The 132,500-nt window shown below is 42.8% G+C and overlaps 1 protein-coding gene and 3 long non-coding RNA genes across 29 annotated transcripts; 1 reads left to right on the forward strand and 3 right to left on the reverse strand.

Annotated features, from left to right (window-relative positions):
• The first annotated feature begins 27,539 nt into the window (after nt 1–27,539).
• On the forward strand, nt 27,540–36,975 carry LOC127915702 (uncharacterized). 5 transcript variants are annotated; one of them, XR_008091690.1, is made up of 5 exons: nt 27,540–28,767; nt 29,298–29,340; nt 29,902–30,166; nt 31,988–32,073; nt 33,805–34,042. It is a non-coding gene; the product is annotated as an uncharacterized LOC127915702 (long non-coding RNA). The 5 variants fall into 5 exon arrangements; XR_008091693.1 differs by lacking the exon at nt 33,805–34,042 and adding an exon at nt 32,822–32,886; XR_008091692.1 differs by lacking the exon at nt 27,540–28,767 and adding an exon at nt 28,839–28,996.
• A 1,646-nt stretch (nt 36,976–38,621) lies between these two features.
• Nucleotides 38,622–79,273, reverse strand: LOC118380461 (BTB/POZ domain-containing protein 3). 15 transcript variants are annotated; one of them, XM_052495765.1, is made up of 6 exons: nt 78,172–79,273; nt 62,752–62,842; nt 46,214–46,332; nt 42,342–42,543; nt 41,395–41,589; nt 38,622–41,268 (listed from the first exon to the last, which is right to left on the reverse strand). In XM_052495765.1, exons 1-6 carry the CDS (start codon nt 78,510–78,512, stop codon nt 40,633–40,635), a joined length of 1,584 nt encoding a protein of 527 aa, XP_052351725.1. In that variant the 5' UTR covers nt 78,513–79,273; the 3' UTR covers nt 38,622–40,632. The 15 variants fall into 15 exon arrangements, with proteins under 15 accessions (XP_052351725.1, XP_052351785.1, XP_052351780.1 ...); XM_052495825.1 differs by lacking the exons at nt 62,752–62,842; nt 78,172–79,273 and adding an exon at nt 62,663–62,696; XM_052495820.1 differs by lacking the exons at nt 62,752–62,842; nt 78,172–79,273 and adding an exon at nt 62,485–62,518.
• Nucleotides 65,444–66,805, reverse strand: LOC127915710 (uncharacterized). Of its 2 annotated transcripts, none has more exons than XR_008091748.1 (3): nt 66,788–66,805; nt 66,434–66,510; nt 65,444–65,592 (listed from the first exon to the last, which is right to left on the reverse strand). It is a non-coding gene; the product is annotated as an uncharacterized LOC127915710 (long non-coding RNA). The 2 variants fall into 2 exon arrangements; XR_008091743.1 differs by lacking the exon at nt 66,788–66,805 and adding an exon at nt 66,746–66,763.
• Nucleotides 79,274–80,578: 1,305 nt separating the features above from the next.
• Nucleotides 80,579–91,197, reverse strand: LOC127915672 (uncharacterized). 7 transcript variants are annotated; one of them, XR_008091589.1, is made up of 5 exons: nt 88,580–88,732; nt 86,273–86,368; nt 83,013–83,108; nt 81,512–81,575; nt 80,579–80,839 (listed from the first exon to the last, which is right to left on the reverse strand). It is a non-coding gene; the product is annotated as an uncharacterized LOC127915672 (long non-coding RNA). The 7 variants fall into 7 exon arrangements; XR_008091587.1 differs by lacking the exon at nt 80,579–80,839 and adding an exon at nt 91,177–91,197 and having other exon boundaries at nt 81,122–81,575; nt 88,580–88,611; XR_008091577.1 differs by lacking the exon at nt 80,579–80,839 and having other exon boundaries at nt 81,122–81,575; nt 83,013–83,076; nt 86,273–86,336.
• Between the last annotated feature and the right edge of the window lie 41,303 nt (nt 91,198–132,500).

A 132,500-nucleotide genomic window follows, 5' to 3' on the forward strand; every position in this document is an offset into this window, starting at 1 on the left:
CACCCTGTCGTTCTCAACTAACATCAAGGCGGTGGCCCGTTCCTGTAGGTTCATGCTCTACAACATCCACAGAGTACGACCCTGCCTCACACAGGAAGCGGCGCAGGTCCTAATCCAGGCACTTTTCATCTCCGTCTGGATTACTGCAACTCGCTGTTGGCTGGGCTCCCTGCCTGTGCCATTAAACCCCTACAACTCATCCAGAACGCTGCAGCCCGTCTGGTGTTCAACCTTCCCAAGTTCTCTCACGTCACCCCCCGCTCCTCCGCTCTCTCCACTGGCTTCCAGTTGAAGCTCGCATCCGCTACAAGACCATGGTGCTTGCCTACGGAGCTGTGAGGGGAACGGCACCTCAGTACCTCCAGGCTCTGATCAGGCCCTACACCCAAACAAGGGCACTGCGTCATCCACCTCTGGCCTGCTCAGCCTCCTACCACTGAGGAAGTACAGTACGCTCAGCCCAGTCAAAACTGTTCGCTGCTCTGGCCCCCCAATGGTGGAACAAACTCCCTCACGACGCCAGGACTGCGGAGTCAATCACCACCTTCCGGAGACACCTGAAACCCCACCTCTTTAAGGAATACCTAGGATAGGATAAAGTAATCCTTCTCACCCCCCCTTAAAAGATTTAGATGCACTATTGTAAAGTGGCTGTTCCACTGGATGTCATAAGGTGAATGCACCAATTTGTAAGTCGCTCTGGATAAGAGCGTCTGCTAAATGACTGTCACTACAGACCCTGGTTCGATTCCGGGCTGTATCACAGCGGTCTAAGGCACTACATCTCAGTGCTCGAGACGTAACTACAGACACCCTGGTTTGATTCCGGGCTGTATCACAGCGGTTTAAGGCGCTTCATCTCAGTGCTCGAGACGTCACTACAGACCCTGGTTCGATTCCAGGCTGTATCACAACTGGCCGTGATTGGGAGTCCCATAGTCCCATAGGGAGTTGCACATTTGGCCCAGCGTTGGCCGGGTCTGGTTGGGGTAGGCCGTCATTGGGAGTCCCGTAGGGAGTTGCACATTTGGCCCAGCGTTGGCCGGGTCTGGTTGGGGTAGGCCGTCATTGGGAGTCCCGTAGGGGAGTTGCACATTTGGCCCAGCGTTGGCCGGGGTCTGGTTAGGGTAGGCCGTCATTGGGAGTCCCGTATGGGAGTTGCACATTTGGCCCAGCGTTGGCCGGGTCTGGTTGGGGTAGGCCGTCATTGTAAATAAGAATTTATTCTTAACTGACTTGGCTACTTGAATAAGGGTTAAATACATATAAATATATATTGTAAAGTTTCCAAATGTTTTTGGGTCCGGGGACCCCTTTTTGACAGCAAATTCATCAGCAACCTCCTCAAAATCAAAACTCCTCCACACAAAATTCATCAGCAACCTCCTCAAAATCAAAACTCCTACTTCAGAATGCGATGAAAATAGCATACCATAAATTAATTAAATTAAAATTAAAATAAAAACCTCTTCGCATCAGAGCATAAATATTGCAGTTTTAAAGGTAATTTCCTCCAATTCTACAAATGTTCACAAAGGGCAGAGAGACAATTTAGCAGCTGTAACGTTTACATTACATCGATGTGTAAAACAGCAGACCCTGGACAAAAGTAATGCACCGTATAGGGACAGCCATTAGCCTAGTGGTAGGGTAGCCTAGTGGTTAGAGTGTAGAGGTGGCAGGGTAGCCTAGTGGTTAGAGTGTAGAGGTGGTAGGGTAGCCTAGTGGTTAGAGTGTAGAGGTGGTAGGGTAGCCTAGTGGTTAGAGTGTAGAGGTGGCAGGGTAGCCTAGTGGTTAGAGTGTAGAGGTGGTAGGGTAGCCTAGTGGTTAGAGTGTAGAGGTGGTAGGGTAGCCTAGTGGTTAGAGCGTAGAGGTGGCAGGGTAGCCTAGTGGTTATAGTGTAGTGGTTAGAGTGTAGAGGTGGCAGGGTAGCCTAGTGGTTAGAGTGTAGAGGTGGTAGGGTAGCCTAGTGGTTAGAGTGTAGAGGTGGCAGGTAGCCTAGTGGTTATAGTGTAGTGGTTAGAGTGTAGAGGTGGCAGGGTAGCCTAGTGGTTAGAGTGTAGAGGTGGTAGGGTAGCATAGTGGTTAGAGTGTAGAGGTGGTAGGGTAGCCAGAACAAATCTGTCGTTCTGCCCCTGAACAGGCAGTTAACCCACTGTTCCTAGGCCGTCATTGAAACTAAGAATTTGTTCTTAACTGACTTGCCTAGTTAAATAAATAAATAAAAAATTAGGCACAGAACCATGTGTTTCTACAAAGCAGCGCTAAATCGTTTCAACTGGCTGGGGGCTGTGGAGAGGGTTTGGACTTTTACGTAAGATTAGCTTGGTTATAACTGTGCCACTCAATGCCAAAATATATTAATTTAGCAGGCGGGGGACTTGAGGAGGTAAGCAGCTCTATAATTTCAATTATATTATTATCTTTTGGGGAGATTGAATTTTGGTGGATGGAATCGCACTACAGAATCAAACTGCGTGGTTATATAGAGAGAGAAACGTAGCCCGAGATGAAATCAGTCACATACTGGAAAACTCAGTCACGTCACTCAAGATCCAAGGCGAAATTTAATGTCAGCGAAATGTAATGCCTGAAACCAGGATATATCGGGAGATTACTTAAAAACCAGCCACTAGGGGTGAGCGCTATTACCATGGGTGTTGTTGATGGGGATGGCGGGTAGTTGGAAGATGCTCTGGTTCTGAGGGTCGTGTGTTCAATCCCAGTACTCGGGACTTTTTATTTCATTTTGTTATCTTTTTTATTTTTTTTTATCCTATTCCAAACCTTAACCTTTACCTCAACCATTCAGAATTCATCCCTAAACGTAATGGTTTAACCCAAACCAAACCGTAAAGATGTGATATTTGGAGGAACTTCCAAATGGTACATTTGGACAAACGTCGTAATATGAAGTCAAAATAGGTAAAACCGTTAGATCTTTTGAGGGGGAAAACTTGATATGATCTAGTACGTGAGAGTTATTGGAAAAAATGTGATCGTGATCTTATTACCTTGCTACATTTTAGATTACATTCTTATCTTGTTATATTCTTGAGACAAAACTATTTTCACACAATGATGTGTTTGTCCTATGAAATATATTCAGACTGTGTTAGAATGGATGTGAGCGTAAATGTTACTTGCACCCTGAGGGAAACAGCTGGGGATTTGAAAGATTTATCTGTTAGTGATGCATTACGCTAATCACACTTGCTATTTATCCCCCGTAGCGTAGCCTGGTATACCTGTCATAGCCTGTCATAGCCTGTCACAGTCTGGTGTAGCAGCATGGCCTGATTAAAAGCCTGGGTGTTGGCAACCTCTCACTGAGAGACGAGAGAGAGGGAACAGGGCTGAGCATAGCACTTTGTAGAAGTACTCTGATATGGAGGTACATACAAAAGCAATCAGGCAGGCAGACAGGCAGGCAAACAGGCAGGCAGGCAAACAGACAGACAGACAGACAGACAGACAGACAGACAGACAGACAGACAGGCAGACAGACAGGCAGACAGACAGACAGACAGACAGACAGACAGACAGGCAGGCAGGCAGGCAAGGCAGACAGACAGACAGACAGACAGACAGACAGACAGACAGACAGGCAGGCAGACAGACAGACAGACAGACAGACAGACAGACAGACAGACAGACAGACAGACAGACAGACAGACAGGCAGGCAGGCAGGCAGGCAGGCAGGCATGAGCAGCCTGTCCTCCCAACTCCAAGGCAGGCAGCTCTGCATCTTTCACAGTTGATAGTATGAAGTAAGAGAGCCCCTCTCTCCCCTCCTCCTCTCTCTCCCTCTTCTCTCTCCCTGACCCCAGGGTCTGATATAATGTTACTAAACATGATCGTTAGCTGTCCTCACATATAAGCATCTAGAAACAGAGCCTGAAACACAGCTGGCTAGTTCCAGAAACAGGGCCTGAAACACAGCTGGCTAGTTCCAGAAACAGGGCCTGAAACACAGCTGGCTCGTTCCGGAAACAGGGACTGAAACACAGCTGGCTCGTTCCGGAAACAGGGCCTGAAACACAGCTGGCTCGTTCTGGAAGCAGGGCGTGAAACACAGCTGGCTCGTTCCGGAAACAGGGCCTGAAACACAGCTGGCTCGTTCCGGAAACAGGGCCTGAAACACAGCTGGCTCGTTCTGGAAACAGGGCCTGAAACACAGCTGGCTCGTTCCGGAAACAGGGCCTGAAACACAGCTGGCTCATTCTGGAAACAGGGGCTGAAACACAGCTGGCTCGTTCTGGAAACAGGGCCTGAAACACAGCTGGCTCGTTCCGGAAACAGGGCCTGAAACACAGCTGGCTCGTTTCGGAAACAGGGCCTGAAACACAGCTGGCTCGTTCTGGAAACAGGGCCTGAAACACAGCTGGCTCGTTCCGGAAACAGGGCCTGAAACACAGCTGGCTGTTCCAGAAACAGAGCCTGAAACACAGCTGGCTCGTTCTGGAAACAGGGCCTGAAACACAGCTGGCTCGTTCCGGAAACAGGGCCTGAAACACAGCTGGCTCGTTTCAGAAACAGGGCCTGAAACACAGCTTGCTCGTTCCGGAAACAGGGCCTGAAACACAGCTGGCTCGTTTCAGAAACAGGGCCTGAAACACAGCTGGCTCGTTCCGGAAACAGGGTCTGAAACACAGCTGGCTCGTTCCAGAAACAGGGCCTGAAACACAGCTGGCTCGTTCCAGAAACAGGGCCTGAAACACAGCTGGCTCGTTCCGGAAACAGGGCCTGAAACACAAACACCTCCATAGGGAGGGTTTGGCCGGTAGGGATATCCTTGTCTCATTGTGCACCAGCGACTCCTGTGGCGGGCCGGGTGCAGTGCGCGCTAACCAAGGTTGCGAGGTGCAGGGTGTTTCCTCCGACACATTGGTGCGGCTGGCTTCCAGGTTGGATGCGCGCTGTGTTAAGAAGCAGTGCGGCTTGGTTGGGTCGTGTATCGGAGGACGCATTTCAAGCCTGTGACAAACAGATAGACAGGCTAGAAATGTTGTAACAATGGCATTGCCACTGATGCAAACACAACACGCTTCCATTCCCCACTGTCACAATGGGATTTATGGCTGATTTAGGATGAAATGGTCAACCCTGTTACAGTCAACCCTGTTAAGGTCAGCCCTGTTGTGGTCAACCCTGTTGTAGTCAACCCTGTTATGGTCAACCCTGTTATGGTCAACCCTGTTATGGTCAACCCTGTTAAGGTCAACCCTGTTGTGGTCAATCCTGTTATGGTCAACCCTGTTACAGTCAACCCTGTTAAGGTCAGCCCTGTTGTGGTCAACCCTGTTGTAGTCAACCCTGTTATGGTCAACCCTGTTATGGTCAACCCTGTTATGGTCAACCCTGTTAAGGTCAACCCTGTTGTGGTCAATCCTGTTATGGTCAACCCTGTTAAGGTCAACCCTGTTGTGGTCAACCCTGTTATGGTCAACCCTGTTAAGGTCAACCCTGTTAAGGTCAACCCTGATTTAGTGGTTTATTATAACAGACATGGTTTATTATAACAGACATGGTTTATGGTTTATTATAACAGACGTGGTTTATTATAACAGACATGGTTTATTATAACAGACATGGTTTATTATAACAGACATGGTTTATTATAACAGACATGGTTTATGGTTTATTATAACAGACATGGTTTATTATAACAGACATGGTTTATGGTTTATTATAACAGACATGGTTTATTATAACAGACATGGTTTATTATAACAGACATGGTTTATTATAACAGACATGGTTTATGGTTTATTATAACAGACATGGTTTATTATAACAGACATGGTTTATTATAACAGACGTGGTTTATTATAACAGACATGGTTTATTATAACAGACATGGTTTATTATAACAGACATGGTTTACTATAACAGACATGGTTTATTATAACAGACATGGTTTATTATAACAGACATGGTTTATTATAACAGACATGGTTTATTATAACAGACATGGTTTATTATAACAGACATGGTTTATGGTTTATTATAACAGACATGGTTTATTATAACAGACATGGTTTATTATAACAGACGTGGTTTATTATAACAGACATGGTTTATTATAACAGACATGGTTTATTATAACAGACATGGTTTATTATAACAGACATGGTTTATGGTTTATTATAACAGACATGGTTTATTATAACAGACATGGTTTATTATAACAGACGTGGTTTATTATAACAGACATGGTTTATTATAACAGACATGGTTTATGGTTTATTATAACAGACATGGTTTATTATAACAGACATGGTTTATTATAACAGACATGGTTTATTATAACAGACATGGTTTATGGTTTATTATAACAGACATGGTTTATTATAACAGACATGGTTTATTATAACAGACGTGGTTTATTATAACAGACATGGTTTATTATAACAGACATGGTTTATTATAACAGACATGGTTTACTATAAAAGACATGGTTTACTATAACAGACATGGTTTATTATAACAGACATGGTTTATTATAACAGACATGGTTTATTATAACAGACATGGTTTATTATAACAGACATGGTTTATTATAACAGACATGGTTTATTATAACAGACATGGTTTACTATAACAGACATGGTTTATTATAACAGACATGGTTTATTATAACAGACATGGTTTATTATAACAGACATGGTTTATTATAACAGACATGGTTTACTATAACAGACATGGTTTATTATAACAGACATGGTTTACTATAACAGACATGGTTTATTATAACAGACATGGTTTATTATAACAGACATGGTTTATTATAACAGACATGGTTTACTATAACAGACATGGTTTATTATAACAGACATGGTTTACTATAACAGACATGGTTTATTATAACAGACATGGTTTATTATAACAGACATGGTTTATTATAACAGACATGGTTTACTATAACAGACATGGTTTATTATAACAGACATGGTTTATTATAACAGACATGGTTTATTATAACAGACATGGTTTATTATAACAGACATGGTTTATTATAACAGACATGGTTTACTATAACAGACATGGTTTATTATAACAGACATGGTTTATTATAACAGACATGGTTTATTATAACAGACATGGTTTATTATAACAGACATGGTTTACTATAACAGACATGGTTTATTATAACAGACATGGTTTATTATAACAGACGTGGTTTATTATAACAGACATGGTTTATTATAACAGACATGGTTTATTATAACAGACATGGTTTATTATAACAGACATGGTTTATTATAACAGACATGGTTTATTATAACAGACATGGTTTACTATAAAAGACGTGGTTTATTATAACAGACATGGTTTATTATAACAGACATGGTTTATTATAACAGACATGGTTTACTATAACAGACATGGTTTATTATAACAGACATGGTTTATTATAACAGACATGGTTTATTATAACAGACATGGTTTATTATAACAGACATGGTTTATTATAACAGACATGGTTTATGGTTTATTATAACAGACATGGTTTATTATAACAGACATGGTTTATTATAACAGACATGGTTTATTATAACAGACATGGTTTATTATAACAGACATGGTTTATTATAACAGACATGGTTTATTATAACAGACATGGTTTATTATAACAGACATGGTTTATTATAACAGACATGGTTTATTATAACAGACATGGTTTATTATAACAGACATGGTTTATTATAACAGACATGGTTTATGGTTTATTATAACAGACATGGTTTATTATAACAGACATGGTTTATTATAACAGACGTGGTTTATTATAACAGACATGGTTTATTATAACAGACATGGTTTATTATAACAGACATGGTTTACTATAACAGACATGGTTTATTATAACAGACATGGTTTATTATAACAGACATGGTTTATGGTTTATTATAACAGACATGGTTTATTATAACAGACGTGGTTTATTATAACAGACATGGTTTATTATAACAGACATGGTTTATTATAACAGACATGGTTTACTATAACAGACATGGTTTATTATAACAGACATGGTTTATTATAACAGACATGGTTTATTATAACAGACATGGTTTATTATAACAGACATGGTTTATTATAACAGACATGGTTTATTATAACAGACATGGTTTATTATAACAGACATGGTTTATTATAACAGACATGGTTTATTATAACAGACATGGTTTATTATAACAGACATGGTTTATTATAACAGACATGGTTTATTATAACAGACATGGTTTATGGTTTATTATAACAGACATGGTTTATGGTTTATTATAACAGACATGGTTTATTATAACAGACATGGTTTATTATAACAGACATGGTTTATGGTTTATTATAACAGACATGGTTTATGGTTTATTATAACAGACATGGTTTACTATAACAGACATGGTTTATTATAACAGACATGGTTTATTATAACAGACATGGTTTATTATAACAGACATGGTTTATTATAACAGACATGGTTTATGGTTTATTATAACAGACATGGTTTATGGTTTATTATAACAGACATGGTTTACTATAACAGACATGGTTTATTATAACAGACATGGTTTATTATAACAGACATGGTTTACTATAACAGACATGGTTTATTATAACAGACATGGTTTACTATAACAGACATGGTTTATTATAACAGACATGGTTTACTATAACAGACATGGTTTATTATAACAGACATGGTTTATTATTATTATTATTATTATATTTATTACCATATGGTTTATGGTTTAGCGTTTAACTTCATAGTTCCCTCCAACTAATCACTATGCTAAGGACCCTGGGACACCTCCCTTTGTTACTGGATCCTGGACTTCCTGACGGGCCGCCCCCAGGTGTTAAGGGTAGGTAACAACACATCCACCACGCTGATCCTCAACACAGTGGCTCCTCAGGGTTGCGTGCTCAGTCCCCTCCTGTACTCCCTTTTCACCCATGACTGAATGGCCAAGCATGACTCCAACACAATCATTGTTTGCTGACGACACAACAGTGGTAGGCCTGATCACAGAGAACGATGAGACAGCCTATAAGAAAGGAGGTCAGAGACCTGGCAGTGTGGTGCCAGGATAACAACCTCTCCCTCAACGTGATGCAGACAAAGCAGATTATTGTGGTCTACAGGAAATGGAGGACCGAGCATGCCCCCATTCACATAGACGGGGGTTGTGGTGGATCAGGTTGAGAACTTCAAGTTCCTTGGTGTCCACATTACCCACAAACTATCATCCAAACCCACCAAGACATTTGTGAAGAGGGCACAACAACACATATTCCACCTCAGGAGACTGAAAATATTTGGCATGTGTTCTCAGATCCTCATAACGTTCTACAGCTGCATCATCAATAGCATCCTGACTGGTTGCATCACCACCTGGTATGGCAGAGCGTTATGCATACGGCCCAGAACATCACTGGGGCCAAGCTTCCTGCCATCCAGGACCTCTATACCAGGCGGTGTCAGAGGAAGGCCTAGTACATCACTGGGGTCAAGCTTCCTGCCATCCAGGACCTCTATACCAGGCGGTGTCAGAGGAAGGCCCAGAACATCATTGGGGTCAAGCTTCCTGCCATCCAGGACCTCTATACCAGGCGGTGTCAGAGGAAGGCCCAGAACATCACTGGGGTCGAGCTTCCTGCCATCCAGGACCTCTATACCAGGCGGTGTCAGAGGAAGGCCCAGAACATCACTGGGGTCGAGCTTCCTTCCATCCAGGACCTCTATACCAGGCGGTGTCAGAGGGAGGCCCAGAACATCACTGGGGTCGCGCTTCCTTCCATCCAGGACCTCTATACCAGGCGGTGTCAGAGGAAGTCTCAAAAGACCCCAGCCATCCTAGTCATGGACTGTTCTCTCTGCTACCGCGTGGCAAGCGGTACCGGAGCGCCAAGTCTAGGTCCAATAGGCTTCTTAACAGCTTCTACCCCGAAACCATTAGACTCCTAAACAGCTAATCAAATAGCTACCCGGACTATTTGCATTATCCCCACCAACCATTTTTACGCTGCTGCTACTCACTGCTTAATATCTATGCATAGTCACTTTACTTCTACCTATACCTATGTACAAAGTACTTCAAAAACCTCAACTAACCTGCACCCCCCGCACATTGACTCTGTACCGGTAACCCCTGTATATAGCCTCCACATTGACTCTGTACCGGTAACCCCTGTATATAGCCTCCACATTGACTCTGTACCGTAACACCCTGTATATAGCCTCCACATTGACTCTGTACCGGTACCCCCTGTATATAGCCTCCACATTGACTCTGTATCAGTGCCCCCTGTATATAGCCTCCACATTGACTCTGTACCGGTACCCCCTGTATATAGCCTCCACATTGACTCTGTATCAGTGCCCCCTGTATATAGCCTCCACATTGACTCTGTACCGTAATACCCTGCATATAGCCTCCACATTGACTCTGTACCGTAACACCCTGTATATAGCCTCCACATTGACTCTGTACCGGTACCCCCTGTATATAGCCTCCACATTGACTCTGTACCGTAATACCCTGTATATAGCCTCCATATTGACTCTGTACCGTAATACCCTGTATATAGCCTCCACATTGACTCAGTACCGGTACAACCTGTATATAGCCTCCACATTGACTCTGTACCGGTACCCCCTGTATATAGCCTCCACATTGACTCTGTACCGGTACCCCCTGTATATAGCCTCCACATTGACTCTGTACCGTAATACCCTGTATATAGCCTCCATATTGACTCTGTACCGTAATACCCTGTATATAGCCTCCACATTGACTCTGTACCGGTACCCCCTGTATATAGACTCCACATTGACTCTATACTGATACCCCCTGTATATAGCCTTCACATTGACTCTATACTGATACCCCCTGTATATAGCCTCCACATTGACTCTGTACCGGTACCCCCTGTATATAGCCTCCACATTGACTCTGTACCGTAACACCCTGTATATAGCCTCCACATTGACTCTATACCGGTGGCCCCTGTATATAGCCTCCACATTGACTCTGTACCGGTACCCCCTGTATATAGCCTCCACATTGACTGTGTACCGGTACCCCCTATATATAGCCTCCACATTGACTCTATACCGGTACCCCCTGTATATAGCCTCCACATTGACTCTGTACCGTAACACCCTGTATATAGCCTCCGCATTGACTCAGTACCGGTACCCCCTGTATATAGCCTCCACATTGACTCTGTACCGTAACACCCTGTATATAGTCTCCACATTGACTCTATGCCGGTGCCCCCTGTATATAGCCTCCACATTGACTCTGTACCGTAATACCCTGTATATAGCCTCTACATTGACTCTGTACCGGTACCCCCTGTATATAGCCTCCAAATTGACTCTGTACCGTAACACCCTGTATATAGCCTCCACATTGACTCTGTACCGGTACCCCCTGTATATAGCCTCCACATTGACTCAGTACCGGTACCCCCTGTATATAGCCTCCACATTAACTCTGTACTGGTACCCCCTGTATATAGCCTCCACATTGACTCTGTACCGGTACCCCCTGTATATAGCCTCCACATTGACTCAGTACCGGTACCCCCTGTATATAGCCTCCACAGAGACGCTGTACCGGTGACCCATGTATATAGCCTCCACATTGACTCTGTACCAGTACCCCCTGTATATAGCCTCCACATTAACTCTGTACCGGTACCCCCTGTATATAGCCTCCACATTGACTCTGTACCGGTACCCCCTGTATATAGCCTCCACATTGACTCTGTACCGTAATACCCTGTATATAGCCTCCACATTGACTCTGTACCGGTACACCCTGTATATAGCCTCCACATTGACTCTGTACCGTAATACCCTGTATATAGCCTCCACATTGACTCTGTACCGGTACCCCCTGTATATAGCCTCCACATTGACTCTGTACTGGTGGCCCCTGTATATAGCCTCCACATTGACTCTGTATCGGTACCCCCTGTATATAGCCTCCACATTGACTCTATACTGATACCCCCTGTATATAGCCTCCACATTGACTCTATACTGATACCCCCTGTATATAGCCTCCACATTGACTCTATACCGGTGCCCCCTGTATATAGCCTCCACATTGACTCTGTACCGGTACCCCCTGTATATAGCCTCCACAGAGATGCTGTACCGGTACCCCCTGTATATAGCCTCCACATTGACTCTGTACCAGTACCCCCTGTATATAGCCTCCACATTAACTCTGTACCGGTACCCCCTGTATATAGCCTCCACATTGACTCTGTACCGGTACCCCCTGTATATAGCCTCCACATTGACTCTGTACCAGTACCCCCTGTATATAGCCTCCACATTAACTCTGTACCGGTACCCCCTGTATATAGCCTCCACATTGACTCTGTACCGGTACCCCCTGTATATAGCCTCCACATTAACTCAGTACCGGTACACCCTGTATATAGCCTCCACATTGACTCTATACCGGTGGCCCCTGTATATAGCCTCCACATTGACTCTGTACCGGTACCCCCTGTATATAGCCTCCACATTGACTGTGTACCGGTACCCCCTGTATATAGCCTCCACATTGACTCTATACCGGTACCCCCTGTATATAGCCTCCACATTGACTCTGTACCGTAACACCCTGTATATAGCCTCCGCATTGACTCAGTACCGGTACCCCCTGTATATAGCCTCCACATTGACTCTGTACCGTAACACCCTGTATATAGCCTCCACATTGACTCTGTACCGTAACACCCTGTATATAGTCTCCACATTGACTCTATACCGGTGCCCCCTGTATATAGCCTCCACATTGACTCTGTACCGTAACACCCTGTATATAGCCTCTACATTGACTCTATACCGGTACCCCCTGTATATAGCCTCCAAATTGACTCTGTACCGTAACACCCTGTATATAGCCTCCACATTGACTCTGTACCGGTACACCCTGTATATAGCCTCCACATTGACTCTGTACCGGTACCCCCTGTATATAGCCTCCACATTGACTCAGTACCGGTACCCCCTGTATATAGCCTCCACATTAACTCTGTACTGGTACCCCCTGTATATAGCCTCCACATTGACTCTGTACCGGTACCCCCTGTATATAGCCTCCACATTGACTCAGTACCGGTACCCCCTGTATATAGCCTCCACAGAGACGCTGTACCGGTGACCCATGTATATAGCCTCCACATTGACTCTGTACCAGTACCCCTGTATATAGCCTCCACATTAACTCTGTACCGGTACCCCCTGTATATAGCCTCCACATTGACTCTGTACCGGTGCCCCCTGTATATAGCCTCCACATTGACTCTGTACCGTAATACCCTGTATATAGCCTCCACATTGACTATGTACCGTAATACCCCTGCATATAGCCTCCACATTGACTCTGTACCGTAACAACCCTGTATATAGCCTCCACATTGACTCTGTACCGGTACCCCCTGTATATAGCCTCCACATTGACTCTGTACTGGTGCCCCCTGTATATAGCCTCCACATTGACTCTGTATCGGTACCCCCTGTATATAGCCTCCACATTGACTCTATACTGATACCCCTGTATATAGCCTCCACATTGACTCTATACTGATACCCCCTGTATATAGCCTCCACATTGACTCTATACCGGTGCCCCCTGTATATAGCCTCCACATTGACTCTGTACCAGTACCCCCTGTATATAGCCTCCACATTAACTCTGTACCGGTACCCCCTGTATATAGCCTCCACATTGACTCTGTACCGGTACCCCCTGTATATAGCCTCCACATTGACTCTGTACCGTAATACCCTGTATATAGCCTCCACATTGACTCTGTACCGGTACACCCTGTATATAGCCTCCACATTGACTCAGTACCGGTACCCCCTGTATATAGCCTCCACAGAGACGCTGTACCGGTGACCCATGTATATAGCCTCCACATTGACTCTGTACCAGTACCCCCTGTATATAGCCTCCACATGAACTCTGTACCGGTACCCCCTGTATATAGCCTCCACATTGACTCTGTACCGGTACCCCCTGTATATAGCCTCCACATTGACTCTGTACCGTAATACCCTGTATATAGCCTCCACATTGACTCTGTACCGGTACACCCTGTATATAGCCTCCACATTGACTCTGTACCGGTACCCCCTGTATATAGCCTCCACATTGACTCTGTACTGGTGGCCCCTGTATATAGCCTCCACATTGACTCTGTATCGGTACCCCCTGTATATAGCCTCCACATTGACTCTATACTGATACCCCCTGTGTATAGCCTCCACATTGACTCTATACTGATACCCCCTGTATATAGCCTCCACATTGACTCTATACCGGTGCCCCCTGTATATAGCCTCCACATTGACTCTGTACCGGTACCCCCTGTATATAGCCTCCACATTGACTCTGTACCGTATTACCCTGTATATAGCCTCCACATTGACTCTGTACCGGTACACCCTGTATATAGCCTCCACATTGACTCTGTACCGGTAGACCCTGTATATAGCCTCCACATTGACTCTGTACCGGTACACCCTGTATATAGCCTCCACATTGACTCTGTGCCCGGTGCCCCTGTATATAGCCTCCACATTGACTCTGTACCGGTACCCCCTGTATATAGCCTCCACATTGACTCTGTACCGTAATACCCTGTATATAGCCTCCAAATTGACTCTGTACCGGTACCCCCTGTATATAGCCTCCACATTGACTCTATACCGGTGCCCCCTGTATATAGCCTCCACATTGACTCTGTACCGGTACCCCCTGTATATAGCCTCCACATTGACTCTGTACCGTAATACCCTGTATATAGCCTCCACATTGACTCTGTACCGGTACACCCTGTATATAGCCTCCACATTGACTCTGTACCGTAATACCCTGTATATAGCCTCCACATTGACTCTGTACCGGTACACCCTGTATATAGCCTCCACATTGACTCTGTACCGGTACACCCTGTATATAGCCTCCACATTGACTCTGTACCGTACCCCCTGTATATAGCCTCCACATTGACTCTGTACCGGTACACCCTGTATATAGCCTCCACATTGACTCTGTACCGGTACCCCCTGTATATAGCCTCCACATTGACTCTGTACCGTAATACCCTGTATATAGCCTCCACATTGACTCTGTACCGGTACACCCTGTATATAGCCTCCACATTGACTCTGTACCGTAATACCCTGTATATAGCCTCCACATTGACTCTGTACCGTAACACCCTGTATATAGCCTCCACATTGACTCTGTACCGGTACCCCCTGTATATAGCCTCCACATTGACTCTGTACCGTAATACCCTGTATATAGCCTCCACATTGACTCTGTACCGTAACACCCTGTATATAGTCTCCACATTGACTCTGTACCGTAACACCCTGTATATAGTCTCCACATTGACTCTGTACCGTAACACCCTGTATATAGTCTCCACATTGACTCTGTACCGTAACACCCTGTATATAGCCTCCACATTGACTCTGTACCGGTACCCCTGTATATAGCCTCCACATTGACTCTGTACCGTAATACCCTGTATATAGCCTCCACATTGACTCTGTACTGGTACCCCTGTATATAGCCTCCACATTGACTCTGTACCGTAATACCCTGTATATAGCCTCCACATTGACTCTGTACCGTAATACCCTGTATATAGCCTCCACATTGACTCTGTACCGTAATACCCTGTATATAGCCTCCAAATTGACTCTGTACCGTAACAACCTGTATATAACCTCCACATTGACTCTGTACCGGTATCCCCTGTATATAGCCTCCACATTGACTCTGTACCGTAACACCCTGTATATAGTCTCCACATTGACTCTGTACCGTAACACCCTGTATATAGCCTCCACATTGACTCTATACTGATACCCCCTGTATATAGCCTCCACATTGACTCTATACTGATACCCCCTGTATATAGCCTCCACATTGACTCTATACCGGTGCCCCCTGTATATAGCCTCCACATTGACTCTGTACCGTAACACCCTGTATATAGTCTCCACATTGACTCTGTACCGTAACACCCTGTATATAGCCTCCACATTGACTCTGTACCGTAACACCCTGTATATAGTCTCCACATTGACTCTGTACCGTAATACCCTGTATATAGTCTCGCTACTGTTATTTTATTGTTGCTCCTTAATCTATTTGTCTTATTTTTAATTTTATTTAAAAATTTTTATAAAAATGTTTATCTATTTTTTTTTACTTCATTTTATTTGAGTAAAGACTTAACACTTATTTTCTTAAAACTGCATTATTGGTTAACAGTTAACATTTCACAGTCTGTTGTATTCGTAAAACTTGATTTGATTTAATTTAATCAGTCCATAAAAGAAGGCAGCCATCTCCTCCGGCGCCATTATTATTATATAATTATCTCCATTATTATTATATCATTATCTCCATTATTATTATATCATTATCTCAATATTTATTATGTCATTATCTCAATATTTATTATGTCATTATCTCCATAATTATAATATCATTTATCGCCATTATTATTATAGAATTATCTCCATTATTATTATATCATTATCACCATTATTATATCATTATCGCCATTAGTATATCATTATATTGTTATTATATCATTATCGCCATTATTATTATAGCATTATCTCCATTATTATTATATAATTATCTCCATTATTATTATAGCATTATCTCCATTATTATTATATCATTATCTCCATTATTATTATATCATTATCTCCATTATTATTATATCATTATCTCAATATTTATTATGTCATTATCCATTATTATTATAGCATTATCATAATTATAATAGATTATCTCCATTATTATTATATCATTATCTCCATTATTATTATATCATTATCTCCATTATTATTATATCATTATCTCCATTATTATTATATCATTATCTCCATTATTATTATATCATTATCTCCATTATTATTATATCATTATCTCCATTATTATTATATCATTATCTCCATTATTATTATATCATTATCTCCATTATTATTATATCATTATCTCCATTATTATTATATCATTATCTCCATTATTATTATATCATTATCATCATTATTATTATATCATTATCTCCATTATTATTATATCATTATCTCCATTATTATTATATCATTATCATCATTATTATTATATCATTATCTCCATTATTATTATATCATTATCTCCATTATTATTATATCATTATCACCATTATTATTATATCATTATCTCCATTATTATTATATCATTATCTCCATTATTATTATAGCATTATCTCCATTATTATTATATAATTATCTCCATTATTATTATATCATTATCTCCATTATTATTATATCATTATCTCCATTATTATTATAGCATTATCTCCATTATTATTATAGCATTAACTCCATTATTATTATAGCATTATCTCCATTATTATTATATCATTATCGCCATGTTTCTATGATCTGAAGGTAGAGGGAATGTCTGCTGTTCAATCAAGATGAATTCGGACTAAAACGGTGCAGCCGCTGATTTGAAGCCTGACTGGCTATCGATCCACTAACAGTTTATCAGGAATGTGGTCTAAGCTGAGCTTGGAGATTTGTTCCATGTTGAAACCCTTCTCCCACTCAGTTGTAGACCTATTATTGGCTGACTTTAGAGTGGGTCTCTTCTGATTCTAACCAGTAAGACGTTCTAATTTAGAGTTAAATATTGACCAGTGGTTATATGTAAATGCCGATATTGAGGAGAGTCTTGAAAGACACCTTAGTGTACACTGCAATGAAACTCTGCAAATCAGCTATTGGAATAATAAAAAGGTAATGAGACAGAACCTTTAAAAACGTTATCTCGCTTACTTAGATAAATCTTTAGGCTTTTTCTTTACTATTTTTGCCAGCCAAGTGAATGGTATGGTCACTTCTGGGGCCAGCAGAGCAGCTGTGGCTGCAGTGGACAGTCAGGGATCAAGCTTTGCTACAGTACTCGTACTCAACCAGCAGCCATACCGTTACTACAGTCCGAGTATCCAACCAGCAGCCATACCGTTACTACAGTCCTCGTACTCAGCCAGCAGCCATACCGTTACTACAGTCCGAGTATCCAACCAGCGGCCATATAATTACTACAGTCCTCGTACTCAACCAGCAGCCATACCATTACTACAGTCCTCGTACTCAACCAGCAGCCATATCATTACTACAGTCCTCGTACTCAACCAGCAGCTATATCATTACTACAGAACTCGTACTCAACAGCAGCTATATCATTAATACAGTACTCATACTCAACCAGCAGCTATATCATTACTACAGAACTCGTACTCAACCAGCAGCCATATCATTACTACAGTCCTCGTACTCAACCAGCAGCTATATCATTACTACAGTCCTCGTACTCAACCAGCAGCCATACCGTTACTACAGTCCTCGTACTCAACCAGCAGCCATATCATTACTACAGTCCTCATACTCAACCAGCAGCTATATCATTACTACAGTCCTCGTACTCAACCAGCAGCTATATCATTACTACAGTCCTCGTACTCAACCAGCAGCCATATCATTACTACAGTCCTCATACTCAACCAGCAGCTATACCGTTACTACAGTCCTCGTACTCAACCAGCAGCCATATCATTACTACAGTCCTCATACTCAACCAGCAGCTATATCATTACTACAGTCCTCGTACTCAACCAGCAGCCATATCATTACTACAGTCTCGTACTCAACCAGCAGCTATATCATTACTACAGTCCTCGTACTCAACCAGCAGCCATACCGTTACTACAGTCCTCGTACTCAACCAGCAGCTATATCATTACTACAGAACTCATACTCAACCAGCAGCTATATCATTACTACAGTCCTCATACTCAACCAGCAGCTATATCATTACTACAGTCCTCGTACTCAACCAGCAGCTATATCATTACTACAGTCCTCATACTCAACCAGCAGCTATATCATTACTACAGTCCTCGTACTCAACCAGCAGCTATATCATTACTACAGTCCTCGTACTCAACCAGCAGCCATATCATTACTACAGTCCTCGTACTCAACCAGTAGCCATATCATTACTACAGTCCTCGTACTCAACCAGCAGCTATATCATTACTACAGTCCTCGTACTCAACCAGCAGCTATATCATTACTACAGTCCTCGTACTCAACCAGCAGCCATATCATTACTACAGTCCTCGTACTCAACCAGCAGCTATATCATTACTACAGAACTCATACTCAACCAGCAGCCATATCATTACTACAGTCCTCGTACTCAACCAGCAGCCATACCGTTACTACAGTCCTCGTACTCAACCAGCAGCCATAACATTACTACAGTCCTCGTACTCAACCAGCAGCCATATCATTACTACAGTCCTCGTACTCAACCAGCAGCCATATCATTACTACAGTCCTCGTACTCAACCAGCAGCCATACCATTACTACAGTCCTCGTACTCAACCAGCAGCCATATCATTACTACAGTCCTCGTACTCAACCAGCAGCCATATCATTACTACAGTCCTCGTACTCAACCAGCAGCCATATCATTACTACAGTCCTCGTACTCAACCAGCAGCCATACCGTTACTACAGTCCTCGTACTCAACCAGCAGCCATATCATTACTTCAGTCCTCGTACTCAACCAGCAGCCATATCATTACTACAGTCCTCATACTCAACCAGCAGCCATATCATTACTTCAAGTCCTCGTACTCAACCAGCAGCTACACTGTCTCAGGAGGTATTACCATCATCATGTTGTTATAGAGTTTACAGTACTGAACCCAGGTACACATAGTATTGTGTCAAGGGTTTGGAAAGGTCTCTCGTTTACGTGTTTGAGTCGTTAGAACCATGGTTTTGATCCAACAGACAACTGGTATGCATCTTTACATCGTAAACCTACTCACACAAAAAATCTGTCTCGAAGCACCGTGTACAAAAGTACCAATTTAGATTGTTTTAATACAACAGTATTGAAGATTGTATTTGTTGGCCCAATCTGTATCATTGTAACTTTCTAACCCAATACAGAAACACACAAATCACCCTACTATTACTAGTTAATGACCTGTATGTTTGAATTCTCCTCAGGCAGTAAGACAATCACTCCCCAGAGAGAACCCGTTTTTATCTCCACTTTCTGCTCATCTCTGAAGTATATACTATACCCCTGCTGTTTCTCATGCAAGGGAAGTGGTTTTCAAGAGTGTCTCTCACCCTAAACTGTTTCTGAGTCCAGAACGGCACCCTATTCCCCGCAGTGCACTACTTTTGACCGGATCCCTATGTAGGGGATAGGGTGCATTTTGGGACACTGCCTTTCAGTCAGTTCCCAGTGGGTCTGCCGTCTATTGCGATAACAGAGACACGTCAGAACGAAACGGAAGGGGTCAAATAGTGAACCAGTCAGAGTGAAACCGAATCCACTGGGGAAAGTATTGAGGGGAATACTGATTACTTCTGCTACTGAGATTTCACTGGCTGGAGATGTTTCTGTCATTGTAGATCTATGAGATCTGTTCACGTTTAAAGCTACAATCTGTGTTTTTCAGTCAAATTTCAACAGCACCACTTGTTTTGTTGTATAGATAAAGTTACCACTGGATAGACAAGCAGATCCCAGATTGCAGATTTACATTAGCATAAAACAAAGCAATGTACCACCTGAATAGTAGAAAACCCCATCAATTGTCATATTATTAAACAACAAGGATGATTACACAACCAACACATTATCTAAAGAACCACTTGTTTGGTTTATTTCACAATCAAACACATGCATACATCTCTCAGCACTGTAGTAAAGCATGAACAACAAACACAAGCATTCAAATAGAAGAGAATCTCTGTCTCTCTGCCATCTTCATCATCATCATCACCATCACCATCACCATCACCATCATCATCATCATCACCACCACCATCACCACCACCACCACCATCATCACCATCATCATCATCATCATCACCACCATCATCACCATCACCATCACCATCATCATCACCATCACCATCATCACCATCACCATCATCATCATCATCACCATCATCATCATCACCACCATCACCATCATCATCATCATCATCACCATCACCATCACCATCATCACCACCATCATCACCATCATCACCATCATCATCACCATCATCATCATCACCATCACCGTCTCATCATCGTCATCATCATCATCACCATCATCATCATCATCATCATCATCATCATCATCATCATCATCATCATCATCATCATCATCGCCATCATCATCGTCGTCATCATCATCATCGTCTTCATCGTCATCATCATCACCACCATCACCAACATCATCATCATCATCATCATCATCATCATCGCCATCATCATCGTCGTCATCGTCATCGTCATCATCATCATCGTCTTCATCGTCATCATCATCATCATCTTCATCATCATCATCATCATCGTCACCGTCATCGTCATCGTCATCATCACCGTCATCATCATCATCATCATCATCATCATCATCATCATCATCATCATCGCCTTCATCATCATCATCATCATCATCATCATCATCATCATCATCATCATCGTCATCATCATCATCATCATCATCTTCATCGTCATCATCATCATCTTCATCGCCATCATCATCATCATCATCATCATCATCATCATCATCATCATCATCATCATCGTCTTCATCATCATCATCGTCATCATCATCATCGTCTTCATCGTCATTGTCATCATCGTCATCGTCATCGTCATCATCATCATATCAAATTTTATTTGTCACATACACATGGTTAGCAGATGTTAATGTGAATGTAGCGAAATGCTTGTGCTTCTGGTTCCGACCATGCATAATCCAGTAATCTAACCTAACAATTTCACAACTACTCCCTATATACACACACGTTTAAAGGAATCAATAAGAATATGTACATAAAAATACATGAATGAGCGATGGCCGAACGGCATAGGCAAGATGCAGTAGATGGTATAGAGTACAGTATATACATATGAGATGAGTAATGTAGGCTATGTAAACATTATATAAAGTGGCATTGTTTAAAGTGGCTAGTGATACATTTATTACATACATTTTTTCATTATTAAAGTGACTGGAGATTTGAGTCAGTGTGTTGGCAGCAGCCGCTCAATGTTAGTGGTGGCTGTTTAACAGTCTGATGGCCTTGAGTTAGAAGCTGTTTTTCAGTCTCTCTGTCCAAGCTTTGATGCACCTGTACTGACCTCGCCTTCTGGATGATAGCGGGGAAGATCTTCCTCTCTGTTTGTAATCCCAAAAGTCTCAGTTACACAATGAATGTTCGTTCTGTTCGATAAAGTCCTTCTTTATAACCCAAAAATGTTGGCCCACTTGATTCAGTAATCTACTCGTTCAACATCCATACTAACAAATCCAAACCGTTTCCCAGTAAAGTTCGTCCAAACAAGTCAAACGATGTTTCTATTTAATCCTCAGGTATTCTAATTTCTAAATAAATTATAATATTTAATACGGAGAATAGTACGTTCAATAGGGAAGACAAAATAACGAAGCGCAAAAAGAAAAAAAAAAGAAAAAAAAAAGCGATTAATATCAAGTTGCCTCCTGTTTTTTCTCCCGCATCCCAGTAAAACAGTCATGTAAAAGTGTGGTGATTCGTCTGTGCAATCATCCTTATCCTTCCACACTGATTTCAGATCTGTTCTCTTAGTAGTACATTAGTGTCACCTTAATTCCTTTATTATGTCTTTGTGTTAGTTTGGTCAGGGCGTGAGTTGGGGTGGGTAGTCTATGTTCTTTTTTCTATGTTGTAATTCTGTGTTTGGCCTGGTATGGTTCTCAATCAGAGGCAGCTGTCGATCGTTGTCTCTGATTGAGAATCATACTTAGGAAGCCTGTTTTCCCCAGTTTGGTTGTGATTGTTTTCTGTGTCTGTGTTTTCCATACCGAACTGTTCCGTTTTCATTTTGTGTAGTGTTCAGTTTTAATTAAAAAGATGGCTAACACTTAACACACTGTTTTTTTGGTCCGATCCTTCCTACTCCTCCTCTGAAGAGAAGGACGAAAACCGTTACAGAATCACCCACCCAAACCGGACCAAGCAGCATGGTAACCAGGAGCAGAGGGTTCTGGACTCCTAGACATGGGAGGAGATTTTGGACGGAAAGGGACCCTGGGTACAGGATGGGGAATATCACCGCCCCAGGGAAGAGCTGGGAAGAGAGCTGAGGAGTTAGCAGCCAAAGCAGAGAGGCAGCCAAAGCAGAGGAGTTATGAGCACGGTAGCGCAACAGGCACGAGAGGCAGCCCCAACAAACAATTGGGGGAGGCACACAGGGGGTGTAGCAGAGTCAGGTTGGAGTCCTGAGCCAACTCCCCGTGCTTACAGTGGTGGGTGTCATACTGGTCAGGCACCGTGTTATGCGGTCAAGCGCACGGTGTCTCCAGTGCGCGTTCTTAGCCCGGTGCGCTACATCCCAGCCCCCCCCCCCGTAAGTGCCATGCGAGAGAGAGTGGGCATCCAGCCAGGGCGTATTTTGCCGGCCCAGCGAGTTTGTTCTCCGGTACGTCGTTTTGGCCCAGGGTATCCTGCGCCGGCACCGTGTGCTGTGTCTTCGGGGAGCTGGGATGCAGTGCGCCCTATGCCTGCGCTCCGCCCGTGTCGGGCGAATGTGGGCATTGAGCCTATGGGAGAGGTCCGAGTGGTATGCACCAAAGCTCCAGTGCTTACCCATAGCACGGTTCAAACTGTGCCTGCACTCTGGAGGGTCCAGGCTAATGTGGTCATCCAGCCTGGAGGAGTGGTGCCAAGGATGCACACCAGAGCAGGTGTGGTGCCCAGAGCAGGTGCAAGACCAGGCAAATTTATATCCCCTGGCTTGTCAAGCAACATTTAAAGATGAGCTATCCAACATGCAGAAATGTAGGGAATTTGGGCCTGGAAAATACTGGAAGGATGAAACTAGCCAAAGAGTGGGTAGAATATATAGTAAAATCCTCTGCCTCCAACATTTAAAAAAAAAGAGACAAAGAGCCCTCAGATAAAAGGTTTTTGAACATGACCAAACCAAGGCCCATTTAGCAGCAACAAGCATTGTAGACAAGGCTAAAGAGGACACCTAAACACAGGTTTTAGTTAACGCTCAAAATAAAAAAGCATTAGACACTACAGCCAGACTCTTCCGAACCTTGCAAGGAAGCTAAACGTCACAGACCCGCTCACGGTTTTGTCAGGAGTTAAATGGATTTGACTTGGGGAGTATTCTCCATTTCAATGTTGCTTGCTCCAACATACAGATACAAATGTAATCCGAAATGGAGCGAAAACTATTTAAAAGAATAGTACAGTGTTCTCCCAAAATCAGCCAGACATTCAGCTGTGCAAAATCGGCAGGATCTGTAGAGTGTGTGGAAAAATGACCCGACTCTTCACTAGCATTTCACCACAGCAGCTGGGGATGCCTTAAGAGACAGCGAGACCCATCAGAGTTATAGTGGCCTGGGCCATGAACACATCCTCGCCATGAGCATATCCTCGCCATGAGCATATCCTCGCATGCATTTGTTAACAATCTAGACCCTAGATTGTTAGGGGCGGCAGCGTAGCCTGGTGGTTAGAGCGTTGGACTAATAACCGGAAGGTTGCGAGTTCAAACCCCCGAGCTGACAAGGTACAAATCTGTCGTTCTGCCCCTGAACAGGCAGTTAACCCACTGTTCCCAGGCCGGCAGTGAAAATAAGAATATGTTCTTAACTGACTTGCCTGGTTAAATAAAGGTACAATAAAAATAAAATAAAAACAATCTAGACCCTGCAGTGCCTTGACGTTTTCGTATTTTGTTGCATCGCAACCTGTAATTTAAATATATTTTTATTTGGGTTTCATGATACGGACATACACAGAATACCCCAAATTGGTGAAATTAAAAAAATAAAAAAACATAAAAAAGGGGAAAGTGGTGTGTGCCCTCTGAAGCCCGTAAACAAGATATGGTGCAACCAATTACCTTCAAAGGTCACATAATTAGTTATTTTAAATAAATTAGTTAAATAAAGTCCACCTGGGTGCAATCTAAGTGTCACATGATCTGTCACATCATCTCAGTATATATACACCTGTTCTGTAAGGCCCCCAGAGTCTGCAACACCACTAAGCAAGGGGCACCATGAAGACCAAGGAACTCTCCAAACAGGTCAGGGACAAAGTTTTGGAGAAGTACAGATCAGGGTTGGGTTATAATAAAATATCAAACTTTGAACATCCCACGGAGCACCATTAAATCCGTTATTTAAAAATGGAAAGAATATGACACCACGACAAACCTGCCAAGTGAGGGCCACCCACAAAAACTCACAGACCACACAAGGAGGGCTTTATAATCAGAGAGTCAACAAAGAGACCAAAGATAACCCTGAAAGAGCTGCAAAGCTCCATAGCGAAGATTGGAGTATCTGTTCATAGGACCACTTTAAGCCGTACCCTCCACAGAGATGGGCTTTACAGAAGAATGGTCAGAAAAAAAGCTACTTAAATGACTTTAATAAAAAATAAGAAAACAGGTTTGGTGTTTGCCAAAAGGCATGTGGGAGACTCCCCAAACATATGGTATAAGGTACTCTGGTCAGATGAGACTAAAATTGAGCTTTTTGGCCATCAAGGAAAATGCTGGCGATCAAGGAAAATCTCTGGCACAAACACAAGACCTCTCATCACCCGAGAACACCATCCCCACAGTGAAGCATGGTGGTGGCAGCATCATGCTGTGAGGATGTTTTTCATCGGCAGGGACTGGGAAACTAGTCAGATATTGAAGGAATGATGGATGGTGCTAAATACAGGGAAATTCTTGAGGGAAACCTGTTTCAGTCTTCCAGAGATTTGAGACTGGGTAGGAGGTTCACCTTCCAGCAGGACAATGACCCTAAGCATACTACTAAAGCAACACTCGAGTGGTTTAAGAGGAAACATTTAAATGTATTGGAATGGCCTGGTCAGACCTCAATCCAATTGAGATGAACCCATCCAACTTGAAGGAGCTGGAGCAATTTTGCCTTGAAGAATGGGCAAAAATCCCAGTGGGTAGATGTCCCAAGCATATGGAGACATTCCCCAAGAGACTTGCAGCTGTAATTGCTGCAAAGGGTGGCTCTACAAAATATTGACTTTGGAGGGGATGTATAGTTATGCACGTTCAAGTTCTGATTCTTTTTCTTATTTCTTATTTTTTTCCACAATAAGAATATTTTTTGCAATTTTAAAGTGTAAATCAAATGATACAAACCCCCAAATCTATTTTAATTCCAGACAAAATAGGAAACATGCCAAAAGGTGACTACTCTCTCAAGCCACTGTTTGTGTTCAGCAACTATCTGAACTGTCACTCAAGCTTCAAAAGTGAAACTGCACAATTTTTTCTACACACAGGGCATTCACCAAGGAAGGGTGTTCAGTGCCGTGTCAGAGCAGCCAGGCCGACACACACACACAACTCAGCCAGAGAGGGATTCAGGAGAACCTTTTCCAGGGCGTCAAACTGAATGGTGGAAGACCCCGAGACAGAGTCCTCATTCAGAAGGGTTTTTTCGATAGCTTGTCGAGAAACATGGAGGCGAGAATGTTCTCTCAAGGAGGTCGGGCAGAGGTCAATACAGGATACAACCAGTTCATAGAGGAGCTGAAGGTGCTTTAGGCACAATAGGAGGAGCACTCTACGGAGAAACAGAGATAGAATCTGTCTGGTTTGGATTGACTGTCCAAATACGGTCATACAGATCTACAGACAGTACAGGAACACTGAAGGTAAAGATAAAGGAGAGATTCCAGACGGACTTAAAGATCTGGCGGTCAGCACCTTCCCCATCTCCAGTGCATAATGTCAGCAGGATTTTTCTAAAATGAATCTGATTGGCTCCTGAACCTGCTCCTCAATACCTCCACCATATCAGGGCTACTCTTTCTGATCCTTGTTGACTCAACCCCGGACCAAATTCATCCTCGTACTCTACGTGAAGTTTGTTAAAGGACACAGACGTGTCACAGACATCGGGAGCAAAAAATGAGAAATAGGGAGGATAAGACTCACAAGAAAATGGCTGTTTGTGCGGGAGGATTTGGAAAACTAAAGTAGGGATATCTCTTTCCTTTACAAACTTGTTCTGTGAAGTTAATCTGAAAATGGACTTCATATTATCATAGACAGGAGGCCTGTACATTATCATAGACAGGAGGCCTGTACATTATCATTAACATTATCATAGACAGGAGGCCTGTACATTATCATAGACAGGAGGCCTGTACATTATCATAGACAGGAGGCCTGTACATTATCATAGACAGGAGGCCTGTACATTATCATAGACAGGAGGCCTGTACATTATCATTAACATTATCAATCCGCAGTAGCCTACATTGACACATTGTTTTGGAAGTATATGATACATATGTTTATGATATTGTGATATAAAATCAAATGATTGTGATATGGTCCTTCTGTAGCTCAGTTGGTAGAGCATGGCGCTTGTAACGCCAGGGTAGTGGGTTTGATTCCCGGGACCACCCATACGTAGAATGTATGCACACATGACTGTAAGTCGCTTTGGATAAAAGCGTCTACTAAATGGCATATATTATTATATTATTATTATTATTGATATGATTTGTTCTACTGCTCCATTGATGTCTTTAAAAAGTATATGAAATTCGGGTCTTGTAAGCCCCACTGCTTGAGTATCCATGCATATGGTGGGTGTTGCTGTACATTGATGTCTTTAAAATTAGGTTTATAAGAAATTCAGATTTGTAAGCCCCACAGCTATACTAGATTATGTGGGCACAGTATATGTTTGAGACCAACGGCGTCACGTGACGGTGGCTGTGTGAGAAGCGTGCCAGTATCTCTCGCATAAATAGAATGAGATTCACTTTCTATGATCTCTCTCCCTCTCTGCTCCGAAAGACATATGCCTGAACTCTCATCTCGCAAGCGTTACACTTAATACTTAGACTCTATGCTGTAGGCACCCAAAATATTTGATCAACTTCCAAATTGTGTTTTACAAAAAAAAAAAAAAAAAGAGAGAGAAATAGGCTTTTGGCAGGAGTGCATCGTTCATCGTCAGTGAGTGAACTCCCTGTCGTTGGGAGAATCAGTGAAACACGTTTAGCGCTATAATATCCTCCTCGTATTGTAGCTGTTTGATAGATTCAAGACAAGGTTATTTTTATTGATCTCAGGTTCTCAGTTTGTCAGTGTCAAAGTAGCTTGTCATTTCCATAATTTGTGTGGTATTACCAACGATTCTGTCAACATCTCCAGTCATGTAAAAATGTCGAAGAATTGCGTTATAAGTGTTTATTTAATAAAAAGGCCTTTCCCGGACATTATTCTGCAACTTCTGTAACTGCTCCGATACCGATACGCAAAAACCACGATATGAATCAACTGCTTTTCAATAAAAAGGGGGAGAAATTATGCATTCCTTCACAACACCCCAGGAACTTTACAACACCCCAGGTTAAGCCCTTCACGTGCTCACTGTTTGATCCGGCAACTGCCGATCTACAACTGATGCACAGAGAAAGATGAATCTGTAGCAGTTGTAAGGACAGTAACCAGTCCCAGTATGGTGAATCTATACCAGTTAGTGGTTAGTAGACAGTAACCAGTCCCAGTAAGGTGAATCTATACCAGTTAGTAGACAGTAACCAGTCCCAGTATGGTGAATCTATACCAGTTAGTAGACAGTAACCAGTCCCAGTAAGGTGAATCTATACCAGTTAGTGGTTAGTAGACAGTAACCAGTCCCAGTAAGGTGAATCTATACCAGTTAGTAGATAGTAACCAGTCCCAGTATGGTGAATCTATACCAGTTAGTGGTTAGTAGACAGTAACCAGTCCCAGTAAGGTGAATCTATACCAGTTAGTAGACAGTAACCAGTCCCAGTATGGTGAATCTATACCAGTTAGTAGACAGTAACCAGTCCCAGTAAGGTGAATCTATACCAGTTAGTAGATAGTAACCAGTCCCAGTAAGGTGAATCTATACCAGTTAGTAGACAGTAACCAGTCCCAGTATGGTGAATCTATACCAGTTAGTAGACAGTAACCAGTCCCAGTAAGGTGAATCTATACCAGTTAGTAGACAGTAACCAGTCCCAGTAAGGTGAATCTATACCAGTTAGTAGACAGTAACCAGTCCCAGTAAGGTGAATCTATACCAGTTAGTAGACAGTAACCAGTCCCAGTAAGGTGAATCTATACCAGTTAGTAGATAGTAACCAGTCCCAGTATGGTGAATCTATACCAGTTAGTAGACAGTAACCAGTCCCAGTAAGGTGAATCTATACCAGTTAGTAGACAGTAACCAGTCCCAGTAAGGTGAATCTATACCAGTTAGTAGACAGTAACCAGTCCCAGTAAGGTGAATCTATACCAGTTAGTAGACAGTAACCAGTCCCAGTAAGGTGAATCTATACCAGTTAGTAGACAGTAACCAGTCCCAGTAAGGTGAATCTATACCAGTTAGTAGATAGTAACCAGTCCCAGTAAGGTGAATCTATACCAGTTAGTAGACAGTAACCAGTCCCAGTAAGGTGAATCTATACCAGTTAGTAGACAGTAACCAGTCCCAGTAAGGTGAATCTATACCAGTTAGTAGACAGTAACCAGTCCCAGTAAGGTGAATCTATACCAGTTAGTAGAGACAGTAACCAGTCCCAGTAAGGTGAATCTATACCAGTTAGTAGACAGTAACCAGTCCCAGTAAGGTGAATCTATACCAGTTAGTAGACAGTAACCAGTCCCAGTAAGGTGAATCTATACCAGTTAGTAGACAGTAACCAGTCCCAGTAAGGTGAATCTATACCAGTTAGTAGACAGTAACCAGTCCCAGTAAGGTGAATCTATACCAGTTAGTAGATAGTAACCAGTCCCAGTATGGTGAATCTATACCAGTTAGTAGACAGTAACCAGTCCCAGTAAGGTGAATCTATACCAGTTAGTGGTTAGTAGACAGTAACCAGTCCCAGTAAGGTGAATCTATACCAGTTAGTAGACAGTAACCAGTCCCAGTATGGTGAATCTATACCAGTTAGTAGACAGTAACCAGTCCCAGTAAGGTGAATCTATACCAGTTAGTAGACAGTAACCAGTCCCAGTAAGGTGAATCTATACCAGTTAGTAGACAGTAACCAGTCCCAGTAAGGTGAATCTATACCAGTTAGTGGTTAGTAGACAGTAACCAGTCCCAGTATGGTGAATCTATACCAGTTAGTAGATAGTAACCAGTCCCAGTAAGGTGAATCTATACCAGTTAGTAGACAGTAACCAGTCCCAGTAAGGTGAATCTATACCAGTTAGTAGACAGTAACCAGTCCCAGTAAGGTGAATCTATACCAGTTAGTAGACAGTAACCAGTCCCAGTAAGGTGAATCTATACCAGTTAGTAGACAGTAACCAGTCCCAGTATGGTGAATCTATACCAGTTAGTAGATAGTAACCAGTCCCAGTAAGGTGAATCTATACCAGTTAATAGATAGTAACCAGTCCCAGTAAGGTGAATCTATACCAGTTAGTAGATAGTAACCAGTCCCAGTAAGGTGAATCTATACCAGTTAGTAGACAGTAACCAGTCCCAGTATGGTGAATCTATACCAGTTAGTAGACAGTAACCAGTTCAGTAAGGTGAATTATACCAGTTAGTAGACAGTAACCAGTCCCAGTAAGGTGAATCTATACCAGTTAGTAGATAGTAACCAGTCCCAGTAAGGTGAATCTATACCAGTTAGTAGACAGTAACCAGTCACAGTAAGGTGAATCTATACCAGTTAGTAGACAGTAACCAGTCCCAGTAAGGTGAATCTATACCAGTTAGTAGACAGTAACCAGTCCCAGTAAGGTGAATCTATACACTTTGACAGACCAGTGGAACAGTCCCAGTATGGTGAATCTAAATCTTGTTGGTAGACAGTAACCAGTCCCAGTAAGGTGAATCTATACCAGTTAGTAGATAGTAACCAGTCCCAGTAAGGTGAATCTATACCAGTTAGTAGACAGTAACCAGTCCCAGTAAGGTGAATCTATACCAGTTAGTAGACAGTAACCAGTCCCAGTAAGGTGAATCTATACCAGTTAGTAGATAGTAACCAGTCCCAGTAAGGTGAATCTATACCAGTTAGTAGATAGTAACCAGTCCCAGTAAGGTGAATCTATACCAGTTAGTAGACAGTAACCAGTCCCAGTATGGTGAATCTATACCAGTTAGGTACTGAGTAACCAGTCCCAGTAAGGTGAATCTATACCAGTTAGTAGACAGTAACCAGTCCCAGTAAGGTGAATCTATACCAGTTAGTAGATAGTAACCAGTCCCAGTAAGGTGAATCTATACCAGTTAGTAGACAGTAACCAGTCCCAGTAAGGTGAATCTATACCAGTTAGTAGACGTAACCAGTCCCAGTAAGGTGAATCTATACCAGTTAGTAGACAGTAACCAGTCCCAGTAAGGTGAATCTATACCAGTTAGTAGACAGTAACCAGTCCCAGTAAGGTGAATCTATACCAGTTAGTAGACAGTAACCAGTCCCAGTAAGGTGAATCTATACCAGTTAGTAGATAGTAACCAGTCCCAGTAAGGTGAATCTATACCAGTTAGTAGACAGTAACCAGTCCCAGTATGGTGAATCTATACCAGTTAGTAGACAGTAACCAGTCCCAGTAAGGTGAATCTATACCAGTTAGTAGATAGTAACCAGTCCCAGTAAGGTGAATCTATACCAGTTAGTAGACAGTAACCAGTCCCAGTAAGGTGAATCTATACCAGTTAGTGGTTAGTAGACAGTAACCAGTCCCAGTATGGTGAATCTATACCAGTTAGTAGACAGTAACCAGTCCCAGTATGGTGAATCTATACCAGTTAGTAGACAGTAACCAGTCCCAGTAAGGTGAATCTATACCAGTTAGTAGATAGTAACCAGTCCCAGTATGGTGAATCTATACCAGTTAGTAGACAGTAACCAGTCCCAGTAAGGTGAATCTATACCAGTTAGTAGACAGTAACCAGTCCCAGTAAGGTGAATCTATACCAGTTAGTAGACAGTAACCAGTCCCAGTATGGTGAATCTATACCAGTTAGTAGACAGTAACCAGTCCCAGTAAGGTGAATCTATACCAGTTAGTAGACAGTAACCAGTCCCAGTATGGTGAATCTATACCAGTTAGTAGATAGTAACCAGTCCCAGTAAGGTGAATCTATACCAGTTAGTAGTAGACAGTAACCAGTCCCAGTATGGTGAATCTATACCAGTTAGTAGATAGTAACCAGTCCCAGTATGGTGAATCTATACCAGTTAGTAGACAGTAACCAGTCCCAGTAAGGTGAATCTATACCAGTTAGTAGACAGTAACCAGTCCCAGTAAGGTGAATCTATACCAGTTAGTAGATAGTAACCAGTCCCAGTAAGGTGAATCTATACCAGTTAGTAGATAGTAACCAGTCCCAGTAAGGTGAATCTATACCAGTTAGTGGTTAGTAGACAGTAACCAGTCCCAGTATGGTGAATCTATACCAGTTAGTAGACAGTAACCAGTCCCAGTAAGGTGAATCTATACCAGTTAGTAGACAGTAACCAGTCCCAGTAAGGTGAATCTATACCAGTTAGTGGTTAGTAGACAGTAACCAGTCCCAGTAAGGTGAATCTATACCAGTTAGTAGACAGTAACCAGTCCCAGTATGGTGAATCTATACCAGTTAGTAGACAGTAACCAGTCCCAGTAAGGTGAATCTATACCAGTTAGTGGTTAGTAGACAGTAACCAGTCCCAGTAAGGTGAATCTATACCAGTTAGTAGACAGTAACCAGTCCCATTAAGGTGAATCTATACCAGTTAGTAGACAGTAACCAGTCCCAGTAAGGTGAATCTATACCAGTTAGTAGACAGTAACCAGTCCCAGTAAGGTGAATCTATACCAGTTAGTAGACAGTAACCAGTCCCAGTAAATCTATACCAGTTAGTGAATCCCAGTATAATCTATACAGTTAGTAGACAGTAACCAGTCCCAGTATGGTGAATCTATACCAGTTAGTAGACAGTAACCAGTCCCAGTATGGTGAATCTATACCAGTTAGTAGATAGTAACCAGTCCCAGTATGGTGAATCTATACCAGTTAGTAGACAGTAACCAGTCCCAGTAAGGTGAATCTATACCAGTTAGTAGACAGTAACCAGTCCCAGTAAGGTGAATCTATACCAGTTAGTAGATAGTAACCAGTCCCAGTAAGGTGAATCTATACCAGTTAGTAGATAGTAACCAGTCCCAGTAAGGTGAATCTATACCAGTTAATAGACAGTAACCAGTCCCAGTAAGGTGAATCTATACCAGTTAGTAGATAGTAACCAGTCCCAGTAAAGTGAATCTATACCAGTTAGTAGACAGTAACCAGTCCCAGTAAGGTGAATCTATACCAGTTAGTAGACAGTAACCAGTCCCAGTATGGTGAATCTATACCAGTTAGTAGATAGTAACCAGTCCCAGTATGGTGAATCTATACCAGTTAGTAGATAGTAACCAGTCCCAGTAAGGTGAATCTATACCAGTTAGTAGACAGTAACCAGTCCCAGTAAGGTGAATCTATACCAGTTAGTAGACAGTAACCAGTCCCAGTAAGGTGAATCTATACCAGTTAGTGGTTAGTAGACAGTAACCAGTCCCAGTATGGTGAATCTATACCAGTTAGTAGACAGTAACCAGTCCCAGTAAGGTGAATCTATACCAGTTAGTGGTTAGTAGACAGTAACCAGTCCCAGTAAGGTGAATCTATACCAGTTAGTAGACAGTAACCAGTCCCAGTATGGTGAATCTATACCAGTTAGTAGACAGTAACCAGTCCCAGTAAGGTGAATCTATACCAGTTAGTAGACAGTAACCAGTCCCAGTATGGTGAATCTATACCAGTTAGTAGACAGTAACCAGTCCCAGTAAGGTGAATCTATACCAGTTAGTAGATAGTAACCAGTCCCAGTAAGGTGAATCTATACCAGTTAGTGGTTAGTAGACAGTAACCAGTCCCAGTAAGGTGAATCTATACCAGTTAGTAGACAGTAACCAGTCCCAGTAAGGTGAATCTATACCAGTTAGTAGACAGTAACCAGTCCCAGTAAGGTGAATCTATACCAGTTAGTAGAGACAGTAACCAGTCCCAGTAAGGTGAATCTATACCAGTTAGTAGACAGTAACCAGTCCCAGTATGGTGAATCTATACCAGTTAGAAGACAGTAACCAGTCCCAGTATGGTGAATCTATACCAGTTAGTAGATAGTAACCAGTCCCAGTAAGGTGAATCTATACCAGTTAGTAGACAGTAACCAGTCCCAGTAAGGTGAATCTATACCAGTTAGTAGACAGTAACCAGTCCCAGTAAGGTGAATCTATACCAGTTAGTAGATAGTAACCAGTCCCAGTAAGGTGAATCTATACCAGTTAGTAGACAGTAACCAGTCCCAGTATGGTGAATCTATACCAGTTAGTGGTTAGTAGACAGTAACCAGTCCCAGTATGGTGAATCTATACCAGTTAGTGGTTAATAGACAGTAACCAGTCCCAGTATGGTGAATCTATACCAGTTAGTAGACAGTAACCAGTCCCAGTATGGTGAATCTATACCAGTTAGTAGATAGTAACCAGTCCCAGTATGGTGAATCTATACCAGTTAGTGGTTAGTAGACAGTAACCAGTCCCAGTAAGGTGAATCTATACCAGTTAGTAGACAGTAACCAGTCCCAGTAAGGTGAATCTATACCAGTTAGTAGACAGTAACCAGTCCCAGTATGGTGAATCTATACCAGTTAGTAGATAGTAACCAGTCCCAGTATGGTGAATCTATACCAGTTAGTAGACAGTAACCAGTCCCAGTAAGGTGAATCTATACCAGTTAGTAGACAGTAACCAGTCCCAGTAAGGTGAATCTATACCAGTTAGTAGACAGTAACCAGTCCCAGTAAGGTGAATCTATACCAGTTAGTAGACAGTAACCAGTCCCAGTATGGTGAATCTATACCAGTTAGTAGACAGTAACCAGTCCCAGTATGGTGAATCTATACCAGTTAGTAGATAGTAACCAGTCCCAGTATGGTGAATCTATACCAGTTAGTAGATAGTAACCAGTCCCAGTAAGGTGAATCTATACCAGTTAGTAGACAGTAACCAGTCCCAGTATGGTGAATCTATACCAGTTAGTAGATAGTAACCAGTCCCAGTATGGTGAATCTATACCAGTTAGTAGACAGTAACCAGTCCCAGTAAGGTGAATCTATACCAGTTAGTAGACAGTAACCAGTCCCAGTAAGGTGAATCTATACCAGTTAGTAGACAGTAACCAGTCCCAGTATGGTGAATCTATACCAGTTAGTAGACAGTAACCAGTCCCAGTATGGTGAATCTATACCAGTTAGTAGATAGTAACCAGTCCCAGTATGGTGAATCTATACCAGTTAGTAGATAGTAACCAGTCCCAGTATGGTGAATCTATACCAGTTAGTAGATAGTAACCAGTCCCAGTATGGTGAATCTATACCAGTTAGTAGATAGTAACCAGTCCCAGTATGGTGAATCTATACCAGTTAGTAGATAGTAACCAGTCCCAGTAAAGTGAATCTATACCAGTTAGTAGACAGTAACCAGTCCCAGTAAGGTGAATCTATACCAGTTAGTAGACAGTAACCAGTCCCAGTATGGTGAATCTATACCAGTTAGTAGATAGTAACCAGTCCCAGTATGGTGAATCTATACCAGTTAGTAGATAGTAACCAGTCCCAGTAAGGTGAATCTATACCAGTTAGTAGACAGTAACCAGTCCCAGTAAGGTGAATCTATACCAGTTAGTAGATAGTAACCAGTCCCAGTATGGTGAATCTATACCAGTTAGTAGATAGTAACCAGTCCCAGTATGGTGAATCTATACCAGTTAGTAGATAGTAACCAGTCCCAGTAAGGTGAATCTATACCAGTTAGTAGACAGTAACCAGTCCCAGTATGGTGAATCTATACCAGTTAGTAGATAGTAACCAGTCCCAGTATGGTGAATCTATACCAGTTAGTAGACAGTAACCAGTCCCAGTAAGGTGAATCTATACCAGTTAGTAGACAGTAACCAGTCCCAGTAAGGTGAATCTATACCAGTTAGTAGACAGTAACCAGTCCCAGTAAGGTGAATCTATACCAGTTAGTGGTTAGTAGACAGTAACCAGTCCCAGTAAGGTGAATCTATACCAGTTAGTAGACAGTAACCAGTCCCAGTATGGTGAATCTATACCAGTTAGTGGTTAGTAGACAGTAACCAGTCCCAGTAAGGTGAATCTATACCAGTTAGTAGACAGTAACCAGTCCCAGTAAGGTGAATCTATACCAGTTAGTAGACAGTAACCAGTCCCAGTAAGGTGAATCTATACCAGTTAGTAGACAGTAACCAGTCCCAGTAAGGTGAATCTATACCAGTTAGTAGATAGTAACCAGTCCCAGTAAGGTGAATCTATACCAGTTAGTAGACAGTAACCAGTCCCAGTAAGGTGAATCTATACCAGTTAGTAGACAGTAACCAGTCCCAGTATGGTGAATCTATACCAGTTAGTAGATAGTAACCAGTCCCAGTAAGGTGAATCTATACCAGTTAGTGGTAGACAGTAACCAGTCCCAGTATGGTGAATCTATACCAGTTAGTAGACAGTAACCAGTCCCAGTATGGTGAATCTATACCAGTTAGTAGACAGTAACCAGTCCCAGTAAGGTGAATCTATACCAGTTAGTAGACAGTAACCAGTCCCAGTAAGGTGAATCTATACCAGTTAGTGGTTAGTAGACAGTAACCAGTCCCAGTAAGGTGAATCTATACCAGTTAGTAGACAGTAACCAGTCCCAGTAAGGTGAATCTATACCAGTTAGTAGACAGTAACCAGTCCCAGTAAGGTGAATCTATACCAGTTAGTAGACAGTAACCAGTCCCAGTAAGGTGAATCTATACCAGTTAGTAGACAGTAACCAGTCCCAGTAAGGTGAATCTATACCAGTTAGTAGACAGTAACCAGTCCCAGTAAGGTGAATCTATACCAGTTAGTAGACAGTAACCAGTCCCAGTATGGTGAATCTATACCAGTTAGTAGACAGTAACCAGTCCCAGTAAGGTGAATCTATACCAGTTAGTAGACAGTAACCAGTCCCAGTAAGGTGAATCTATACCAGTTAGTAGACAGTAACCAGTCCCAGTAAGGTGAATCTATACCAGTTAGTAGACAGTAACCAGTCCCAGTATGGTGAATCTATACCAGTTAGGAGATAATAGACAGTAACCAGTCCCAGTATGGTGAATCTATACCAGTTAGTAGACAGTAACCAGTCCCAGTAAGGTGAATCTATACCAGTTAGTAGACAGTAACCAGTCCCAGTATGGTGAATCTATACCAGTTAGTAGACAGTAACCAGTCCCAGTATGGTGAATCTATACCAGTTAGTAGACAGTAACCAGTCCCAGTAAGGTGAATCTATACCAGTTAGAAGACAGTAACCAGTCCCAGTATGGTGAATCTATACCAGTTAGTAGACAGTAACCAGTCCCAGTAAGGTGAATCTATACCAGTTAGTAGACAGTAACCAGTCCCAGTAAGGTGAATCTATACCAGTTAGTAGACAGTAACCAGTCCCAGTAAGGTGAATCTATACCAGTTAGTAGACAGTAACCAGTCCCAGTATGGTGAATCTATACCAGTTAGTAGACAGTAACCAGTCCCAGTAAGGTGAATCTATACCAGTTAGAAGACAGTAACCAGTCCCAGTATGGTGAATCTATACCAGTTAGTAGACAGTAACCAGTCCCAGTAAGGTGAATCTATACCAGTTAGTAGACAGTAACCAGTCCCAGTAAGGTGAATCTATACCAGTTAGTAGACAGTAACCAGTCCCAGTAAGGTGAATCTATACCAGTTAGTAGACAGTAACCAGTCCCAGTAAGGTGAATCTATACCAGTTAGTAGACAGTAACCAGTCCCAGTATGGTGAATCTATACCAGTTAGTAGACAGTAACCAGTCCCAGTAAGGTGAATCTATACCAGTTAGTAGATAGTAACCAGTCCCAGTATGGTGAATCTATACCAGTTAGTAGATAGTAACCAGTCCCAGTAAGGTGAATCTATACCAGTTAGTAGATAGTAACCAGTCCCAGTAAGGTGAATCTATACCAGTTAGTAGACAGTAACCAGTCAAAGTAACAAAAGAAAAGGCTGCCTCATATCAAAGTAACCAAAATACCAATAATAATCAACAACGGCTCTTACAATGGTAACTCTTTTGTTTTTTTTAACTGATATTTTTAATATGTTGATAACTTGTCAAAATAGTGACATTGAACTGTTCTTCTGTATGTCTCTTCTTGTGACATATCTTCTTTACAAATACATTATTCCTCACATACCTGTAACCGTAGGGCTACACGAGTAAGTGTTCGGTGTTTAAATATCAACATTGTCTCTTAATAATCTTAATAATTGTCACCAGTTCTAAAATATAAATATTGATGTGTGTGTGGGGGGGGGTGCTTTGTGAAGTGCAATTCATTGGCTGAAACAGAGAGCGATCAATCAATTGAGTCGTAGCAGGGTGTTGCGTTCCGTCTTCGCACAGGCGTGCGCGACGTCAATCAATCAATTCACAGAATATATTAGGCAGTGAAGTATTGCTGTTCTGTAGATATCATGTGCATCATGTGCAAGCATCAAAATAGGAAACATATAGCATATTAGTCATAAGATACCCTCTGAGCTATATATTACACTATATACAGTGCATACACACATTGGGGCTGGGAGTTGATTAAAAAAAAAAATAATAGATTCACGATTCCTAACAGTGGAAGTGAAATTGAGTCAATTTCACACGGAGTCAATTCCTTTTTTAATCGGAATTCCTGTTATCCAATGCTGATCCGTTCCAGTGAGATGTCTGTTGTTGAGTTATTTGAGGTTAAGGAGTCCGTTTGAGGCGAAGAACTCGTCGAAGTGCTGACCATCCACAGTACCAAAAGTAAAGCCGGCAAACAAAATTAGGTTCTTAGGACGTCCTCAGGACGTCTTGAAATGGTCCCCATAAAGTGGTCAGGACTTTGTGTCATGGTCCCCTGGAGGTTTTGTCTAGTTCCCGGCTTGTTCATGATTGGTCAGAAAGAGACAGTCCCCCCATTACACATCAACCCGTGTTTCTTTTGTCCTGGTTGGTGATCAACTGATCCATTTATAACTAATGCATTTTTTTGGAAATGTTTAGGGAAACTTGCACAAAAAGGTACGTTCCAACGTACGTTGTTTCAACTTCCATACCTGACACACTTTGACGTAGATTTCATTCGTTGTGTACGTTTATTCACGCAGAAATGATTATTCCTCACCTGGGATTTTAACATTCCAATCTTCCTGCTACGTCACCATGTCTGTGCCAATGATTGATTATACCTGTATTCCTACACTTTGCTCTTCAAAGCATATTTCATCTCTGTAAAAAAAAAAATACACTCAAGAAAAAAATTATTATTTTTATCATAGTGAGGAGTAACAGAATAATTCAGCACGCCTCACCAACATTAGACAACTATACTGAAAACCTTCACATTGCTGAAATAAGTAAAGGAAATCAAGGATAAGAGAAGAATCAGATTAACTGCTAGCTAAAATAGCAGGGCGATTGGCACTCTTTTTTTCTAAGCGCAGACAAGATGTATTATAGGTAACGAATGTGTAAGGGACTTGTGCCAATCTACAGACTTTTTGGCACAGCAGTGGTTGTGAGTTCAAATTCTAGGTGGGGTGAAAAGTCTGTACGATCATGTCAATCCATCACGTGACAAAAAAAAAACTAGAGGGGACCATGACACAACGTCCTAGGAATGTCCTTAAAATATCCTCGGGGACGTCCCCGTGACCAGTACCATGACACAACGTCATAAAAACGTCCCCCGGGACCAACTGGGAACTAGAAAAAGGTCCCCCAGTGAACGTTCCACTGGGACCATCATGCGATGTTCTTAGAATGTTCTCAGAGCGTCTGTGAGATAACGTTGTGCAGAAACCCTTTTAAGGGACCTAATGGAAATGTCCGCAGGATGTCCCCTGTTTGCTGGGAATCCTCAATCATGAATTGTCAAATTCCAAAATTCTGCATATAAAGAAAGAGAGACAACAACAAATATTTATAGAGCGTACAGAGTCAGCAGTGGAATAATGTGTCATCACAATGGTGACAGCCACCACGCGCAAAGTGTCATTTAGATCAATCCATTATCAATCAGTCCTCGCAATGGACATGTTTCACCCATCAAACCAAAGTCAGTAATAAGTACTATAAAAACAAGCACATCTCCATGGGCATCAAATTCACTCTGTGATGACGTTTCATCTAGGTACAGATCTTGGATCAGTTTCCCCTACCTTAATCCTAACCTTAACTACTAGTGGGGCAAATGTAAAACTGACCCAACATCAGCGACTTGGGGCAACTTTTACCCAACTTCACTAAAATCAGTAATGGTAATATCCATTTCATTGTGTTCCTTTAGGCGTAGAAAATGAGTTCAGGTATCTGACCGCCCTGTACTCCTGTCCCATTGGTGCTGTCTGACGAACATTGGAACTGGTACGTCACCTTCCCACACTGCACCTCTGTCATTCCTTCCTGACCAAAGTAACTCAACTCGTTCCCATCCAAAACTACAGAAGCCGTGTAGAACGTATCGGGTTCTATCTGCACGGGGTACTCAAACCACACGGGGAACGTGTTACTAGAACCGTCAGAGAAGTATTTACTCAGGTTATGTCCGAGGAGAATGCCTTGGCGCTTGAGCTCGATCTTAGCCGAGTACTCTGCCGAGCCGCAGCTGGAGCCGTAGAGTCCGAACCCGGCGATGAAGACGCGTTTGTCCACGGCGAACTGGATGCTGTCGCACCGCCCTCGGTAGCGCCATTGGTTGCTGCGGTAGGCGCAGGATTGGAACCGGTGGCAGCGTTGCGGAGATAACCCTTTCCGTGGCTGGCTGGCGAACAGGAGGTCCGGTTTCCTGGCAGCGGTGTACCACAGGAAGATGTCGTTTGTCTCATTCAGGGTCAGGACGCCCGATTGGGCGGCACCATTGGCGAAGTCGTCCAATGCCATGGTGGGGATACGGATCAGGAACACGGCCTTGCCGAGAACCTTGAATAGAATATAGTACACATTGGAACCATATAAACGTTGCTTTGCTACAAGAGCATTTCTTATGTAACAAGTAGTATGTTTACTCCACAGATACATTTCATCAAAATCTACCATCAGAAATACCTTTCTCTTGTTGTCTATGGAGGATGTGAGGTCCTGTCTCTGACATTCTGCCTCGGCCCAGCTCAGAGCTGCCTCAAACACCACCTCCTCCTTGGCGTTGAGGGTCTCTCTCTGGAGGATACTCTCTAGTGTCTGGGAGTCGATGTCAGTGAAACCCTCCGACCGCAGGGCCAGCTCTGCCTGAGCGTCAATAACCTGGTGGGATGGAGGTGGACAGCAGAATGTAGCTAGTCTGGAATGATTCATTGAATTTTCTACACAGAGATCGTTTTGGCCATAACTAAAGGGCCAAGTTTCCTCTTTTAGCCAAATGACTCGTCACTGAACTAGGACTCAAGTATAAAGGACTTAGACTTGGGCTTGGAATCGAATGTGATGGAATTAACCCTAACCCTTATTCTAATCCTAACCCTAACCCTTATTCTAATACTAAATTTAACCCTTATTCAAAACATAACCCTAACCCTTATTCTAACCCTAACCTTTACCCTAACCCTAACCCTAACCACTTATCCTAACCCTAACCCTTATTCTAACCCTTACCCTAACCCTTATTCTAACCCTTATCCTAACCCTAACCCTAGCCCTAAACCCTTATCCTTATCCTATCCTATTCCTAACCCTAACCCCTTATCCCAACCCTAAACACAATCCTTATCCTAACCCTTAACTTAAACCCTTATTCTAACTCTAACCATAAACTTAACCCTTATTCTAAACCTAGCCCTAACCCTTATTCTAACCCTAAACTCTTATTCTAACCCTAAACCCTTATTCTAACCATAAACTTAACCCTTTTTCTAACACTAACCCTAAACCTTATTCTAACCCTAACCCTTATTCTAAACCTAACCCTAACCCTTATCCTAACCCTAACCCTTATTCTAACGCTAACCTTAGTAACAGATCCGGAGTAACCAAATAAAGTGTGACCACGTATCACTCACCTCCCAGCAGCGTTGTGTGAGTTCGGGTTCTTCGAACAGACAGCTCTGTGACAGCAGGACGCAGGCATTCTTAGCTGACAGGCTCGTCTCTAGGAAGTTAACACAGGCTCTGGCCAGGTGAGGCACGATGTACTTCTTAGCAGCGTAGAGCGTGGCCAGCACTGTGTCAGCACTCAGGTCTATCTCGTCACAATAGATGTACCTGGGGGACAGGTAGAGGAGTTGGTTTAGTCGACAGGTCGTCAACAAAACACATTACCAATAAGGGCAGTGGATGTATATAAAGTGGCATTCCGACCCCATTTTGTTAACTTACAGCCTTGTTCCAATACCCCCATAAGGACAAAGTGAAAACAGGTTTTAAGACATTTTGGCAAATGTATTAAAAACTAAAATAGAAATACGTAATTTACATCCGTATTCAGACCTTTTGCTATGAGACTCAAAATTGAGCTCAGGTGTATCCTGTTTCCATTGATCATCCTTGAGATGTTTCTACAACTTCATTGGAGTCCACCTGTCATAAATTCAATGGATTGGACATGATTTGTAATGGCATAGTTGACAGTGCATGTAAGAGCAAAACCAAGCCATGAGGTTGAAGGAATTGTCCTTAGAGCTCCCAGACAGGATTGTGTCGAGGCACAGATTTGGGGAAGGGTACCAAAACATTTCTGCAGCATTGAAGGTCCCCGAGAACACAGTGGCCTCCATCATTCTTAAATGGAAGAAGTTTGGAACCACCAAGACTCTTCCTAGAGCTGCCCTGTCAACTGAGCAATCGGGGAGAAAGGCCTCGGGGAGGTGACCAAGAACCCGATGGTCACTCTGACAGGACTCCAGAGTTCATCAGCGGAGATGGGAGAACCTTCCAGAAGGACAACCATCTCTGCAGCACTCCACCAATCAGACCTTTATGGTGGAGTGGTAAAAGGCACATGACAGCCCACTTGGAGTTTACCAAAAGGCACCTAAAGACTCTCAGACCATGAGAAACAAGATTCTTCGGTCTGATGAAACCAAGATTCAAATCTTTTGCCTGAATGCCAAGCGTCAAGTCTGAAGGAAACCTGGCACCATCCATACGGTGAAGCATGGTGGTGGCAACATCATGCTGTGGGGATGTTTTTCAGTGGCAGAGACTGGGAGAATAGTCAGGATCAAGGGAAAGATCAACTGATTAAAGGACAGAGAGATCCTTGATGAAAAACTGCTCAAGACTTCAGACAAAGGTTCACCTTCCAACAGGACAATGACTCTAAGCACTCAACCAAGACAAGGCAGGAGTGGCTTTGGTACAAGCCTCTGAACGCCCGGACTTGAACTCGATCTAACATCTCGTTAGAGACCTGAAAATAGCTGTGCAGCGACGTTCCCCATCCAACACGACAGAGCTTGAGAGGATCTTCAGAAAAGAATGGGAGAAACTCCCCAAATACAGGTGTGCCAAGCTTGTAGCGTCATACCCAAGAAGAGTCGAGGCTGTAATCGCTGCCAAAGGTGCTTCAACAAAGTACTGAGTAAAGGGTCTGAATAAAGGGTCTGAAAACTTTCTGTTTTAACAATTAACCACCTGTTTTTTGCTTTGTCATTATGGGGTATTGTGATGTCATTATAGGGTATTGTGATGTCATTATGGGGTCTGTGATGTCATTATGGGGTATTGTAATGTCATTACAGGGTATTGTGATGTCATTATGGGGTATTGTGATGTCATTATGGGGTATTGTGTGTAGATTGATGAGAATATATATGTTTTAATCCATTTTAGAATAGGTTTGTAACGTAGCAACATTTTGAATAAGTAAAGGGGTCTGAATATTTTCCAGATGCAGTGTATAAAGAACGTGACCAACTGTTGACAGTATGTATTAGGTAGAGGTTGCTAAAGTACAGATTAATTTACCAAATTTATATTCATGAGAGGACAACACAGACTGCACTGAGGGTCAAACACATAACAACGTCAGCAACTCAAATTTCACCCTATTCGCTGCATAAGACCCTGGTCAAAAGTAGTGCACTACATAGGGAATAGGGTGCAATTTGGCGAGCAAACAGCACTGGATGTATTATTCAGGCAGCCTGGAGGACACCATTTGTTTTCATATTTCAGATGTATCCCGTAAAGCACAACAACAATGTATTTTCTGACACTGGTGTGAGGACTGGGAATATGTGAAAGGTAAAAATAGATATTAACTACAGTGAAGAGATATAGGGCTGGAGGCAGGAACACAGAGTTTAATCCATTTTGCAGTAACACAGCAGCTGGTATACTCCTACACACTTATGCCTCCCAAATGGCCCCCACTGTCTCCTACATAGTGAAACACCCTACATGGTGCACTACTTTCGACCGGAGCCCCTATGAAGGCCTATTGGACGCTGGTCTAAAGCAGTGCACTACATAGGGAATAGGGCACCATTTGGGAGTTAGACACTGAGCTTATATACCACTCAGTACCCACACAGGGGCAGGAACAACACGACTCACACAGGAGAGAAAACAGCAGAGAGAGAGAAAGGGAACAATGTTTATATATCTGTACATTTTTATAGCGCTGTATATAACCATAATATTACATTTGAAATGTCTCTATAACTAACGTAACTTTTGCAAGTGTAATATTTATTGTTTATTTTTGATTGTTTATTATCTATTTCACTTGCTTTGACAATGTTAATTAAAACATATGTTTCCCATGCCAATAAAGCTATTTGAATTTAATTGAGAGAGAGAGAGAGAGAGAGAGAGAGAGAGAGAGAGAGAGAGAGAGAGAGAGAGAGAGACAGAGAGAGAGAGAGAGAGAGAGAGAGAGAGAGAGAGAGAGAGAGAGAGAGACAGAGAGAGAGAGAGAGAGAGAGAGAGAGAGAGAGAGAGAGAGAGAGAGAGAGAGAGAGAGAGAGAGAGAGAGAGAGAGAGAGAGAGACAGAGAGACAGAGAGAGAGAGAGAGAGAGAGAGAGAGAGAGAGAGAGAGAGAGACAGAGAGAGAGAGAGAGAGAGAGAGAGACAGAGAGAGAGAGAGAGAGAGAGACAGAGAGAGAGACAGAGACAGAGACAGAGAGAGAGAGAGAGAGAGACAGAGAGAGAGACAGAGAGAGAGAGAGAGAGAGAGAGAGACAGAGAGGGAGAGAGAGAGAGAGAGAGAGAGAGAGAGAGAGAGAGAGAGAGAGAGAGAGAGAGAGAGAGAGAGACAGAGAGAGAGACAGAGAGAGAGAGACAGAGAGGAGAGAGAGAGAGAGAGAGAGAGAGAGAGAGAGAGAGAGAGAGAGAGAGAGAGAGAGAGAGAGAGAGAGAGAGAGAGAGAGAGAGAGAGAGAGAGAGAGAGAGATTGACTGGGTGGCTGTGTGAAAATGTGACCATATTGCTTCAATTTATCCAATTTTCTCATCTTCACAAGTGTCTATGTGTTAGTAGGGGGGTATATAGTGTCTATGTGTTAGTATATATATATATATATATATATAGTGCCTATGTGTTAGTAGGAGGTTTATTTGTGCTACAGAGATACAGGAGAACAATGGGGGAGAGGGAACAATGGGAGAGTAGAATAGAGGAGAGGAGAGGGGAGAGGAGAGGAGAGGAGAGGAGAGGAGGAGAGGGAGGTGAAAGACGAAGAGAGGAGGAAAGAGCAGAGGGAGAAAGGAAGTGAGAGGAAGAGTGAGGTGAAAGAGGAGAGAAGAGAGGAAGAGGGAGTTGAAAGAGGAGAAGAAGAGAGGGGAGGTGAAAGAGGAGAAGAGGAGAGGAGAGAGGAAGAGGGAGGTGAAAGAGGAGAGAAGAGAGGAGAGAGGAAGAGGGAGGTGAAAGAGGAGAAGAGGAGAGGCGAGAGGAAGAGGGAGGTGAAAGCGGAGTAGAATCCTTCCTTACTTCAACATGGCCAGGAATGCTGCAGGCTCCACGTCCGGAATTCGGATTTCATCCTTGTTTTCCGCCAGCTCTCCATAAAACATGGCATGGAACACAGAACTACCAACAGCCAGAACATACTGTTGGACAGAGACAAAATAATTTAAGGAGAGAGAAAGAGAGAGAGGGAGAGAGAGGGAGAGAGAGAGAGAGAGAGAGAGAGAGAGAGAGAGAGAGAGACTCGTTCTGCCCCAGAACAGGCAGTTAACTCACTCCTAGGCCGTCATTGAAAATAAGAGTTTGTTCTTAACTGACTTGCCTAGTTAAATAAAGGTAAAAAGAGAAAGAGAGAGAGATTTGGAAAACACTAAACAAACAACAACACAAATAGTTATCTATCCAAAACAGAGATGTAAGAATAAACCACTTCTCCAATCTTTTTGGTTCAATAACACAGAACAAACATTAAAACCATGATCAAATACAAATCTTGGAATCAACTATTAGAGACCACCAGAAGCCACTGGATTCTCCAATTACATTGAATGAACTACAGGACAAAATACAAAACCTCCAACCCAAAAAGCCCTGTGGGGTTGATGGTATCCCAAATTAAATTATAAATATACAGATCACAAATTCCAATGGCCTATTCTTAAACTCTTAACATAATCCTTAGCTCTGGCATTTCCCCCAATATTTGGAACCAAGGACTGATCACCCCAATCCAGAAAGGTGGAGACAAATTTGACCCCAATAACTACGGTGGGATATTGGTCAACAGCAACCTTGAGGAAAAAATCCTCTGCGTTATCATTAACATCAGACTAGTACATTTCCTCAGTGAAAACAATGTACTGAGAAAATGTCAAATTTACTCTTTACCAAATTACCGTATGACAGACCACGTATTCACCCTGCACACCCTAATTGACAATCAAACAAACCAAAACAAAGGCAAAGTCTTCTCATGCTTTGTTGATTTCAAAAAGCCGGGGAAGTTGGGGGAAAAACGACAATAATATGAAAAAACGGAAAAACATTAAACACAAACAAAAAGTGTGCGGTTAAAACTTTTAAATATTTTTTTTTAAAGCCCCACCTTCTTCTACATGAAGAAAATTGGTGAGGGCACTAGAACATTCTGCAGCAGCCGGCCTCACCCTGCTAGAATCTGAAGTCAAATGTCTGCTGTTTGCTGATGATCTGGTGCTTCTTCTTCTTCACCAACCAAGGAGGACCTACAGCAGCACCGAGAGATTCCGTCTGACCTGGGCCCTGACAGACCTGGGCCCTGACAGACCTGGGCCCTGACAGACCTGGTCCCTGACAGTAAATCTCAGTAAGACAAAAATAACGGTGTTCCAAAAAAGGTCCAGTCGCCAGGACCACAAATACAAATTCTTTCTGGACACCGTTGCCCCGGAGCACACAAAAAACGATACATACCTCGGCCTAAACATCAGCGCCACAGGTAACTTCCACAAAGCTGTGAACGAGCTGAGAGACAAGGCAAGAAGGGCCTTCTGTGCCATCAAAAGGAACATCAAATTTGACATCCCAATTAGGATCAGGCTAAAAATACTTGAAACAGTTATAGAAACCATTGGCCTGAGAGGTCCAATAATTCACAAAATGGGACAAATTGAAACTCTGTTTGAAGAAGAAGAAGATAGGAAGAGGGGAGAGATACGTTAGGGAGAAGAACCAGAGAGGAGAGGGAGAGGAGAGAGACATTAGGGAGAAGAGAGGGAGAAGATAGGAGAAGATAGGAAGAGGGGAGAGATACGTTAGGGAGAAGAACCAGAGAGGAGAGGGAGAGGAGAATAGAAATGAAATTGAAACTCTGTTTGCAGAATTCTGCTGAAATATCCTTCATGTGCAATGTAAAACACCAATTCGGGCAGAATTAGGCCGATACCCACTAATTATCCAAATATGATAAAGAGACGTTAAATTCTACGACCACCTAAAAGGAAGCGATTCACAAACCTTCCATAACAAAGCCATCACCTACAGAGAGATGAACCTGGAGAAGAGACCCTAAGCAAGCTGGTCCTGGGGCTCTGTTCACAAACACAAACACACCCTACAGAGCCCCAGGACAACAGCACAATTAGACCCAATCAAATCATGTGAAAACAAAAAGATAATTACTTAACACATTGGAAAGAATTAACAACAAAAAAGATCAAACTATAATGTTATTTGGTCCTAAACAGAGAGTACACAGCGGCAGAATACCTGACCACTGTGACTGACCCTAAACAGAGAGTACACAGTGGCAGAATACCTGACCACTGTGACTGATCAAAATTAAGGAAAGCTTTGACTATGTACAGACTCAGTGAGCATTGCCTTGCTATTGAGAAAGGCCGCCGTAGGCAGACATGGCTCTCAAGAGAAGACAGTCTATGTGCTCACTGCCCACAAAATGAGGTGGAAACTGAGCTGCACTTCCTAACCTCCTGCCCAATGTATGACCATATTAGAGAGACATATTTCCCCCAGATTACACAGATCCACAAAGAATTCGAAAACAAACCCAATTTTAATCAACTCTCATATCTACTGGGTGAAATACCACAGTGTGCCATCACAGCAGCAAGATTTGTGACCTGTTGCCACAAGAACAGGGTAACCAGTGAGAAACAAATACCATTGTAAACCCATATTTATGTTTATTTATTATCCCTTTTTTACTTTAACTAGTTGCACATAATATGACATTTGAAATATATTTTTTCTTTTGGAGCATTTGTGAGTGTAACTGTCTATTTTGTTATTGTTCATCTCATTTCTGTTCATCCATTTCACTTGTCAACATGTTTCCCATTGAATTGAAAGAGAGAGAGAAAGAGAGAGAGATAGTTGAACTGTACTAGTACATTTAGATAGAGAAAGAGATAGAGGCTATGCTGATTCATGCAATCACTCCAATGTTTTCAGTCTATACAGTACATCCATATGAATCATTGTCTTGTACAGCTTCATCCCTCTCTCCTCTCTGCTCTCTCTTCTCTCTTCTCTCCCCTCTCCCCTCTCCACTCTCTCCTCTCCTCTCCACTCTTCTCTCTCCTCTCTCCACTCTCTCCTCCACTCTCTCCTCTCTCCTCTCTCCTCTCTCCACTCCACTCTACTCTCTCCACTCTCCTCTCTCCTCTCTCCTCTCTCCTCTCTCCTCTCTCCTCTCCCTCTCTCTCTCTCTCTCCTCTCTCCTCTCTCCACTCTCCTCTCTAATCTCTCCACTCTCCTCTCTTCTCTCTCCTCTCTCTAGAGTTTATTTGACCGTGCAATATGCTGGAGCACACACAACGATTCCCCACAATCAGCAGCAATGGTTAACTACAGTTGTAAGAATCATAATTGCCCCCCGGGGGGCCAGAAGGATACACACTCTGAGTCCCAAATGGCAAAGTAGTGCACTATAAAGGGAATAGGGCTCTGGTCAACAGTAGTGCACTATAAAGGCAATAGGGTGTCCTTTTGGACATACCCCCTGTTCTATTAATAATGTACCTACCTGCCTCTTCTCTCACTCTGGAGAAGAACCTGAGTGACACCCTATTCCCGTTAGAGTGCATTAGAGCCCTAAGTAGTGTGCTATGTAGACAATAGGGTGCCATTTTACACATCCAGTGTTTTATAATGAGAAGAGAAGAGTGTGAAGAGGGTGCTGAAGACTCTTTTCTATGTTGCTAATGAACTATCTCTGGTAATGATCACCACACCGCAGATGATACGCAGATAGAGAGGACAAACAGAGGAACAGAGAAGAAAGAGAAGATAGAGAGGGAAGTAAAATGAAATGTGTCTTTCACACTTAACCCAGCCCCTCTGAATCAGAGAGGTGTGGAGGGCTACCTTAATCGACATCCACAGCGCCCGGGGAACAGTAGGTTAACTGCTTTGGTCAGGGGCAGAAGGACAGATTTTAAATGGTCAGCTTGGGGATTTGATCCAGCTACCTTTTGGTTACTGGCCAAACGCTTTAACTACTAGGCTACTTCCCGAGAGGAGAGACATTAGGGAGAAGAGAGGGAGAAGAGAGGGAGAGGAAAGGGAGAGACGTTAAGGAGAAGAGAGGAAGAGGAGAGAGAGAGACGTTTGGGAGAAGAGAGGAAGAGGGGAGAGAAACATTAGGGAGAAGAGAGAGAGAGAGAGAGAGAGGTTAGGGAGAAGAGAGGGAGAGGAGAGAGAGACATTAGGGAGAAGAGAGGGAGAGGAGAGAGAGGAGAGAGACATTAGGGAGAAGAGAGGGAGAAGAGAGGAAGAGGAGAGGGAGAGACGTTAAGGAGAAGAGAGGAAGAGGAGAGAGAGATGTTTGGGAGAAGAGAGGAAGAGGGGAGAGAAACATTAGGGAGAAGAGAGAGAGAGAGAGAGAGAGAGAGAGAGGAGAGGAAGAGGGGAGAGACAGACGTGAGGGAGAAGAGAGGAAGACGAGAGAGAGACATTAGGAAGAAGAGAGGAGAGAGGGAGAAGTTAGGGAGAAGAGAGGAAGAGGAGAGAGGAGAGGAAGAGGAGAAAGAGAGGTGTTGGGGAGAGAGAGGAAGTGGAGAGAGAGAGAGAGAGAGAGAGAGAGAGAGAGAGAGAGAGAGAGAGAGAGAGAGAGAGAGAGAGAGAGAGAGAGAGAGAGAGAGAGGGAGAAGAGAGGAGGGAGAGAGAGAGAGAGAGAGAGAGAGAGAGAGAGAGAGAGAGAGAGAGAGAGAGAGAGAGAGAGAGAGGTTAGGGAGAAGAGAGGAGAGGGAGAGGAGAGAGAGACATTAGGGAGAAGAGGGGGAGGGGAGAGAGAGAGGAGAGAGAGACATTAGGGAGAAGAGAGGGAGAAGATAGGAAGAGGAGAGAGATACGTTAGGGAGAAGAACCAGAGAGGAGAGGGAGAGGAGAATAGAAATGCATGACTCAAGTGGAATCAATTTTAAGTAGGGGACAGTTGATGTGTTAAAAAAAACATCTTAAAAAGGACTAATCGGTCAGCAAATATCAGAAATGTGACGTCTAACTGACCCTGTTAAATATGACCCAGTGTTTACAGTAATATGACCCAGTGTTTACAGTAATATGACCCAGAGTCTACAGTAATATGGCCCAGTGTCTACAGTAATATGACCCTGTGTCTACAGTAATATGACCCAGTGTCTACAGTAATATGGCCCAGTGTCTACAGTAATATGACCCTGTGTCTACAGTAATATGACCCAGTGTTTACAGTAATATGACCCAGAGTTTACAGTAATATGACTCAATGTCTACAGTAATATGGCCCAGTGTCTACAGTAATATGACCCAGTGTCTACAGTAATATGACCCAGTGTCTACAGTAATATGACCCAGTGTCTACAGTAATATGACCCAGTGTCTACAGTAATATGACCCAGTGTCTACAGTAATATGGCCCAGTGTCTACAGTAATATAACCCAGTGTCTACAGTAATATGACCCTGTGTTTACAGTAATATGACCCAGAGTCTACAGTAATATGACCCAGAGTCTACAGTAATATGGCCCAGTGTCTACAGTAATATGGCCCAGAGTCTACAGTAATATGACCCAGAGTCTACAGTAATATGGCCCAGTGTCTACAGTAATATGGCCCAGTGTCTACAGTAATATGACCCAGAGTCTACAGTAATATGACCCAGAGTCTACAGTAATATGGCCCAGAGTCTACAGTAATATGACTCAATGTCTACAGTAATATGACCCTGTGTCTACAGTAATATGACCCTGTGTCTACAATAATATGACCCAGTGTTTACAGTAATATGACCCAGTGTCTACAGTAATATGACTCAATGTCTACAGTAATATGGCCCAGTGTCTACAGTAATATGACCCTGTGTCTACAGTAATATGACACTGTGTCTACAGTAATATGACCCTGTGTCTACAATAATATGACCCAGTGTTTACAGTAATATGACCCAGTGTCTACAGTAATATGACTCAATGTCTACAGTAATATGGCCCAGTGTCTACAGTAATATGACCCTGTGTCTACAGTAATATGACCCTGTGTCTACAGTAATATGACCCTGTGTCTACAATAATATGACCCAGTGTTTACAGTAATATGACCCAGTGTCTACAGTAATATGACTCAATGTCTACAGTAATATGGCCCAGTATCTACAGTAATATGACCCTGTGTCTACAGTAATATGACCCTGTGTCTACAGTAATATGACCCTGTGTCTACAATAATATGACCCAGTGTTTACAGTAATATGACCCAGAGTCTACAGTAATATGACTCAATGTCTACAGTAATATGGCCCAGTGTCTACAGTAATATGACCCAGTGTCTACAGTAATATAACCCAGTGTCTACAGTAATATGACCCTGTGTTTTTCAGTAATATGACCCAGTGTCTACAGTAATATGACCCAGTGTTTACAGTAATATGATCCAGTGTCTACAGTAATATGACCCAGTGTCTACAGTAATATGACCCACTGTCTACAGTAATATGACCCAGTGTCTACAGTAATATGACCCAGTGTTTACAGTAATATGTCCCAGTGTTTACAGTAATATGACCCAGTGTCTACAGTAATATGACACAGTGTCTACAGTAATATGACCCTGTGTTTACAGTAATATGACACAGTGTCTACAGTAATATGACCCTGTGTTTACAGTAATATGACCCAGTGTCTACATTAATATGACCCAGTGTTTACAGTAATATGACCCAGTGTCTACAGTAATATGGCCCAGTGTCTACAGTAATATGGCCCAGTGTCTACAGTAATATGACCCAGTGTCTACAGTAATATGACCCAGTGTCTACAGTAATATGACCCAGTGTTTACAGTAATATGACCCAGTGTCTACAGTAATATGGCCCAGTGTTTACAGTAATATGACCCTGTGTTTACAGTAATATAACCCAGTGTATACAGTACTATGACCCTGTGTTTACAGTAATATGGCCCAGTGTTTACAGTAATATGACCCTGTGTTTACAGTAATATGACCCAGTGTCTACATTAATATGACCCAGTGTTTACAGTAATATGACCCAGTGTCTACAGTAATATGACCCAGTGTTTACAGTAATATGGCCCAGTGTCTACAGTAATATGACCTAGTGTTTAAAGTAATACGGCCCAGTGTTTACAGTAATATGGCCCAGTGTTTACAGTAATATGACCCAGTGTTTACAGTAAAAAACAAAACAAAAAAAAACACTTTGAGTAAGATCTTATTCTGATAAAAGTGGACATCCATCAGGGTTGGTCAAGCTGGGATCGGTAGAGATGGGTATTATTGTTATGTTCTTTAGATAGAGGCCAATTGAAATTCAGCTGGACACAGATTTCAGAGCACGGTATCGTACTATTGTAAATCATTAACGTTGCCAGTACAGTTACTGCTGCTCACCCCATCATAACTTGGTCAATGAAATCACAATGCATATCTGAACGCCTGCGAAATGGACATCAGACACACACACACACACACACACACACACACACACACACACACACACACACACACACACACACACACACACACACACACACACACACACACACACACACACACACACACACACACACGTCATAAAGTCCTGCTCTACAGATCGTCATAATCGCATGCTCCATTTGCAGACTGTACTGGCTCTGAATGGTTTTGTAATGGTATCCTTTTCCCGATGTAGTGCACTACTTTCAATCAGGGCCTTTATGGGCTCCAATGAAAAGTAGTGCACTATGTAGGGTTATAGGAGGCTATTCGAGATGTAGACTCAGCCAATTATCCACAATGCCTTTCCATAACTGCATTCCATTAAAATGAGCAAAGTGCATCCCTGCCAACCAATCACAGGCCAATATATTTCACCCTAAAATGAACAGAGCGATGACTCATGCTTGGCTCAGCTCTTGTATGTATTCTGGGAATGAATATAGGCAGAAGGCTGTAGTCAGAGTCAATTTTAAAAGCACAACCCTTAATTCAGGAGTCAATTGGTATACCGTATATCCTTCAAACTCAACTCCGGACATCGAAACCAGTTCCAATGCATTTAAAATATATATATATATATATATAGTTCCCGTCTAATCAGGGACTTCTGCCTGGGACACCAATATATATGCCATTTAGCAGACGCTTTTATCCACCAGGTGGGTGCAATTCTTTATCAGGTAAAACAGGTAAAACAGAAAACTAGCAGACTACGGACCTCGTAGGGTATGAGGTGAATATATATATATATATGTATTTATTTAATCTTTATTTAACCAGGCAAGTCAGTTAATTAAGAACAAATTCCTTATTTACAATGACGGCCTACCCCGGCCAAACCCGGACGACCCTGGGGCCAATTGATGCAGCCTGGTACACCTCTGCACTATTATCATAAGTCATATGTACATTGAACAGCTAGTAAATATTGCAGCCCATTACCACCTACATCGACTCTATGGGTCTTTTTCCCTGACCTCCATGAAGCCTAGTTTCGGGACTAACAAACCACCCAATTAGCACATTTGGTTCTTTGGAATTTGTGGGAACGTACGTTTTCAATTTCCCATTGGTTTCCCATTGGTTTCCCATTGGGTCTGGGAACAAAGCCATACGTTTCCTGACTGGTAAAACTGAACTTTTTTTTTTTTTTAACATGCTGAGAACGGAACTATAAATGTTGCATGTTCTGGGAACGTTTTTTGTTTGCAGAGATGTTTCAAGATTATTTTAATACGGTTCCCTGGAAGTTTTCCCGGGAGCTTTTATGAACGTTTCGAGAACGTAATTTCTAGGTTATTATTTGAAGGTTGTGTTAACGTTCTGATAACATGTTTCAATACGACTGTAACAGTTTTGAACTCCAAGCACAATTAAGCCTCAAGGGAATTAAATTTGCTTAGGCATTACTCTTGTAAACACATGTATTTGTAAGGTGGTGCGGCATCAGTGAGATCCCAACCTACGATCATCTGTTCTCTATCCATGGATTTAGTCCACTGCACCACCAGAATGGAGATAGAATGATATGTTTTTTATTAACTCATACGAAGTTGTTCATTTTTTGTCTATTCAAACAGACCCCATTTCAAAGGAAACAAGGACTCATTAAGATCAGCTGTGGACAATTAGTGGGTTACGGCCAACACCCCTGAACACACTTAATTAACGAAATAGAGGATAGAGAGAGAGTTTGTTGTTAACGCTGAGAACGGAATGTACGTGTTTTAAAATTAACATTCTTAGAATGTTCTTTGAACGTTTTACTAAAGTTGTCTTGTGTTTTTTTATGGAACGTTTTCTTAATGTTCTGAGAACAGTGATGATAATGTTCTTAAATAGAACCATGAGGAAACAGGCAGAAAAAAAAACGTTATGTTCAAGTACTAAAAATCCAACAGAAGAACGTTGTTTCTTAACGTTCTCTGAACATTCTGAGAACATGACTTTAAATAGAACCATGAGGAAACCTGGTGGTAACGTTATGCTGAAGTACTGACGTTTCCATAGAAGAAAGTTGTTTCTTAACGTTCTCTGAACATTCTGTGAGTACATGGCTTAAAATAGAATCATGAGGAAACCTGCCTAAAATGTGATGCTGCATTCCCACCTACGACACACATGGTTCTCAGAACGTTATGTGCTCACTGGGTAAACACATTTGATCAATCTCCGTTGATAATGTTTTTGATTCCAGCACTATAGGCTTAATATGTGTCTCGGAAACTGGCCATGTGTGGAGATTCTCCATTGAGCGTCCTTTAAACCCAGCACCAGGTATAATCTGGGTCAGGGAAAACTGGCCTTATGTGTTTTAGCAGAGTATGTTGTCGCTAGCTAGTCATATGTGATGATAATGTTCTGTTCATAGTGAAGCATGGGTCCATGAAAATGTTATGAACTGGGGGAGTGAGTAATAATTAATGCAAACATCTGGTAAACACAATGATGTCAGGCAGAGAAGGTAGGGGTAACACAGCACGTAGAAATATAATTACTAGAACGGTAATAGCCCTTCAGTATAGTCATGACCTTTCTATTTAATCTATTTCTATGATCTGCAGAAATAAGACTTGGCGTCTAAGAAAATCGTAGAGATCCTTTTATATGTGATTCTATGGTCACGGGGCCGGACTACCGCACTTGGGTTCCTGGGGGAGACAGCAATATATGTCACAATGTCCTAAAATAATAAAACACAGTGTGGTCCCAGATCTGTCTGAGCAGCTATACTCTAATGCACATAAATGGAAGGTAATTCCCTTTTCATGCACTTTTCTCTCTATGCGTATTCTGACCTTGAATTTAAGCAGGAGAATAGCATGCTATTCATCCACTATTTGTAGGCGGTAGTGATCAAAGATAAGGTGTGGTGGAGGTGTGTCTACAGACATACCGTATTCCAGTCTATCTATCCATCCTCCTCCTCCTCCACCTCCACTACACTCCCTTCATCTCTCCATCCTCCTCCACCTCCTCCTCCACTACACTCCCTTCATCTCTCCATCTTCCTCCTCCTCCTCCTCCTCCTCCTCCTCCTCCTCCTCCTCCTCCTCCTCCTCCACTACACTCCCTTCATCTCTCCATCCTCCTCCACCTCCACCTCCTCCTCCACTACACTCCCTTCATCTCTCCATCCTCCTCCTCCTCCACCTCCTCCTCCACTACACTCCCTTCATCTCTCCATCCTCCTCCTCCTCCTCCTCCTCCTCCTCCTCCTCCTCCTCCACTACACTCCCTTCATCTCTCCATCCTCCTCCTCCTCCACCTCCTCCTCCACTACACTCCCTTCATCGTGGACCTTCTGTGGCTCAGTTGGTAGAGCATGGTGCTTGTAGCGCCAGGGTAGTGGGTTCGATTCCCGGGACCACCCATACGTAGAATGTATGCACACATGACTGTAAGTCGCTTTGGATAAAAGCGTCAGCTAAATGGCATATATTATTATTATTATTATATTATCATCTCTCCATCCTCCTCTACCTCCTCCTCCACTACACTCCCTTCATCTCTCCATCCTCCTCCACCTCCTCCTCCACTACACTCCCTTCATCTCTCTATCCTCCTCCTCCTCCTCCACTACACTCCCTTCATCTCTCCATCCTCCTCCTCCACCTCCTCCTCCACTACACTCCCTCCCTTCATCTCTCCATCCTCCTCCTCCATCTTCTCCTTCACTACACTCCCTTCATCTCTCCATCCTCCTCCTTCACTACACTCCCTCTCTTCATCTCTCTATCCTCCTCCTCCACCTCCTCCTCCACTTCACTACACCCCCTTCATCTCTTCATCTCTCCATCCTCCTCCTCCACCTCCACCTTCACTTTGGGGTGGCAGGATAGGCTAGTGGTTAGAGCTTTGGACTAGTAACTGAAAAGTTTCATGTTCAAATCCCTAAGCTGACAAGGTACAAATCTGTCGTTCTGCCCCTGAACAGGCAGTTAACCCCCTGTTCCTAGACCAGTTAACCCCCTGTTCCTAGACCAGTTAACCCACTGTTCCTAGACCAGTTAACCCACTGTTCCTAGACCAGTTAACCCACTGTTCCTAGGCCGTCATTGAAAATAAGAATTTGTTCTTAACTGACTTGCCTAGTTAAATAAAGGTAAAAATGTAAAAAAAATATATAATCATTTTAAACTACACTCCCTCCCTCCATCTCTCCATCCTTCAACTCCACCACACTCCCCCCCCTTCATCTCTCCATCCTCCACCTCCACCACACTCCCTCCCTCCATCTCTCCATCTCTCCATCCTCCACCTCCACCACACTCCCTCCCTCCATCTCTCCATCCTCCATCCTCCACCTCCACCACACTCCCTCCCTCCATCTCTCCATCCTCCACCTCCACCTTCACTACACTCCCTCCCTCCATCTCTCCATCCTCCACCTCCACCACACTCCCTCCCTCCATCTCTCCATCCTCCACCTCCACCACACTCCCTCCCTCCATCTCTCCATCCTCCACCTCCACCTCCACCACACTCCCTCCCTCCATCTCTCCATCCTCCACCTCCACCACACTCCCCCCCTTCATCTCACCATCCCCCTCCTCCTCCACTCCCTCTCTCCATCTCTCCATCCTCCACCTCCACCTTCACTACACTCCCCTACTTCATCTCACCATCCCCCTCCTCCTCCACTCCCTCTCTCCATCTCTCCTCCTCTTCCTCTTCCTCCTCCTTCACTCAACTGTCTGTCTCAGTCTCTCTGTCCTTCCCCTCCTTCTCCTCCTCCTCCACTCCACTCCCTCTCTCCATCTCTCCTCCTCTTCCTCTTCCTCCTCCTCCTCCTCGTTCACTCAACCGTCTTTCTCAGTCTCCCCGTCCTTCTCCTCCCGTCCTCCACTCCACTCCCTCTCTCTATCTCTCCTCCATCTTTCCTCCTCTTCCTCCTTCTCCTCCTTCACTCAACTGTCTGTCTCAGTCTCTCCATCCTTCCCCTCCCCCTCATCCTCCTCCTCCTCCTTGACTCCTATCTCCCTCCCTTCATCCTTTAGCCTCATGTAGTTAAATAATTGAGTGGCGTCTGAAAGACACATGACGAAGGAAGTGAGAGAGGAACACAAAGGATTCCTCCTTCTAAACCTACAGTGTTGTCTGCTATGAAGCGACGAAGCAGAGTCTATGTGATGATAGTAACGGTACCGATACTGACAGATGATGATGATGTAATGATACTAACAGTAATGATATTAACAGTAATGATATTAACAGTAATGATACTAACACTAATGATACTAACACTAATGATACTAACACTAATGATACTAACACTAATGATACTAACACTAATGATATTAACAGTAATGATATTAATGATACTAACACTAATGATATTAATGATACTAACAGTAATGATACTAACAGTAATGATACTAACACTAATGATATTAATGATACTAACACTAATGATATTAATGATACTAACAGTAATGATACTAACACTAATGATATTAATGATACTACCACTAATGATATTAATGATACTAACACTAATGATATTAATGATACTAACACTAATGATACTAACACTAATGATATTAATGATACTAACACTAATGATATTAATGATACTAACAGTAATGATACTAACAGTAATGATACTAACAGTAATGATACTGACAGTAATGATACTAACAGTAATGATATTAATGATACTAACAGTAATGATATTAATGATACTAACAGTAATGATACTAACAGTAATGATATTAATGATACTAACAGTAATGATACTAACAGTAATGGTATGAATGCTACGAACAGTAATGATACTAACAGTAATGATATTAATGATACTAATAGTAATGCTACTAAGAGTAATGATATTAATGATACTAACAGTAATGATACTAACACGAATGATACTAACGGCAATGATACTAACACTAATGATACTAACACTAATGATATTAATGATACTAACAGTAATGATACTAACAGTAATGGTACTAACAGAAATTATATTAATGATACTAACAGTAATGATACTAACACGAATGATACTAACGGCAATGATACTAACAGTAATGATATTAATGATACTAACAGTAATGATATTAATGATACTAACAGTAATGATACTAACAGTAATGGTATGAATGCTACGAACAGTAATGATACTAACAGTAATGATATTAATGATAATAACAGTAATGATACTAACAGTAATGATATTAATGATACTAACAGTAATGATATTAATGATACTAACAGTAATAATACTAACACTAATGATATTAATGATACTAACAGTAATGATATTAATGATACTAACAGTAATGATACTGACAGTAATGAAACTAACAGTAATGATACTAACAGTAATGCTACTAACAGTAATGGTACTAACAGTAATTATATTAATGATACTAACAGTAATGATACTAACAGTAATGATTTTAATGGTACTAACACTAATGATATTAACACTAATGATATTAACAGTAATGATACTAACAGTAATGATCCTAACACTAATGATATTGACACTAATGATACTAACAGGAATGATACTAACAGTAATGATACTAACAGGAATGATACTAACAGTAATGATATTGACACTAATGATACTAACAGTAATGATACTAACACTAATGATATTGACACTAATGATACTAACAGTAATGATACTAACACTAATGATACTAACAGTAATGATATTAATGATACTAACAGTAATGATACTAACAGTAATGATATTAATGATACTAACAGTAATGATACTAACAGTAATGGTATGAATGCTACGAACAGTAATGATACTAACAGTAATGATATTAATGATACTAACAGTAATGATACTAACAGTAATGATATTAATGATACTAACAGTAATGATACTAACAGAAATTATATTAATGATACTAACTGTAATGATACTAACACGAATGATACTAACGGCAATGATACTAACAGTAATGATATTAATGATACTAACAGTAATGATATTAATGATACTAACAGTAATGATACTAACAGTAATGGTATGAATGCTACGAACAGTAATGATACTAACAGTAATGATATTAATGATACTAACAGTAATGATACTAACAGTAATGATATTAATGATACTAACAGTAATGATATTAATGATACTAACAGTAATAATACTAACACTAATGATATTAATGATACTAACAGTAATGATATTAATGATACTAACAGTAATGACACTGACAGTAATGATACTAACAGTAATGATACTAACAGTAATGATATTAATGATACTAACAGTAATGGTACTAACAGTAATTATATTAATGATACTAACAGTAATGATACTAACAGTAATGATTTTAATGGTACTAACACTAATGATATTAACACTAATGATATTAACAGTAATGATACTAACAGTAATGATACTAACACTAATGATATTAACAGTAATGATATTAACACTAATGATATTAACACTAATGATACTAACACAAATGATACTAACACTAATGATACTAACAGTAATGGTACTAACACTAATGATACTAACAGTAATGGTACTAACACTAATGATACTAACAGGAATGATACTAACAGTAATGATACTAACACTAATGATACTAACAGTAATGATACTAACACTAATGATACTAACAGTAATGATATTAATGATACTAACAGTAATGATACTAACACTAATGATATTAACACTAATGATACTAACAGGAATGATACTAACAGTAATGATATTAACAGTAAGGATCCTGACAGTAATGATACTGAGGATAGTGGCCCTTACCCTGTGTCCTGGTAGTCTCTGCGTCCCTCCTGTTTGTCCAACCACAAAGTGATCCTGACAGTAATGATACTGAGGATAGTGGCCCTTACCCTGTGTCCTGGTAGTCTCTGCGTCCCTCCTGTTTGTCCAACCACAAAGTGATACTGACAGTAATGATACTGAGGATAGTGGCCCTTACCCTGTGTCCTGGTAGTCTCTGCGTCCCTCCTGTTTGTCCAACCACAAAGTGATACTGACAGTAATGATACTGAGGATAGTGGCCCTTACCCTGTGTCCTGGTAGTCTCTGCGTCCCTCCTGTTTGTCCAACCACAAAGTGATACTGACAGTAATGATACTGAGGATAGTGGCCCTTACCCTGTGTCCTGGTAGTCTCTGCGTCCCTCCTGTTTGTCCAACCACAAAGTGATACTGACAGTAATGATACTGAGGATAGTGGCCCTTACCCTGTGTCCTGGTAGTCTCTGCGTCCCTCCTGTTTGTCCAACCACAAAGTGATACTGACAGTAATGATACTGAGGATAGTGGCCCTTACCCTGTGTCCTGGTAGTCTCTGCGTCCCTCCTGTTTGTCCAACCACAAAGTGATACTGACAGTAATGATACTGAGGATAGTGGCCCTTACCCTGTGTCCTGGTAGTCTCTGCGTCCCTCCTGTTTGTCCAACCACAAAGTGATACTGACAGTAATGATACTGAGGATAGTGGCCCTTACCCTGTGTCCTGGTAGTCTCTGCGTCCCTCCTGTTTGTCCAACCACAAAGTGATACTGACAGTAATGATACTGAGGATAGTGGCCCTTACCCTGTGTCCTGGTAGTCTCTGCGTCCCTCCTGTTTGTCCAACCACAAAGTGATACTGACAGTAATGATACTGAGGATAGTGGCCCTTACCCTGTGTCCTGGTAGTCTCTGCGTCCCTCCTGTTTGTCCAACCACAAAGTGATACTGACAGTAATGATACTGAGGATAGTGGCCCTTACCCTGTGTCCTGGTAGTCTCTGCGTCCCTCCTGTTTGTCCAACCACAAAGTGATACTGACAGTAATGATACTGAGGATAGTGGCCCTTACCCTGTGTCCTGGTAGTCTCTGCGTCCCTCCTGTTTGTCCAACCACAAAGTGATCCTGACAGTAATGATACTGAGGATAGTGGCCCTTACCCTGTGTCCTGGTAGTCTCTGCGTCTCTCCTGTTTGTCCAACCACAAAGTGATCCTGACAGTAATGATACTGAGGATAGTGGCCCTTACCCTGTGTCCTGGTAGTCTCTGCGTCCCTCCTGTTTGTCCAACCACAAAGTGATCCTGACAGTAATGATACTGAGGATAGTGGCCCTTACCCTGTGTCCTGGTAGTCTCTGCGTCCCTCCTGTTTGTCCAACCACAAAGTGAACGTCTGCCATCAACTCATTGTTGAACATCACTGAGTTCCTGAGAAACAGATCAGAGTGAATGGTTGAAGGACTTCATTGGACAGAGTAGTAACCTGTTCCGTAATTTTATGTATCGACCCCTAATATATTACTGGTCGACAGAGAGAAAGGTTGTGTCAGGGGATCTTTGATCGTACTGTCACTGTTTTGATCGTATCTCTCACATTGAGTACTATCTAGATTGAGAGAGAGAGGGAAAGAGAAAGGGAGAGAGAGAGAGAGAGAGAGAGAGAGAGAGACGAAGAGAGAGAGAGAGGTGGAGAGAGAGAGAGAGAGAGAGGGAGAGAGAGAGACGAAGACAGAGAGAGGTGGAGAGAGAGAGAGAGAGAGAGAGAGAGAGGAAGAGAGAGAGAGAGAGAGAGAGGAGAGAGAGAGAGAGAGAGAGAGAGAGAGAGAGAGAGAGAGAGAGAGATCTCAAGAGGGGGATTGACAAGGACAATTAAAAATGGAATTAAAAATAAATCAAGGAGAATCAATATGAAAAAGGTAACTCCTACTACTACACGGATATATAGCCACAGGCAATCGCATTCAATCTCACACAATTTAATTTCAGAAACTGAATTGACAACATGGCCTCTACTCTGTTCTGTTGCTCAGGAGAAAACAGAAGACCTCTGGATGCAGCTGTTAAATGGTCTGCTAGCTTTTGGCAAGAATTCAATACTCGGTTAATTACAACTCTTTAGCTTACAGAGATGGGAATCAATTTCCTCACATTAACACCCCTTAATGCAGAATTCAGCACATTGGAAAGAATATTACGAATGTCATTAGCCGATTGTTAACTTGAGTGTATCAGAGTATGATCGCTGATCCAAGATCAGTTTTGCCTTATAAATCATAATGAATAAGAGAGCGGATCTGATCCTAGATCAGCACTCCTACTGAGACTCTTTATGACCTGATCCTAGATCGGCACTCCTACTGAGACTCTTTATGACCTGATCCTAGATCAGCACTCCTACTGAGACTCTTTATGACCTGATCCTAGATCAGCACTCCTACTGAGACTCTTTATGACCGGATCCTAGATCACAACTCCTACTGAGACTCTATGACCTGATCCTAGATCAGCACTCCTACTGGAACTCTTTATGACCTGATCCTAGATCAGCACTCCTACTGAGACTCTTTATGACCTGATCCTAGATCACAACTCCTACTGAGACTCTTTATGACCTGATCCTAGATCAGCACTCCTACTGAGACTCTTTATGACCTGATCCTAGATCAGCACTCCTACTGAGACTCTTTATGACCTGATCCTAGATCAGCACTCCTACTGAGACTCTTTATGACCTGATCCTAGATCAGCACTCCTACTGAGACTCTTTATGACCTGATCCTAGATCACCACTCCTACTGAGACTCTTTATGACCTGATCCTAGATCAGCACTCCTACTGAGACTCTTTATGACCGGATCCTAGATCACAACTCCTACTGAGACTCTATGACCTGATCCTAGATCAGCACTCCTACTGGAACTCTTTATGACCTGATCCTAGATCAGCACTCCTACTGAGACTCTTTATGACCTGATCCTAGATCAGCACTCCTACTGAGACTCTTTATGACCTGATCCTAGATCAGCACTCCTACTGAGACTCTTTATGACCTGATCCTAGATCAGCACTCCTACTGAGACTATTTATGACCTGATCCTAGATCAGCACTCCTACTGAGACTCTTTATGACCTGATCCTAGATCAGCACTCCTACTGAGACTCTATGACCTGATCCTAGATCAGCACTCCTACTGAGACTCTTTATGACCTGATCCTAGATCAGCACTCCTACTGAGACTCTTTATGACCTGATCCTAGATCACCCTTCCTACTGAGACTCTTTATGACCTGATCCTAGATCACCTACTCTGAGACTCTTTATGACCTGATCCTAGATCAGCACTCCTACTGAGACTCTTTATGACCTGATCCTAGATCACCATTCCTACTGAGACTCTTTATGACCTGATCCTAGATCACCTACTCTGAGACTCTTTATGACCTGATCCTAGATCAACTACTCCGAGAATCTTTATGACCTGATCCTAGATCACAATTCCTACTGAGACTCTTTATGACCTGATCCTAAATCACCTACTCTGAGACACTTTATGACTGGATACTAGATCACCTACTCTGAGACACTTTATGACCTGATCCTAGATTACCATTCCTACTGAGAATCTTTATGACCTGATCCTAGATCAACTACTCCGAGAATCTTTATGACGTGATCCTAGATCACCTACTCTGAGACAATGTATGACCTGATCCTAGATCAGTTACTCTGAGACGCTTTATGACCTGATCCTAGATCACCACTCCTACTGAGACTCTTTATGACCTGATCCTAGATCAACTACTCCGAGACTCTTTATGACCTGATCCTAGATCAGCACTCCTACTGGAACTCTTTATGACCTGATCCTAGATCAGCACTCCTACTGAGAATCTTTATGACCTGATCCTAGATCACCACTCCTACTGAGACTCTTTATGACCTGATCCTAGATCAACTACTCCGAGACTCTTTATGACCTGATCCTAGATCAGCACTCCTACTGGAACTCTTTATGACCTGATCCTAGATCAGCACTCCTACTGAGACTCTTTATGACCTGATCCTAGATCACCACTCCTACTGGAACTCTTTATGACCTGATCCTAGATCAGCACTCCTACTGAGACTCTTTATGACCTGATCCTAGATCACCACTCCTACTGAGACTCTTTATGACCTGATCCTAGATCACCACTCCTACTGAGACTCTTTATGACCTGATCCTAGATCACCATTCCTACTGAGACTCTTTATGACCTGATCCTAGATCACCTACTCTGAGACTCTTTATGACCTGATCCTAGATCAGCACTCCTACTGAGACTCTTTATGACCTGATCCTAGATCACCATTCCTACTGAGACTCTTTATGACCTGATCCTAGATCACCTACTCTGAGACTCTTTATGACCTGATCCTAGATCAACTACTCCGAGAATCTTTATGACCTGATCCTAGATCACAATTCCTACTGAGACTCTTTATGACCTGATCCTAAATCACCTACTCTGAGACACTTTATGACTGGATACTAGATCACCTACTCTGAGACACTTTATGACCTGATCCTAGATTACCATTCCTACTGAGAATCTTTATGACCTGATCCTAGATCAACTACTCCGAGAATCTTTATGACGTGATCCTAGATCACCTACTCTGAGACAATGTATGACCTGATCCTAGATCAGTTACTCTGAGACGCTTTATGACCTGATCCTAGATCACCACTCCTACTGAGACTCTTTATGACCTGATCCTAGATCAACTACTCCGAGAATCTTTATGACCTGATCCTAGATCACCTACTCTGAGACAATGTATGACCTGATCCTAGATCAGTTACTCTGAGACGCTTTATGACCTGATCCTAGATCACCTACTCTGAGACACTTTATGACTGGATACTAGATCACCTACTCTGAGACACTTTATGACCTGATCCTAGATCACCATTCCTACTGAGAATCTTTATGACCTGATCCTAGATCACAACTCCTACTGAGACTCTTTATGACCTGATCCAAGATCACCACTCCTACTGAGAATCTTTATGACCTGATTCTAGATCACCACCACTGAGACTCTTTATGACCTGATTCTAGATCACCACTCCTACTGAGACTATGACCTGATTCTAGATCACAACTCCTACTGAGAATCTTTATGACCTGATCCTAGATCACCATTCCTACTGAGAATCTTTATGACCTGATTCTAGATCACCACTCCTACTGAGAATCTTTATGACCTGATCCTAAATCACCACTCCTACTGAGAGACTCTTTATGACCTGATCCTAAATCACCTACTCTGAGATTCTTTATGACCTGATCCTAGATCACCACTCCTACTGAGAGACTCTTTATGACCTGATCCTAGATCACCACTCCTACTCTGATACTGACCCTGGTCCTCACCGTCCATATACAATAGTTGTGTTCGTTGTGATCTACAGGTTAAACTAATCCTATATCTGCACTCCTACTAAAAGGGTTTCTGGAAAACCAGGGAGTTTGGGGAACGTTACTGTAATGTTTTAACCCTACTCAATACCCGGATAACCTGCTCTGTGTCCTGGCTCTAGAGGAGAATAACCTGCTCTGTGTCCTGGCTCTAGAGGAGAATAACCTGCTCTGTGTCCTGGCTCTAGAGGAGAGTACCCAGGCTGGTCCTGGCTCTAGAGGAGAATAACCTGGTCAGTGTTCTGGCTCTAGAGGAGAGTACCCAGGCTGGTCCTGGCTCTAGAGGAGAATAACCTGCTCTGTGTCCTGGCTCTAGAGGAGAGTACCCAGGCTGGTCCTGGCTCTAGAGGAGAGTACCCAGGCTGGTCCAGGCTCTAGAGGAGAATAACCAGGCTGGTCCTGGCTCTAGAGGAGAATAACAAGGCTGGTCCTGGCTCTAGAGGAGAATAACCTGGTCAGTGTCCTGGCTCTAGAGGAGAGTACCAAGGCTGGTCCTGGATCTATAGTAGATGCTTTCTCAATGCTCAGGCCAAGTTACAATATGATTGCCTGTGCAGTGGTCTACAAGATGATGATTCCTGTTCAGCCTGTGGTACACAGTTACTGTACCTATCTCACTCATATAGTAGTGTACAAACCTGTTCTGGGTTGAGAGCCTCCAAACTGAGTTCTGGACCTTGTAGTCAGATCCATTATGTTTTTCATTCTTCCTCTCATATAAGGGACTGATTAAGACCACCACTACTACATACTTTGTGGGGTAAGATATGAATACACCTGCTCTACCAAGTGCTGAGGTAACATTACAGTTTGATTCCCTGGTCTGTGTTCTAGAAGATGCTGAGGTAACATTACAGTATGATTCCCTGGTCTGTGTTCTAGAAGATGTTGAGGTAACATTACAGTATGATTCCCTGGTCTGTGTTCTAGAAGATGCTGAGGTAACATTACAGTATGATTCCCTGGTCTGTGTTCTAGAAGATGTTGAGGTTACATTACAGTATGATTCCCTGGTCTGTGTTCTAGAATATATTGACGTAACATTACAGTATGATTCCCTGGTCTGTGTTCTAGAATATATTGACGTAACATTACAGTATGAATCCCTGGTCTGTGTTCTTGAAGATGCTGAGGTTACATTACAGTATGATTCCCTGGTCTGTGTTCTAGAAGATGCTGAGGTTACATTACAGTATGATTCCCTGGTCTGTGTTCTAGAACATGTTGAGATTCTGTTATAGTATGATTCCCTGGTCTCTGTTCTAGAAGATGTTGAGGTTACATTACAGTATGATTCCCTGGTCTGTGTTCTAGAATATTTTGATGTAACATTACAGTATGATTCCCTGGTCTGTGTTCTTGAAGATGCTGAGGTTACATTACAGTATGATTCCCTGGTCTGTGTTCTAGAACATGTTGAGATTCTGTTATAGTATGATTCCCTGGTCTCTGTCCTAGAATATGTTGAGATTACATTACAGTATGATTCCCTGGTCTCTGTTCTAGAAGATGTTGAGATTCTGTTACAGTATGATTCCCTGGTCTCTGTTCTAGAAGATGTTGAGATTCTGTTACTGTATGATTCCCTGGTCTCTGTCCTAGAAGATGTTGAGATTCTGTTACTGTATGATTCCCTGGTCTCTGTTCTAGAAGATGTTGAGATTCTGTTACTGTATGATTCCCTGGTCTGTGTCCTAGAAGATGTTGAGATTCTGTTACAGTATGATTCCCTGGTCTCTGTTCTAGAATATGTTGAGATTCTGTTACTGTATGATTCCCTGGTCTCTGTTCTAGAAGATGTTGAGATTCTGTTACTGTATGATTGATTCCCTGGTCTGTGTCCTAGAAGATGTTGAGATTCTGTTACAGTATGATTCCCTGGTCTCTGTTCTAGAAGATGTTGAGATTCTGTTACTGTATGATACCCTGGTCTGTGTTCTAGAATATGTTGAGATTCTGTTATAGTATGATTCCCTGGTCTCTGTTCTAGAAGATGTTGAGCTTACATTACAGTATGATTCCCTGGTCTCTGTTCTAGAAGATGTTGAGCTTACATTACAGTATGATACCCTGGTCTGTGTCCTAGAAGATGTTGAGGTTACATTACAGTATGATTCCCTGGTCTGTGTCCTAGAAGATGTTGAGGTTACATTACAGTATGATTCCCTGGTCTCTGTCCTAGAAGATGTTGAGGTAACATTACAGTATGATTCCCTGATCTCTGCTCACTGTCCAGCCTGGGACCTGACCCAGAACAGCAAAGTGTAAATATCCAAAAGGAGCTAGTGAACATGAGTAAGTTAGTGTCACCTACTTCTGCAGCATGAGTTAGTTAGTTAGTTAGTTAGTTAGTTAGTTAGTGTCACCTACTCTCCTAGTATATGAGTTAGTTAGTGTCATCTACCTGTCTAGTATATACGTTAGTTGGTTAGTTAGTTAGTTAGTTAGTTAGTTAGTTAGTTAGTTAGTTAGTTAGTGTCACCTATCTGTCTAGTATATGAGTTAGTTAGTCAGTGTCACCTACCTGTCTAGTATATGAGTTAGTTAGTTAGTTAGTGTCACCTACTCTCCTAGTATATGAGTTAGTTAGTGTCATCTACCTGTCTAGTATATAAGTTAGTTAGTTAGTTAGTGTCACCTACCTGTCTAGTGTATGAGTTAGTTAGTTAGTGTCACCTACCTGTCTAGTATATGAGTTAGTTAGTTAGTTAGTGTCACCTTCCTGTCTAGTATATGAGTTAGTTACTTTGTGTCACCTACCTGTCTAGTATATGAGTTAGTTAGTTAGTGTCATCTACCTGTCTAGTATATGAGTTAGTTAGTTAGTTAGTTAGTGTCACCTACCTGTCTAGAATATGAGTTAGTTAGTGTCACCTACCTGTCTAGTATAGGGGTTAGTTAGTTAGTTTGTTAGTGTCACCTACCGCTCTAGTATATGTATAGTTAGTTACTGTGTTAGTGTAACCTACCTCTCTAGAATAGGAGTTAGTTAGTTAGTTAGTTAGTTAGTTAGTGTCACCTACCTATCTAGTATATGAGTTAGTTAGTTAGTTATTTAGTGTCACCTACCTGTCTAGTATATGAGTTTGTTAGTTAGTGTCACCTACCTCTCTAGAATAGGGGTTAGTTAGTTAGTTACTTAGTTAGTTAGTTAGTTAGTTAGTTAGTTAGTTAGTTTGTGTCACCTACCTGTCTAGTATATGAGTTTGTTAGTTTGTTAGTGTCACCTACCTCTCTAGAATAGGGGTTAGTTAGTTAGTTTGTTAGTGTCACCTACCTCTCTAGTATATGTATAGTTAGTTACTGTGTTAGTGTAACCTACCTCTCTAGAATAGGGGTTAGTTAGTTAGTTAGTTAGTTAGTTAGTTAGTTAGATAGTTAGTTAGTGTCACCTTCCTGTCTAGTATATGAGTTAGTTAGTTAGTGTCACCTACCTGTGTAGTATATGAGTTTGTTAGTTAGTGTCACCTACCTCTCTAGAATAGGGGTTAGTTAGTTAGCTAGTTACTTAGTTAGTTAGTTAGTGTCACCTACCTGTCTAGTATATGCGTTTGTTAGTTAGTTAGTGGCACCTACCTCTCTAGAATATGGGTTAGTTAGTTAGTTAGTTAGTTAGTTAGTTAGTTAGTTAGTTAGTGTCACCTACCGCTCTAGTATATGTATAGTCAGTTACTGTGTTAGTGTAACCTACCTCTCTAGTATATGAGTTTATTAGTTTGTGTCACCTACCTCTCTAGTTAATGATTTAGCTAGTTAGTGTCACCTACCTATTAGGTATATGGGTTAGTTAGTTAGTTCCAAAGTTAGTGCCACCTACCTCTCTAGTACATGAGGTAGTTATTGAGTTAGTTAGTACATGCATTAGATAGTTAGTGTCACCAAACTCTCTAGTTGATGACTTCGTTAGTTAGTGTTCCCAACTGTCTAGTGTATGAGTGTGCTAGTTAGTCAGTTAATTGTTCAGTTAGTTAGATAGTTTGTTAGTTAGTGTCACCTACCTCTCTAGTATATGAGTTAGTTAGTTAGTTAGTGTCACCAACCTCTCTAGTATATGAGTTAGTTAGTTAGTTAGTGTCACCAAACTCTCTAGTTGATGACTTCGTTAGTTAGTGTTCCCAACTGTCTAGTGTATGAGTGTGCTAGTTAGTCAGTTAATTGTTCAGTTAGTTAGATAGTTTGTTAGTTAGTGTCACCTACCTCTCTAGAATAGGGGTTAGTTAGTTAGTTAGTTAGTTAGTTAGTTACTTAGTTAGTTAGTTAGTTAGTTAGTTAGTTAGTTAGTTAGTTAGTTAGTTAGTTAGTTAGTTAGTTTTTGTGTCACCTACCTGTCTAGTATATGAGTTTGTTAGTTTGTTAGTGTCACCTACCTCTCTAGAATAGGGGTTAGTTAGTTAGTTTGTTAGTGTCACCTACCTCTCTAGCATATGTATAGTTAGTTACTGTGTTAGTGTAACCTACCTCTCTAGAATAGGGGTTAGTTAGTTAGTTAGTTAGTTAGTTAGTTAGTTAGTTAGTTAGTTAGTGTTACCTTCCTGTCTAGTATATGAGTTAGTTAGTTAGTGTCACCTACCTGTGTAGTATATGAGTTTGTTAGTTAGTGTCACCTACCTCTAGAATAGGGGTTAGTTAGTTAGTTAGTTACTTAGTTAGTTAGTTAGTTAGTGTCACCTACCTCTCTAGAATAGGGGTTAGTTAGTTAGTTAGTTACTTAGTTAGTTAGTTAGTTAGTTAGTTAGTTAGTTAGTTAGTTTGTGTCACCTACCTGTCTAGTATATGAGTTTGTTAGTTTGTTAGTGTCACCTACCTCTCTAGAATAGGGGTTAGTTAGTTAGTTTGTTAGTGTCACCTACCTCTCTAGTATATGTATAGTTAGTTACTGTGTTAGTGTAACCTACCTCTCTAGAATAGGGGTTAGTTAGTTAGTTAGTTAGTTAGTTAGTTAGATAGTTAGTTAGTGTCACCTTCCTGTCTAGTATATGAGTTAGTTAGTTAGTGTCACCTACCTGTGTAGTATATGAGTTTGTTAGTTAGTGTCACCTACCTCTCTAGAATAGGGGTTAGTTAGTTAGTTAGTTACTTAGTTAGTTAGTGTCACCTACCTGTCTAGTATATGCGTTTGTTAGTTAGTTAGTGGCACCTACCTCTCTAGAATAGGGGTTAGTTAGTTAGTTAGTTAGTTAGTTAGTTAGTGTCACCTACCGCTCTAGTATATGTATAGTCAGTTACTGTGTTAGTGTAACCTACCTCTCTAGTATATGAGTTTATTAGTTTGTGTCACCTACCTCTCTAGTTAATGATTTAGCTAGTTAGTGTCACCTACCTATTAGGTATATGGGTTAGTTAGTTAGTTCCAAAGTTAGTGCCACCTACCTCTCTAGTACATGAGGTAGTTATTGAGTTAGTTAGTACATGCATTAGATAGTTAGTGTCACCAACCTCTCTAGTTGATGACTTCGTTAGTTAGTGTTCCCAACTGTCTAGTGTATGAGTGTGCTAGTTAGTCAGTTAATTGTTCAGTTAGTTAGATAGTTTGTTAGTTAGTGTCACCTACCTCTCTAGTATATGAGTTAGTTAGTTAGTTAGTGTCACCAACCTCTCTAGTATATGAGTTAGTTAGTTAGTTAGTGTCACCAAACTCTCTAGTTGATGACTTCGTTAGTTAGTGTTCCCAACTGTCTAGTGTATGAGTGTGCTAGTTAGTCAGTTAATTGTTTAGTTTGTTAGTTAGTGTCACCTACCTCTCTAGAATAGGGGTTAGTTAGTTAGTTAGTTAGTTAGTTACTTAGTTAGTTAGTTAGTTAGTTAGTTAGTTAGTTTGTGTCACCTACCTGTCTAGTATATGAGTTTGTTAGTTTGTTAGTGTCACCTACCTCTCTAGAATAGGGGTTAGTTAGTTAGTTTGTTAGTGTCACCTACCTCTCTAGCATATGTATAGTTAGTTACTGTGTTAGTGTAACCTACCTCTCTAGAATAGGGGTTAGTTAGTTAGTTAGTTAGTTAGTTAGTTAGTTAGTTAGTTAGTTAGTTAGTGTTACCTTCCTGTCTAGTATATGAGTTAGTTAGTTAGTGTCACCTACCTGTGTAGTATATGAGTTTGTTAGTTAGTGTCACCTACCTCTCTAGAATAGGGGTTAGTTAGTTAGTTAGTTACTTAGTTAGTTTGTTAGTTAGTGTCACCTACCTCTCTAGAATAGGGGTTAGTTAGTTAGTTAGTTAGTTAGTTACTTAGTTAGTTAGTTAGTTAGTTAGTTAGTTAGTTTGTGTCACCTACCTGTCTAGTATATGAGTTTGTTAGTTTGTTAGTGTCACCTACCTCTCTAGAATAGGGGTTAGTTAGTTAGTTTGTTAGTGTCACCTACCTCTCTAGCATATGTATAGTTAGTTACTGTGTTAGTGTAACCTACCTCTCTAGAATAGGGGTTAGTTAGTTAGTTAGTTAGTTAGTTAGTTAGATAGTTAGTTAGTGTCACCTTCCTGTCTAGTATATGAGTTAGTTAGTTAGTGTCACCTACCTGTGTAGTATATGAGTTTGTTAGTTAGTGTCACCTACCTCTCTAGAATAGGGGTTAGTTAGTTAGCTAGTTACTTAGTTAGTTAGTTAGTGTCACCTACCTGTCTAGTATATGCGTTTGTTAGTTAGTTAGTGGCACCTACCTCTCTAGAATATGGGTTAGTTAGTTAGTTAGTTAGTTAGTTAGTTAGTTAGTTAGTTAGTTAGTTAGTTAGTGTCACCTACCGCTCTAGTATATGTATAGTCAGTTACTGTGTTAGTGTAACCTACCTCTCTAGTATATGAGTTTATTAGTTTGTGTCACCTACCTCTCTAGTTAATGATTTAGCTAGTTAGTGTCACCTACCTATTAGGTATATGGGTTAGTTAGTTAGTTCCAAAGTTAGTGCCACCTACCTCTCTAGTACATGAGGTAGTTATTGAGTTAGTTAGTACATGCATTAGATAGTTAGTGTCACCAAACTCTCTAGTTGATGACTTCGTTAGTTAGTGTTCCCAACTGTCTAGTGTATGAGTGTGCTAGTTAGTCAGTTAATTGTTCAGTTAGTTAGATAGTTTGTTAGTTAGTGTCACCTACCTCTCTAGTATATGAGTTAGTTAGTTAGTTAGTGTCACCAACCTCTCTAGTATATGAGTTAGTTAGTTAGTTAGTGTCACCAAACTCTCTAGTTGATGACTTCGTTAGTTAGTGTTCCCAACTGTCTAGTGTATGAGTGTGCTAGTTAGTCAGTTAATTGTTCAGTTAGTTAGATAGTTTGTTAGTTAGTGTCACCTACCTCTCTAGAATAGGGGTTAGTTAGTTAGTTAGTTAGTTAGTTAGTTAGTTACTTAGTTAGTTAGTTAGTTAGTTAGTTAGTTAGTTAGTTAGTTAGTTAGTTAGTTTGTGTCACCTACCTGTCTAGTATATGAGTTTGTTAGTTTGTTAGTGTCACCTACCTCTCTAGAATAGGGGTTAGTTAGTTAGTTTGTTAGTGTCACCTACCTCTCTAGCATATGTATAGTTAGTTACTGTGTTAGTGTAACCTACCTCTAGAATAGGGGTTAGTTAGTTAGTTAGTTAGTTAGTTAGTTAGTTAGTGTTACCTTCCTGTCTAGTATATGAGTTAGTTAGTTAGTGTCACCTACCTGTGTAGTATATGAGTTTGTTAGTTAGTGTCACCTACCTCTCTAGAATAGGGGTTAGTTAGTTAGTTACTTAGTTAGTTAGTGTCACCTACCTGTCTAGTATATGCTTTGTTAGTTAGTTAGTGGCACCTACCTCTCTAGAATAGGGGTTAGTTAGTTAGTTAGTTAGTTAGTTAGTTAGTTAGTTAGTTAGTTAGTGTCACCTACCGCTCTAGTATATGTATAGTCAGTTACTGTGTTAGTGTAACCTACCTCTCTAGTATATGAGTTTATTAGTTTGTGTCACCTACCTCTCTAGTTAATGATTTAGCTAGTTAGTGTCACCTACCTATTAGGTATATGGGTTAGTTAGTTAGTTCCAAAGTTAGTGCCACCTACCTCTCTAGTACATGAGGTAGTTATTGAGTTAGTTAGTACATGCATTAGATAGTTAGTGTCACCAAACTCTCTAGTTGATGACTTCGTTAGTTAGTGTTCCCAACTGTCTAGTGTATGAGTGTGCTAGTTAGTCAGTTAATTGTTCAGTTAGTTAGATAGTTTGTTAGTTAGTGTCACCTACCTCTCTAGTATATGAGTTAGTTAGTTAGTTAGTGTCACCAACCTCTCTAGTATATGAGTTAGTTAGTTAGTTAGTGTCACCAAACTCTCTAGTTGATGACTTCGTTAGTTAGTGTTCCCAACTGTCTAGTGTATGAGTGTGCTAGTTAGTCAGTTAATTGTTTAGTTTGTTAGTTAGTGTCACCTACCTCTCTAGAATAGGGGTTAGTTAGTTAGTTAGTTAGTTAGTTAGTTACTTAGTTAGTTAGTTAGTTAGTTAGTTAGTTAGTTAGTTAGTTAGTTAGTTAGTTAGTTAGTTTGTGTCACCTACCTGTCTAGTATATGAGTTTGTTAGTTTGTTAGTGTCACCTACCTCTCTAGAATAGGGGTTAGTTAGTTAGTTTGTTAGTGTCACCTACCTCTCTAGCATATGTATAGTTAGTTACTGTGTTAGTGTAACCTACCTCTCTAGAATAGGGGTTAGTTAGTTAGTTAGTTAGTTAGTTAGTTAGTGTTACCTTCCTGTCTAGTATATGAGTTAGTTAGTTAGTGTCACCTACCTGTGTAGTATATGAGTTTGTTAGTTAGTGTCACCTACCTCTCTAGAATAGGGGTTAGTTAGTTAGTTAGTTACTTAGTTAGTTAGTGTCACCTACCTGTCTAGTATATGCGTTTGTTAGTTAGTTAGTGGCACCTACCTCTCTAGAATAGGGGTTAGTTAGTTAGTTAGTTAGTTAGTTAGTTAGTTAGTTAGTTAGTTAGTGTCACCTACCGCTCTAGTATATGTATAGTCAGTTACTGTGTTAGTGTAACCTACCTCTAGTATATGAGTTTATTAGTTTGTGTCACCTACCTCTCTAGTTAATGATTTAGCTAGTTAGTGTCACCTACCTATTAGGTATATGGGTTAGTTAGTTAGTTCCAAAGTTAGTGCCACCTACCTCTCTAGTACATGAGGTAGTTATTGAGTTAGTTAGTACATGCATTAGATAGTTAGTGTCACCAACCTCTCTAGTTGATGACTTCGTTAGTTAGTGTTCCCAACTGTCTAGTGTATGAGTGTGCTAGTTAGTCAGTTAATTGTTCAGTTAGTTAGATAGTTTGTTAGTTAGTGTCACCTACCTCTCTAGTATATGAGTTAGTTAGTTAGTTAGTGTCACCAACCTCTCTAGTATATGAGTTAGTTAGTTAGTTAGTGTCACCAACCTCTCTAGTATATGAGTTAGTTAGTTAGTTAGTCAGTTAATTGTTCAGTTAGTTAGATAGTTTGTTATTTAGTGTCACCTACCTCTCTAGTTAATTTCTTACTTAATGACTTACTTACTTAGTTAGTTAGTGTTACCTACCTCTCTAGTATATGAGTTAGTTAGTTTGTGTTACCTACCTATCTGGTATATAAGTTAGTTAGTTAGTGTCACCTACCACTCTAGTTAATGAGTTAGTTAGTTAGTCTTACCTACCTCTTTAGTTAATGAGTTAGTTAGTTAGTGTTACCTACCTATCTAGTGTATGAGTGTTCTAGTTAGTCAGTTAGTTGTTCAGTTCGTTAGATAGTTAGTTAGTGTCACCTACCTCTCTAGTTAATTACTTAGTTAGTTAGTTCCTTTGTTAGTGCCACCTCCCTTTCTATTATATGGGTTAGATATTCAGTTAGTTAGTTAGTTAGTAATTTAGTTAATGTCACCTACATCTCTAGTATTTGATTTAGTTAGTTAGCGTCACCTACCTTTCTAGTATATGGTTTAGTTAGTTAATTTCTTAGTTAGTTAGTTAGTGTCTAGTATACAAGTTAGTTAGTTCGTGTAACTTACCTCTCTACTATATTAGTTAGTTAGTTATTGCCATCTACCTCTCTGGTATATGAGTTAGTTAGTTAGTGTCACCTACTTCTCTGGTATATGAGTTAGATAGTTAGTGTCACCTACCTCTCTGATATATGAGTTAGTTAGTTAGTTAGTTTCACCTACCTATTTAGTATATGAGTTAGTTAGTTAGTGTCTAGTATGAAGTTAGTGTAACTTACCTCTCTACTATATTAGTTAGTGAGTTAGTGTCACCTACTTCTCTGGTATATGAGTTAGTTAGTTAGTGTCACCTACCTCTCTGATATATGAGTTAGTTAGTTAGTTTCACCTACCTATTTAGTATATGAGTTAGTTAGTTAGTTAGTTAGCTAGTTAGTTAGTTAGTGTCACCTTCCTCTCTCATATATTAGGGTAGTTAGTTAGTTAGTGTCACCTATCTATCTAGTATATGAGTTAGTTAGTTATCTAGTTAGTGTCACCTACCTCTATGGTATATTATATATAGTCCTTATATATGCCATTTAGCAGACGCTTTTATCCAAAGCGACTTACAGTCATGTGTGCATACATTCTACGTATGGGTGGTCCCGGGGATCGAACCCACTACCCTGGTGTTACAAGTGCCATGCTCTACCAACTGAGCTACAGGACCACTTATATATGGACCACGTATATGAGTTAGTTAGTTAGTTAGTTAGTTAGTTGGTTGGTTAGTTAGTTAGTTAGTTAGTTAGTTAGTTAGTTAGTGTGACCTACTTCTCTAGTATATGAGTGAGTTAGTTCGTGTCACCTACCTCTCTTGTATATGAGTTAGTTAGTTAGTTAGTTAGTTAGTCAGTTAGTTATTTAGTTAATTAGTTAGTTAGGTAGTCAGTCAGTTAGCTAGTTAGTTAGTTAGTTCACCTTCCTCTCTAATATATTACCTACCTCTTTAGTATATGAGTTAGTTAGTTAGTTAGTGTGACCTACCTCTCTTGTATATGAGTTAGTTAGTTAGTTAGTTAGTTAGTTAGTTAGTTAGTTAGTGTGACCTACCTCTCTTGTATATGAGTTAGTTAGTTTGTTGGTTAGTTAGTTAGTCAGTCAGTTAGCTAGTTAGCTAGTTAGTTAGTTCACCTTCCTTTCTCATATATTAGTGTAGTTAGTTAGTGTCACCTCTCTATCTAGTATATGAGTTAGTTAGTTATCTAGTTAGTGTCACCTACCTCTCTAGTATGTGTATTAGTTAGTTTGTTTCAACTATATATCTATTATATGGGTTAGTTAGTTTGTTAGTTAGTAACTTGGTTAGTTAGTTAGTTAGTGTCACCTACCTCTCTCGTATAGTAGAGTACAGCCCCTGCCAGTTACAGTTCTGAATGGTATTGTTATTATTCAGGTTCTGTTGTTGGTACTCCTGCACTGTGGCCGACGACCCTCCACCCTGCTTCTTAGCACTGGGGAATATATCTGCTGCCATCTTCTTCTTCTTCTTCAGGGTAATGATCTCGTAGCACACCGGCGGTAGCTTGGACCCGGTACTACCCCCGGAAGCGCCTCCGACGTTAACTGTCTTTTTGGTGCTCTTCGAGCTCGCCGACTTGCTCTTAACTGACTCTGGGAGCATCAAGAGGAATGTCAGACATTTCATTTTACGGTCCTTGGCATCGACCATGAGTGTGTTGTTCTGCAGAGCAGTGGGAGACTATGCAGAGAAAAGACATCAACTGGCAGAGTAGAAGTGGAAGAGGAGGACAGAGGTGCCGAGGAGGGGGAGAAGGAGGATGCTCAGACAGGACAGTGGTATCAGAGAGATGTGCAGTAGCAGAAAAACAGCAGCAACAACGCGCAACGAGCTCAGTTCATCAGTCAGTCAAACATAAATACTTGAGTAGGAAATCAGTCAGTAAGAATGTGTCAGACATTGAGAAATCCTCTCCTACTCCAAATGTGTCTTCAGTAGCAGAATGAGAGAGTAGTGCAGAGAAACCAGCTCAGAAACACCCCTGTACTCCTACTGTATGATTGACTCAGCTTTTAGGGAGCAAACAGTCCCAGTACAGGTTATCCTTCTCTCGCCTTGACTTTTTTCTGAATATAGACAGAATCCGATGTTTTTTTCTGAAGAGAAACAGGAACAATCTGACAATCCAATGGATGATCCGAAGGGACGTTTCCTTTCACCTAGTTTTCCTTTTTTAAGTTTGATCTTTGTGACAGACGATGTTTTTCCCAGATAACGTACCAATGATGTCCTTATTGAAATCACTCTTCGCCGCTCTCTCCTCCTCTCCTCTGCTGTGCGCTGGTGTGACAGCCTAGAGATTTAGTGGAGATGCAGTGGTCCTGAGGCAGACAGCCTGTTTTCTTTCTCTCTCTCTCTCTCTCTCTCTCTCTCTCTCTCTCTCTCTCTCTCTCTCTCTCTCCGTTTCTCAGCTCCTGTCTCTCCGGTCTCTGGCTCCTCTCCCCACCTCCTGTATTATGCTGACTACAGCGGATGAATGGATGAGCACAGAAAAGAGGAGAGAAGAGAGAGAAAACTAGAGAACCCCCCCCCCCATCAAACGGCATAAGGCATCCTCCGCAGCCTCGGCCAATAGGCACGCTCAGGCCTCCTGATTGGCCGCAGCTGAGTGCGGTACCTACTAGGATATGCTAAGTGAACTCCTTCTATTAAAGTGACAGCCATGGCCCCTAATAGTGATGCACTATTTGGCTGCACCCTATTCCCTATTTAGAGCTCTGGTCCTATCTAATGTAGTTTATGTAGTGAATAGGGTGACATTTTGGACGAGAACACATACAACATATTCATATACTGTTTCATTTACATACTCTTACATACTCTGTAATTTACATACTCTTACATACTCTGTAATTTACATACTCTTACATACTCTGTAATTTACATACTCTTACATACTCTGTAATTTACATACTCTTACATACTCTGTAATTTACATACTCTTACATACTCTGTAATTTACATACTCTTACATACTCTGTAATTTACATACTCTTACATACTCTGTAATTTACATACTCTTACATACTCTGTAATTTACATACTCTTACATACTCTGTAATTTACATACTCTTACATACTCTGTAATTTACATACTCTGTAATTTACATACTCTGTAATTTACATACTCTTACATACTCTGTAATTTAGATACTCTTCAAGCATTCTGCCTCTCCCACATATGTGTTTGATATTGTAAATATTGTAAATACAAATGCTAATTTCTAAGCGTCTTTGTAAGGGGTGGAATTAGCTTTTTTTTCTACATTCTATATTCATACAGTTGAATTCCACACGGGGATTCAGTCACAGAAATGTTAATGCAGTATATTTACATAGTTAGGGACTTTCGAAGAAAGGTCGTTTAATTGTAGGATTATTCGTTTGTAGGATATAATAATCAGTTATTTACTACTATAATTATTATATCTGTATTTATAAGGGAGCTGCAGGTAATTCTTCCTCCTTTATTTAACCTTTATTTAACCTTTATTTAACCTTTATTTAACCTTTATTTAACCTTTATTTAACCTTTATTTAACGAGGCAAGTCAGTTAAGAACAAATTCTTATTTTCAATGACGGCCTGGGAACAGTGGGTTAACTGCCTGTTCAGGGGCAGAACGACAGATTTGTACTTTGTCAGCTCGGGGGTTTGAACTGACCAATGCTCTAACCACAAGGCTACCTGCCGTCCCTACACTCTACCCACTAGGCTACCTGCCGTCCCTATACTCTAACCAATAGGCTACCTGCCGTCCCTACACTCTAACCACTAGGCTACCTACCGTCCCTACACTCTACCCACTAGGCTACCTACCGTCCCTACACTCTAACCACAAGGCTACCTGCCGTCCCTACACTCTAACCACTAGGCTACCCTGCCGTCCCTACACTCTAACCACTAGACTACCCTGCCGTCCCTACACTCTAACCACTAGACTACCTGCCGTCCCTACACTCTAACCACTAGGCTACCTGCCGTCCCTACACTCTAACCACTAGGCTACCTGCCGTCCCTACACTCTAACCACTAGGCTACCTGCCGTCCCTACACTCTAACCACTAGGCTACCTGCCGTCCCTACACTCTAACCACTAGGCTACCTGCCGTCCCTACACTCTAACCACTAGGCTACCTGCCGTCCCTACACTCTAACCACTAGGCTACCTGCCGTCCCTACACTCTAACCACTAGGCTACCTGCCGTCCCTACACTCTAACCACTAGGCTATCTGCCGTCCCTACACTCTACCCACTAGGCTACCTGCCGTCCATACACTCTAACCACTAGGCTACCTGCCGTCCCTACACTCTAACCACTAGGCTACCTACTGTCCCTACACTCTAACCACTAGGCTACCTACCGTCCCTACACTCTAACCACTACGCTACCTGCCGTCCTTACACTCTAACCACTAGGCTACCTACCGTCCCTACACTCTAACCACTAGGCTACCTGCCGTCCTTACACTCTAACCACTAGGCTACCTGCCGTCCCTACACTCTAACCACTAGGCTACCTGCCGTCCCTACACTCTAACCACTAGGCTACCTGCCGTCCCTACACTCTAACCACTAGGCTGCCTGCCGTCCCTACACTCTAACCACTAGGCTACCTACCGTCCCTACACTCTAACCACTAGGCTACCTACCGTCCCTACACTCTAACCACTAGACTACCTGCCGTCCCTACACTCTAACCACTAGGCTACCTGCCGTCCCTACACTCTAACCACTAGGCTACCTACCGTCCCTACACTCTAACCACTAGGCTACCTACCGTCCCTACACTCTAACCACTAGGCTACCCTGCCGTCCCTACACTCTACCCACTAGGCTACCTGCCGTCCCTACACTCTAACCACTAGGCTACCTGCCTCCCCCTCTAACCACTAGGCTACCCTGCCGTCCCTACACTCTACCCACTAGACTACCTGCCGTCCCTACACTCTACCCACTAGGCTACCTGCCGTCCCTACACTCTACCCACTAGGCTACCTGCCGTCCCTACACTCTACCCACTAGGCTACCTGCCGTCCCTACACTCTACCCACTAGGCTACCTGCCGTCCCTACACTCTAACCACTAGGCTACCTGCCGTCCCTACACTCTACCCACTAGGCTACCTGCCGTCCCTACACTCTAACCACTAGGCTACCTGCCGCCCCTACACTCTAACCACTAGGCTACCTGCCGCCCCTACACTCTAACCACTAGGCTACCTGCCGCCCCTACACTCTAACCACTAGGCTATCTGCCGTCCCTACACTCTACCCACTAGGCTACCTGCCGTCCCTACACTCTAACCACTAGGCTACCTGCCGTCCATACACTCTAACCACTAGGCTACCTGCCGTCCCTACACTCTAACCACTAGGCTATCTGCCGTCCCTACACTCTAACCACTAGGCTACCTGCCGTCCCTACACTCTAACCAATAGGCTACCTACCGTCCCTACACTCTAACCACTGGCTACCTGCCGTCCCTACACTCTAACCACTAGGCTACCTGCCGTCCCTACACTCTAACCACTAGGCTACCTGCCGCCCCTACACTCTAACCAATAGGCTACCTGCCGTCCCTACACTCTAACCACTAGGCTACCTGCCGTCCCTACACTCTAACCAATAGGCTACCTGCCGTCCCTACACTCTAACCACGAGGCTACCTGCCGTCCCTACACTCTAACCACTAGGCTACCTGCCGTCCCTACACTCTAACCACTAGGCTACCTGCCGTCCCTACACTCTAACCACTAGGCTACCTACTGTCCCTACACTCTAACCACTAGGCTACCTGCCGTCCCTACACTCTAACCACTAGGCTACCTACTGTCCCTACACTCTAACCACTAGGCTACCTACCATCCCTACACTCTAACCACTAGGCTACCTGCCGTCCTTACACTCTGACCACTAGGCTACCTACCGTCCCTACACTCTAACCACTAGGCTACCTGCCGTCCTTACACTCTAACCACTAGGCTACCTGCCGTCCCTACACTCTAACCACTAGGCTACCTGCCGTCCCTACACTCTAACCACTAGGCTACCTGCCGTCCCTACACTCTAACCACTAGGCTGCCTGCCGTCCCTACACTCTAACCACTAGGCTACCTACCGTCCCTACACTCTAACCACTAGGCTACCTACCGTCCCTACACTCTAACCACTAGACTACCTGCCGTCCCTACACTCTAACCACTAGGCTACCTGCCGTCCCTACACTCTAACCACTAGGCTACCTACCGTCCCTACACTCTAACCACTAGGCTACCTACCATCCCTACACTCTAACCACTAGGCTACCTGCCGTCCTTACACTCTGACCACTAGGCTACCTACCGTCCCTACACTCTAACCACTAGGCTACCTGCCGTCCTTACACTCTAACCACTAGGCTACCTGCCGTCCCTACACTCTAACCACTAGGCTACCTGCCGTCCCTACACTCTAACCACTAGGCTACCTGCCGTCCCTACACTCTAACCACTAGGCTGCCTGCCGTCCCTACACTCTAACCACTAGGCTACCTACCGTCCCTACACTCTAACCACTAGGCTACCCTGCCGTCCCTACACTCTACCCACTATACTACCTGCCGTCCCTACACTCTACCCACTAGGCTACCTGCCGTCCCTACACTCTACCCACTAGGCTACCTGCCGTCCCTACACTCTACCCACTAGGCTACCTGCCGTGCCTACACTCTACCCACTAGGCTACCTGCCGTCCCTACACTCTAACCACTAGGCTACCTGCCGTCCCTACACTCTACCCACTAGGCTACCTGCCGTCCCTACACTCTAACCACTAGGCTACCTGCCGTCCCTACACTCTAACCACTAGGCTACCTGCCGCCCCTACACTCTAACCACTAGGCTACCTGCCGCCCCTACACTCTAACCACTAGGCTATCTGCCGTCCCTACACTCTACCCACTAGGCTACCTGCCGTCCCTACACTCTAACCACTAGGCTACCTGCCGTCCATACACTCTAACCACTAGGCTACCTGCCGTCCCTACACTCTAACCACTAGGCTATCTGCCGTCCCTACACTCTAACCACTAGGCTACCTGCCGTCCCTACACTCTAACCAATAGGCTACATTCCGTCCCTACACTCTAACCACTCGGCTACCTGCCGTCCCTACACTCTAACCACTAGGCTACCTGCCGTCCCTACACTCTAACCACTAGGCTACCTGCCGCCCCTACACTCTAACCAATAGGCTACCTGCCGTCCCTACACTCTAACCACTAGGCTACCTGCCGTCCCTACACTCTAACCAATAGGCTACCTGCCGTCCCTGCACTCTAACCACGAGGCTACCTGCCGTCCCTACACTCTAACCACTAGGCTACCTGCCGTCCCTACACTCTAACCACTAGGCTACCTACCGTCCCTACACTCTAACCACTAGGCTACCTACCGTCCCTACACTCTAACCACTAGGCTACCCTGCCGTCCCTACACTCTACCCACTAGGCTACCTGCCGTCCCTACACTCTAACCACTAGGCTACCTGCCTCCCCTCTAACCACTAGGCTACCCTGCCGTCCCTACACTCTACCCACTAGACTACCTGCCGTCCCTACACTCTACCCACTAGGCTACCTGCCGTCCCTACACTCTACCCACTAGGCTACCTGCCGTCCCTACACTCTACCCACTAGGCTACCTGCCGTGCCTACACTCTACCCACTAGGCTACCTGCCGTCCCTACACTCTAACCACTAGGCTACCTGCCGTCCCTACACTCTACCCACTAGGCTACCTGCCGTCCCTACACTCTAACCACTAGGCTACCTGCCGTCCCTACACTCTAACCACTAGGCTACCTGCCGCCCCTACACTCTAACCACTAGGCTACCTGCCGCCCTACACTCTAACCACTAGGCTATCTGCCGTCCCTACACTCTACCCACTAGGCTACCTGCCGTCCCTACACTCTAACCACTAGGCTACCTGCCGTCCATACACTCTAACCACTAGGCTACCTGCTGTCCCTACACTCTAACCACTAGGCTATCTGCCGTCCCTACACTCTAACCACTAGGCTACCTGCCTTCCCTACACTCTAACCAATAGGCTACCTACCGTCCCTACACTCTAACCACTGGCTACCTGCCGTCCCTACACTCTAACCACTAGGCTACCTGCCGTCCCTACACTCTAACCACTAGGCTACCTGCCGCCCTACACTCTAACCAATAGGCTACCTGCCGTCCCTACACTCTAACCACTAGGCTACCTGCCGTCCCTACACTCTAACCACTAGGCTACCTGCCGTCCCTACACTCTAACCACGAGGCTACCTGCCGTCCCTACACTCTAACCACTAGGCTACCCTGCCTCCCCTACACTCTAACCACTAGGCTACCTGCCGTCCCTACACTCTAACCACTAGGCTACCTGCCGTCCCTACACTCTACCCACTAGGCTACCTGCCGTCCCTACACTCTAACCACTAGGCTACCTGCCGTCCCTACACTCTAACCACTAGGCTACCTGCCGCCCTACACTCTAACCACTACGCTACCTGCCGCCCCTACACTCTAACCACTAGGCTATCTGCCGTCCCTACACTCTACCCACTAGGCTACCTGCCGTCCCTACACTCTAACCACTAGGCTACCTGCCGTCCATACACTCTAACCACTAGGCTACCTGCCGTCCCTACACTCTAACCACTAGGCTATCTGCCGTCCCTACACTCTAACCACTAGGCTACCTGCCGTCCCTACACTCTAACCAATAGGCTACCTACCGTCCCTACACTCTAACCACTCGGCTACCTGCCGTCCCTACACTCTAACCACTAGGCTACCTGCCGTCCCTACACTCTAACCACTAGGCTACCTGCCGCCCCTACACTCTAACCAATAGGCTACCTGCCGTCCCTACACTCTAACCACTAGGCTACCTGCCGTCCCTACACTCTAACCAATAGGCTACCTGCCGTCCCTACACTCTAACCACTAGGCTACCTGCCGTCCCTACACTCTAACCACTAGGCTACCTACTGTCCCTACACTCTAACCACTAGGCTACCTGCCGTCCCTACACTCTAACCACTAGGCTACCTACTGTCCCTACACTCTAACCACTAGGCTACCTACCATCCCTACACTCTAACCACTAGGCTACCTGCCGTCCTTACACTCTGACCACTAGGCTACCTACCGTCCCTACACTCTAACCACTAGGCTACCTGCCGTCCTTACACTCTAACCACTAGGCTACCTGCCGTCCCTACACTCTAACCACTAGGCTACCTGCCGTCCCTACACTCTAACCACTAGGCTACCTGCCGTCCCTACACTCTAACCACTAGGCTGCCTGTCGTCCCCTACACTCTAACCACTAGGCTACCTACCGTCCCTACACTCTAACCACTAGGCTACCTACCGTCCCTACACTCTAACCACTAGACTACCTGCCGTCCCTACACTCTAACCACTAGGCTACCTGCCGTCCCTACACTCTAACCACTAGGCTACCTACCGTCCCTACACTCTAACCACTAGGCTACCTACCGTCCCTACACTCTAACCACTAGGCTACCCTGCCGTCCCTACACTCTACCCACTAGGCTACCTGCCGTCCCTACACTCTAACCACTAGGCTACCTGCCTCCCCCTCTAACCACTAGGCTACCCTGCCGTCCCTACACTCTACCCACTAGACTACCTGCCGTCCCTACACTCTACCCACTAGGCTACCTGCCGTCCCTACACTCTACCCACTAGGCTACCTGCCGTCCCTACACTCTACCCACTAGGCTACCTGCCGTGCCTACACTCTACCCACTAGGCTACCTGCCGTCCCTACACTCTAACCACTAGGCTACCTGCCGTCCCTACACTCTAACCACTAGGCTACCTGCCGTCCCAACACTCTAACCACTAGGCTACCTGCCGTCCCTACACTCTAACCACTAGGCTACCTGCCGCCCCTACACTCTAACCACTAGGCTACCTGCCGCCCCTACACTCTAACCACTAGGCTACCTGCCGTCCCTACACTCTAACCACTAGGCTACCTGCCGTCCCTACACTCTAACCACTAGGCTACCTGCCGTCCCTACACTCTAACCACTAGGCTACCTGCCGTCCATACACTCTAACCACTAGGCTACCTGCCGTCCCTACACTCTAACCACTAGGCTATCTGCCGTCCCTACACTCTAACCACTAGGCTACCTGCCGTCCCTACACTCTAACCAATAGGCTACCTACCGTCCCTACACTCTAACCACTGGCTACCTGCCGTCCCTACACTCTAACCACTAGGCTACCTGCCGTCCCTACACTCTAACCACTAGGCTACCTGCCGCCCCTACACTCTAACCAATAGGCTACCTGCCGTCCCTAGACTCTAACCACTAGGCTACCTGCCGTCCCTACACTCTAACCAATACGCTACCTGCCGTCCCTACACTCTAACCGCGAGGCTACCTGCCGTCCCTACACTCTAACCACTAGTCTACCTACCATCCCTACACTCTAACCACTAGGCTACCCTGCCACCTCTACACTCTAACCACTAGGCTACCTGCCGTCCCTACACTCTAACCACTAGAGTACCTGCCGTCCCTACACTCTAACCACTAGGCTACCTGCCGTCCCTACACTCTAACCACTAGGCTACCTGCCGTCCCTACACTCTAACCACTAGGCTACCTGCCGTCCCTACACTCTAACCACTAGGCTACCTGCCGTCCCTACACTCTAACCACTAGGCTACCTGCCGTCCCTACACTCTAACCACTAGAGTACCTGCCGTCCCTACACTCTAACCACTAGGCTACCTGCCGTCCCTACACTCTAACCACTAGGCTACCTGCCGTCCCTACACTCTAACCACTAGAGTACCTGCCGTCCCTACACTCTAACCACTAGGCTACCTGCCGTCCCTACACTCTAACCACTAGGCTACCTGCCGTCCCTACACTCTAACCACTAGGCTACCTGCCGTCCCTACACTCTAACCACTAGGCTACCTGCCGTCCCTACACTCTAACCACTAGAGTACCTGCCGTCCCTACACTCTAACCACTAGGCTACCTGCCATCCCTACACTCTAACCACTAGGCTACCCTGCCACCTCTACACTCTAACCACTAGGCTACCTGCCGTCCCTACACTCTAACCACTAGGCTACCCTACCGTCCCTGCACTCTAACCACTAGGCTACCTACCGTCCCTACACTCTAACCACTAGGCTACCCTGCCGCCCCTACACTCTAACCACTAGGCTACCTACCGTCCCTACACTCTAACCACTAAACTACCCTGCCGTCCCTACACTCTAACCACTAGGCTGCCCTGCCGCCCCTACACTCTAACCACTAGGCTACCTGCCGTCCCTACACTCTAACCACTAGGCTACCTGCCGTCCCTACACTCTAACCACTAGAGTACCTGCCGTCCCTACACTCTAACCACTAGGCTACCTACCGTCCCTACACTCTAACCACTAGGCTACCTACCGTCCCTACACTCTAACCACTAGGCTACCTGCCGTCCTTACACTCTAACCACTAGGCTACCTGCCGTCCCTACACTCTAACCACTAGGCTACCTGCCGTCCCTACACTCTAACCACTAGGCTACCTGCCGTCCCTACACTCTAACCACTAGGCTGCCTGCCGTCCCTACACTCTAACCACTAGGCTACCTACCGTCCCTACACTCTAACCACTAGGCTACCTACCGTCCCTACACTCTAACCACTAGACTACCTGCCGTCCCTACACTCTAACCACTAGGCTACCTGCCGTCCCTACACTCTAACCACTAGGCTACCTACCGTCCCTACACTCTAACCACTAGGCTACCTACCGTCCCTACACTCTAACCACTAGGCTACCCTGCCGTCCCTACACTCTACCCACTAGGCTACCTGCCGTCCCTACACTCTAACCACTAGGCTACCTGCCTCCCCTCTAACCACTAGGCTACCCTGCCGTCCCTACACTCTACCCACTAGACTACCTGCCGTCCCTACACTCTACCCACTAGGCTACCTGCCGTCCCTACACTCTACCCACTAGGCTACCTGCCGTCCCTACACTCTACCCACTAGGCTACCTGCCGTGCCTACACTCTACCCACTAGGCTACCTGCCGTCCCTACACTCTAACCACTAGGCTACCTGCCGTCCCTACACTCTACCCACTAGGCTACCTGCCGTCCCTACACTCTAACCACTAGGCTACCTGCCGTCCCTACACTCTAACCACTAGGCTACCTGCCGCCCCTACACTCTAACCACTAGGCTACCTGCCGCCCCTACACTCTAACCACTAGGCTACCTGCCGTCCCTACACTCTAACCACTAGGCTACCTGCCGTCCCTACACTCTAACCACTAGGCTACCTGCCGTCCCTACACTCTAACCACTAGGCTACCTGCCGTCCCTACACTCTAACCACTAGGCTACCTGCCGTCCCTACACTCTAACCACTAGGCTATCTGCCGTCCCTACACTCTAACCACTAGGCTACCTGCCGTCCCTACACTCTAACCAATAGGCTACCTACCGTCCCTACACTCTAACCACTGGCTACCTGCCGTCCCTACACTCTAACCACTAGGCTACCTGCCGTCCCCTACACTCTAACCACTAGGCTACCTGCCGCCCCTACACTCTAACCAATAGGCTACCTGCCGTCCCTACACTCTAACCACTAGGCTACCTGCCGTCCCTACACTCTAACCAATACGCTACCTGCCGTCCCTACACTCTAACCACGAGGCTACCTGCCGTCCCTACACTCTAACCACTAGGCTACCTGCCATCCCTACACTCTAACCACTAGGCTACCCTGCCTCCCCTACACTCTAACCACTAGGCTACCTGCCGTCCCTACACTCTAACCACTAGAGTACCTGCCGCCCTACACTCTAACCACTAGGCTACCTGCCGTCCCTACCCTCTAACCACGAGGCTACCTGCCGTCCCTACACTCTAACCACTAGGCTACCTGCCGTCCCTACACTCTAACCACTAGGCTACCTGCCGTCCCTACACTCTAACCACTAGGCTACCTGCCGTCCCTACACTCTAACCACTAGAGTACCTGCCGTCCCTACACTCTAACCACTAGGCTACCTGCCGTCCCTACACTCTAACCACTAGGCTACCTGCCGTCCCTACACTCTAACCACTAGAGTACCTGCCGTCCCTACACTCTAACCACTAGGCTACCTGCCGTCCCTACACTCTAACCACTAGGCTACCTGCCGTCCCTACACTCTAACCACTAGGCTACCTGCCGTCCCTACACTCTAACCACTAGGCTACCTGCCGTCCCTACACTCTAACCACTAGAGTACCTGCCGTCCCTACACTCTAACCACTAGGCTACCTGCCATCCCTACACTCTAACCACTAGGCTACCCTGCCACCTCTACACTCTAACCACTAGGCTACCTGCCGTCCCTACACTCTAACCACTAGGCTACCCTACCGTCCCTGCACTCTAACCACTAGGCTACCTACCGTCCCTACACTCTAACCACTAGGCTACCCTGCCGCCTCTACACTCTAACCACTAGGCTACCTGCCGTCCCTACACTCTAACCACTAGACTACCCTGCCGTCCCTACACTCTAACCACTAGGCTGCCCTGCCGCCTCTACACTCTAACCACTAGGCTACCTGCCGTCCCTACACTCTAACCACTAGAGTACCTGCCGTCCCTACACTCTAACCACTAGAGTACCTGCCGTCCCTACACTCTAACCACTAGAGTACCTGCCGTCCCTACACTCTAACCACTAGGCTACCTACCGTCCCTACACTCTAACCACTAGAGTACCTGCCGTCCCTACACTCTAACCACTAGTCTACCTACCGTCCCTACACTCTAACCACTAGGCTACCTGCCGTCCCTACACTCTAACCACTAGAGTACCTGCCGTCCCTACACTCTAACCACTAGTCTACCTGCCGTCCCTACACTCTAACCACTAGGCTACCCTACCGTCCCTGCACTCTAACCACTAGGCTGCCCTGCCGTCCCTACACTCTAACCACTAGGCTACCCTACCGTCCCTACACTCTAACCACTAGGCTGCCCTGCCGCCCTACACTCTAACCACTAGGCTACCTGCCGTCCCTACACTCTAACCACTAGGCTACCTGCCGTCCCTACACTCTAACCACTAGAGTACCTGCCGTCCCTACACTCTAACCACTAGAGTACCTGCCGTCCCTACACTCTAACCACTAGTCTACCTACCGTCCCTACACTCTAACCACTAGAGTACCTGCCGTCCCTACACTCTAACCACTAGACTACCTACCGTCCCTACACTCTAACCACTAGGCTACCTGCCGTCCCTACACTCTAACCACTAGAGTACCTGCCGTCCCTACACTCTAACCACTAGTCTACCTGCCGTCCCTACACTCTAACCACTAGAGTACCTGCCGTCCCTACACTCTAACCACTAGAGTACCTGCCGTCCCTACACTCTAACCACTAGTCTACCTACCGTCCCTACACTCTAACCACTAGAGTACCTGCCGTCCCTACACTCTAACCACTAGTCTACCTACCGTCCCTACACTCTAACCACTAGAGTACCTGCCGTCCCTACACTCTAACCACTAGAGTACCTGCCGTCCCTACACTCTAACCACTAGTCTACCTACCGTTCCCGGCCAGAACGTGCTGCCGTCTTTGCCCTGCCTTGGTCTCTTTCTCTCTATACATCCAAGCCACTCTATGTGTAACACATTGAAGCAACTATTTCTAAGTAAGACTGTTCTCATTCAGCAGTACCGTTCAACGGGCAAGACGGTTTGGTGTTGCATCGATTTTCTAACGTGAAGTTTTGAAGTTAAGTGAGATTTTACACGTGATGACCAAAAAAAAAAGTTACTCTCATTAGATGAATCGTAGCACCTTTAACACCGGCTGCTAAAGGACAATGTGCACAACACTGTAATATTTTCGTATGTTTTTAAATCTGACTGTAGCACACTGTAAGTAGTCTACAGTTATGTGCTTCCTTATCACTGCGAAGAGGTATTTGGTCATGTTTGTGAAGTTAACTGAAAAGAAAAGAAAAGCCAGTATCATTGCTGTTTACTCTTACTCTTCAAAATAATAACCAACCCTATGCCAACATATAACTCCTCTAGAAGATACCAGGTTGACTGGTGCCAATATATCACTCCTATAGAAGATACCAGGTTGACTAGTGCCAATATATCACTCCTATAGAAGATACCAGGTTGACCAGTGCCAATATATCACTCCTCTAGAAGATACCAGGTTGACTAGTGCCAATATATAACTCCTTAGGTCCTTCTGTAGCTCAGTTGGTAGAGCATGGCGCTTGTAACGCCAGGGTAGTGGGTTCGATCCCCGGGACCACCCATACGTAGAATGTATGCACACATGACTGTAAGTCGCTTTGGATAAAAGCGTCTGCTAAATGGCGTATATTATATTATTATATCAGGCTGCCCAGTGCCAATATATCACTCCTCTAGAAGATATCAGGCTGCCTAGTGCCAATATATCACTCCTCTGGAAGATATCAGGCTGCCTAGTGCCAATATATCACTCCTCTGGAAGATATCAGGCTGCCTAGTGCCAATATATCACTCCTCTAGAAGATATCAGGCTGCCTAGTGCCAATATATCACTCCTCTGGAAGATATCAGGCTGCCTAGTGCCAATATATCACTCCTCTGGAAGATATCAGGCTGCCTAGTGCCAATATATCACTCCTCTGGAAGATATCAGGCTGCCTAGTACCAATATATCACTCCTCTGGAAGATATCAGGCTGCCTAGTGCCAATATATCACTCCTCTGGAAGATATCAGGCTGCCTAGTGCCAATATATCACTCCTCTGGAAGATATCAGGCTGCCTAGTGCCAATATATCACTCCTCTAGAAGATATCAGGCTGCCTAGTGCCAATATATCACTCCTCTGGAAGATATCAGGCTGCCTAGTGCCAATATATCACTCCTCTAGAAGATATCAGGCTGCCCAGTGCCAATATATCACTCCTCTAGAAGATATCAGGCTGCCTAGTACCAATATATCACTCCTCTGGAAGATATCAGGCTGCCTAGTGCCAATATATCACTCCTCTAGAAGATATCAGGCTGCCTAGTGCCAATATATCACTCCTCTGGAAGATATCAGGCTGCCAGTGCCAATATATCACTCCTCTGGAAGATATCAGGCTGCCTAGTGCCAAAATATCACTCCTCTAGAAGATATCAGGCTGCCTAGTGCCAAAATAGCACTCCTCTGGAAGGTATCAGGCTGCCTAGTGCCAATATATCATTCCTCTGGAAGATATCAGGCTGCCTAGTGTCAATATATCACTCCTCTGGAAGATATCAGGCTGCCTAGTGCCAATATATCACTCCTCTAGAAGATATCAGGCTGCCTAGTGCCAATATATCACTCCTCTGGAAGATATCAGGCTGCCTAGTGCCAATATATCACTCCTCTAGAAGATATCAGTCTGCCCAGTGCCAATATATCACTCCTCTGGAAGATATCAGGCTGCCTAGTGCCAATATATCACTCCTCTAGAAGATATCAGGCTGCCTAGTGCCAATATATCACTCCTCTAGAAGATATCAGGCTGCCTAGTGCCAATATATCACTCCTCTGGAAGATATCAGGCTGCCTAGTGCCAATATATCACTCCTCTGGAAGATATCAGGCTGCCTAGTACCAATATATCACTCCTCTGGAAGATATCAGGCTGCCTAGTACCAATATATCACTCCTCTAGAAGATATCAGGCTGCCTAGTGCCAATATATCACTCCTCTGGAAGATATCAGGCTGCCTAGTGCCAATATATCACTCCTCTGGAAGATATCAGGCTGCCTAGTACCAATATATCACTCCTCTGGAAGATATCAGGCTGCCTAGTACCAATATATCACTCCTCTGGAAGATATCAGGCTGCCTAGTACCAATATATCACTCCTCTAGAAGATATCAGGCTGCCTAGTGCCAATATATCACTCCTCTGGAAGATATCAGGCTGCCTAGTACCAATATATCACTCCTCTAGAAGATATCAGGCTGCCTAGTGCCAATGTTCCACTCCTCCTTGCAGCAATGCTGTATAATACTGTACCCTGTGTGTGTGTGTTCTCCCATCATGCAACAACATTATAAACTACTGTAACCTGAAAGCCACTGGAGACGTTACCTTGGTAACCATATCCACAGCAGCATCAAGACTGGCAGAAAAAGGTGGCGGTAGACATGGGGGGATGTGGACTTAATGATAAGGGGGAGGAATGGGACCTCATGGTATAGGAATGTAATGGTAAGGGGGAGGAATGGGACCTAATGGTATAGGAATGTAATGGTTAGGGGGACCTAATGGTATAGGAATGTAATGGTTAGGGGGAGGAATGGGACCTAATGGTATAGGAATGTAATGGTTAGGGGGACCTAATGGTATAGGAATGTAATGGTTAGGGGGAGGAATGGGACCTCATGGTATAGGAATGTAATGGTAAGGGGGAGGAATGGGACCTAATGGTATAGGAATGTAATGGTTAGGGGGACCTAATGGTATAGGAATGTAATGGTTAGGGGGAGGAATGGGACCTAATGGTATAGGAATGTAATGGTTAGGGGGAGGAATGGGACCTAATGGTATAGGAATGTAATGGTTAGGGGGAGGAATGGGACCTAATGGTATAGGAATGTAATGGTTAGGGGGACCTAATGGTATAGGAATGTAATGGTAAGGGGGAGGAATGGGACCTGATGGTATAGGAATGTAATGGTAAGGGGGAGGAATGGGACCTAATGGTATAGGAATGTAATGGTTAGGGGGAGGAATGGGACCTAATGGTATAGGAATGTAATGGTTAGGGGGACCTAATGGTATAGGAATGTAATGGTAAGGGGGACCTAATGGTATAGGAATGTAATGGTAAGGGGGACCTAATGGTATAGGAATGTAATGGTTAGGGGGAGGAATGGGAGCTAATGGTATAGGAATGTAATGGTAAGGGGGACCTAATGGTATAGGAATGTAATGGTAAGGGGGAGGAATGAGACCTAATGGTATAGGAATGTAATGGTAAGGGGGAGGAATGGGACCTAATGGTATAGGAATGTAATGGTTAGGGGGACCTAATGGTATAGGAATGTAATGGTAAGGGGGAGGAATGAGACCTAATGGTATAGGAATGTAATGGTAAGGGGGAGGAATGGGACCTAATGGTATAGGAATGTAATGGTTAGGGGGACCTACTGGTATAGGAATGTAATGGTAAGGGGGAGGAATGGGACCTAATGGCATAGGAATGTAATGGTAAGGGGGAGGAATGGGACCTAATGGTATAGGAATGTAATGGTTAGGGGGAGGAATGGGACCTAATGGTATAGGAATGTAATGGTTAGGGGGAGGAATGGGAGCTAATGGTATAGGAATGTAATGGTTAGGGGGAGGAATGGGACCTAATGGTATAGGAATGTAATGGTAAGGGGGACCTAATGGTATAGGAATGTAATGGTAAGGGGGAGGAATGGGACCTAATGGTATAGGAATGTAATGGTAAGGGGGAGGAATGGGACCTAATGGTATAGGAATGTAATGGTAAGGGGGAGGAATGGGACCTAATGGTATAGGAATGTAATGGTAAGGGGGAGGAATGGGACCTAATGGTATAGGAATGTAATGGTTAGGGGAGGAATGGGACCTAATGGTATAGGAATGTAATGGTAAGGGGAGGAATGGGACCTAATGGTATAGGAATGTAATGGTAAGGGGAGGAATGGGACCTAATGGTATAGGAATGTAATGGTTAGGGGGAGGAATGGGACCTAATGGTATAGGAATGTAATGGTAAGGGGGAGGAATGGGACCTAATGGTATAGGAATGTAATGGTAAGGGGGACCTAATGGTATAGGAATGTAATGGTAAGGGGGAGGAATGGGACCTAATGGTATAGGAATGTAATGGTAAGGGGGAGGAATGGGACCTAATGGTATAGGAATGTAATGGTTAGGGGGAGGAATGGGAGCTAATGGTATAGGAATGTAATGGTAAGGGGGACCTAATGGTATAGGAATGTAATGGTAAGGGGGAGGAATGAGACCTAATGGTATAGGAATGTAATGGTAAGGGGCAGGAATGGGACCTAATGGTATAGGAATGTAATGGTTAGGGGGACCTAATGGTATAGGAATGTAATGGTAAGGGGGAGGAATGAGACCTAATGGCATAGGAATGTAATGGTTAGGGGGACCTAATGGTATAGGAATGTAATGGTTAGGGGGAGGAATGAGACCTAATGGTATAGGAATGTAATGGTAAGGGGGAGGAATGAGACCTAATGGTATAGGAATGTAATGGTTAGGGGAGGAATGAGACCTAATGGTATAGGAATGTAATGGTAAGGGGGAGGAATGAGACCTAATGGTATAGGAATGTAATGGTTAGGGGGACCTAATGGTATAGGAATGTAATGGTAAGGGGGAGGAATGAGACCTAATGGTATAGGAATGTAATGGTAAGGGGGAGGAATGGGACCTAATGGTATAGGAATGTAATGGTAAGGGGGAGGAATGGGACCTAATGGTATAGGAATGTAATGGTTAGGGGGAGGAATGGGACCTAATGGTATAGGAATGTAATGGTTAGGGGGACCTAATGGTATAGGAATGTAATGGTTAGGGGGACCTAATGGTATAGGAATGTAATGGTAAGGGGGAGGAATGAGACCTAATGGTATAGGAATGTAATGGTAAGGGGAAGGAATGGGACCTAATGGTATAGGAATGTAATGGTTAGGGGGAGGAATGGGACCTAATGGTATAGGAATGTAATGGTTAGGGGGACCTAATGGTATAGGAATGTAATGGTAAGGGGGAGGAATGGGACCTAATGGTATAGGAATGTAATGGTAAGGGGGAGGAATGGGACCTAATGGTATAGGAATGTAATGGTAAGGGGGACCTAATGGTATAGGAATGTAATGGTTAGGGGAAGGAATGGGACCTAATGGTATAGGAATGTAATGGTTAGGGGGAGGAATGGGACCTAATGGTATAGGAATGTAATGGTTAGGGGGACCTAATGGTATAGGAATGTAATGGTTAGGGGGACCTAATGGTATAGGAATGTAATGGTTAGGGGAGGAATGGGACCTAATGGTGTAGGAATGTAATGGTTAGGGGACCTAATGGTATAGGAATGTAATGGTCAGGGGAGGAATGGGACCTAATGGTATAGGAATGTAATGGTAAGGGGAAGGAATGGGACCTAATGGTATAGGAATGTAATGGTAAGGGGAGGAATGAGACCTAATGGTATAGGAATGTAATGGTAAGGGGAGGAATGGGACCTAATGGTATAGGAATGTAATGGTTAGGGAAGGAATGGGACCTAATGGTATAGGAATGTAATGGTTAGGGGACCTAATGGTATAGGAATGTAATGGTTAGGGGGAGGAATGAGACCTAATGGTATAGGAATGTAATGGTAAGGGGGACCTAATGGTATAGGAATGTAATGGTAAGGGGAGGAATGGGACCTAATGGTATAGGAATGTAATGGTAAGGGGAAGGAATGGGACCTAATGGTATAGGAATGTAATGGTTAGGGGGACCTAATGGTATAGGAATGTAATGGTTAGGGGGAGGAATGAGACCTAATGGTATAGGAATGTAATGGTTAGGGGGGAATGGGACCTAATGGTATAGGAATGTAATGGTTAGGGGAGGAATGGGACCTAATGGTATAGGAATGTAATGGTAAGGGGGAGGAATGGGACCTAATGGTATAGGAATGTAATGGTTAGGGGAAGGAATGGGACCTAATGGTATAGGAATGTAATGGTTAGGGGGACCTAATGGTATAGGAATGTAATGGTAAGGGGAAGGAATGGGACCTAATGGTATAGGAATGTAATGGTTAGGGGACCTAATGGTATAGGAATGTAATGGTTAGGGGGAGGAATGAGACCTAATGGTATAGGAATGTAATGGTAAGGGGGACCTAATGGTATAGGAATGTAATGGTAAGGGGGAGGAATGGGACCTAATGGTATAGGAATGTAATGGTAAGGGGAAGGAATGGGACCTAATGGTATAGGAATGTAATGGTTAGGGGACCTAATGGTATAGGAATGTAATGGTTAGGGGGAGGAATGAGACCTAATGGTATAGGAATGTAATGGTTAGGGGAGGAATGGGACCTAATGGTATAGGAATGTAATGGTTAGGGGGAGGAATGGGACCTAATGGTATAGGAATGTAATGGTAAGGGGGAGGAATGGGACCTAATGGTATAGGAATGTAATGGTTAGGGGACCTAATGGTATAGGAATGTAATGGTAAGGGGGAGGAATGGGACCTAATGGTATAGGAATGTAATGGTAAGGGGGAGGAATGGGACCTAATGGTATAGGAATGTAATGGTAAGGGGGAGGAATGGGACCTAATGGTATAGGAATGTAATGGTAAGGGGGACCTAATGGTATAGGAATGTAATGGTAAGGGGGACCTAATGGTATAGGAATGTAATGGTTAGGGGAGGAATGGGACCTAATGGTATAGGAATGTAATGGTAAGGGGGAGGAATGGGACCTAATGGTATAGGAATGTAATGGTAAGGGGGACCTAATGGTATAGGAATGTAATGGTTAGGGGGAGGAATGGGACCTAATGGTATAGGAATGTAATGGTAAGGGGGACCTAATGGTATAGGAATGTAATGGTAAGGGGACCTAATGGTATAGGAATGTAATGGTAAGGGGGAGGAATGGGACCTAATGGTATAGGAATGTAATGGTTAGGGGAGGAATGGGACCTAATGGTATAGGAATGTAATGGTTAGGGGAGGAATGGGACCTAATGGTATAGGAATGTAATGGTAAGGGGGACCTAATGGTATAGGAATGTAATGGTAAGGGGAGGAATGGGACCTAATGTTATAGGAATGTAATGGTAAGGGGGACCTAATGGTATAGGAATGTAATGGTTAGGGGGAGGAATGGGACCTAATGGTATAGGAATGTAATGGTAAGGGGGAGGAATGGGACCTAATGGTATAGGAATGTAATGGTAAGGGGGAGGAATGGGACCTAATGGTATAGGAATGTAATGGTAAGGGGGACCTAATGGTATAGGAATGTAATGGTAAGGGGGACCTAATGGTATAGGAATGTAATGGTTAGGGGGAGGAATGGGACCTAATGGTATAGGAATGTAATGGTAAGGGGGAGGAATGGGACCTAATGGTATAGGAATGTAATGGTAAGGGGGACCTAATGGTATAGGAATGTAATGGTTAGGGGAGGAATGGGACCTAATGGTATAGGAATGTAATGGTAAGGGGACCTAATGGTATAGGAATGTAATGGTAAGGGGGACCTAATGGTATAGGAATGTAATGGTAAGGGGGAGGAATGGGACCTAATGGTATAGGAATGTAATGGTTAGGGGGAGGAATGGGACCTAATGGTATAGGAATGTAATGGTTAGGGGGAGGAATGGGACCTAATGGTATAGGAATGTAATGGTAAGGGGGACCTAATGGTATAGGAATGTAATGGTAAGGGGGAGGAATGGGACCTAATGTTATAGGAATGTAATGGTAAGGGGGACCTAATGGTATAGGAATGTAATGGTTAGGGGGAGGAATGGGACCTAATGGTATAGGAATGTAATGGTAAGGGGGACCTAATGGTATATGAATGTAATGGTTAGGGGAGGAATGGGACCTAATGGTATAGGAATGTAATGGTAAGGGGGACCTAATGGTATAGGAATGTAATGGTAAGGGGGACCTAATGGTATAGGAATGTAATGGTAAGGGGGAGGAATGGGACCTAATGTTATAGGAATGTAATGGTTAGGGGGACCTAATGGTATAGGAATGTAATGGTAAGGGGGAGGAATGGGACCTAATGGTATAGGAATGTAATGGTTAGGGGGAGGAATGGGACCTAATGGTATAGGAATGTAATGGTAAGGGGGACCTAATGGTATAGGAATGTAATGGTTAGGGGGAGGAATGGGACCTAATGGTATAGGAATGTAATGGTAAGGGGGACCTAATGGTATAGGAATGTAATGGTAAGGGGGACCTAATGATATAGGAATGTAATGGTAAGGGGGAGGAATGGGACCTAATGGTATAGGAATGTAATGGTTAGGGGGAGGAATTGGACCTAATGGTATAGGAATGTAATGGTTAGGGGGAGGAATGGGACCTAATGGTATAGGAATGTAATGGTAAGGGGACCTAATGGTATAGGAATGTAATGGTAAGGGGAGGAATGGGACCTAATGTTATAGGAATGTAATGGTAAGGGGGACCTAATGGTATAGGAATGTAATGGTTAGGGGGAGGAATGGGACCTAATGGTATAGGAATGTAATGGTAAGGGGACCTAATGGTATAGGAATGTAATGGTTAGGGGAGGAATGGGACCTAATGGTATAGGAATGTAATGGTAAGGGGGACCTAATGGTATAGGAATGTAATGGTAAGGGGGACCTAATGGTATAGGAATGTAATGGTAAGGGGGAGGAATGGGACCTAATGTTATAGGAATGTAATGGTTAGGGGACCTAATGGTATAGGAATGTAATGGTAAGGGGGAGGAATGGGACCTAATGGTATAGGAATGTAATGGTTAGGGGGAGGAATGGGACCTAATGGTATAGGAATGTAATGGTTAGGGTGAGGAATGGGAACTAATGGTATAGGAATGTAATGGTTAGGGGACCTAATGGTATAGGAATGTAATGGTTAGGGGACCTAATGGTATAGGAATGTAATGGTTAGGGGGAGGAATGGGACCTAATGGTATAGGAATGTAATGGTAAGGGGGAGGAATGGGACCTAATGGTATAGGAATGTAATGGTTAGGGGGAGGAATGGGACCTAATGGTATAGGAATGTAATGGTTAGGGGGAGGAATGGGACCTAATGGTATAGGAATGTAATGATTAGGGGGAGGAATGGGACCTAATGGTATAGGAATGTAATGGTAAGGGGGACCTAATGGTATAGGAATGTAATGGTCAGGGGGAGGAATGGGACCTAATGGTATAGGAATGTAATGGTTAGGGGGAGGAATGGGACCTAATGGTATAGGAATGTAATGGTAAGGGGGAGGAATGGGACCTAATGGTATAGGAATGTAATGGTTAGGGGGAGGAATGGGACCTAATGGTATAGGAATGTAATGGTTAGGGGGAGGAATGGGACCTAATGGTATAGGAATGTAATGGTTAGGGGGAGGAATGGGACCTAATGGTATAGGAATGTAATGGTAAGGGGGACCTAATGGTATAGGAATGTAATGGTTAGGGGGAGGAATGGGACCTAATGGTGTAGGAATGTAATGGTTAGGGGGACCTAATGGTATAGGAATGTAATGGTTAGGGGGAGGAATGGGACCTAATGGTGTAGGAATGTAATGGTAAGGGGGACCTAATGGTATAGGAATGTAATGGTTAGAGGGAGGAATGGGACCTAATGGTATAGGAATGTAATGGTAAGGGGGACCTAATGGTATAGGAATGTAATGGTAAGGGGGACCTAATGGTATAGGAATGTAATGGTTAGGGGGAGGAATGGGACCTAATGGTATAGGAATGTAATGGTAAGGGGGACCTAATGGTATAGGAATGTAATGGTAAGGGGGACCTAATGGTATAGGAATGTAATGGTAAGGGGGAGGAATGGGACCTAATGGTATAGGAATGTAATGGTTAGGGGAGGAATGGGACCTAATGGTATAGGAATGTAATGGTTAGGGGGAGGAATGGGACCTAATGGTATAGGAATGTAATGGTAAGGGGGACCTAATGGTATAGGAATGTAATGGTAAGGGGGAGGAATGGGACCTAATGTTATAGGAATGTAATGGTAAGGGGGACCTAATGGTATAGGAATGTAATGGTTAGGGGAGGAATGGGACCTAATGGTATAGGAATGTAATGGTAAGGGGGAGGAATGGGACCTAATGGTATAGGAATGTAATGGTAAGGGGGACCTAATGGTATAGGAATGTAATGGTTAGGGGGAGGAATGGGACCTAATGGTATAGGAATGTAATGGTAAGGGGGAGGAATGGGACCTAATGGTATAGGAATGTAATGGTAAGGGGGAGGAATGGGACCTAATGGTATAGGAATGTAATGGTAAGGGGGACCTAATGGTATAGGAATGTAATGGTAAGGGGGACCTAATGGTATAGGAATGTAATGGTTAGGGGGAGGAATGGGACCTAATGGTATAGGAATGTAATGGTAAGGGGGAGGAATGGGACCTAATGGTATAGGAATGTAATGGTAAGGGGGACCTAATGGTATAGGAATGTAATGGTTAGGGGGAGGAATGAGACCTAATGGTATAGGAATGTAATGGTTAGGGGGACCTAATGGTATAGGAATGTAATGGTAAGGGGGAGGAATGAGACCTAATGGTATAGGAATGTAATGGTTAGGGGGAGGAATGGGACCTAATGGTATAGGAATGTAATGGTAAGGGGGACCTAATGGTATAGGAATGTAATGGTAAGGGGGACCTAATGGTATAGGAATGTAATGGTAAGGGGGAGGAATGGGACCTAATGGTATAGGAATGTAATGGTTAGGGGGAGGAATGGGACCTAATGGTATAGGAATGTAATGGTTAGGGGGAGGAATGGGACCTAATGGTATAGGAATGTAATGGTAAGGGGGACCTAATGGTATAGGAATGTAATGGTAAGGGGGAGGAATGGGACCTAATGTTATAGGAATGTAATGGTAAGGGGGACCTAATGGTATAGGAATGTAATGGTTAGGGGAGGAATGGGACCTAATGGTATAGGAATGTAATGGTAAGGGGGACCTAATGGTATAGGAATGTAATGGTTAGGGGAGGAATGGGACCTAATGGTATAGGAATGTAATGGTAAGGGGGACCTAATGGTATAGGAATGTAATGGTAAGGGGGACCTAATGGTATAGGAATGTAATGGTAAGGGGGAGGAATGGGACCTAATGGTATAGGAATGTAATGGTTAGGGGACCTAATGGTATAGGAATGTAATGGTAAGGGGGAGGAATGGGACCTAATGGTATAGGAATGTAATGGTTAGGGGAGGAATGGGACCTAATGGTATAGGAATGTAATGGTTAGGGTGAGGAATGGGAACTAATGGTATAGGAATGTAATGGTTAGGGGGACCTAATGGTATAGGAATGTAATGGTTAGGGGACCTAATGGTATAGGAATGTAATGGTTAGGGGGAGGAATGGGACCTAATGGTATAGGAATGTAATGGTAAGGGGGAGGAATGGGACCTAATGGTATAGGAATGTAATGGTTAGGGGGAGGAATGGGACCTAATGGTATAGGAATGTAATGGTTAGGGGGAGGAATGGGACCTAATGGTATAGGAATGTAATGGTAAGGGGGACCTAATGGTATAGGAATGTAATGGTAAGGGGGAGGAATGGGACCTAATGTTATAGGAATGTAATGGTAAGGGGGACCTAATGGTATAGGAATGTAATGGTTAGGGGGAGGAATGGGACCTAATGGTATAGGAATGTAATGGTAAGGGGGAGGAATGGGACCTAATGGTATAGGAATGTAATGGTAAGGGGGACCTAATGGTATAGGAATGTAATGGTTAGGGGGAGGAATGGGACCTAATGGTATAGGAATGTAATGGTAAGGGGGAGGAATGGGACCTAATGGTATAGGAATGTAATGGTAAGGGGGAGGAATGGGACCTAATGGTATAGGAATGTAATGGTAAGGGGGACCTAATGGTATAGGAATGTAATGGTAAGGGGGACCTAATGGTATAGGAATGTAATGGTTAGGGGGAGGAATGGGACCTAATGGTATAGGAATGTAATGGTAAGGGGGAGGAATGGGACCTAATGGTATAGGAATGTAATGGTAAGGGGGACCTAATGGTATAGGAATGTAATGGTTAGGGGGAGGAATGAGACCTAATGGTATAGGAATGTAATGGTTAGGGGGACCTAATGGTATAGGAATGTAATGGTAAGGGGGAGGAATGAGACCTAATGGTATAGGAATGTAATGGTTAGGGGGAGGAATGGGACCTAATGGTATAGGAATGTAATGGTAAGGGGGACCTAATGGTATAGGAATGTAATGGTAAGGGGGACCTAATGGTATAGGAATGTAATGGTAAGGGGGAGGAATGGGACCTAATGGTATAGGAATGTAATGGTTAGGGGGAGGAATGGGACCTAATGGTATAGGAATGTAATGGTTAGGGGGAGGAATGGGACCTAATGGTATAGGAATGTAATGGTAAGGGGGACCTAATGGTATAGGAATGTAATGGTAAGGGGGAGGAATGGGACCTAATGTTATAGGAATGTAATGGTAAGGGGGACCTAATGGTATAGGAATGTAATGGTTAGGGGGAGGAATGGGACCTAATGGTATAGGAATGTAATGGTAAGGGGGACCTAATGGTATAGGAATGTAATGGTTAGGGGGAGGAATGGGACCTAATGGTATAGGAATGTAATGGTAAGGGGGACCTAATGGTATAGGAATGTAATGGTAAGGGGGACCTAATGGTATAGGAATGTAATGGTAAGGGGGAGGAATGGGACCTAATGGTATAGGAATGTAATGGTTAGGGGGACCTAATGGTATAGGAATGTAATGGTAAGGGGGAGGAATGGGACCTAATGGTATAGGAATGTAATGGTTAGGGGGAGGAATGGGACCTAATGGTATAGGAATGTAATGGTTAGGGTGAGGAATGGGAACTAATGGTATAGGAATGTAATGGTTAGGGGGACCTAATGGTATAGGAATGTAATGGTTAGGGGGACCTAATGGTATAGGAATGTAATGGTTAGGGGGAGGAATGGGACCTAATGGTATAGGAATGTAATGGTAAGGGGGAGGAATGGGACCTAATGGTATAGGAATGTAATGGTTAGGGGGAGGAATGGGACCTAATGGTATAGGAATGTAATGGTTAGGGGGAGGAATGGGACCTAATGGTATAGGAATGTAATGGTTAGGGGGAGGAATGGGACCTAATGGTATAGGAATGTAATGGTAAGGGGGACCTAATGGTATAGGAATGTAATGGTCAGGGGGAGGAATGGGACCTAATGGTATAGGAATGTAATGGTTAGGGGGAGGAATGGGACCTAATGGTATAGGAATGTAATGGTAAGGGGGAGGAATGGGACCTAATGGTATAGGAATGTAATGGTTAGGGGGAGGAATGGGACCTAATGGTATAGGAATGTAATGGTTAGGGGGAGGAATGGGACCTAATGGTATAGGAATGTAATGGTTAGGGGGAGGAATGGGACCTAATGGTATAGGAATGTAATGGTAAGGGGGACCTAATGGTATAGGAATGTAATGGTCAGGGGGAGGAATGGGACCTAATGGTATAGGAATGTAATGGTTAGGGGGAGGAATGGGACCTAATGGTGTAGGAATGTAATGGTTAGGGGGACCTAATGGTATAGGAATGTAATGGTTAGGGGGAGGAATGGGACCTAATGGTATAGGAATGTAATGGTTAGGGGGAGGAATGGGACCTAATGGTGTAGGAATGTAATGGTAAGTGGGACCTAATGGTATAGGAATGTAATGGTCAGGGGGAGGAACTTAATTGTAAAGAGTTAAGTTTAAGTCTTAAACTATGAAAAATGTATACACTCACTACTGCAAGTCGCTCTGGATAATAGCGTCTGCTGAAGGACTAAATTGTCAATTTAAGCTCCGAAATCTTGTGGATTGGTATTAAAGGTGAATGTTTAAAGTCAGTTTTAAAGTTTGGGATAGACTTCAAACAAATACAACTATCCACCATCCACAATGCCCTACTTGAAGCCTACTTAAACTCCTACTTGAAGGTAACAGCACTCCTCGTTGCCCCTAGTGACCGGAACATCTCGCGACGCTCTCAGACAACGATGGACGTTGTATACGGACTTGTGTCAAGTGTGACCTGGCTTTGGTAGTTTAAAGGATGGGACTATCAGGTCTCTGTAACCCATGGGGCAAACCAGTGGGTCCATCTCCTCCATGCCATGTTTCCTGTCGGATGACAAAGTCTGGGTTCCTGTTCTTTAGGCCAAAGGCAGATGACCTCTGACCTTGTATATTCCAGGACGAGACAGTGAAATCTTTGTGTTCCGTTGTGTCTAGTGTTGTTTTTGTGTGGTTTAGAAACACACGATTCACAGTAGGCGTGACCAGAGTGTGTTGGACATTAGATACATGGAAGAGAAGAGGAGAGCCGCACACTCTAGGAGCGCAGACGCAATCATTTAATAACCAATGTGAAACCCTGATGGAGACAGCTTGTCTGTCGAGACCTTGGTTATTAGGGTATTACATTATTGCATCTGAGCTCCTAGAGTGCGCGGCTCTCTTTTTCTCTCCTAGGTGTTCTACTCTGCTAGCCTCTCTTAAACAGGTGTTCTACTCTGCTAGCCTCTCTTAAACAGGTGTTCTACTCTGCTAGCCTCTCTTAAACAGGTGTTCTACTCTGCTAGCCTCTCTTAAACAGGTGTTCTACTCTGCTAGCCTCTCTTAAACAGGTGTTCTACTCTGCTAGCCTCTCTTAAACAGGTGTTCTACTCTGCTAGCCTCTCTTAAACAGGTGTTCTACTCTGCTAGCCTATCTTAAACAGGTGTTCTACTCTGCTAGCCTCTCTTAAACAGGTGTTCTACTCTGCTAGCCTCTCTTAAACAGGTGTTCTACTCTGCTAGCCTCTCTTAAACAGGTGTTCTACTCTGCTAGCCTCTCTTAAACAGGTGTTCTACTCTGCTAGCCTCTCTTAAACAGGTGTTCTACTCTGCTAGCCTCTCTTAAACAGGTGTTCTACTCTGCTAGCCTCTCTTAAACAGGTGTTCTACTCTGCTAGCCTCTCTTAAACAGGTGTTCTACTCTGCTAGCCTCTCTTAAACAGGTGTTCTACTCTGCTAGCCTCTCCTAAACAGGTGTTCTACTCTGCTAGCCTCTCCTAAACAGGTGTTCTACTCTGCTAGCCAGCACCTCTCCTAAACAGGTGTTCTACTCTGCTAGCCAGCACCTCTCCTAAACAGGTTTCTACTCTGCTAACCAGCACCTCTCCTAAACAGGTGTTCTACTCAGCTAGCCAGCACCTCTCCTAAACAGGTGTTCTACTCTGCTAGCCAGCACCTCTCCTAAACAGGGGGTAGGGGGCAGAAGGGGCATAGGCCTGATTTGGGGGGTCTATAAAGGGTGTGGCCAGGATTTGTTTTTGGGGGGTCTCGGCTGGTTGGGGTGGGGCTGTGACTGGTGATGCTGTGGTCTGGGTGTAGGTCCTCTTGGCGTGGATTCTCGGGAGTGAGTCTCTCTCTGTATCTCTTCTCCCACTTCCTCTTCTTTTCTCTCTCTCTCTCTGTCTCTCTCTCTGTCTCTCTTTCTCTCTCTCTCTCTCTCTCTCTCTCTCTCTCTCTCTCTCTCTCTCTCTCTCTCTCTCTCTCTCTCTCTCCACTCTCTCTCTCTCTCCCAGTACAGCTTGATTGTTGATAGAGTATTTGTGCTGATCACTCTGCATACAGGATACAGGATGCTACCCTATCAGTCAGGGTGATGGATAGCGAGGTCAGATCTCTGACAGGCTGTTATCTATAATCCACTCTAGCATGCATTATACTGACTAGGTCTCAGCTGGACAGGCCTGGACTGAGGTTGGCTGGGGTGGTTTCAGTAGATGGTTCCTGGATTGATTTTATATAACATTTTGACCTTTGCTGTACAAAACAGTACAACTGGGTCCTGTTTATCTTAATTAACCTTGCTACAATAATAAATCCTCCCGTTATAAAAAAAATACCGTTATCATTATTTATTATTCAAAATGGCATATTTAAGCTTTTCTGATCTCTGGAAGCAAAACTTACATGAAGGTAACAGAGCTCACTGTTGCCCCCTAGTGGCCTGTTCTCCACGTCATCTCCTACATGAAGGTAACAGAGCTCACTGTTGCCCCCAGCGGCCTGTTCTCCACGTCATCTCCTGCATGAAGGTAACAGAGCTCACTGTTGCCCCCTAGTGGCCTGTTCTCCACGTCATCTCCTGCATGAAGGTAACAGAGCTCACTGTTGCCCCCTAGTGGCCTGTTCTCCACGTCATCTCCCGACGTCCGCAGATATGGACGTTGAATACTGACTTGTACCACGGGTGACCCGCGGTACTCACCCCCCCGTCTCTAATGCCTGCATTATTGTATGCCGCTTGTACCAGTTAGATTTTCCTCGGTTGCTATTTCAATATTTAAAAAATAAATCATACATTTTTTTTTTCTTTCAGTTTCCTAGTGATGGTGGATTGATTGATTTTCACGTTTTTTTTGGAATAGGTGTTTTCAAGATGAGTGATGAGAAGAGAATCGTCCAGCCCATATGCAGACAGACGGATTAAAAGTACGTTTACGTTGTAATACTTCTGACAGTCACCTTTCTAGCTCCGCCCACAACTTCCGGACTTTATAGCATTCCCAGAAAGCATGGCTTATTGAGTCATGATTAGTTTTACACTTAAGTCATGACTCTGCTGTTGTGCTGTAGAATTTAGAATTAAGACATGACTCTGCCCATTATGCTGTAGAATTTAGAATTAAGACATGACTCTGCCCATTATGCTGTAGAATTTAGAATTAAGACATGACTCTGCCCATTATGCTGTAGAATTTAGAATTAAGACATGACTCTGCCCATTATGCTGTAGAATTTAGAATTAAGACATGACTCTGCCCATTATGCTGTAGAATTTAGAATTAAGACATGACTCTGCCCATTATGCTGTAGAATTTAGAATTAAGACATGACTCTGCCCATTATGCTGTAGAATTTAGAATTAAGACATGACTCTGCTGTTGTGCTGTAGAATTTAGAATTAAGACATGACTCTGCCCATTATGCTGTAGAATTTAGAATTAAGACATGACTCTGCTGTTGTGCTGTAGAATTTAGAATTAAGACATGACTCTGCCCATTATGCTGTAGAATTTAGAATTAAGACATGACTCTGCCCATTATGCTGTAGAATTTAGAATTAAGACATGACTCTGCCCATTATGCTGTAGAATTTAGAATTAAGACATGACTCTGCTGTTGTGCTGTAGAATTTAGAATTAAGACATGACTCTGCTGTTGTGCTGTAGAATTTAGAATTAAGACATGACTCTGCTGTTGTGCTGTAGAATTTAGAATTAAGACATGACTCTGCTGTTGTGCTGTAGAATTTAGAATTAAGACATGACTCTGCCCATTATGCTGTAGAATTTAGAATTAAGACATGACTCTGCCCATTATGCTGTAGAATTTAGAATTAAGACATGACTCTGCTGTTGTGCTGTAGAATTTAGAATTAAGACATGACTCTGCCCATTATGCTGTAGAATTTAGAATTAAGTCATGACTCTGCTGTTGTGCTGTAGAATTTAGAATTAAGACATGACTCTGCTGTTGTGCTGTAGAATTTAGAATTAAGACATGACTCTGCTGTTGTGCTGTAGAATTTAGAATTAAGTCATGACTCTGCTGTTGTGCTGTAGAATTTAGAATTAAGACATGACTCTGCTGTTGTGCTGTAGAATTTAGAATTAAGACATGACTCTGCTGTTGTGCTGTAGAATTTAGAATTAAGACATGACTCTGCTGTTGTGCTGTAGAATTTAGAATTAAGACATGACTCTGCTGTTGTGCTGTAGAATTTAGAATTAAGACATGACTCTGCTGTTGTGCTGTAGAATTTAGAATTAAGACATGACTCTGCCCATTATGCTGTAGAATTTAGAATTAAGACATGACTCTGCCCATTATGCTGTAGAATTTAGAATTAAGACATGACTCTGCTGTTGTGCTGTAGAATTTAGAATTAAGACATGACTCTGCCCATTATGCTGTAGAATTTAGAATTAAGACATGACTCTGCTGTTGTGCTGTAGAATTTAGAATTAAGTCATGACTCTGCTGTTGTGCTGTAGAATTTAGAATTAAGACATGACTCTGCTGTTGTGCTGTAGAATTTAGAATTAAGACATGACTCTGCTGTTGTGCTGTAGAATTTAGAATTAAGACATGACTCTGCCCATTATGCTGTAGAATTTAGAATTAAGACATGACTCTGCTGTTGTGCTGTAGAATTTAGAATTAAGACATGACTCTGCCCATTATGCTGTAGAATTTAGAATTAAGACATGACTCTGCTGTTGTGCTGTAGAATTTAGAATTAAGACATGACTCTGCTGTTGTGCTGTAGAATTTAGAATTAAGACATGACTCTGCCCATTATGCTGTAGAATTTAGAATTAAGACATGACTCTGCCCATTATGCTGTAGAATTTAGAATTAAGACATGACTCTGCTATTATGCTGTAGAATTTAGAATTAAGACATGACTCTGCTGTTGTGCTGTAGAATTTAGAATTAAGACATGACTCTGCTGTTATGCTGTAGAATTTAGAATTAAGACATGACTCTGCCCATTATGCTGTAGAATTTAGAATTAAGACATGACTCTGCCCATTATGCTGTAGAATTTAGAATTAAGACATGACTCTGCCCATTATGCTGTAGAATTTAGAATTAAGACATGACTCTGCTGTTGTGCTGTAGAATTTAGAATTAAGACATGACTCTGCCCATTATGCTGTAGAATTTAGAATTAAGACATGACTCTGCCCATTATGCTGTAGAATTTAGAATTAAGACATGACTCTGCTGTTATGCTGTAGAATTTAGAATTAAGACATGACTCTGCTGTTGTGCTGTAGAATTTAGAATTAAGACATGACTCTGCCCATTATGCTGTAGAATTTAGAATTAAGACATGACTCTGCTGTTATGCTGTAGAATTTAGAATTAAGACATGACTCTGCTGTTATGCTGTAGAATTTAGAATTAAGACATGACTCTGCTGTTGTGCTGTAGAATTTAGAATTAAGACATGACTCTGCCCATTATGCTGTAGAATTTAGAATTAAGACATGACTCTGCTGTTGTGCTGTAGAATTTAGAATTAAGACATGACTCTGCCCATTATGTTGTAGAATTTAGAATTAAGACATGACTCTGCTGTTGTGCTGTAGAATTTAGAATTAAGACATGACTCTGCTGTTGTGCTGTAGAATTTAGAATTAAGACATGACTCTGCTGTTGTGCTGTAGAATTTAGAATTAAGACATGACTCTGCTGTTGTGCTGTAGAATTTAGAATTAAGACATGACTCTGCTGTTGTGCTGTAGAATTTAGAATTAAGACATGACTCTGCTGTTGTGCTGTAGAATTTAGAATTAAGACATGACTCTGCTGTTGTGCTGTAGAATTTAGAATTAAGACATGACTCTGCTGTTGTGCTGTAGAATTTAGAATTAAGACATGACTCTGCTGTTGTGCTGTAGAATTTAGAATTAAGACATGACTCTGCCCATTATGCTGTAGAATTTAGAATTAAGACATGACTCTGCCCATTATGCTGTAGAATTTAGAATTAAGACATGACTCTGCCCATCATGCTGTAGAATTTAGAATTAAGACATGACTCTGCCCATTATGCTGTAGAATTTAGAATTAAGACATGATTCTGCCCATTATGCTGTAGAATTTAGAATTAAGACATGACTCTGCCCATTATGCTGTAGAATTTAGAATTAAGTCTTGGTTGGATAGACTTTCTGCAAGGTTTAAGACATGACTCTGCTGTTGTGCTGCAGAATTTGTGCATTTTGTCTCTTGTAATAATAAAGTATATACTTGAGTAAATACTGGATTAATCGTATATTTTCATTAAGTACAATTTTTGTTAGTTTATGTTCCAACATTCCCTCCATCATGTGTCAATATCCGTTATTTTTGAGTTTTGGTTCTCTGCAAGGTTTGCATATCTTACCTATCATATGAACATCCTATTCGTGGCCAAATGCGATTAGCATGAGGTTGAGCTAACGTAGGCTAATGCGATTAGCATGAGGTTGAGCTAACATAGGCTAATGCGATTAGCATGAGGTTGAGCTATGTATATTTCAACCATGAGGTCTACATTGGTGAGTCCAAAATTACGCATGAGGTTGAGCTAACGTAGGCTAATGTCCCGATTAGCATGAGGTTGAGCTAACGTAGGCTAATGCGATTAGCATGAGGTTGAGCTAACGTAGGCTAATGCGATTAGCATGAGGTTGAGCTAACGTAGGCTAATGCGATTAGCATGAGGTTGAGCTAACGTAGGCTACTGCGATTAGCATGATGTTGAGCTAACGTAGGCTAATGCGATTAGCATGAGGTTGTAAGTAACAAGAACATTTCCCAGGACATATCTGATATTTGCAGAAAGCTTAAATTATTGTTAATCTAACTGCACTGTTTAATTTACAGTAGTTATTACAGTGAAAGAATACCATGCTATTGTTTGAGGAGAGTGCACAGTTTTGAACATGAAAAGTTATTCATAAACAAATTAGGCACATTTGGGCAGTCTTGATACAACATTTTGAACATAAATACAATGGTTCATTGGATCAGTCTATAACTTTGCAAATACACTGCTGTCATCTGTGGCCACAATCTAAATTGTGCCTGGGCTGGAATAATACATTATGTCCTCACTCTTGGCCTTCTCTCAACCAACCATCATGAGGTAGTGATCTGGAATGCATATACAGTACCAGTCAAAAGTATAGACACACCTTCTTATTCCAGGGTTTTTCTTTATTTTTAGTATAAAAAAAAAAAGATGTTGAAATGATCCGTCCAATCAAGGCTGCTGTAAATATAACGTGATTTGACATAATTTTATCCAATGACCTCGAGCCTTCTTGGATGGGCACTTCTAAAGTAACTCTATGTCAGCACCCGAGGGTCTTGAAGTGTCAAGCTCTACCCCTAGATTTGAAAGTGAAGTAGTGTCCCCATGAGTGACAGGACACTGAGCCAATCACGACGCAACTAGAGAACATTTTCCGACCCCTACGCTCCTTATTTTCCTCTGGCTGCCCCACCACCACAGAAAGCACTGAGCTAGACTGAAACACCTGCATTTTGAAGCTGCCTTACTCAAGACACATGTTTGTATTGACGCAATTTTGTATATATTTTCATAATATTTTTTTTGTGTAAGTCACCATGTAATAATGTAAGTCACCATGAGTTTTGTCTGTGTTCTCGGTCTATAACATCGTAGAAATTGTCCAGTGAGCTTAAAATATCAACATTGGCTAGACTTCAAATTGGGAAATAGTTCAGCTGAAATATAATGTTTTATATGTCTGAAATATAATACATTAAAACCAGATCAATTAACAAAACGTATGTTTGTTTAACCACTAGTGAGATTGTTAAACCTGGTCTGTGGACACATTTTATAGAACTGTCTGGTCTAGCCTGTAGAAATCTAGTCTGTTTATGCTTACAAACATGTCGTTTTTATTGTTTGGCAATACAGTACATGAAGTGGATTTTTAACACAAAAGAGGTTCTGGAGGTTGTTGTCTGGTACAATTAAGACTTGCTTTTTGTGGGTCTTAAAACCTCCCATTAGCACTGCATGAAATAGTCAATTTTGCACTTAATTTAAAGGACACACCTCAAATATCGCCACCCCTCCGACCTCAGAGCAAACAAACTGATGTTAGACAGGTTAATTAATATGCTGAACCTGGCGGTAGGGCAGGAAAATGCCAGTGTAACAGATTTTGCATAATGAAATTGCAAACTAACTTGCATTTGACATTTGACAGAACCCCAGAACTGTTAGTCAATATTTTCATATCTGAGATGGCTGCTCAGTCCATTAAACATGACATCCATTGTAGTATAGGGTCAGACTGACAAATGATTGGTCAGTTTAATAAACACATTGGTCAGTTTAATAAACACATTGGTCAGTTTAATAAACACATTGGTCAGTTTAATAAACACATCGGTCAGTTTAAACACATCGGTCAGTTTAAACACATTGGTCAGTTTAATAAACACATTGGTCAGTTTAATAAACACATTGGTCAGTTTAATAAACACATTGGTCAGTTTAAACACATTGGTCAGTTTAATAAACACATTGGTCAGTTTAATAAACACATTGGTCAGTTTAAACACATTGGTCAGTTTAAACACATTGGTCAGTTTAATAAACACATTGGTCAGTTTAATAAACACATTGGTCAGTTTAATAAACACATTGGTCAGTTTAATAAACACATTGGTCAGTTTAAACACATTGGTCAGTTTAAACACATTGGTCAGTTTAATAAACACATTGGTCAGTTTAAACACATTGGTCAGTTTAATAAACACATTGGTCAGTTTAAACACATTGGTCAGTTTAATAAACACATTGGTCAGTTTAAACACATTGGTCAGTTTAATAAACACATTGGTCAGTTTAATAAACACATTGGTCAGTTTAAACACATTGGTCAGTTTAAACACATTGGTCAGTTTAATAAACACATTGGTCAGTTTAATAAACACATTGGTCAGTTTAATAAACACATTGGTCAGTTTAATAAACACATTGGTCAGTTTAATAAACACATTGGTCAGTTTAATAAACACATTGGTCAGTTTAATAAACATATTGGTCAGTTTAATAAACACATTGGTCAGTTTAATAAACACATTGGTCAGTTTAATAAACACATTGGTCAGTTTAATAAACACATTGGTCAGTTTAAACACATTGGTCAGTTTAATAAACACATTGGTCAGTTTAATAAACACATTGGTCAGTTTAATAAACACATTGGTCAGTTTAAACACATTGGTCAGTTTAAACACATTGGTCAGTTTAAACACATTGGTCAGTTTAATAAACACATTGGTCAGTTTAATAAACACATTGGTCAGTTTAATAAACACATTGGTCAGTTTAAACACATTGGTCAGTTTAATAAACACATTGGTCAGTTTAATAAACACATTGGTCAGTTTAATAAACACATTGGTCAGTTTAATAAACACATTGGTCAGTTTAAACACATTGGTCAGTTTAATAAACACATTGGTCAGTTTAATAAACACATTGGTCAGTTTAATAAACACATTGGTCAGTTTAATAAACACATTGGTCAGTTTAAACACATTGGTCAGTTTAATAAACACATTGGTCAGTTTAATAAACACATTGGTCAGTTTAATAAACACATTGGTCAGTTTAAACACATTGGTCAGTTTAATAAACACATTGGTCAGTTTAAACACATTGGTCAGTTTAATAAACACATTGGTCAGTTTAAACACATTGGTCAGTTTAATAAACACATTGGTCAGTTTAATAAACACATTGGTCAGTTTAATAAACACATTGGTCAGTTTAATAAACACATTGGTCAGTTTAAACACATTGGTCAGTTTAATAAACACATTGGTCAGTTTAATAAACACATTGGTCAGTTTAAACACATTGGTCAGTTTAATAAACACATTGGTCAGTTTAATAAACACATTGGTCAGTTTAAACACATTGGTCAGTTTAATAAACACATTGGTCAGTTTAATAAACACATTGGTCAGTTTAATAAACACATTGGTCAGTTTAATAAACACATTGGTCAGTTTAATAAACACATTGGTCAGTTTAATAAACACATTGGTCAGTTTAAACACATTGGTCAGTTTAATAAACACATTGGTCAGTTTAATAAACACATTGGTCAGTTTAATAAACACATTGGTCAGTTTAATAAACACATTGGTCAGTTTAATAAACACATTGGTCAGTTTAATAAACACATTGGTCAGTTTAATAAACACATGACTGTAAATCGTTTAATAAACACATTGGTCATATATAATAAATTACATTGGTCAGTTTAATAAACACATTGGTCAGTTTAAACACATTGGTCAGTTTAATAAACACTGGTCAGTTTAATAAACACATTGGTCAGTTTAATAAACACACTGGTCAGTTTAATAAACACATTGGTCAGTTTAATAAACACACTGGTCAGTTTAATAAACACATTGGTCAGTTTAATAAACACATTGGTCAGTTTAAACACATTGGTCAGTTTAAACACATTGGTCAGTTTAAAAACACATTGGTCAGTTTAATAAACACATTGGTCAGTTTAATAAACACATTGGTCAGTTTAAACACATTGGTCAGTTTAATAAACACATTGGTCAGTTTAATAAACACATTGGTCAGTTTAATAAACACATTGGTCAGTTTAATAAACACATTGGTCAGTTTAAAAACACATTGGTCAGTTTAATAAACACATTGGTCAGTTTAATAAACACATTGGTCAGTTTAATAAACACATTGGTCAGTTTAAACACATTGGTCAGTTTAATAAACACATTGGTCAGTTTAATAAACACATTGGTCAGTTTAAACACATTGGTCAGTTTAATAAACACATTGGTCAGTTTAATAAACACATTGGTCAGTTTAAACACATTGGTCAGTTTAATAAACACATTGGTCAGTTTAATAAACACATTGGTCAGTTTAAACACATTGGTCAGTTTAATAAACACATTGGTCAGTTTAATAAACACATTGGTCAGTTTAATAAACACATTGGTCAGTTTAAACACATTGGTCAGTTTAATAAACACATTGGTCAGTTTAAACACATTGGTCAGTTTAATAAACACATTGGTCAGTTTAATAAACACATTGGTCAGTTTAAACACATTGGTCAGTTTAATAAACACATTGGTCAGTTTAATAAACACATTGGTCAGTTTAATAAACACATTGGTCAGTTTAATAAACACATTGGTCAGTTTAATAAACACATTGGTCAGTTTAAACACATTGGTCAGTTTAATAAACACATTGGTCAGTTTAAACACATTGGTCAGTTTAATAAACACATTGGTCAGTTTAATAAACACATTGGTCAGTTTAATAAACACATTCAAGACAGTCAAATAAGTAAAAACAGCCTAAACTTGATTTTGTCTTGTCAGACTTTTCAGAAAGAAGAAATACAATAATGTTTGATTAAAAAAAAAAAACTATACTTAAGAAGTATATGTTAAACTTATTTCCCCTTTTTCACAGACAAGCATTTTCTGTTTGGAGCAAATTTGACAGTCTGTGTCAGAGATCTGCTGCTCTCGCACTGAGAAAGTGCTTTTTACTCGAACATAATTATAAAAGTGCAACCAGAACCATGTCAAAAACAAAAAAGACATCAAACACACCTGTTTATTTTGGACCTGTAAGAATATCTACACACACGAAAGCCTCCAGGTCAAAATGACCCACAACATCATGTTTGTATACACAATCTACACAGACATTACACAACACATCAGTGTCCGCATTTTAAAGTTAGGTTCATGACCCTTTAAATAAGGAAAAGTAAGTTAATTTCACGGAGAAAAGGAGAGGTTAACTAGTATTTTTGTGGAAATGGGTCAAATTGACCAGCAACATAAATTAGAGGGTTCAGTCAGTTCAGATGGTAGAGCCTGGTGAGGGGAAGGCTCAGCCGGGGTTTAGCCAGTTCAGATGGTAGAGCCTGGTGAGGGGAAGGCTCAGCCAGGGTTTAGTCAGTTCAGATGGTAGAGCCTGGTGAGGGGAAGGCTCAGCCGGGGTTTAGCCAGTTCAGATGGTAGAGCCTGGTGAGGGGAAGGCTCAGCCGGGGTTTAGTCAGTTCAGATGGTAGAGCCTGGTGAGGGGAAGGCTCAGCCGGGGTTTAGTCAGTTCAGATGGTAGAGCCTGGTGAGGGGAAGGCTCAGCCAGGGTTTAGTCAGTTCAGATGGTAGAGCCTGGTGAGGGGAAGGCTCAGCCGGGGTTTAGTCAGTTCAGATGGTAGAGCCTGGTGAGGGGAAGGCTCAGCCGGGGTTTAGCCAGTTCAGATGGTAGAGCCTGGTGAGGGGAAGGCTCAGCCAGGGTTTAGTCAGTTCAGATGGTAGAGCCTGGTGAGGGGAAGGCTCAGCCGGGGTTTAGTCAGTTCAGATGGTAGAGCCTGGTGAGGGGAAGGCTCAGCCGGGGTTTAGTCAGTTCAGATGGTAGAGCCTGGTGAGGGGAAGGCTCAGCCGGGGTTTAGTCAGTTCAGATGGTAGAGCCTGGTGAGGGGAAGGCTCAGCCGGGGTTTAGTCAGTTCAGATGGTAGAGCCTGGTGAGGGGAAGGCTCAGCCGGGGTTTAGTCAGTTCAGATGGTAGAGCCTGGTGAGGGGAAGGCTCAGCCGGGGTTTAGTCAGTTCAGATGGTAGAGCCTGGCGAGGGGAAGGCTCAGCCGGGGTTTAGTCAGTTCAGATGGTAGAGCCTGGCCAGTTGAAGAAAGAGGCACAGGTGCAGCAGATGAACTAGGAGCGACTGCAAAAGGTTAAGGTGATCAAACTCTCAGTACGTCTCAGAAAAGCGATACAGGGAAAGAGTTAGCAGACAGTAAACACGTCTTCAATGCTCTGGTGCGCTCCATTAAAGAAAGGGCAGAGTTATTACATTGACGTGGTTGGGAGGTACAGTAAGCAGAGAGGCAGGCTGAAAGGCTCATCATTAAAGACAATGGGAACTCAATTATAAAATGGACTGACGATCCATTTTAATATTAAGTATGACTTACGCAGAAAACCACATGCAAGTAGATATTTATAAAACCGTATATTGCTGTGGAAATGATCTTATCTCTACGCAGAGTCTAGACTTGAGGTAGGTGATTGTCTTGCTGGTTATGTTTTCCTGTTGCAGTTTAAGGTATAAGACCATTTCTTATTCACATCAGCCACAGTTTCTGTCTTGCTGCCCCTCCTCGTTCACTGCAGTGGTGACAGTTTCTGTCTTGCTGCCCCACCTCGTTCACTGCAGTGGTGACAGTTTCTGTCTTGCTGCCCCTCCTCGTTCACTGCAGTGGTGACAGTTTCTGTCTTGCTGCCCCACCTCGTTCACTGCAGCGGTGACAGTTTCTGTCTTGCAGTTGCAGTTTAAGCCCCACCTCTTATTCACTGCAGTGGTGACAGTTTCTGTCTTGCTGCCCCACCTCGTTCACTGCAGTGGTGACAGTTTCTGTCTTGCTGCCCCTCCTCGTTCACTGCAGTGGTGACAGTTTCTGTCTTGCTGCCCCTCCTCGTTCACTGCAGTGGTGACAGTTTCTGTCTTGCTGCCCCTCCTCGTTCACTGCAGTGGTGACAGTTTCTGTCTTGCTGCCCCACCTCGTTCACTGCAGTGGTGACAGTTTCTGTCTTGCTGCCCCACCTCGTTCACTGCAGTGGTGACAGTTTCTGTCTTGCTGCCCCACCTCGTTCACTGCAGTGGTGACAGTTTCTGTCTTGCTGCCCCACCTCGTTCACTGCAGAGGTGACAGTTTCTGTCTTGCTGCCCCACCTCGTTCACTGCAGAGGTGATAGTTTCTGTCTTGCTGCCCCACCTCGTTCACTGCAGTGGTGACAGTTTCTGTCTTGCTGCCCCACCTCGTTCACTGCAGTGGTGATAGTTTCTGTCTTGCTGCCCCACCTCGTTCACTGCAGTGGTGACAGTTTCTGTCTTGCTGCCCCACCTCGTTCACTGCAGTGGTGACAGTTTCTGTCTTGCTGCCCCTCCTCGTTCACTGCAGTGGTGACAGTTTCTGTCTTGCTGCCCCACCTCGTTCACTGCAGTGGTGACAGTTTCTGTCTTGCTGACCCACCTCGTTCACTGCAGTGGTGACAGTTTCTGTCTTGCTGCCCCTCCTCGTTCACTGCAGTGGTGACAGTTTCTGTCTTGCTGCCCCACCTCGTTCACTGCAGTGGTGACAGTTTCTGTCTTGCTGCCCCACCTCGTTCACTGCAGTGGTGACAGTTTCTGTCTTGCTGCCCCACCTCGTTCACTGCAGTGGTGACAGTTTCTGTCTTGCTGCCCCACCTCGTTCACTGCAGTGGTGACAGTTTCTGTCTTGCTGCCCCACCTCGTTCACTGCAGTGGTGACAGTTTCTGTCCCCTACACAAATTGATAGGGCACTAGAACCACATGGGAAATGTAACATTCTCACTCACGGGTGAAACCCAATCGAGCAGGGTTCCCCAACTGGCGGCCCACCAGCTGAATTTGGCACATGGGTGGATTTTTTTGTCCCTCCAAGTTTTTGGAGCCAAAGATATATATATATATATATATATATATATATCTATATATATATATATATATATATATATATATATATGTGTGTGTATATATTTAGTTCAGTGGAGGATGCGGAGAGGAGGACGGCTCATAACAATGTCTGGAATGGAGTCAATGGAATGGCATCAAACACATCAAACATGTGGTTTCCATTCCGTGGACTCCATTCTGTTGACTCCATTCCGTTGATTCCATTCCGTTGACTCCATTCCGTTGACTCCATTCCGTTGACTCCATTCCGTTGACTCCATTCCGTTGACTCCATTCCGTTGACTCCATTCCGTTGACTCCATTCCGTTGACTCCATTCCGTTGACTCCATTCCGTTGACTCCATTCCGTTGACTCCATTCCGTTGATTCCATTCCGTTGACTCCATTCCGTTGATTCCATTCCGTTGACTCCATTCCGTTGACTCCATTCCGTTGACTCCATTCCGTTGATTCCATTCCGTTGACTCCATTCCGTTGACTCCATTCCAGTCATTGTTATGAGCCTCCCCTCAGCAGGCTCCACTGATTTGTTTAACGGGAGGAAAATCTGTTCCCGAGTATTCTCACGCATCATAGGAGAGACACGTGATCGGAATACAACTGTAAACAAGGTTTGAAATGATTGTTTTAGTCAAACATATCTGTCAATTTGGAGTCTGGTCACAATTTGCAGTCCCCGTACCATCCGCTCAAGGACAAATCGTCCCTTGGCTGAATCTAGTTGATGATCCCTGAAATATTGCCTCTTACAAGTCACTCCCTAAAATATGTTAATGAGCCAGAAACAACAATACCATGCACCTACTAGTGGTCAAAAGGTTTTTGGCGCTCCAAAGATACGGTAAGGTACTGTGTTCTGTGGGGTGGAATTACAGTACCATTTGAAATACAGAAATTATTTTCCCACAATGCACCATCATTTACAATATGCTGGAGTAAAATATTTCAGAGTATTGTACTGTTGATAATACCTCAAATGACCAAATCATTGATAGTTTTCCGTGACAGAGTGGGTTAGGGGACGGTGAGATAAGACAGAGGGCAGACAGAGAGGGAGAAAGGGAGGACAGGATCTGTCTGACAGAAATGGACCAGACAAAACAATCACTTCCATCACACAGACGGGAACATTTTGAAGAGTGACATTATTGAAGACTAAATAGTTGACATTTCATCCTGTATTTCTCCCTCTCCCCTCTTCCCTTTCCTCACCATCTTCCCCTCTTCCCCTCTTTCCTCTCCTTCTCCTCTTCCCTTCTCCCTCTCCCCTCTTCCCTCTCCTTACCATCTTCCCCTCTTCCTTCTCCTCTTCCCTTCTCCCTCTCCCCTCTTCCTCTCCTTCCCTTCTCCTCCTCCTCCTCCTCCTCTCTACTTTCCACCTCTTCCCCCTTCTCCTCTCCCTTTTGTAATTCAACGTCTGACACGAAATTAACATTAACATTTAACAAATTAATAGGACCCTACACATCATGTCACAGTCACCTTCATATTTACCCGTTTTTCAGAGCCAAATTAACCTTCTCAAGACTAATTCCTAGTGATTTCTCTGAAGTGTCACCACACACACACACACACACACACCACAACACACCACACCACACCAAACTGCTGTTTTGTCATTAGCAGCATGAACAAAGTGACAGTAATCACACTAATGAGGTGTTAGCATGAAGCTAACATACAGAAGCCCTCTGCCTTTCTCTGTAGATATTTTGTTAGTAATTATTAAGCTAACAATCAGAAGCCTTCTGATTCTCTCTGTAGATATGGTGTTAGTATTAAGCTAACTTACAGTTAGCCCTCTGACTCTTAGTATACCTGTATATAGGGTTAGCATTAAGCTAACATTAAACTAACGTACAGATAGCCTTCTGCCTCTTTGTAGATATAGGGTTAGCATTAAGCTAACATTAAACTAACGTACAGATAGCCTTCTGCCTCTTTGTAGATATAGGGTTAGCATTAAGCTAACATTAAACTAACGTACAGATAGCCTTCTGCCTCTTTGTAGATATAGGGTTAGCATTAAGCTAACATTAAACTAACGTACAGATAGCCTTCTGCCTCTTTGTAGATATAGGGTTAGCATTAAGCTAACATTAAACTAACGTACAGATAGCCTTCTGCCTCTTTGTAGATATAGGGTTAGCATTAAGCTAACATTAAACTGGTAAGATAGCCTTGATAGTGTAGATATAGGGTTAGCATTAATAACATTAAACTAGCCAATCATTTGCCTCTTTGTAAATATCTTAAGCTTCTGGTAATATTGATAGTGAGAGAGATAATATTATAGCCAATCATTTTAAATATCTGTATTTATTTAAAATTCTCGACTGTTTAAAATTTAATGATTTCTTTGTCTCTTTCCATTTTGTTTATTGTCTATTCCACTTGCTTTGGCAATGTAAACATATGTTCCCCATGCCAGTAAAGCCAGTTGAAATGAATTAGAGAGAGAGAGAGAGAGAGAGAGAGAGAGAGAGAGAGAGAGAGAGAGAGAGAGAGAGACCTCTAGGTTACAGAGAGCGTGTAGTCCCATCCACCAAACTACCAGGTGTCAAACAGGGAAGGGACTCAGGGGGTATGCTAATTTGGTATAGAGCAGACCTAACTCACCCTGAAAAAAATAATCAAAACAGGAACCTTTTACATTTGGCTAGAAATTGAAAAGGAAATGATGTCAACAGTGAAACATGTTATCCTGTGTGCTACCTATATCCCCCCACTAGAATCCCTTTAATACATTTTAAAGTCAGTTATGAACAAATTATTATTTACAATGATGACTACTCTGGCCAAACCCGGACGACGCCCTACAGGACTCCCAATCATGGCCAGCTGTGATACAGCCTGGATTCGAACGCTTGCACTGAGATGCAGTGCCTTAAACCCCTATGCCGGGACAAAACAGCTTCTCCATCCTGGAGGGGAAATCCAGGGACATGTACTTGTCTGTGGCGACCTAAATGCCAGAACTGGACAAGAACCTGACTCCCTCAGCACACAGGGGGACAAACACCTACCTGGAGGTGACAGCATTGCCTCCCCCACATGCCCCCCTAGGCACAACTACGACAACATATCCAAACTAAACGGGTCTCAACTCCTGCAGTTCTGTCGCACGCTGGGTATGTACATAGTCAATGGTAGGCTTCGAGGGGACTCCGCTGGTAGGTACACCTATAGCTCATCTCTTGGCAGAAGTAATGTAGACTACTTTATCACTGACCTCAACACAGAGTCTCTCAGAGCGTTCACAGTCAGTCCACTGACACCCTATCAGACCACAGCAAAATCACAGTCTACTTGAACAGAGCAATACTCAATCATGAGACATCAAAGCCAAAGGAACTGAATAAGAAATGTTATAGATGGAAGGAAAGTAGTGTGGAAACCTACCAAAAAACAATTAGGCAACAACAAATTCAATCCCTTTTAGACAATTTCCTGGGTAAAACGTTCCACTGTAATAGTGAAGGTGTAAACTTGGCAGTAGAAAATCTTAACAGTATATTTGACCTCTCAGCTTCCCTATCAAATCTAAAAATCTCAAATAGAAAACCGAAGAAAATTAACAATAATGACAAATGGTTTGATGAAGAATGCAAAAATCTAAGAAAGAAATTGAGAAACCTGTCCAACCTGTCCAACCAAAAACATAGAGTCTACGCCTTCACTATGGTGAATCACTAAAACAATACAGAAATACACTACGGAAAAAGAAGGAACAGCATGTCAGAAATCAGCTCAATGCAATTGAAGAATCCATAGACTCTAACCACTTCTGGGAAAATTGGAAAACACTAAACAAACAACAACACGAAGAATTATCTATCCAAAATGGAGATGTATGGGTAAACCACTTCTCCAATCTTTTTGGCTCTATAACAAAGAATAAAGAGCAAAAACATATACATGATCAAATACAGATCTTAGAATCAACTATTAAAGACTACCAGAACCCACTGGATTCTCCAATTACATTGAATGAGTTACAGGACAAAATAAAAACCCTCCAACCCAAAAAAGGCCTGTGGTGTTGATGGTATCCTCAATGAAATGATCAAATATACAGACAACAAATTCCAATTGGCTTAAAACTTAAACTCTTTAAAATCAACCTCAGCTCTGTTATATTACCTAATATTTGGAACCAAGGACTGATCACCCCAATCCACAAAAGTGGAGACAAATTTGACCCCAATAATTACCGTGGAATATGTGTCAACAGTAACCTTGGGAAAATCCTCTGCATTATTATTAACAGCAGACTCGTACATTTCCTCAATGAAAACAATGTACTGAGCAAATGTCAAATTGGCTTTTTACCAAATTACCGTACAACAGACCATGTATTCACCCTGCACACCCTAATTGACAACCAAACAAACCAAAACAAAGGCAAAGTCTTCTCACGCTTTGTTGATTTCAAAAAGCCTTCGACTCAATCTGGCATGATGGTCTGCTATACAAACTGATGGAAAGTGGTGTTGGGGGTAAAACATATGACATTATAAAATCCATGTACACAAACAACAAGTGTGCGGTTAAAATTGGCAAAAACACACACATTTCTTCACACAGGGTCGTGGGGTTAGACAGGGATGCAGCTTAAGCCCCACCCTCTTCAACTTATATATCAACGAATTGGCGCGGGCACTAGAAAAGTCTGCAGCACCCGGCCTCCCCTGCTACAATCCAAAGTCAAATGTCTGCTGTTTGCTGATGATCTGGTGCTTCTGTCACCAACCAAGGAGGGCCTACAGCAGCACCTAGATCTTATGCACAGATTCTGTCAGACCTGGGCCCTGACAGTAAATCTCAGTAAGACCAAAATAATGGTGTTCCAAAAAGGTCCAGTCACCAGGACCACAAATACAAATTCCATCTAGACACTGTTGCCCTAGAGCACACAAAAAACTATACATACCTTGGCCTAAACATCAGCGCCACAGGTAACTTCCACAAAGCTGTGAACGATCTGAGAGACAAGGCAAGAAGGGCATTCTATGCCATCAAAAGAAACATAAATTTCAACTTACCAATTAGGATTTGGCTAAAAATACTTGAATCAGTCATAGAGCCCATTGCCCTTTATGGTTGTGAGGTCTGGGGTCCGCTCACCAACCAAGACTTCACAAAATGGGACAAACACCAAATTGAGACTGCACGCAGAATTCTGCAAAAATATCCTCAGTGTACAACGTAAAACACCAAATAATGCATGCAGAGCAGAATTAGGCCGATACCCACTAATTATCAAAATCCAGAAAAGAGCCATTAAATTCTACAACCACCTAAAAGGAAGCGATTCACAAACCTTCCATAACAAAGCCATCACCTACAGAGAGATGAACCTGGAGAAGAGTCCCCTAAGCAAGCTGGTCCTGGGGCCAGTTCACAAACACAAACACACCCTACAGAGCCCCAGGACAACAGCACAATTAGACCCAACCAAATCATGAGAAAACAAAAAAGACACAATGGAAAGAATTAAGGAAAGCTTTGACTATGTACAGACTCAGTGAGCATAGCCTTGCTATTGAGAAAGGCTGCCGTAGGCAGACATGGCTCTCAAGAGAAGACAGGCAATGTGCTCACTGCCCACAAAATGAGGTGGAAACTGAGCTGCACTTCCTAACCTCCTGCCCAATGTATGACCATATTAGAGAGACATATTTCCCTCAGATTACACAGATCCACAAAGAATTTGAAAACAAATCCAATTTTGAAAAACTCCCATATCTACTGGGTGAAATTCCACAGTGTGCCATCACATCAACAAGATTTGTGACCTGTTGCCACGGGAAAAGGGCAACCAGTGAAGAACAAACACCATTGTAAATACAACCCATATTTATGCTTATTTATTTTATCTTGTGTCCTTTAACCATTTGTACATTGTATATATATATATAATATGACATTTGTAATGTCTTTACTGTTTTGAAACTTCTGTATGTGTAATCTTTACTGTTAATTTTAGTTGTTTTTCACTTTGTATGTTGTCTACCTCACTTGCTTTGGCAATGTTAACACATGTTTCCCATGCCAATAAAGCCCTTGAATTGAATTGTATTGAATTGAGAGACAGAGAGAGAGAGAGAGAGAGAGAGACAGAGAGACAGAGAGACAGAGAGACAGAGAGACAGAGAGAGAGAGAGAGAGAGAGAGAGAGGAGAGAGAGAGAGGGGAGGAGAGAGAGAGGGACAGAGACAGAGAGAGAGGGAGGGAGAGAGAGCACAGCAGGAAAGGGTGGCAACAGCACTGAAGGGAGTGATTGAAAGGCTTCTTCTACTTTCCCAACGCACAAGTGGTTATGTCCACCCTGCTACCACGAAAAGACTTCCACCCTGCCACAATACAGCGGGTAACCGCAAGTATTTCCCGTGACTGTGCCTCAAAACCAAATGTTTTCCTGGCCCACCACTCCACCCTGGACTTGAACAGCCTCTATGACCAGGTCCACCTCTACAAGGCAGCAGTGCCCACCTTTGCCAGGACCCTAAAGGACATCGCTCTCAAACTATCCCCAACACTTCACACAGGAGCAACAGATCAATAGACTCTCCACCCAGACCAGCGAGACACCCTCCCAGACTGCAGGACCCCCTGGACCTACACATAGAGGACCCACGCCAAGAGGAATTACATCCAGACCACAGTACACCCAGACACATCCACACCCCCACCCCAACCAATCAACACCCCCACGTCAACCATGCCCACACCCCATTTAGGCCCCTCAGATCAGACCTATGCCACTCCTGCCCACCCCATGCACCCCACCCCGCAAAGAGGGCCTCAACATGGAAGCCACACATACGCCCAGGTAGTGAGCGGGCAAACAGTCCCAACCCCACTCTCACACTCGTCAAGCCAATAGCATGTACCAGATGCTCAGCAGGCTCTGCTCACACTTACTGGCCTGAGGCCAAACCACACGACCAACAACATTGGACATTCTATGGAACAAAAAGCCTTCACTATATCATCCTGGAATATCCAAGGCCTGAGGTCATCTGCCTTTGGCCTAAAGAGCAGAAACCCGGACTTCACCAAAGAAATCGGCTAACAGACATTGTCATCCTGCAAGAAACCTGGTATAGAGGAGACGGACCCACTGGTTGCCCTCTAGGTTACAGAGAGCTGGTAGTCCCATCCACCAAACTACCAGGTGTGAAACAGGGAAGGGACTCAGGGGGTATGCTAATTTGGTATAGAGCAGACCTAACTCACCCTGAAAAAATTAATCAAAACAGGAACATTCTACATTTGGCTAGAAATTGAAAAGGAAATTATGTCAACAGTGAAAAATGTCATCCTGTGTGCTACCTATATCCCCTAGAATCCCTTTAATACATTTTAAAATCCCCAAAGTATTATTTACAATGATGTCTACTCGACAGCTTCTCCATCCTGGAGGGATACAGCCTGGAAATCACTGATCATTTAAACAGGCCCAAAACAGGGACATGTACTTGTCTGTGGCGACCTAAATGCCAGAACTGGACAAGAACCTGACTCCCTCAGCACACAGGGGGACAAACACCTACCTGGAGGTGACAGCATTGCCTCCCCCACATGCCCCCCTAGGCACAACTACGACAACATATCCAAACTAAACGGGTCTCAACTCCTGCAGTTCTGTCGCACGCTGGGTATGTACATAGTCAATGGTAGGCTTCGAGGGGACTCCGCTGGTAGGTACACCTATAGCTCATCTCTTGGCAGAAGTAATGTAGACTACTTTATCACTGACCTCAACACAGTCTCTCAGAGCGTTCACAGTCAGCCCACTGACACCCCTATCAGACCACAGCAAAATCACAGTCTACTTGAACAGAGCAAAACTCAATCATGAGGCACCAAAGCCAAAGGAACTGAGTAACATTAAGAAATGCTATAGATGGAAGGAAAGTAGTGTGGAAACCTACCAAAAAACAATTAGGCAACAACAAATTCAATCCCTTTTAGACAATTTCCTGGGTAAAACGTTCCACTGTAATAGTGAAGGTGTAAACTTGGCAGTAGAAAATCTTAACAGTATATTTGACCTCTCAGCTTCCCTATCAAATCTAAAAATCTCAAATAGAAAACCGAAGAAAATTAACAATAATGACAAATGGTTTGATGAAGAATGCAAAAATCTAAGAAAGAAATTGAGAAACCTGTCCAACCAAAAACAACCAAAAACATAGAGTCTACGCCTTCACTATGGTGAATCACTAAAACAATACAGAAATACACTACGGAAAAAGAAGGAACAGCATGTCAGAAATCAGCTCAATGCAATTGAAGAATCCATAGACTCTAACCACTTCTGGGAAAATTGGAAAACACTAAACAAACAACAACACAAAGAATTATCTATCCAAAATGGAGATGTATGGGTAAACCACTTCTCCAATCTTTTGGTTCTATAACAAAGAATAAAGAGCAAAAACATATACATGATCAAATACAGATCTTAGAATCAACTATTAAAGACTACCAGAACCCACTGGATTCTCCAATTAAATTGAATGAGTTACAGGACAAAATAAAAACCCTCCAACCCAAAAAAGGCCTGTGGTGTTGATGGTATCCTCAATGAAATGATCAAATATACAGACAACAAATTCCAACTGGCTTAAAACTAAACTCTTTAAAATCAACCTCAGCTCTGTTATATTACCTAATATTTGGAACCAAGGACTGATCACCCCAATCCACAAAAGTGGAGACAAATTTGACCCCAATAATTACCGTGGAATATGTGTCAACAGTAACCTTGGGAAAATCCTCTGCATTATTATTAACAGCAGACTCGTACATTTCCTCAATGAAAACAATGTACTGAGCAAATGTCAAATTGGCTTTTTACCAAATTACCGTACAACAGACCATGTATTCACCCTGCACACCCTAATTGACAACCAAACAAACCAAAACAAAGGCAAAGTCTTCTCATGCTTTGTTGATTTCAAAAAGCCTTCACTCAATCTGGCATGATGGTCTGCTATACAAACTGATGGAAAGTGGTGTTGGGGGTAAAACATATGACATTATAAAATCCATGTACACAAACAACAAGTGTGCGGTTAAAATTGGCAAAAACACACACATTTCTTCACACAGGGTCGTGGGGTTAGACAGGGATGCAGCTTAAGCCCCACCCTCTTCAACATATATATCAACGAACTGGCGCGGGCACTAGAAAAGTCTGCAGCACCCGGCCTCCCCCTGCTACAATCCAAAGTCAAATGTCTGCTGTTTGCTGATGATCTGGTGCTTCTGTCACCAACCAAGGAGGGCCTACAGCAGCACCTAGATCTTATGCACAGATTCTGTCAGACCTGGGCCCTGACAGTAAATCTCAGTAAGACCAAAATAATGGTGTTCCAAAAAGGTCCAGTCACCAGGACCACAAATACAAATTCCATCTAGACACTGTTGCCCTAGAGCACACAAAAACTATACATACCTTGGCCTAAACATCAGCGCCACAGGTAACTTCCACAAAGCTGTGAACGATCTGAGAGACAAGGCAAGAAGGGCATTCTATGCCATCAAAAGAAACATAAATTTCAACTTACCAATTAGGATTTGGCTAAAAATACTTGAATCAGTCATAGAGCCCATTGCCCTTTATGGTTGTGAGGTCTGGGGTCCGCTCACCAACCAAGACTTCACAAAATGGGACAAACACCAAATTGAGACTCTGCACGCAGAATTCTGCAAAAATATCCTCCGTGTACAACGTAAAACACCAAATAATGCATGCAGAGCAGAATTAGGCCGATACCCACTAATTATCAAAATCCAGAAAAGAGCCATTAAATTCTACAACCACCTAAAAGGAAGCGATTCACAAACCTTCCATAACAAAGCCATCACCTACAGAGAGATGAACCTGGAGAAGAGTCCCCTAAGCAAACTGGTCCTGGGGCCTGTTCACAAACACAAACACACCCTACAGAGCCCCAGGACAACAGCACAATTAGACCCAACCAAATCATGAGAAAACAAAAAGATAATTACACAATGGAAAGAATTAACAAAAAACAGAGCAAACTAGCTTTGACTATGTACAGACTCAGTGAGCATAGCCTTGCTATTGAGAAAGGCTGCCGTAGGCAGACATGGCTCTCAAGAGAAGACAGGCAATGTGCTCACTGCCCACAAAATGAGGTGGAAACTGAGCTGCACTTCCTAACCTCCTGCCCAATGTATGACCATATTAGAGAGACATATTTCCCCAGATTACACAGATCCACAAAGAATTTGAAAACAAATCCAATTTTGAAAAACTCCCATATCTACTGGGTGAAATTCCACAGTGTGCCATCACATCAACAAGATTTGTGACCTGTTGCCACGGAAAAGGGCAACCAGTGAAGAACAAACACCATTGTAAATACAACCCATATTTATGCTTATTTATTTTATCTTGTGTCCTTTAATTATTTGTACATTGTGTATATATATATATAATATGACATTTGTAATGTCTTTACTGTTTTGAAACTTTGTATGTGTAATGTTTACTGTTAATTTTAGTTGTTTTTCACTTTGTATGTTGTCTACCTCACTTGCTTTGGCAATGTTAACACATGTTTCCCATGCCAATAAAGCCCTTGAATTGAATTGAATTGAATTGAATTGAGAGAGAGACAGAGAGACAGAGACAGAGAGACAGAGACAGAGGACAGAGAGAGAGAGAGAATGACAGAGAGAGAGAGAGAGAGACAGAGAGAGAGGGGGAGAGAGAGAGAGAGAGAGAGAGAGAGAGAGAGAGAGAGAGAGAGAGAGAGAGAGAGAGAGAGAGAGAGAGAGAGTAAATCAGATTCAGAGACACAAAACAACCAAAAGCTATATTGGCGAGCAGAGATTAAAATATTGCAGAAGACTGAAGAAAGAGGAGGAGGGCCTTTATTTAAAAAGGCAAGTCAGTTAAGAACAAATTCTTATTTACAATGATGGTCTTCCAAAAGGCAAAAGGCCCCCTGTGGGGACAGGGGCTTGGGATTTAAATGAAATATATAAATCAATATAAATATAGGACAAAACACACATCACAACAAGAGACACAACACAACACTACATAAAGAGAGACCTAAAGACAACAACATAGCAAGGCACCAACACATGACAACACAGCATGGTAGCAACACAATATTGAGGCAGTACAAAACACGGTACAAACATTATTGGACATAGTCAACAGCACAAAGGTCAAGAATGTAGAGACAACAATATATCACACAAAGCAGCCATATCTGTCGGTATGTGTGTCCATGATTGAGTCTTTCATGAAGAGATTGAGATAAAACTGTCCAGTTTAAGTGTTTGTTGCAGCTCGTTCCAGTCGCTAGCTGCAGCGAACTGAAAAAAAGAGCGACCCAGGGATGTGTGTGCTTTGGGGACCTTTAACAAAATGTGACTGGCAGAATGGGTGTTGTATGTGGAGGATGAGGGCTGCAGTAGATATCTCAGATAGGGGGGAGTGAGGCCTAAGAGGGTTTTATAAATAAGCACCAACCAGTGGGTCTTGCGACGGGTATACAGAGATGACCAGTTTACAGAGGAGTATAGAGTGCAGTGATGTGTCCTATAAGTAACATTGGTAGCCAATCTGTTGGCCGAATGGTTAAGAACCTCTAGCCGCTCGAGAGCACCCTTACTTTCCAATCTATAAATTATGTCTTTGTAATCTAGCATGGGTAGAATCAAGGTTAGTTTGGCAGCTGGGGTGAAAGAGGGGCGATTACGATAGAAGAAACCAAATCTAGATGTAACTTAGGCTGCAGCTTTGATATGTGCTGAGAGAAGGACAGTGCACCGACTAGCCATACTCCCAAGTACTTGTATGAGGTGACTACCTCAAGCTCTAATCACTTCAGAGGTAGTAATAACACCTGTGGGGAGAGGGGCATTCTTCCCATGACCTTTGTTTTGGAGGTGTTCAAAACAAGGTTAAGGGTAGAGAAAACATGTTGGACAGAGCTTTGTTGTAGAGCATTTAGCACAACATCCGGGGAGGGACCAGCTGAGTATAAGACTGTATCATCTGCATATAAATAGATTAGAGAGCTTCTTACTGCCTGAGCTATGTTGTTGACGTACATTGAGAGGAGCGTGGGGTCTAGGATTGACCCTTGGGGTATTCCCTTGGTGACAGGTAGCGGCTCAGGCAGCAGATTTTCTGACTTCATACACTGCACTCTTTGAGAGAGGTAGTTAGCAAACCAGGGCAAAGATCCCTCAGAGACACCAATACTCTTAGGCCGGTCCACAAGAATGTAATGGCCTATTTTATCAAAAGCTTTGACCAAGTCAATAAAAATAGCATCCAACAGTGCTTAGAATCAAGGGCAATAGTGACATCATTGAGGACCTTTAAGGTTGCAGTGACACATCCATAACCTGAGTGGAAACCAGATTGCGTAACCGAGAGAATATTATAGATGTCAAGAAAGCTGGTCAGTTGATCATTGGTTTTTCAAACACTTTTGATAAACTGGACAAAATAGAAATAGGCCTATAACAGCTAGGATCAGCTTGATCGCC

Source organism: Oncorhynchus keta, chromosome 3 (genome assembly GCF_023373465.1).
Source record: "Oncorhynchus keta strain PuntledgeMale-10-30-2019 chromosome 3, Oket_V2, whole genome shotgun sequence".
Taxonomy (NCBI): Eukaryota; Metazoa; Chordata; class Actinopteri; order Salmoniformes; family Salmonidae; genus Oncorhynchus; species Oncorhynchus keta.

Bases quoted from the DNA above. Each gene is read 5' to 3' on its own strand.
- LOC118380461 (XM_052495765.1), bottom strand. From the start codon at position 78,512: ATGGTCGATGCCAAGGACCGTAAAATGAAATGTCTGACATTCCTCTTG. The intron at 42,544-46,213 runs GTAAGGAAGGAT...CCTGTCCCCCAG, and splicing joins GCATTCCTGGCCATGTTGAA to GTACATCTATTGTGACGAGA. The intron at 41,590-42,341 runs GTGAGTGATACG...CCATCCCACCAG, and splicing joins TCACACAACGCTGCTGGGAG to GTTATTGACGCTCAGGCAGA.